General features: G+C 42.1%; 2 protein-coding genes across 9 annotated transcripts; both read left to right on the plus strand.

Moving 5' to 3' along the window:
• Positions 1-3,819: 3,819 nt before the first annotated feature.
• Positions 3,820-8,684, plus strand: LOC134518889 (transcription factor 15-like). Of its 8 annotated transcripts, XR_010072077.1 has the most exons (4): positions 3,820-4,446; positions 5,055-5,156; positions 6,226-6,316; positions 6,388-8,684. XR_010072077.1 is itself a non-coding variant. In XM_063342225.1 (2 exons), the coding sequence occupies exons 1-2, from the start codon at positions 4,006-4,008 to the stop codon at positions 5,103-5,105; spliced, it is 492 nt and encodes a 163-aa protein (XP_063198295.1). In that variant the 5' UTR covers positions 3,820-4,005; the 3' UTR covers positions 5,106-8,684. The 8 variants fall into 8 exon arrangements, 1 of the variants encoding a protein (XP_063198295.1); XR_010072074.1 differs by having other exon boundaries at positions 5,055-6,316; XR_010072073.1 differs by having other exon boundaries at positions 5,256-8,684.
• A 34,200-nt stretch (positions 8,685-42,884) lies between these two features.
• NXPH2 (neurexophilin 2) lies at positions 42,885-86,112 on the plus strand. Its single transcript, XM_063342274.1, has 2 exons — positions 42,885-43,478; positions 83,405-86,112. Exons 1-2 carry the CDS (start codon positions 43,425-43,427, stop codon positions 84,146-84,148), a joined length of 798 nt encoding a protein of 265 aa, XP_063198344.1. The 5' UTR covers positions 42,885-43,424; the 3' UTR covers positions 84,149-86,112.
• Positions 86,113-103,392: the final 17,280 nt, after the last annotated feature.

Genomic DNA, 103,392 nt, shown 5'->3' on the forward strand with positions numbered 1-103,392 from the left:
AGAGATTGTAAGTGAAGAGACTGCAAGTGAAGAGATAAGTGTCATGCTAAATCTGGCTGGGTAGAATATCAAGAAGGGACTTGTTAGATCCCACATTAATCAACTACCGGCAGTCCAGGGCAGAGCTGCTCCTGCTCCTCCCCTACCTGGGAAATTGCATAAGTTCAAAATGTGTAGAGGATATTCATTAAAATCTGGCAGGTTCACCATCCCACCTGACATGACTTAAACACACGAAGCCTTAAATCCACCTCATTTTTAACCTTTCCTCATTTAACGTGCGCTGTGCAAGTCCTCCTCCTCCAAAAAATTCTCTTGTACTCTTCCATATTTTGACCACTCCTCAATCTTCTCTCCTTAAAATCATTCTCTTACAGAACCTCTATGGGGTGAAATGCCGTTTAAAAGATTCTTCGATCAACATCTATTGTATGATGGTCATATTTATTAAGAACGGCAATAAAAATGACAACTCCATCATCCGGGTTTGTTGTGAAGGACAGAAGTAGTTGTCACAGCCAGCCAAAGTCACAGCCAGACACGTAATGAATAACATTTTGTCAAACGTATTATTCTCAACCTTGTGGACATTTCCAGCCACCAACATCCTTTATTTGTTTCTCTTTGTCAGATCCCTCTGGACTCTCCCTTCAATCTGTCAGATGTGACTGAAATATCTCGTGGAGCTGCTGTATCAGGTAGCACCTGCCTGAGAAGCATCCTGGATATTAACGTACAAAGAGGAACGTCACGGATGACTCCACACAAGCTTACAGAGCTTGCAAGCCTGGTGCCTCTTCACGAGGGAGAACAGCTCACAATAATAGCAAAATTCAGGGTTGGTGACTATTCCTCCCCTATGAGGAAGAGAACCCGGTAGCCACTTGAAGGATACACACGAATGGATGGCTGTCCTCTGTTTTGAACACCCGCCACGGCTCGGAAATCTGTACTACAGACCTGTGCTACTTCTGCCTGCAACGCAGGCGTACTTTCTCGTACATGTGTGCAATACTGTATAAGGAAATAAATATATATGTATGTTTAATGACTTTGATGGAGATGGAGATGGACAATAAAGAGTATAGTCCTCTGGAAAATATGGCATGTTGCAACAGGAGCACCAGGGTATAAGGCAGAAAAAAATGAACACTGTTATGCAAAAAAAATTCTTTTTGTCCATAGGATTATGGTGTACGTCTGCTCTTGAACAAACACAGGAATCCACCTGAAGTCAGTGGGGTCTGCAGGCGCAGAATGATGCCGTGAATGTTCAAGCAATATTTTTAAAGGCATTTTTGTCTCTGAATGTCTTTTTGTTACCAGTGAAACAATTTTGGGTTATACTTCCTATTTAATGGAAATACATTTGGAAGGCTTCTTGGCTGTGACCACAGACATTCTGAGCCACTAATTTAGATTTGGTTTTTTTGTTATCCTCCAATTAACTTCCCCTCTTCACAGGTATAGCTTTTCCAAATTCTCTTCTTCTGAATTCTTCTTTCTTTTATGTACTTCCTATTAACTCTGTTCTTCAAAAAATAAAAGAAAAATTAAAGAAATGCCAGCCACTAGACTGCAACTATATTGATTAATCTGATTAGATATTTCATATTTCCAGTCTTTTGAATATTGTTAAATGCTTCCTTACAATGGCCATCAGATATCTTTCTCCACGTAGCATGAAGGCACATTTCAGGCAAATCCTCCCCACTACCCGTAAAATACTGCCCGCTCTTCTGCTTTACATTCACGCAGCCCCATTCTTGCTTGTTATTAGCAATTCAGCAAATCGTAAAATAACAGCAATCCTGCGTTACTGCACCTTCCTCGAGGAATATGCTCCCCCTAGCACTTGCATAAATGTTATCCCAATCAATAACCTAGTAATTAAAGTCACCAGCCTTTTGGTCTCTTTACAAGTCTCCTTATCTGAAAAAAAAAAACCCCCAACCATTTCTTGCTCTACTTTTTCAAACTGCCTTGGAAACAGAGCAAGAATCATTTGGCCACCCCTTTGTCCTTAACCCCTGAATTAGCTATTGCTGTAATGTCAGTGAAAATCGTTTTGTTTTTCTCTGCAGACACAGCATCATTTTCTTCCTGCACACCGCTTACTCCTTTTCTCATTCTTCCAATTTATCAATAAGCCATAAATTCTGATTTCGATAATACTAGTAGTAGTTTTGTCTCGGGGTTCTTTTTGTTAAGGGGACTCGGTTTTGTTTTGTTTTATTTCCGGTAATAAAAAAACCTCAAGAAACTGAAATGCTAAGGACAGGAAAACATTGGTAAGCAAATGACTGAGTCTGACAAACAATCAATTACCTACACTGCTCAGCTACCAGAACATACCAAGGGTGAAATCCTGCCTCCATTAAAGTCAATGGGAGTTTTGTCACTGACTTCAATCGAGCTAGAATTTCACTCTAGAAATATTGCATGTGACTAACTGGGAGAAACCTGCACGGAAGACACTGCGAGCTTACCTGGGAACTTCATTTCTCAGGAAACTAGAAGCAGCACTTCTAAGTACTGAAATTCAACTTCAGAACTTTCTAGATCATTTCCTTTTTTAAATGTTAGGCAGAGAGAAGATAGAGCTTTTAACACTATGGAAGTATGACACCATTATACTCACGTACTCTAGGGAAAACTATCATTCGCATGATTTTGAACGCGGCTTTCCCCAGCATCTGATGATGAAGGGCCACATCCTGCTCCGCACCCCAAAGGAACTCATTTCAGTCGATGGCACGGCACACACCTGCCCGTCCAGCCTCGTATTTCTGCAGCCTTTGCTATCAAAGTATCTCAACCTGGAGCTAAATTTATTGTATCAATATTTTGTTACGGAAATCACAAAAATCTCAAATACATCATCCGCTAGGAAACGAAAAACCTTTTCCTCTCCCTCTCCCAAGTAACATAAATAAAAATCACATTAAAGAAGTTTTTCTCATTAATACGCCACGGTATGGCACAGTTGGAACTGGCTGACAAGCAGAGCTGCTTGTCCATTTTTGCCTACAACCTCTGCCCAAAGGGAAGGTGCAACAAACATAAACCAGCGCTTTGCCATTCCAGTAGATGAGCGTAGTGCATAGACGTAGCCCTGCCCGCTGGTACTCGCTGTATTTTGAGAGGGGATGATTCCCAGCCAAATATGTCAAAGCAGCTGTCTATCCTAAGTGTGTGCACCCATGATTAAAGAGATACGACCCTGCTAATCCAGCCCTGATTTGGGAAGAAGGATTAATATTTAGACACCACCACCACCACCGCAAATAAGCTTCTGGGACTGTAAAAAAACAGTCAGTCAAGGATGCTTAATCAGGTAGAGATGATTCATTTGAAAAAACCTGCACCATGACCTTTCATGAGTTTCTGAGTGCAGGCAGGCTGTCAAATTTTTATGGAGAAAAGAGGTGTAATCAACTAGTGCTTGCGATGACCTTTTAATAAGTAAATGGCTGAGGCAGGCACGCATTCTGAACAGAATGAGAAATTGGATTTCTATGTGTGCCTAGCGCTTGCTGGGGAAGGTGATGAAATCCCCCCCGCGCTTGTTCTATTAGCCCCGCTCCAACTAATATATATAGATGCACACATATATATCCATATGCAGAGCTGGAACAGCGCAGGGGAGAGCAGAAAACGGTAAAAGTTTGTGCACCCTGCGAAGAGATGATGGCCGTTCAACCCAACCGGTGCCGGTGGGAGCCCCCCGGAGCCCCCGAGGCTCCCGCACCCGCACGGCCGGGAGGCTGCTGGGCAGGAGGAGGCACCGGGGCTCCGCTCACACTGGACCCCGGGGAGGCGGAGGAGAGGAGGATGCCGGTGCCGGGTGGAGGCGACAGGTGGCGGCGGCGGCGGCGGTGGCCCCCGGCTAAAAGCAGCCACCGCGCCAAGCACGACCCGCCGGCGGGACACGGGGCCGCGGCGGGCAGGGGCGATGCGGCACCATAAAAGTCATGGCGGGGCGGCGGGGCGGCGGCGGGCGCCATGAAGGCCGGCGGGGGGGCGGCGGCGGCGGCGGGCGAGGGTCCGCGTCGGGCGGCGGCGGCGGCGGCGGCGGGGGGCGGCGGGCGGCGGCGGCGGCGGGGGGGAGGCGGCGGCGGGCGGCGGGCGGCGGCCAACGCCCGCGAACGGGACCGCACGCACAGCGTCAACACGGCCTTCGGCGCCCTCCGCCGGCTCATCCCCACCCGCCCGGCCGACCGCCGCCTCTCCAAGGTGGAGACGCTGCGCCTGGCCTCCAGCTACATCTCCCACCTGGCCAACGTCCTGCTGCTGCAGCGGCGGCAGGCGGAGGGGGGGGACGCCCCCCAGCCCTGCCCGCAGCCCGCCCCGCAGCACGGCCCGCAGCCTCCGCCGCCCGCCGCCGCCGCAGCCCCCGCGCCCCGGCACATCTGCACCTTCTGCCTCGGCGAGCAGCGGAAGCGGGTAAGGGCCGGCTCCCCAAAATCGCTCTACGGGCACTGTGTCGCAGAGGGTGGTTATCGGTCTCCCAACGTGGGGTTTGGGAGTGTCCCATCCGCGGGCTCGGGGTATAGAATGGTTCCTTGGCATAGAGTCATGGAATGGTTAGAGTTGGAAAGGAACCTTGAAGATCATCCAGTTCCAACCCCCCTGCCATGGGCAGGGACACCTCCCACTAGACCAGGTTGCTCAAAGCCCCATCCAGCCTGGCCTTGACCAACTCCAGGGATGGGGCAGCCACAGCTTCTCTGGGCAACCTCTTCCAGTGTCTCACCACCCTCAGGGTAAAGAATTTCTTCCTAATATCTAATCCAAATCTCTTTCCATTTAAAACGGTTACTCCTCATCCTATCACTCCACTCCCTGGTAGAGTCCCTCCCCATCTTCCCTGTAGCCCCTTTAGGTACTGGAAAGCTGCTATAAGGTCTCCCCAGACCCTTCTCTTCTCCAGGCTGAAGAACCGCAACTCTCTCAGCCTGTCCTCATAGCAGAGGTGCTCCAGCCTCTGATCATCTTCGTGGCCTCCTCTGATCCATGTGTCTCCTAACCTGTGTTTTTTATCCCTCGTACAGCACCGAGAAGGAGAGAAACCGCTGTCTGCTCCAGCTTTAGGTGGACACTGAATCGGCTGAGACGCTCCCACAAATCTTGCACTGACTGTACAACTGCCGTAGGTAACATCACCGCACTCATGCTATATGTTTACATTTAAATAGCGCAGTCCTAAGAGAGTTACTTTTTAAGCCTCTGCGCTTTGTTTCACGTTGCGACAGGTTTATTCAGGGTGTTTTGCAAATGAAATCAAACGCTGTTGAGAGTCAGTGGCACCTGGTGCAGCAGCTATTTTAGTGGGAGAAATGCTAAACCGAAGCAGCCAAGCCCTGATCCTGGTGTCTCCTAAACCTGTGTCACATGGTGAAACTTGAACTTCCAAGCACACAGCGTCTCCTGTCAGGGGAAAAAGCTGTCACGAACGGGTCGTGCTGTACCCCTTCAGCCCGGCTGGGGCTGCACGCAGCGGCTGCTGCCCACTCCTCCAGCTCTCGGGGTGGGGAGCCGGTACGGACAGCTGACATGCTTGGGAGGCTTGAAGGATGCTGGGGGATTATTTTAAGGCGTTCACAGAAAGTTGGGAAACTTTCCAGTGAAAGCACCACCATTGGCTGTGCGCGGAGGCACAGCAGCGCATCGGCACGGGACGCGGCCAGGACAGGAGAGGAAAGTGAAGTGCTGCGTAAGCGATGCTCTTTTCTTATTAGCGGTGCAAGTTGTGCCAGTCCTTTAAATAGCATGGGATATTCCTGAATCTGGCTGGCAAGCAGGGGGTGGGGAGGGTTTCCCAAGGACTCTCTACATTTACCCGTCACCCAGGTCATTCCCAAATTGTGCCTCTACATCACTGATGTCATTTATCTCCCTGCAGGTTATTAACTTGTATACTTTTTCTTTTTAGAGGTCTAAAAAGCAAATATGCATGTTATATTTTCAGGTTTGGACGTTAATGAAGGCTAATATAAAACCCCAGTAATGGTGGGTTTTAAAAGAATACATAGTTAGTTTAATTTTGCAACGGTTTTTATAGTAATTTATAATATATCTAATTAGGCCTTAATTAATCTTAACTTTGGGAGGCGCTCTGTGTTCTTTAAAAGCTTGGTAACTGTACCGCTCTGAGACGTGCTGCAAAGCGTAAGTGTCTGGTTTTGCCTCCCCTGGTGCCATCTGTTGGGTTCTCCCGGCCAGCCTCGCCGCTTCAGCCAGACGTGAGGACCGCAGGGGCAGCGCTGCCTTCCTCACTTCACTTTCTGTGTAGAATTTCCTCCCCTTCCCCTAAGTAAGTGCATTTATTAATGAAGAACTTTAGCAAGATCTTGGTATATTGCTCATGCAACTTCACGTTTTCAGTTTTCCTTCTCCCCTCCCCAACACGCACCAACCACCTTTCTGTTACCACCATGAGGAAAAATATGATGTACCTGCAGAACCTGCTGTAAACTGCTCCTTTAAAACCCTAATCGAGAAGAATACTGAAGCAAAGTTCCAGCGATTCCACGTCATGTAGGTCTATTCACTAATTAAAAGCCACATGCTGTATTTTCCTGGATTGAGAAGAGTTTTTAATTTTTAAAAGGTTTCTATCATTAATTTAAAAAAAAAAAAACCACCAACTTTAAATTGCTGCCAGGTTATGATCTTTGCTTTGGCATCGATTCGTGAAGCTGGAACTCTGTCATGTTTATACAAAGTGCTTTTTAACTTTTGTATTGTGTCGGCATTTGTGTGTGTGGGTATAGATTTCTACAAACATGCCTTCCTGGCTTTTTTTTTTTTTAAATGAATTTGAAAAAGTTTGTCTTTTACAAATTTATTTACCTTATAATTAAAGCTGATCTCTTACATTTAAGCGCTACATTCTTATGAACACATTAAACCAAAGCACCTGCCCCGCTTTACAGGCAATTAACACTAATCTATTCATTTAGCTGTGTCATTCAGTATGATACCCTAAAATGGCAAAAAATAATGCATTTTCAAACAAATTTAGGAAAATTTTGCATTGAGCATGGTCTGATTTTTGCAATTCGTAAGAAAGACAAATTAATTGTTTCAGGTTCTCAAAATGTGACTTTTTTGCAGTTTTAAGAGTTTTGAGCATAGTACTTGGCAAATGCAGCCAATTAAAATAAAATTTGGATTTTATAGGATATCTCTGTACTTAGTGATTGAAGGAAATGAGTATAAAAAAGCGAGGTCCACTTTTGCACCACAGTGTTAGCTGAAAGCTCATGACCTGAAAATCTCCTGAATAATTTGCACCATCCTACAGGAATTTGGTGTTCTCACTCTAAATGGGATTTCATCTCCCTGGTTTTGTATAACGTTTATACAGAATGCTTTCCAATGACAAAAGCAGGAGTAGGCTGTTACGACTTGGCCATCTCTCCTCTTTAATGTGGCTCAGTGTAGCATTAAATTCTTTTCTCTTTACTCAGGAAAAAGTGTTGAATTCAACTGGGCTTGAAGATTTTGGTATAATGCTCGGGGTTTCAATTACTACATAATACTGGAATTTCAGTAACACTGATTGATTGTGGCAGAAATTAGGCCCCAGAGCACTGTAGCCCAAATATTCATGGTGTAGACAGATAATATCTATCCAAAACAATTATGACAGTGATTTCTGTGAGGAACAGACCCCAAGCCTGCATTTGTGTATATGTTACACTATGTATTTAAATGGAGACAAGCGTGGACAGATCCTTACTTTTGCTGACGTTTATTTATGATGTAAAACTTCTCTACCCTCAGGAGCAAAAAAAAGATACAGGACTGAGCTGTTACTGTGTAAAGCGTTTTCTATAAACCTAGGGAAAAAGGATTTAATTTCTAGAGAGACAGATGAATTGAGTGCTCAGATTTCACATATAAAGAGCTCACTCATCATTAGGTATTTTATTGAATTTTTACTGTATGGGTTTGTGTGTCTCATCAGTTCTATTCTTTTAATCATTTCACAGAGAGGCATTGTTCATGGCATTCACAAATATATATTTATAAGCCAAAATTTGGAGGGTGTCTAAAAGCAAGTACCTTACTGGATGGTCAGGCATTGGAACGATGTGCGTTTTTCCAGAGGTGCCGAGCACCCTCTTGTTCTGCTGAAGACATTGGGTTTTTTGACGTATTTGTAAGTGCATTCTGTTCTGTATGTATGAACAGGGGCATGCCTGATGCCGGTCCCACCTTTGTTTTCCTGTAAACACTTGGCTATTCAATTTACGTGATGCATGAATAAAGCAGCAATGGTGAGATACACACCATTTGATCTTAGATCCTATTAAATGATTGTTAAAATATTCCAAGCATCGTACTTTGTATAAATCATTGTACTCTAGCCTGCTACATCACAATATAAAAACAGCATCAAGCAAAACGAATAAATCATGTTGTTTGATTTTACTGGTTAAGTTTAAAGAAGTATTTGAACATAGTTCTTGGTTATTTATAAATTAATCATAATGTAAGTCAAAGTACTTTTGTATGATAGCTACTATTTTCAGTTCTGTTCTACAACGTGGAAGTTTCCTTTCTAATACCTTCTGGGAAAATCTACTTCTTTACAAAAATCTGTATTTGTTTGCAAAATGTGCTTATATTTGCTAAAATAAACTGTATTTTTGTTACTAATTTAAACAATATGAACACAAAGGTGGTAGTTCTCTTCTATGACATGTCAGTTAAGTATTTATCTTTTTCAAATCTATCTATACAAGATTTCAGCAGCGTATATATGTATGTACGTACGTACGTACTATATCTATGTATGTACGTACATACTACAGGGCTGCCAGAATGGTTGCATAAGACCAGTAGCTTTTAAACCATTAACCATGGACCAGTTATGTTTTGGAGGCAGCATTCTGATCCTCCAAGGTCTCCCTCTCTTTAGCACTGAGAAAGTCATACTAATACTTAAGGTTGAGCTATTCAGACATCACACAAGCCACTTATCACCCCCTGTATCTACTCCCACTACCAAAACTCGTCTCATTGAGCTTCAGATTTCTAATACACCACTAAAGATGCATCCTGGGCGCTTCCGTGAAATTGTAGGGCTTCATCTGCAAGCTACGCGTCTCTCCTAGGGTGTGCATTGGCAGTAGAGAAGGAAAGCGGGTAGAAAGCTTGGAAAAATGAACAAGAGGGTTCCTCTGCGTAGGGCCGGCATGACGTTGTTAAGTGCCAAATACAGGGGCAGTTGTAGGGAGGGAAAGGACGGAGGAAGGATAGCGGGAGAAGAAGGGAAGAGGTTGACTTACCGATGGAAGTTCCACGTTTTCCAGCATCAGGCTAAACAAGTCAGAACATAAGCTAAAGAGCCCATAGTATGAGCAGTCAGTGCCATGTTTCCCCATAAGCAATTTTCTTGGGATGTTGCATGTTTATGGCCAGAAGGATTCATGGTTCCTAAGGCAGCAAATTGGACATCACTGAAGAGGAAAAGCTAATCAGCCAAGTGACTGCATTAAAACTCTGCCAAATTTACCCTTTCTGAAAGGCAAATAGTAAATAATAAATCTTTAATCATCATACTTAATCCTATATCATCACATCCGCTCCCCAATATATACTCCATGTGACACCGTATGAGCCATTTCACAGAAGCCATAAAAGTTAAGCAAAAATTAGAGTCCACTGAAAATTTGAGACACTAAAATCTTTGATGCCATTTGTTCCTAGATTCTTTCAAAATAGACCTTCAACTTCCTCCCACAAAAGAAAACTGGTTTCTGTGTTTTGGCCTGTTGAACTCTGACACACTAGACACTACATTGAGAGAATCTCACAAAAAAACATAAAACCTAAAACATCTGTCTAAATATCACTTCTCAAAAGAGAGTAGTAATGTCTTGATTGATAGCGAGAGCTACTGGATAATACAAGGCTAAGAGAAGGAGTTTATATAAAATTAGCTAAAATAGACAGCATGCTGCCAAGGCAAAGGATCTGGGGGATATATTATACTAGGAATCCTTTGAAGGTTGAAGAAAAGTGTTTCTAAAGAATCAACATGGGATTGTGGGGGAGGAAGAGAAAATTATTACTGGGATAAAAAATACCGTTGAGTTTTGTGAAACCTAAGAAAAAAAAACTCAACAAAACCCATTACTTAATAGTGAGAAGAACTGAACTGTCTGAACATATTTCTTCCAAAACTTTTTCAAAAATTGGATATACATACATAGCCAGGCAGCCCAGTGTCTTATCTCAAGTGAAATCCTTTAGCTATTACAACATAATACAGAGCTTCAGAAAGCTTGAAGATTCATCCCACTTTTGAAGTGGTACAGTAACGAATACAGACTTCCTCAGGAGCGGAAGGAGACAGAGAGGGCATTGATAAAGAACAGTAACCAGTAGCCCACCGAGGAGGATATTCTCTGCAGTGCCCAGAGAAATCCCAGTTCAAGTCCAGGTCAACACTTATCCTTACAAATGCTCTAATCATTGTAACCCTCCCTCATTGCACAGGAGGTGTATTTGGTGTCTATGTGGCTCCCAAGCAGTATCTGGTGAGAGGTAGGTATCTCAAATCTGCAAGAACTATGGCACAACTGGGCAAGAGCTGGGCAACTGAAGGGGGTTGTTTTGTTGTTTTAGTTAACATTTAGATATTTATCATAATTTAGACAACTAGGAAAGGTCCCCATGAATTGCTGTGCTACAATTAGGTACCATAATTATGCTTAATTGAAAATCAGGATGGATGTATCCATGCATTTTCCCCAGCAGAAGGCCAATGTAAGGCGGTCCTTCCTCCACTTTCTCTTTCCTGACCCCTCAGTTGTGTCACTGGGTCACTGGAACTTTTTGTCAACCCTCTCTGAAGCCAGGTGAGGTAAATAATTTACGTTAAAACAGCAACAGCAAAACAAACCAACAAACAACCCCCCCAAAAACCCCAAAAGAAATCTAGCTCTTGCAAGGATTTGGCATCCTGATACAAGTGAACTATGATGCACAAAAGAAAGTGTCCCCTGTTGTGGTGCTAGATAAAACGTTCACATAACAAAACACTTAAGATACCAGTTGCTTTAGAAAGGCCTTATCTTCTCTCATTCATTTACTATGTTCACATCACAGTAGTGTTGTGAGGTTTTAATTAAACATTTGGAAATTGCTATGGGTTCTTCCAAAGGAGAAGCCAATAGAAATAAGACAATTACACTGAAATGGGTGATGAAATAAGTAAGTGATAAAAGTAATGCTACCTGTTATGGCATCTCTCTCTAACATCTGATTGTCTTTCCTTCACATTATTAAAATAAACCCTACTTTCCAAGCATATGTATGCAGATCATTTTTAAATGCAAAGATTACAGAAAAAGGTAATTCTTTCAAGAAGGGAATTGAGCTCGGCAGAAAGGGTAGGCATCTGTCAGGCCCAGATAAGATCAGACAGCTGTGTCTATCCTGAAAGGGTGTTGTGAAGCTAAGTTTTCCTAGGGAAATAACATCTTTGCTGTGAAAAGCAGCAAAATATAATGAAGCCTCCAAACAAATAAGTAGAGAAAACAGAAACTCTCAGAGATCATTTTTATCTAAAATACCAACCCTATATCAGGAGAAAAAATGCAGGATGAGAGGAGGATAACATCTTTACCAAACAGTAAAAAATAAGGGGTGGGAGGATCATCTCACTTTGTGTTCTCAATCAAATTAATCCTTTAGATTAGAATCAAAGGTAAGAGGAGGCTTCAGCAGCGATAATCACTGCAGAAAGCCACTAGGACAGTAAGAGGGCTGGGACACATGACACCTAGGACAGGCTATGGGAAGAGGGGGTGGTTAAAATGGAGATGAGAAAGAAAGCTAGGTGGAAATCTAACAGCAGTCTTGCAGCAGCTAAAGGGGAAGGCAGAGACAAGCTTTTTTGAGAGGCGCACAATGAAAGGACAAGCAGCAATAATCACAAATTGCAATAAGGTAATTTTCTTTTTTTGACTTCAGGCAAAGCACTCCTCACCAGAAGCGCAGTTAAGCCCTGGCACAGGTGGTCCAGGGAGGCTAAGGAAGCCTTGGAGAGTTTCAGAACTTGCCGGGGCAAGGCCCCGAGCAGTCCGGTCTAACTTTGCAGTCAGCCTTGCTTTGAAAATGGAAGATGTATTGAATAACTCAAGAGGTCCTTTTCAATCTAATTTTTTGTATGATTCTATGAAATGATGAGCTTATGGTTCTCCGGAAAGAACAGAATAATAAGAAAAAACTTGAAAAATGCAAGGACTTCAAGATTTATACTTCTATACTTCTGGGCAGTGCCCGGATCTATTAGTCCAGATGAAAACGTGGGGTGTTCAGTTATGCATATCAACAGGAGAGCAAAAAAGTTCCTGGAGAAAGGATGAACTGAACGTGCCTATAAAGGGGATTTCCAAAAAGAGAAACAGTGAGAGGCAGGGGTCTGGTTCTCTCAGAAGGGCCTCTCAGGTCTATTCTGGGCCTGAATTAGTAAAAAGGTTTTAATGATTTGCTTGGATGATGGTTTAAGATTTCAATTTACAGGTGGTAGCTTTGGAGGGTAGGATTAGAATTAGAGATGAACTCAGAAAGAAAAACAAAAGGAGAAATGTTCTTAAAAAGATGCACTTCAATATAGAAATGTATGTGGTACTACACATGGGTAGGAATAATCCACCACACGAACAAATGATGGAGAATGACAGGCAGAAAATTATTTTTGAGGTGTTGCATATCACAAACATGAAAAGCCTTTGCAGGGAAAGTAAACCTCACACAGGATGCATATTTCATCAAGATCCCTTTGGGCGCTATTTTCTATGATTGTTAGAACTTCCCCAAGTTCTATCTGAAAGATCTGTCTGGGTGGAAAATCTGTTAAAACTTGTAACTTAAAAGAATACTTAAAAGAATATAGAGAAATACATAGTCTTAACTACTATGTCTGTGCAAACGAAATGACGGAGGGGGGCTTGCGATTGTGAATGCCAAACTAGGTAACAGTGACACAGGGTATCTGTATTTTATTAACTAAAAAACGTTTGCCGAAGATACGTGCTGTAGTATCAAAAGAAGTTATGAGACCCTGAAATTTTCAATGGCAACATTTAAAGACCATGCGGTGCTGGCAGTGCTGGGAGCCTGAGTGTCTGCTAAATGCAGTGATCAGCATCGCAGAAATGCACAATAGAAATATTAGCATCATGGTAAGAGGCATCACAAACTGATTCAACATAAATACATGGGAAGCAGGAGCCAGGCTGCAGGGTAGCAAGGCCCTGCTCTGTGCTGGTGTGTTACCACTGCGACTGATTATTTTTATTTTTGCCACACTGGTCAAAGAAAACCTGAGTGGAAAAGACAGGCTTTTATAACAGGTGCTGTGAAAGATAAGACCATAAGTGAGAGTTTCTGGCTGATGTGGGAGGCAGACTCCGGAACGCTCAGTATCGACACCAGCTGGGTGCTAAGCACCAACACTGCACTAGCCGGGCATAGATCAGGACCACTGAGGCATCGTCAGTGGCCAGCAAGACAGATCCAAAGAGAAAGTGCCAAAAGCGATCCACAACATTCCTGCAGTGCACAAAATATAGCTGAACCCAGCTAGAGCCGGGATAAAAATCAAAGGCTATTTTTCTGCTACATAAAGCGTGTTACTGCTTATTTTAGCATCTGTAATGAGATGCAGCAGAAATAAAATGCATGTTATGGTGTGCTTATACATTCCAGCAAATGCCATAACATTGCAGTGTACTTCCTTACATGAGACAATCCATTGATTGGCACATTTCAGCTGTCACTAACGCATTACAAATGAGCAGATCCCCTTCTGTGCAGAAACTATTTCTCCCTGCCATCTTGGTGTGTTCGCCTATACTCACGTGGCCCAGCTTTCCCCAGGGTGGGAAATAAGTAGGAAAAATGACTTAACAAATCACTACCGTTAGGAAAACACCACCACTCTTGAAATGTTTTAATTAAGCTGGCTAAACTGTTTAATTAAAACTATTTAAAAGGCCCATTCTCATTTCCATTATGGACTTTAAAGATCTTACAGCCCCAAAGAGTATAAAGGAATCCAAAATTAGCCATAATGTAAATAAGAATTACCGACCTTATTTTCACTAGCATTATTTATAGTTAGTGATCTTCTCATGGTGGCTTGATTATCATCTGATTGTAAAAGGCTAATAATTTCACTCCATTACCCTCCAGATCTGGTACTCTTTTGTCAGTAGTTTAACAGATGCCAAGTATAAAGAAAATAAAAGAAAAAGAAAACTTAAGAATTTCAGTAACACAGAAAATTAAGGCTGTTAAAAGGCAAAGTTGGGCAATTCCTGCAGCAGTGATTTAGGTTGTTGCCCACCACCTCCATCTGCTGAAAGTCACTGTCCGTACCAGAAGAAACAGATAAATCTTGGGGGTATCACAGTTCCTGGACTGACATAATAGCTTAAACTAGATCAACAGTGGTTTCAAAGGACACATTAGACTGTTAGCTGTGGTGGTTACACATGCGGCTACTTTTGCCAGCTCTGCCAGCCACTCACTAACCTCTGCCACAGGAAGGGACATAAAGTTGGGGCAATAGCTTCCAAAGTTGCCGTGCAGTCAGAAATTGCCAGAACTTACCTGTCAATACCCAAATCCATTCGAATTTCAACAAGACTTGAGTCTTTGGAAATGAAATTGAGGTTTTATGGAAAAAAATCGCCAGTATTCAGATGGTGATTAAAAATGCCAAGGCATACAAAGATATGACATCTACATACATCCTAACACACTTCTGTGTATGTTCTTCTAGACCAACCGTTACCTGAACTGCACTAAAACTGACCAGCGTTGAAGTGAGCAGGAGCACGAGAGACCATCTTTTTGTATTCCAAATGACCATACTAACACAGAATCATTTATGGGGGTGAATATCAGCTAAGAAGTGATGAACGGTGTGTATGACCCCGACGTGGTTGCTACCAGGTTACTTCCACAAAGATGCTGATGGAGGTATACTCCATCCTTGCTGAACAGGACAAGCCATGCTGACAGGTCACAGAGAGGAGGAGTCAGGAAACAAGACGCTCTGCTCAGTGTGTTTGTTCCTTTTTTACAGTCCAAAGACATAACTGAAATACCTATTTCAGTAACTTAGCTCAAACAAGCATATTCTTCAATCCCCACCAAGAGGGTCCCCAAACACACAACTGCTGTTCCATACCCAAATGTCAGCAGAGCAGCTGAGCGACATACAGGCCTGGAAAAAAGAGGGAGAGCTCAGTGCCAACCAGGGAAAAAATAATAAAAAACCCTTTTTGTGGCTACTTGATGACATATGGTAGACGGTTTGAGCTTTCTTGTGAATCCCTGACAAGTCAATCTGCTATGCAGAATTGGAATATTACATCTGATAATGTCCAAGTCCCATTTTTTTCAGGATTGGTACTCCATTATGCTCCCATTTTAGGCAGAAATTAAACCTGCAGCTCACTTTGCCTCAACATTTAAGGGTAGGTTTCAGTTTCTAATAACTCTGTGTCACCTTGGAAAATTAAAATAGTATCTCTTGTTCTGATTGTATATGAAAGTATAGCTAAAACAAATTTCATGGCACTGATTAAGTGTCGTGTTCACTAAACTTTAAAATCCTATTATGGATCTTTCTATATCGGTGTTTGCGTATGCTGCATGGTGAGTAAGAAAAATCAGATTTCAGGTGCTTACAAGCATGACAAATAGGCACTGAAGTGGCCTTGAGCACCGTGATGTAGTAATGGAGAGGAAATTGAAGCATTCAATATTCTGAGGTGCCTGAGCCCTCTGCAGATGGCTCTTGGATACTTGTTAGTAATGTAGCAAAGAAAAAAAATGCCTCCAGTTTTGTTGGGGTTCGTTGTGTTTTTTTTAACACTGTCAAAATGCGTAATTTTAATGGATGCAATACAATGTGAATAATAATAATATGGACACTAACTTGCAGCTATTACTTTAGGTATTCAGCTCTGAATGAAATTAATGCAAGATTTAGCAAGTCCTTTGTACAGTAACAAACCTCCAATCTCATGAGGTTACCATACATTTCTGTGTTAATTAGGAGCTTTATGGAATTTAATTCAGGGCTGCTGACAGAAAGGCTTGTGATCAGGAGTATTTTAAACTTGTGACTGACAGTAACAGCAGTGCTACAGTCTATTGCCTTAGTTGGACTGTGCATTCTGCTCATCTTCGTATCCCAACGTTTCATTAAATAAGTTGGTGCTTAGTAACTCATTAAAAATGTACATATATTTGTATATGTTCATCATTGTATAAGTCTGCATTTTATAATTGGATATATAACTAAAATGCAGAAATCACATTACATGCTTTTATTTTTGTGCCTGTTTCCATCTGGCAGGTAGACCTGTGGAAAGAAACGCATTCAAAGATGAACAGATGACCTGAAAATATTTATATATTGTATAATCCATTTAGACATTCACTTTCAGGGAATGAAGACAATATCAGCAGGTATCTGATAATTAGGTGCCATTAGCACATGCATAAAGATACATTTTAATCTGTTCTACTGCAGTGAAACTGTGGAGGTTTAATAATTTTAACTTAAGAGTTACTCTGGTTTAGATTTTCATATAGATGGAGGCGTTACAATTCTGAAATAAAGTTTAATGTTAAAAAAGTCCCAAAAGATTAGAATAGTGATACTTCAAGATTGTCAGCCACGTGTGAGTCATAGCAAAAATTTGTGAGTTCTTAACACAAAACTCCCTAATCTTCCAGCAAGAATAATTCTGTATCTTTAAATAAAATTAACTTAAATTATTTGGGTTGTAGGTCGGATCAAATGTGTAGAGCACATAACAGATTAGAACAACAAATTGGCTGTTACTCAGTAATACACACAGGTGTGACCCTGCAAAGGTCAATAGCCAAACACTTTGTTCAAGTATGGAAAGTTAAAAATAGACTGTGCAAGTGTTGTTTATATAAATCGGTGATGTACAGGAGCCTTCAAAAGCCAATACGAGTGAAAAAGTGTATTTAATTACCTAAAATTGAATTGACCTCTATATGAGAAAAATATGAAATATGAACAACCCAGCAGTTTTACCAAAGAAATGAAGTGGTACTTTATAAGATTATTAGAATTTCTATTGATTTTGTGAATAATTGTGTCCTTGATTATTTTATCTGTCTTTCCACACATTCAGTCATCCCCTACAAATGAAATTAAATTATTGTTTAAATAGAATCTGAGCACATCCTCAAGCAAAATAATATAACTAGCGATAGCACAACAATTCAGTAGCTCCCTGCAGCAGTACACAGAATCCATCCAAAAATTAGATTGTGTCCCAGCGTGCTGCAAAACTACACTTTCCTGGCTCTCCGTATGTTATCAGACAAAGCCAAGCCAGCCAAAGGATGGAATCAGGTAACTGTTGCTTGAATTCCTGTTTCTCCCCTAAAGCCAGCACTCGCATTCCCCCAGTGCCTTACAACCAAGCCTGCAGACCGTACAAGGGCAGGGATTCCCCATTGATGGTCCTCTCCTTCAGGAGCACAGGGGGAGGAAAGAGGACTGTGTTCCTCCTCACCGAGGAAGAACTGAATTAAACTGGCAGAAGAAAAATAGCACGTAGAAGATCTTTGGGTTGGTAGCAAGCAGGACAGCCCGGCATTGCAGGTTTGTGTAACGCAGGTCACAACGCCGAGTAAATGTTTCAGACTGGCTGAAGACTCAGGCAGACATCGCAGCACCAGATATGGCTTGATCTGGTCCAAAATGATAAAATCAGTTTTGGTTTTGAAATATTCTTCATGCCGCCTCTCAGTGAGAGAAGGGTTCTTTGAAATTTAACATCAACGTTAATACAACCGAACATCATACCCAGCCATGATGTTTCTGTAAAGGTTGCAGAATTACAAACAAGATCTGGACTCGGCAGCTGCCTGTCATCTATGCCAGTCATAGACTGATTTAAAATTGCACGATGTGGTATATTTTAAAATGTACAACAAAAAAACCTGAATTTATACAGGCTAACTTTAATGTACACCAAAAAACCCTAAAATGTACATCAAAAAACCTGAATTTATACAGGCTAACTACAGACTAAACTCATCACTAATTTTATAAGTACATCTTGTCACATTTTCCGTGCAGCTTAACCTTTTGAACATACTAGCTATTACTGGGCCAAAACCATCTTCTGGGTTTAGAAGGTTTTTAAATTCAAAATATACTTGGCACTTATGTTTCAAGTAAAGATTAAAAGCTAGTAAAAAAGAGTTTCACACTGAGCTAAAACCACCCCAGAATGATGTTATAAATATGCAGAGGCTACGGGGAATAAAAACAAAAAAAGACCATTCAGCAAAGAAAGCTGCTTCCTTTTCAGGATCAAATGTGATCTCCAGATCCAAGAGAAAAAGGTGAAAACTATCAAAAACCACACAGATGAGAATCTGCAGCAAAATTTAGAACAGAGATATGCTTCAGCAATATGCAAGAGAACAGAGAAATAAGCATCAGGGATGCAATAAACTGTGGTCAGGCATAAATTAAAGCTAACCTAGCTGTGACTAAAACTTCTAAAAATCATATCTAGATTGTCTAATTTTAGGCATTCAACCTACATACCTCAAGAGGAAATCTATTAGTTCCCTCCTTTAAATTATATAGGACAGCTATGTTCCCAGTTTAGGCTCCTAGACTGAGACACCCAAAATCAGCCTCTGCGAATGCTCACCGTGACGACCGCTCTCAAGCTCTCAGTAGAGATGAGACAGCTGACTGCAATGAGGTTGAGGAGTGGATGTTACTGAATCCAAAGTAAAAGTAAAGCCTGATGTTCTCAAAATGAATACGTCCAATAGCCACCATTAATAAAGTAAGTCTGATAGCGTGATTTGTCTAATAAATCTAACAAATTCAGGCTTGAAATGAGAAAATACACTGTGCTTGTTTTAAAAGGCTGGATGAAATAACTCGGGAACTACAAATTCATTCATTTGACCTCAATAATATGCGAGTCTTTAGTACACACTTTGAAAGGTTTTATTTAATGAAAATACATGGAAACAAAAATTATGGTCCCGTACACTGACCAAAATAGCTTTTGCCATGCTTGTGCACTTTCTCACTTTCTCAAGAGAGAAAAAAGAAAAGGAAAAAAAAAAAAAAAAGAAAACCAGAACAAGACTCCACATCTATTTGTAGGCAAATGAGCATATGCAAGGCAAACACGGAGCCATCATGTTTTCTGTAATATTCCATGTGCAGCTGGGAATGCTTGCATTAATGCCAGTTAATCTGCAGAGCTATGAAGTGAGGGAAGGGAGTGTTGGCCACGGTACCGGAGTTATCTACTACTCTTCAAACACTGTAACCGAATCCTTCACATCTTCCTGGACTCTACCAGAACTGAGCAGATGGAGCCTCACTAAGCTGCTCATTCAAACACAAATGCAAAATAAAGCAATAAACATTAAGGGTTTGTCATGATACCAAAGCAGAGGAACAGGAATGGTTTTACTAAAAGTGCTTCTCACTTAAATATTTCTGCGGTGCTTGTAGTAGAGTGAAGAACTCATGGCTTAAACCAGGACTAGTAGCATACAATTAATCAAAGTAAATCTGGTTTACATTAAAAAACAATAAAATTGAAACCAAGGAAATTGAAACCTTTGCCACAGCACAGTCTGCCTCTGCTTTTATGTGATACATCAACTCGAAGCAGCTCTGCAGTTTCTGCATCCTTGCAATTAAGGCAGAACTTATCCCTTACATCCTGCGCTAAGAGGAAGCCTTTCAGCTTGCATTTGGGGTTTTTTTGAAAGGCCTAACACATTTCTCTTTCATTTCTACTCCAGCTCAAACTTGAAGAGAAATATAGATATATATTTTTTTTTCTTCCCTTTCCAGCAGTCAAAGCTTTAGAGAACAAATAAAATGAGCATGAAAAATTCTTTCTGCTCAGCTTTTTAATTTAAAGATTTTTGTGCTCTCATTTTCTTTATTTTTTTTTTTAATTCCTTGAAATCTTTGGGTCAGTAGAAAATATGCCATTTAAAGTATCTCTTTTTTCCTGAAACCATAGCAGAAACAATCCATCCCTTTGGGATAAACAAGCTGAGATAAGATTTTCTTTTGTTCTCTTTGCCATGACTGAAGCACAATTGCTTGCACCACTGGATTATAACTTCATTTTAAAGGAGTTTTCTCAATAAATGGAAAGTAGGAGTCAGACTATATAGAAAGATAGACAGGGGCAGAAAAGGAGAAGAGATCCACAAGAAGAAGAAACTTCAAAAGAGTTTTCTCTTATTTTGTGGGCATCCTACTCTAATTCTGACATACCCTTCCTCCTCATACAGTAATTCTGATTGCAAACTTTTTCATGTCAGCTCTTTTGAGTTTAAGAACATTTTCACATTATTCGTGATCTTGTGCCTTCCAGCCCTCTACACGTGGCCCTACTGTTTTGTCAGGATGCAATCCTCCCTCATTTTATAAAATACCCCGAGGACAATATTAGTTGCAAGGAAGTTAGGCACAGAAGAGAATGTGAAATAGAGACTTAATTCTGAATTCCCTGACCAATCTTGTTGTTCAAATAGAAATAAAGAGTATGGAAGAAATCCAAACAGGAGAAGGAGAACACAGTTTTCTGTGCTTATTCAAAGGATAACGATGTCCTAAGGGAACAAATAAAAGAAAATGAAATTGTACAAAGGACACCTCCAGTACATCTAGTAAATCTTGTAGGAAAACACAACAACAAAAATCAATAAAAAAAAAACTATTTGCGAAATGCTAAATAAAGCAAACTAGGAACAAGCCCTTTTGAAATGCATATATCGTAAGATGAGTTGTAAGACTTCAAAATCATTATTCATAATCCAGGTTGAAATTCAATAAAGATATTTACCCAGTGTTTACCTCTCCTTTTATGCAACCTGAGTTTCTACAAATTACCAGGGAACGAGAAAACATGGCAAACCTCTTCAGGATAATACACACCATTCGCGGTTCCCGCTCAAAACAATTTTTGCACTTTCCCAAAAGATGTGTGCATGTTTAAGCAAGGTAGTCCATGTGCTGCTTTGTTCCATTTGCATAGGTGGTTACTCCTGTTAAAGCCTGTTGATTTTCATGTAAGAGGAACAGCAAGACAAAAGCACGAGTTCAAAACAACAAAGTAGCGTGCTGCACCGCTTCACGAATACACCAACTACACAAGGTGCAAGAGTATTCCAAAATCAGCCTGACTGTTCTACATAGCAGGCTTAACAGTGTATTTTTTATATTCTACTCACTTAAAAGGAATAATCAGATTTCCATCAAATTATTACCACAATTATCTGTTTCTATTGAAACTAAGCACAATAAAAATAGAGTCTAAATGGGTTTGGCATAAGTTTGGAAAGAGCCAGGGGGGAAGTCACTGAGTGAACTGGAACGATGCCTGAAAGAATGGCAGGAATGCAGCTTCAGGTGTGCTATAAATTTCACGTATTATAAAAATAAAAAAAAAAAACCAACCAAAAAAAACAAACCTACAAAACAAAACAAAACAGAAAACACACATACTACTAGCCCAATACCTATGTACATAAAACGACTTATATTCATTAATGATGACAATACGCCTCTCCCTGTTTTAAGAGACAAGTTCCTATATACTTATGCAGCGCTTAGAACTCTGCAAAGATTTTTAATTGAATTGTTTTGAATGAGACCTGCACACTGCACCAGTACTTATGTTTTCAGGTAATCCAAAATTAATTTTAAAGTTTGAAGAGAATTCATACATAAAGTGTTGGTAGTTCAAGTGGCTGACTCTTAATCTGTCGAGTGACATATCTTAAAAATTACAGTAAAAGCCTGTTTTGGGAATATTTAAGGTCTGGTCATGCATTCCAGTTTATCAATACCAATGAAGCTTGGCAAACATAGAGGCTGTGGTTGAAGTCCATATTAATATAGCACAAGGTCCCAAGGAACACCTTCTGTCTCACTAAAAGCTTTTTTAAAGATTTAACTAGAAAAGTGATAACGATATTGTAACATTTCTCTGCACTGGACCCAAATTTACATTTACTCTGCAAGAGTTTCCTGCACATTGTCACAGTTATTAAAAACAAATGCAAATACAGAACATGCAACAAAAAGTCCTTTTTCAGTACTACAATAAGCATGGCATTCACATTTCAGGAACTGCTAAATGATGACAGCAATTACTCTGAAATGATTTACTGCAATCAAACTTTGTGCCACTAAAAGAACTCTTACTCTAGAATATGCAACACTAAAGTACAGGAAAGGTTCAAGGAAAAAGCCCTTGGTACTTATTGCATCATATTTTATAACTTAAAGACTAGCTGTATCCAAGTCTTAGAACATTTAATACTTACATTTCCACCTTCTATTTTTCCCCTGAGGTGTGCTTTATCACATGGGTGCGCAACTGAGTAGGCATGGTCTGACTGACCTCTCCCTTCCCTTAGAAGTCCAAGATGAATTCCCACTTACTATAAATGATCCAAGTTTTATGGACTAATGACAGTTTAAAATACTTTTTTTCCCACTTTTACTGCAATCCTGTCATTAAGACTAACAATCTAAAGTAGCTAAGAGAATGAGTAAGCAAGATGATTTACACAGATGATAGTGCAATGGTAAGACGTAGGGAAAGATTCTTTGAAATTTTTTGCAGCTGAACCATTAAAAAGATTTACACCAAGGTCTTTAAGTGAAAAGAGAGCATTGCCAAAGAGGTCTGGCAAGCTCTTCTGTCAATAAAATACTCTGCCCCATAAATTTAGCCAAACTCTCAGCTTAAAACCTGATTAAAAGCTAGAAGGCTCTTGCTTGGTTACCAGAGATAGCCCACCAACCCAGTATCCAAAGAGACTGCCTATAAAAATCAGACAGGATTGCAACCCTTCTATAAAATCTTCACCGTCACTGCGTCTCCTATACTTTTCCATGAGGCCATGTACAAAAACTGAGGAAATGTTTAGCATGAGAGAGCAGAGGTTCTAATACAGGACAAAGTTGTGCTGAAATTATTTAGGGCAGCATTGAAACTTTATGTGTTTCTGTACCTGGCTGATCTGTACCTTATGACAAGGCTTTCAAAAATCTTGCCATACAGAAGACTCAAAAATATATATATATCCTTATAAGGTTTTGGTTTTAACTTTTTTCAGAATGTTCTTTAGTTACAGGTTAATTTAGTACAAGCCTGTTATCTTTTTCATATGCCATCTCCTACCGTTTTGTTCATTGGAGATAGCCTCAGGAGGCAGTACTCAGATCTGGATTCATGTGTAGGGCAGATTCAGAGTCAAGGCTTGATTTTATGACTGTAGAACATACTTTTTGAATTTGAAAGCAGCAGCGTATGATATGGTTCGCAGCAAAATTTCAAGAGAAAACAACAGAAAGAAAAGAGGAGTTTTTCTGTTGCTCCTTATATCAGAACATTATTATTTGTTTGGTGCTAAAAATGGGCTTAAGGTTGTAAACCACGAGTGTTTTGACAGTCCTTGCTTCAAGATCAGCTGTTCATGACATTTCCATCAACTTGGATTGCAGCCCATCCAGATCTAGAAAACAGGTGCCATCCTACTTTGGACTTCACTCAAAATCAAAAAAGTAGGGATAGACATTCATATGCACTCACCCTCACCTTGAAAGTCTGAATAAAGTGACGAACTTTATACAGGGTACTCCAGCAGTCAGATTATAGTAGGAAGAAAAGCAAGGAGCCGAAGTGGTAGACAAAGAAAAAGAGCCCGTTACTTGCTTGGTCTTTTTATGCCACAGTAGGTCCCACATCTCTGCTGTCTAGAGCAGCAGATTGCCACCACTTACACATCCCTGAACTGAACTCTTTCACTTCCAAACAGAAATACGTAGAACGAAATCCACAGGGATGGTAGCCAGCTTAGCTTGCTGACCACTGCATACATCCTGGGCAATTTTACTCCCCAGGGTGATTCAGGACACAGCCTTGGAAAACTGGTCCATCATAGTGGCCTTAAGTTTCTATGGAAATGTATAACAAGCGGCTGAATATAATACAGGAATTGTCGTCCTCCTGTAGACAAACATGGATGGAAGAGAAAGACAACAATAAGGGGGAGAAATCCCCAACACGAGCTCCATAACCAACAACACATTTTTCAGATCATTGCTGCTATTTGGCAGTCTATAGGCAGGCAGAAATGTCAAGAAATTTCAACTGCTTTGGTTACACAAAGGTCACAAACACTGCTGGCAGCATTTACATACACAGCCTTGGAAGGAGGCAGTTCCCACTCTTCTTTCTGCTCAGCCTTTCCTCAACTGAACTTTTGAGCCCTTTGAGGCCCAGCTTCCAATTCTCCAGCTTTTGCCTAGGTCTTGGACTACATACTGGACAGTATCAACACCCAGCTGTAAATTAGTGTCACAAAATCCAGTTATCAGTATAATAAAATAACACAAAAAAATCATAGTGGCCAACACTGCATCAAAGGAAAGTCAGCCTACAACTCCTATTGTCAATCTTTAATCTCCATCACAGAATAAACTCCTCTGTCCAAACACAAATATTATCTATTACTCTCTAAAACACATTTAGTGTCCCTGGTGGTATTCTGAATGAGACGGGGAAAAAAACACTGAAGATTACTCATGAAAGTTCTTGCCATTTTTTCCCCTTATTTTTTGGTCAGAATTCTAAGTTATAGCAATAAATTAAGTATTTCAAATAATACGAGAACCTGTCCTAACATTACATGTGTTTTTTCAAAAGCATGCATTCACGTAAAGACAGGTATGTCTTATGTACAAGAAACAGGACTGAATGTCAACTTCTTGACACAAAGTTTTAACTGAACACAGAGATTTTAAACAGTTTTAGGAAAATGCTTGTTCCACATTCATCAAAAAAGCCATTTATCAGCCATCAAGAAGGTGGATGAATCAGGCAAAGCTGGGAAATTGGAGAAAATGACTTAGGGAAAAAGAGGATGAGATGTTTGGGAAGACAGGATGGAAAACAGTTAGTACGTATTCAAATAGACCCCGACACTGGGAACAAGGGCTCACATGAGACGCTTTGTTCTGCTTATGCCATTTCACTCCTTAAGAGTCAATACTTGTTTCAAAAAGCTAAGAGAATCTAGATGTTTCTGCAGTTTGGAGAGGGATACCTCTTCTGCAAATGCAAATACATCAACTCACTGGTGGCAGATGGTTAATAAACAGAATGACTTTACTCTCTGGTCAACACCCAGACATATCATCAAGTTGTCAGGATTTTTATATAGGCTCCTGTTTAATGGGAATGAAGGAAGAGTTGCATATATTTTTTCATTCATATACAAAATATTTAGGAAAATTTAGCCGTCAACATTCATAGAAACACGGTACCGGGTTTTTGCTACCCCCCCTCTTAGCGTCTTGTATAGCAGTCTGGGAAACCAAAACAGATCATGCATTGAAAAACATTTTTCAGAACAATTCATTAAAAGCACTGAAGAATGCCTGTTGCTTACATGTTCTCCCCAGATGAGGTGTTGACTGCACATATACAAGCCCTCATTCTTTACAGACCTGGTCCCAAGAGATTGACTGAGAGAGTTAAAAGTAGTAAGACACATTACTTATTCAAGTATGTGAAGTTAGATCAGTTCAGAGGGGATTACAAATGTCATTTTTTCTTCTGAATCTCTTTCACGCTAAGTACTGTTTACTGCACACGTTCACACAACATTCCCCTTTGGCTGCACAATCGTTAGCTCTCAGATTTGTAGAACCGTTTCAATCTCAAGTACCTTACTTGAGGGAAATGCCACATATTTCTCTTGTTTTCAGCGTGTTGGGAAAGAGATGAAACTTATTCAGAAAAAAATGGTTTGTTTTCTCCCACATTTTCCCTCTAACGTGAAGCACAATTTTTACATACTTCGTACTGATGACTTGCGTACTATTGTGATATATAGCACCTGTTTCACTCATTTTTCATTGCAATTTCTTTATTCTGAGCATATTTTTGGTTTTGTTCGACTTTGTCTTTCAATTACTGGATTGTCTTCTACCGTGTATCAATTTCAGGAAAAAGTTATGAAATAAATTTGACAGCATTTGCTATTACTTGTTCCAGAGAGAACCTATTGTGCCTTTTGCCAGTAGATGGCAGCATGTGGCTGTTTAGCTCGCCCGAGCTCTGTGCAAAAGGTCTAAAGGGGAAACAAACTTTCAGAAAGAAGCAATTGGGTCTTTTCAAACCCACATTCCTATACATTCTCTCACAGGAGAATATTGTAGTCATGTGTCTCAGAAGTCCTTCAGGGGCTGAGTCAAAGAGTGAAGTTTTCCTTGATTCTTGGTTTGGTTTTGGGTTTTTGCTGTTTTGTGTTTGGTTTTTGTTTTGTTTCGTTTTGTTTTCAAACTAATGTTTTGCAGAAATTAAAAGATTTCTGGAAAGCAGAGATAAGCTGGACAAAGTCTCTTGGTACAGATACTCGGAAAGGGTTGTACATTTAGAATTCCAGCCCTCTATTTGCAGTTCAGGACATCATTTCTAGCAACAAAAACAGCTCTTCTATCCTCGCCCCTTCACAGTTCTTGACCACACAAGATATTTTCCTGCTGTCAAACAATATACAGACATAGCTAAAAATATCTCCCTTTCCTACCTGTATAAAAGGCAGCAGCAGCATATCTATGAGTATACACCTAACAAATGTCAAACAATATACAGACATAGCTAAAAATATCTCCCTTTCCTACCTGTATAAAAGGCGGCAGCAGCATATCTATGAGTATACACCTAACAAATTTAAAATAATGAACTCCAAATTTTTAGTACTCATTTAAGTGGTTTCCATATGTTAATTTTAACAGAAACAAAACACAAGTAAGTAGCATGTACAGATTTCAGCCATTCTAAATTCCTAATTCCTTGCATTTTCAAACCCAAAATGGCCTTGAGATAATGAGCACTCCTATTTGCACTTGCAATCTGCGGTTTGCTCCTATGAGAAAGTATTTATATGAAATGCTGTGGGCAGCATAACAAAAGTGCATTTTTCTCTCCCTCGTATGCAAGGCTTATTTCAATTCACGTGATGTGGTTCTTTCAGGTTAGGAAGTTTAGGGTGTATTTATAATATAGTTTTCACAGTATATAGATAGCCTTCTCATGGATCCTCTCTTACCCTATATACCCTATACCTAAGTAGCCTGGGTACATCCTTTTCACTTTCTGACAATAGAGCAGCTTAACAGTATATTTGACTGGTAATTTTATAAAAGTGCAAAGAATCAACAACCACTGTGTCATGGCTATAGCCAGAATGATGTGGCCATTTCAAAATACATGTTAAGGAAACCAGAATCTACTTTGGCTTGTCAGTGTTTTTATCATACCTTGTTATGATCTCATTAGCCTTCTTCCGTCCCTCAGAAGCATCTACAATTCCACTTTTTCTATGTTGCAAGTAGCAGCCGCTTCAGCACTGTAGTGAAAGAAAAACCTTCTTTCAATCAATATAGTGTTCTTGAATTACAACATATCACATACACAATTGATCGTAATAAAGCAAGGCCTCAGGAGGGCCTTCTAGCATATAGAATTTTTCAAAACAGCAAGCCCATTTGGTTTGAGCTTGTAAGTGTAGTTCACATGGCTCCCACACCAGAGCCGGAGTGGGCAGCATCAATGGCAACACTGGCGGTGAAGCCTATGCTCTTGGTGGCCTCATGTGCTACAGGGTCTTCCAAGCCTCTGAGGTCTGGGCACCCAGATCAGGGCCTCTCCCTACCCAGCTCCTGCTGCCCTGGGACTCTCAGCTACTGTCAGGAGGAGCATGTTCTCCCCCAAGCTGCTCCTTGCAGCTCCCAGGATTATTTAGTCTCTAAAAGTCCATCTGTCAAGGAGCAGAAGTTGAAACCATCTGCTTATTCATGGAGAGCATCACCAGGCAATTGTTGCCACAGACTATCTCAAAAAGTCCTAATTTCAATATGCCTTTGAAATTCAGTGTGCTTTGAGTTGAAACAGATGAACTGCAAAGATGTAAAAATCCTTTGTACAGCTAAGCAGTATTAATGGAGTAAAATGATGATGGTATTTAAAGACCCCCAACGTAACAACAATTTAAATGGTGACAATTATAGTGACAAACAGCAGTAAAAGGTCTGCACCAACCTAATACAGTAAACACAGGCAAACAGATTTTCCACTTACTCTGCCCTAATACATCCTACTTGCTTTTCAGTTTCTGAGCACACCTTATATTCATCATGGCAACTGATGACACAATTCTTTATATTTTTGATAAATACTCTTCTCATCCTCTGATTTCGTTTTTATGACCTCTTTCTCCTTATTACCTTACTTTTAATCTGTATTTCCTCCCTGACTTTTCTTTCCCAGTGTTTCCTCCCCTAATTCTTCAGGTCTTAATAAGTTTGATGTATCGTAGTACCAGGGAGAGGGAGGACTCTTATCTGAAGTAGCATTTAACAAAGATAAGGTTAAAAGAGGGGCAACAGGATCTAATGTCATTATATATTTAAATACTGCTAATAGTGCATGAGCAGGCATGTCAGAATTCACCAGCTGTCCCTAAAGGTACAAGCCAGCTTTCTGTCTCCTCGCATTATAGCCCAGTTTAACCTCTGTTGTAACACGTCTCAGCACAGAAAGATTATAAAATCTGCTCCACTACCACTGGAGTTCTAATTTACCTACTTTCAGAAATATGTTGTAACTGTAGAGTTAGAAATGTAAAGGTTACATTCAGTCTTATAGATAGCTAACACAGCAGAAGTTTAATATCATTATAGTATTTGTTAAATCAGAGTGGATGAGCTTGCATAACACAAGAAAATTCTTCATAGATGTATATATGATACATATATCTATACATGAAGTTATGTATATATAAATATATATTCTATATTAATAAATACGGTAAATATATAATAAATATATACCATAAATATATAATATGTAATAAAGATAATATTTAATATATAAAATAATATAGACAGATAATATTTTATATGTGGATGAACTATGACACCATAAAGAAATAAGCAGAATTTGGCTTAAATTTGAGGCATGCATGGGAAACAGTTCTAAACAGATAAATATGCAAGAAATTAAGCCACAGTTTAGCAGAGGCAAGATCATTGTGCCACTTCCAGCGAATAGAACAGCCATTGAGTTGCAGGTAATAATATCTGATATAGACAGTTTCAAATGTTTAGGTTAGTTGGCTTAATGCAACTAGAAAACAACAGATCAAAATTTATGAGGAGCCACATTCTCACTCCCTGCCCCACTATTAGGAAGCAAAAATAGAGTCTACAAATTAGAAAGATAATGACAAGTGTGTGGATACAAACAATCTGGATACTTAATTTTGGCGATGTTGATTCTAGTGTTTGCCTTTGGCTTTTCCAGGCTACCCCCATGTTCCATTTTTCTTGGTTGATTCAAGGTCTGAAAAGGATTTAGTCTTGTCTTGGATACCCATCTGGGACAAAATGCTCTCTGGAGGCCTGCTGCATCCGTATCTCCCAGTCTTCCTTCAGACCTTCAGCAAAAGCAGTTTTACACTGTAAAAAAGTTCCCTGAAATTCTTCTCAGACAAGCTGGTCTTATTAGGGCGTTTTTCATCCACGAGAGATTATGTCACTGCTCACCTATAAGCAACCTTTAGCTCCACTGTTCTTATAATTTGTCTCGGTTAATAACATATACTGCGTACCCCATCTTCAGCAAGCTTCCATAGCTGTGTCAAATGCCATCAGTGGAAGATCATGGCAATGAAGTAGACTTCAGTTCCGCAGTCCAACCAGATTCAGTAGTGAGTGCTGTTCTGATGAAGTCTCAGTTATAAACACAGAAGTCCCTGACAACCACTAACATTGGCAAATTTTTGGAAATCTGGTTTATGTGGCTGGCTGATGGAGGTAGAAACATCCTTCACACACTATGCAATGTATAATCAACATCACCACAGCTTAAGTTTAGAACTTCTCCACATTAAGAAGAAAATACTTCACTCTTCTGTTTAATCCTTCATAATTTTACTTTACAATAAAATGTCTCAGATTTCATCCAGTCTTTCATAGCGTATTTTCTAATATTGCCTGCATTAGGCAGCCCTTGTCCTTATATAAGTCTCTGTACCTACAAAACTATTTCACTTAACTGTTTATAAAACAACTTCTTAGTTCTGACACTACCAGAAATGTTTCAGATAAAGTATCTGTCCCTCTCTTTCTTTCCTTGTATGCACCAACGCTTTGGAAATGAAACCAAGTCACAAAAATCAGACCTAGGTTGCGAAGAAGCAGTACAGCTGCAGGAGCCAGCTGTGATGCACGAGTGAAGATCTGACTGGTGAAACTCCAGCTGAACTTCCAAAGCCTAAGCACAAAAGGTCTGAAGAAGTTTTTAATAACCTAGTCTTGTCCTGAAGGAGAAGAAGGAAATAGAAAGGAGAAGAAATATGTAAGCACATGATCAGCTAATGATATAACTGCACTCAGGCAAACCAAAGGCATGATTTGATGTGGTTTCCTCTGCAGAGAAATTCTTGGGTCTGTAGCGCTTCTGCTCCAGGTCACTTTAGGCAACTTCTACCATGCACAAAGAAATTCTGGAAGTAGGGCACACACCATGTAAAAGTACAAACATTATTGTCCAATACACAAAAACAATTGATAGGATTAATGAGCTACCAGTCCAATGGTTGAGAAGTTCACTGCTCCAGAGATGACATCCAACCAACATTTACCAGCCAGGCAAGTCCTGTGAGGAGGCTTTTCTCTACTTGTCCTTGGGACAGGCTGATCCTCAGTGCTGCAGGGTTGCCATCCTCGGTCTCCTTGTTTTCTCCTTAGGATTGCGTATCTTTCCATGTTTGCTTTTCCCCTTGAATCCTTGAGCTGCCAACCATGCCCTTCTCACCAACCTTATCTCTGCAGTTTCACCTTTCTTGTCGCGCGTGGCTCTGTTCTATATAGGCTTTTACAGCTCTTTCTATCAGTTTAGCAGATTTCTCAGAAGTCTGAGCCAGGGTTACACAAGCATGCTGTGTGCAAGCTGGGTCTTGGGTCACAGACAGCTGAACCACTGGGAGAAGGGTTACAGGTATGACAGCCTATTCTGAAAAAAAGCTATTGACATTATCTTACAAAGAGCCGTCTCTTATTGTCAGATCGTGTTGCTTCGAGGGAGCAGAGAGCAGCAACACACACTTAATAACATAAAAGAACCTCTTTGCATCTCATTCAACTCTGACACAGCAGTGATAGCAGCAGAGGATTCATTGTTTAGGAGCGCTGATCACACAAAAGCAGATGTAAGTACATAACAGACCTCTTCATTTGTACTAAGAAGTTAAGCAACAATAAGCCTACTTATGCCTGCAGATGGTTCAGTGCCTGTAATGTTTGGCTTGGGTTTTAATGCAGAAATATCAAAAGCTGTTAGTGGCAATGCTGAATGACCTCCTGCCTACAGTCAGTGATTTTCTTTTAATACTGAACACATACTACAGAGTGACTGATCATATTTTGAGTCTCATTAGGCAGTCACAAATGGAAGGAATAGAGGCACTAGCTAACTACCTCTGCCCTGAGGAGCAATTGCGGGATAAACCACTGTCAGCCCTCATGGATAAGAACCTGCACACTCTGGGAACGCATCAGCATAGGAAAGGTTGCCGTGTATAACCAGCCTATGCAACACATGCCAGATGTGACACTGCAGGAAAAGAAGAGGAAGAAACAAAAAGGCATAATGGATAGAACAGCCCTACATGTGGCACTCTCTCTCGTGAGATGAAGAAATTTCCATATCTTACTGTGTAATCACATCTAACTGCATAAACCCACTGCTTTATTAAGTTGGATAGCTAAATTGGTGTTTTCCACCTTTCCTTAGTTGGCAGGCCCTTTAAAATATTCCAATATTCCAATACTGCAAATGTAAACCAACTTATCATTAGCATGTTTTTCCCAGTTATTCTTCTTGATCCCTGAAAAGAAACCCATTAACCTCAGGACAACAGGTCAGAAGCCACTGAACTAGACCATTTGGCACAGGCACAGGTCTGCCCTTGGACCATTCCCACTCACACATATACAGGGCTGCTAAAAGAAGCTTGCAGTAAAAGTAGTTAAACATTTTCAAAGCCCCTCCAACTGCTGCGAAGAGAGCAAAAAATTACAAATACAGCAGACACAAACCACCTCACTATAACACTTTTTCATGTTTTTAATGTCCCAGCATCTTTCCACTCTTTACAGTGAGGTTTGTCTTGCCAAACACATTGTATTAAGCGCTAATATCAATAGATTTCATCTTAAATATTGGTTGTCCTAGAAAATTAACTATGGTAGCTGTTTCTAGAAAACTGTTAGAAATGCTGTAAGCTTGTGGAAATTGCAATTACTGAACAAAAATTACTAGTAACTTAAAAGCTGTCTGAAGTAACTCTGAAGCAGTCTATATATGTCAGATTCCACTTGCCTAAACTTATGTCCGCTATTGCTTGAAATGACTGGAAATGTCACTACTGAGGGCAAGGCATGGAGCATTTTCTGTTTATACCAATGATTTTGACTTCTAAAATGAATTTTGAGCTGTAGGCCTTTCAATAGTAAACACGCTCTTGAGGATTTCTACTTGCTACACTTAACAATTCACAATCTGGCTACAACGTGCCTTATGTGATCCGAGAATACGGAGGGAACTGCAGGATTGCACGAAATCCCAAGGTATCTTTTATGAATTATTTAATCCTACAAAGCGTATTTCCCTCGATTCATTACTTTATTGATGATATTTGCTGATTGAAAAGTTACAGTACTACTTGCCTCCACTAATCATCAGATCAAAGGCGTCTGTTAGCGTTTTAATTTTGGTAACAGTTCTGAGGAATGTCTTCAGATTTGAGAAACCTAACTTTTCCCATCCACCTGGGCATTTTCTTTTCTTCCTCCCTCCCAATTCCACTCTCAAAAGAAAAGAAAAATTAATCTGTCAAATCTTTCTTTCTCTAATTCTGAGACTTTTAAAGATGGCAAAGGCTTTCATGGGTCTTTTCAACTTAGTCTTACAACCATAAAAAATGACAGAACTCTGCAAGCAAGAAAAATGAGAGTGTGATAGGTTTGTCAAAGACTCGGTGGATAAAAATGAGTGTAACAGGACATATATATGCCTCTTTCTGCTGTAAGTGAAAGAAAACCTCTTCCGAGTTACCAGCAGGAACACTCCGTTCCTCATCTTCCAGTCACACCAGGTTTACAGCTCTGTCTCCCCGTGAGCAGAGGGATGATGTCTCCTATTCAGTCCAGCAGTATCAGACATGATGATACTGATCATACCCCATGATGCGATTTTGGACTCCTGTAACCTCAAGGCCGTTGCAGACTAATTGCTACCTCACTTTCCAGAGCAGGGGAATCTCAGTCTGTTCCAGATCTCTCAAAGGTAATGTAACATTCACTGCTGTATTTCAATTTTCACACGGGTATCTATCCCCCGAGCTGGGTGGCAGAGTAAAATCTAAGGTCCACACAGAACAAACTGCAGTGTGACCTTATATAGGAAATGTTAATAGGTTACTCATAAATTATTGCTGCTCTCCTTAGATAAGCCAACTGCTCTCAATATACCATTTTTAGGCAGCTTGCCCTTATTGAGACAGGTTTTTCAGAACAAGAGCCAAAGTTAAATGCCATTGACTGGAATGCGTGGCAAACTTAATTGCAAACCCATGGCTGTGCCCCTGGGCTTCTGGTCCAACACACAAACAGTTTCTCCCAGCCAGGCTCCTTTTCCCCCACATTTGTTTGAAGTCCAAGCACCTGGTCTCCAGAGAACACAGATTTTTCAAACAAAATCCCAGCCAATGCAGAACTAAAAGCAACAAAATAAAATACCTTGTTTCAGGGAAGACTCTTTAGGCCCTCTGTTTTATTCCAATGCTGAGCAAAGAGAGCACCTTCGCAGCAGGCTTTGCCAGTTCTCCAAAATAACTGTGCTTGGAAATTCGAGTCTGCCTTTCTTACTCTCTTGATCAATAGAGGGGAAGCTGTTTCTCCAGCGCGTCAAAGCATAGCTTCATCCAAAGTTCCTTGGTGGTTCTGGTCTCGATTCTAAACATAAAATAAGAGGCTCGTGTTGGTTTCCCCACTCCTGAACTGCCCTTCCCAAGACACTTCCCTCCTTTCCCAGCAGCTATGAACCCAGCTGGGCCACAACTTAAAAGTGAATGCAGCAGGCCGGTGCTGTGCCTGAGAAAGGAGTAGATGCTTAAAATAACACAGGAAAGGAACAGTGGGGAAAATAAAAAAAGAAAAGAAAATAAAAAAGGATAGCTTCTCAGTGCTGAAAGTAAGGTGCTGAAGTCCGCAATCACCTTTACACCGAAAAATAATTTCCATTTTAGATGTTAAGGATGTTGAATGGAGGGTTTTCCCTTATCATCTAAATTGCAAAATTTTATGTTGAATGTCAAAGGAAACTTTTGGTTTATCATGCAGAAATAAGGTACATTTAGAAGTTTGAACCCACAAACGAGTAACTAACTACAGGCTGCAATGGTCTGCAACACCTATACCACATTTAGCAGCAGCGGAGCTTGTATTACAGGCTGTAATTCTTTGATCCCCAAACTGTGGCACCAAGTACAGGAAACCAGTGGGAGAAATTGTGCTTACTCTCCACCTCAGCTGCCTAATGACAAGCTTACAGACAGGATCTGGGAAACACAAATTCAAAAGATTCCCAGTTTCCCTGGGATATAAAAATGTCTTGTGAATAATTGCTTTGGCATTGTGGAAGATGATAAAGAAAACAAAGAATTTGTGCTCATTTTCCGAAACAACCTATTATGTACTTAGCCTAAGAGCTTGTGTTATTTGTCAACCTGCTATAATTGTTCTGATAACACAACGCATGTTCTGGATGGTTTATGAAGAATTTTATCTTGTGATGTACCAAAGCCACTGGGATATGTGCTGCAGTCTAGCCTGGGTAGATTTAGAAGAATAAAAAAAGAGTCATACAATCTGACATTTGCTGATAAACAATGTGAAAATAGATGCAGAACACAATGTCTTAATGAGTGATTCAATGTTGGAAATTATGTAAATAAACAGCTACCCATTTTTGGTCAATTTGGCTAGAAAAATGATCTTTTTAAAAACCACATGGGACCTCTTTAAGGAAGAAAAAGATAGGTTTTTCTCTATCTTTGAAAAAGTTCACTTGAGCATGTTATCATCTCTCTAAGCTATTTGTATCCCTGACCAACTAAAACTCTAAAAAACATTAAAAATATTCTATTTATGTTGTCTTTTATAACTACCAAGAGTTCACCTTAATACTTAGTAATCATGCATGTCCTATGCAGATTTTTTCTTATCGCTCCCCATATGAAAGTTGACAGTTAAAAAAATTGCATCTTTTTATATAAGAGATTACATCTTAGAAGTGTAATAAAAGTGAAAGTGAAGTGGATTTGGAAGCGTTCACTGAACCAAAGATCATGTTATTTTTTTCAATCCTAGATGAATGCAATAGCAAATTCTAATCCCTCAAGTCACAATCATCATTTTAGCACGGCTCTGTGCTTATTTTTTTTCATAATATTAAGTTGGGGTTTTTTTTTAGCAGAATTACACAGTAAATATTTTTGTAATAATGCAGGTTTGCTTATTTTGTCTCCTAGATCGACCATAAACTACGTGGTACAGGTGTGCTGATATGGTTTATTCATATTCTATGGAAAAAAAATAGTTAAAAAAATAGAACTCTCAAAAAACACCATCAAAAATAAAAGCATTTTAGAAATTAGAACCTTAGAGCTAAAGTAAACAGAGTAGCCTCAGCACAAATGAATCTCACATGAGGATCCATTCTAAATGATAAAATATTCCTTTGCAAGAAATTAACTGATTAAAAAACATATCCATTTATGATGAGGAAAATATTTTTAAAATTCTGAAGGCAGGAAAAAAATCAACTGAGAGCGTTAATGCAGGGACACTGCGCTCAAATGCTATGATTGTTCTATGTGAATATTTAGTATTGCAATAACTCTGGCTAGTATGACTTCTAAAGACAATTTTATTTAATAGTTCTTTTTACCCAGTTACAAATAACTCATTTTCCTTTAAAGCAGAATTTTCTTCATTACTTTTCCTCATTATTATATCTTCCCAAATCTTTTCCATATTCCTGTTTTGAAATTTCTAACCATAGTTTATAAACTTCAGAAGTTTAGCTATTCTAGTAAATTATAATACATCTAGCAGATTTTAAAATAAACAATGTGGAGAATTTGAGCACTTTCTACCAAGTGTAAAGCACGATCTTAAATCAGAATTAATCTATGCCTAGAGTATCCCCTGCACTTTCGCACAGAAACATGTAAAAATATTGTGAGTGCTACAGTAGATTAAATAGATAACTTGTTTCACCTGACACAATTACTTGTGTGGCTCCCGTTCAGGAAAGTTTCTCAGTTGAAGACGTTTGTAGGTGACTAAAGTCAGTGGTGTTGGGCAGACACTGGAATACTTTCTTAAAAATGACTTCAATACAGGCTGCAGCACTTCCCTGAATGGGAACCACTCATCATCAAAAAAACCATTTGATTTACAAAACCAAATACATAAATAAATACCTAATTTAAAAAAAAAAAAAACTAAAAAACACAAACGAAAAGAACCCACACCACACAACAGCAAAAAAAAAACAAAACCAAAACCAAAAAACCACAACAAAACCCACCACACAACATACACTTCTTGCGACTATTACAGCTGAAATCCTGCAAATTCTTCCTCACATAATATTATTATTAATAGGAATAGATGTAATTAGAAAAAACAAACAAACAAAAAAAACCCAAAAAACAAAACAAAACAAACCCTGAAATGTTAAGTTTGGTCTAGCCTCCATAAAAGCAGGAAGATCAGTCACCAAATTGTCTTCTGGGTCCTTTTGTATTAATTCCTTTAACATTTGCACAGGTATTTTGCCTGGCATTAGACTTTGACTAAAGATTACTAATTTCTGGATGTCCCTTTTTATTCATTCATTCATGCTCATAAAAAGCTTTAAAATGTATTGATTACTGCTATCGGATACCTCTCAGTTTTAATTCGTGACCTGCTCTCACCCATCTTCTTCCAGTAGTGTCAGCATGTCACCAAAAATTTTTCTTCACCAGAAGGTTGTATTTGTCCGTAGAATTTGATCTGGATGCACCTTTTTATTTACTCACAGATCTGTGCTCATTGGTAAAATGTGTTATACTTCACTTGCTTGGCTTTTTAAACTTCTTTTAATAAAAAAAAAGCCAAACAAATATGTAAACTCTAGGAACTCAAAAGGAGTTAGTAAGTACTGGTGACTCATCTCTCTCTCTTTCAAATGCTTTTCAAGAGCAAAACTCAAGTTAACGGATACAGAAGAAAAAGAGCTCAATACAGTGGTTCCTCATAGCCTTCTAAAAATAAGCTTTAAATCTAAATGTGTAATGAACTCCTCTGAGGGTCTGAACTAGAGTTTGCCAGTGCTACAGCACAGATCCATTACCTGAATTAAAGCAGGAGTAGTAAATAGCAGTAGCAGACTATTATTCTCTATTTAGACTAGTCACTACAGAGAAACCCGGTACAGTAGCTGCACTGAGAAAAAGCCTGTGTGTGTAATTCAAATTAACCGATGTGGTAGAAAACTCCAGTGGAGAGGCAATCTCTGTTTCACGTCAAGCTTACAGGTCAACTTAAAGACAACTGAGCTCCTCAGGTAAATGAGGGAACAATCAATAAAGAAAAAGGAGAAAGGAAGAGGATGGATAGCAAAGAGGCAGAGAGTGCTGCTGTTAGAGCAGCTGTAGAGAACTTAAGATTTTAAATTTATATGAAAGTCATTATACACAGTGAGACAACAAACTGAATATTCTGGCAGCAGTGCATGGGTTCCGGAGAACAGGAGAGCCCAGGAGCACTGGTGCAGAATATGTCAGCTTGCCAAGTCCTGCTTGGGGAAAAAACACTACAAATGTTCCTGCACGGACTGGAGGAAAACAATTAGGTACTGCGATACAAAAAAAATGGAAAGCTGGTATGCGATTATTTGCTTAGTGTGTAGATAGGATATTTAGAGAAGCCAATCACAGAAAATCAACGTGAAATTATTTTTAAAGAGAACGTTCACATTGTTCAAATTAAATAAATGAATAAATAAAAAAGAGGCTTGCAACTAAGCTACCTAATGTCTCAGTGTCAAGTGTGCTAGGCCTAACTAGGTAAAAATTAACTTAATATTTAAAGATAAGCACAGATCACAAAAAAAGGCAAAATACTGATTATCAAAGCTAATGTGTTTATTAGAGGTCAGAAAGTTTAATAAAGTGAGAATCATAAAAATTCACATGAAAACGTAGCCAAGATTCTTCAGCTTTATACAAGACGATATGGGAAGAAAAAAACCCAAAGCACTCCTCTTTAGCAAGAAGAAAGAACTAAAGATAGACTAGGTGTGCCCTCAAATTAATCTTCTGCTTTAGTTTTCATTTTGAATGGAGATTCTAAATATTAGGGCAAATGTCGCTAATACAAAAGGCAGAAGAAAAGGGAAATGGAAGTTTTAACACCCCATGGTAAAACTGTAGTCCAAAGGTTGATACATTCAGTCAAGTGTAGATGCGGAAGCGATGGCAGGCAATCTTCACTCCAGAATTCTGAAATAACCAACATAGGAAACCGCGAGTCAGGTAGAAGAGATTTGTAATACATCTATAAAATCAGGAATGGTATATATGCAGAACAGCAAATGCCCTTCTTATCCCTAAGAATATGGAAAGGAAGAGAAACACAGTATCAGCAAACGTGCTTTAGAAATATGCAAAGCTGCTGAAAGCAATCTGAAGGAAGGAAAAAAAAAAAAGGCTTGGAAACCATGGGTAAACAGAAAATCGTATAAATTTGTTTCGGTTTTGGTTTGTTTGTTTGGTTGTTTTTTTTTCCAGAAAGGTAGATTGTTCTAGGATGATGAATATTTCATTACCTGCCTTTGATTAGGTTACTGATTTTCTAGACAAATTAAATGGAGTCATCTACCAGGACTTCAATCAAAATGTGATTGGATGTCATGCTGGAGACGGTGATTAGGAAAAAGTGGTGAAGAGGGTAAGGTATGGTTTACAGGTTGTATTCAAGGTCTGGAAGGAAATAACTGATAGAGTTTATCAAAGATTGATCTTGGGACCATTACTATTCAATAAATTAATTATAAATTCTGGCATAAAATTTAGGACCTCGCTAATGAAATACGCTGCTGACACAGAATTGGTAGGCAGTCAGCAGTGTGAAGGATCTGGATAACATATTGGACCAACTGGAACAGAGAAAATATAATTGTGATGTATTCTTGAAAAGGAAAATACAATAACACCATGTATCAGAGAATATATTTCCAACAGAGATAGATTAGGCATTAACGATGTTCCACAAGACTACTAACATCTAAATTTGGATGTTCACTCACATTCAAAAAAGATTAATTCCAATGGGAATAGACAAAAGAAAAGCTTTACTACACTAACACAGGAAATGGAGCGCTATTGCCTGAGAGACAGTGCCCGGCTCACATATAAAATTTGAGAGGGCATCTGTACCTTATAAATTTTTGGGGCTACACATTGTCAGAAGGAGAAACAAGAGCTCATTAAGATAAAGCAGTGACTGCAAAAGGACAAATGTGTATGAAACCAGATACCAAATACAGTAAATCTGGAAACCAGAAGTTAGAAGGTTGTCAAATGCCAGAGGGGTGAATTTTTTGAGCAGTCTCCTAACACTGCATGGGACTCCCCCTCTCCTAACCAGCTAATTTAAAGACAGATCTTGAAGAGTTTCAAAAAAAAACCCTACACTTCACTGTCTGCAGTCAAGGGAGATGAATGGAATGACACAGGCAGCTCTTTCCAGTCCACTGTTCCTGATATTTGGAAACAGTGTTCTTAGGACTAAGAAGAGCAAAGGTTGATGTCAGTGTTTTAAGTTAATTCAGAGGAATGAGATTTGAAAATTGCATTCAGGTTGAATGACAGATGGATTTGATGTTAACCACAGGTTTTAATTCTTTGTATTTATAAATGACTTGATAAAGGAATAAAAATTACCATTGACTTTGTGCACAAGCGTTAGAAATCATGTGCTAATCAGATATTTTTCACTGTCTTGTAGCAGCCGAGAAGGTTTAGTAGGACCCTGAGCTCTTAGTTTAGCTTTTCCACAGCTGGCTCATTAATCCATTTCTAGAGAGATTAGGATTAATTCTTGTGGTATACAACCGTTATTTCCTGAGATGAACCAACTATTTTTTATTGTGCCTTAAAATTAGACCAGAAAATCTTCCCTTCACCATTTACATGACGTTTGAAGATCGTGCTAACATGCCAAAGCAAGGGAATGCAAAGCTCAGGCCTTACATTCTGTTCTTAACTAACACTACTGTGACTTTTCTGGGAAGTAATACAAATAACAATAATACCACTTACTGTGCACGGTGCTTTTCATCTTCAAAGCGCTTTACAAACATTTACTGCTAGTTAATCTTGAAAAAGTATGATTTAAGGCCAGCTTCTGATAGCTTGTGTGACAAAGTTAATGTCATTTAAATCGAGCCTGTTTGTATTTAATAGGATAGAACTACAGTACTTTCGTTTAAACACTATTGTTCCATTAAAAGCCAATTACAGAAATTCAGCTTTCCTCGAATGTATAGAGCACAGCTTTTCATTTTAAAAAAGACCTATCTAAATACTTCATCCGAATTTAGTCTTCATAATTCTAACTAATTGCATAACAGTCTTTTCACCCAGCTGCATAATGCAATTCGTCATGAAGAAGTAAAACCTTCGCGCTGCACTTGCGGGCAGTACCGCCTGCGAGCAGTAGATAGCGCTCAAGATATTTCCATTTATGATAAGGACCCGAGCCCGGCAGACGGTAAAATCCCACCTCCGCGGCTCATCCCGGCACAGGGTGCTCGATACCAGACCCTTGGGCAGCCCAACAGGGCGCTTCCTTACGGTATAGCCAATAACCGGTTCATTTACACGTGCAAAAATATAATTTCAGTACCATAGAAAATACCATTTCTCGATACTAAACACACGCATAGCAGCGTTTAACTATTTTCCATCCGGGATGTGAAGACAACTTTGGGATTTAAATTCTAATCGGTAAATCCTGACATATTTTATGTTGGTCATTCCATACTAAAAATAAAATCAAACGGTAGCATAACAGGTTGAAGACCACGAAAATAAACACTTTAAAAAGAACTTTTAAATAGTGATGCAAAAGGTAACCACATGAATTACAAGATATTGATTCAGTGACCATCACCGTTTCAGTTTTTTCTCTGATTCTTTGAATTTGCCGCAAACTAACCCATTTTAGAGTTGTTCAGTTTATACATAGTTTCCTTTGCTATAGATCAAGCATCTTTTCTGAACCCAATAGGGACATGGTTTAGTGGTGGTTTTGGCAGTGTCAGGTTGATGGTTGGACTCAATGATCTTAAAGGTCCCTTCCAACCTAGACAATTCTATGATTCTATTATTCTAATGGATTTTGTAGCTGGATCACCTCTACGTAATACATTTTATGAGACGCTTATCAGCAGAGCTAGGAAAGGAACCAGTGGGATTTAACAACTAAATAACCACAATCGTCATCCAGTAACATCATGGTTGCTCTCAAGTGCAATGAAAGGGCTTGCAAAGCTGTTTCCACTGGCAAGGGTTTTAGCAGTTGAAAATACAAAGGTCGCCAAAATGTAACCTAACCTGAACATGGACCTAGTAAGAAGATGAGACAGGGCAACCGAGAATTAAGAGGAAACTAATCTGCAAACGACAGGCAGGGTTTGGAAACTAAAACCACCACCTTCACTTCAGCCCCGTGGCAGGGAGCTTGTGTATCGCATCATGTGTGCATTACCGATGAGCAAACGCTGGCGCTGACAGACTCGACGCTGGCATCTCCATTACGGGTGATGGTGCTACCGCTTCGGTGCCAGGCGGCGTGGGAGGCACGTGCGCCAAACGCGGCTGGGCTCAGACGGAAACCAGCTTCAACAGTGTTACAAGGTTGTCGCTCCTGCAGCTAGAAGGCACATGAATAAAAGTTTCAGGTTGCTTATACCAATCTCAAAAACAGGTCTGGAGCGTATTAATTTATGTTATTAAATGGGCATAACCACAGAGTGACTTCTTTGGAGACGGATTCTCCTGCTCCCAGGGCTCCCAGCCTGCCCGGGCGCCATTCCCCAGGCCCTGCTCATTCTTCCCCTCTCCCCGGCCCAGCTCAAGCCCCATGCGAGGAGCCCATTGAACTCGTCCTTGCACCCTGCCCCTGCACCCACTCAAGGGGACACCATCCCCAGCTGCCAGGTGTTCCCGGGGCAAGCTGAGGGTCCCGGCTGGGCAGGCAGGTGCCAGGGCAGGCAGCTCATGTCTCCTCACAGCTGGGGAGAAGAAACACGTTGAGTTTCCCCACAAGCACCACGGCCGCCCACCCACCTGTGGGTGCCAGGGGGGGCAGATCCACCTGAGAGAAATGGAGCCGTGACAGTGGGTTTCCTATAAAAACGGGATGGAGGGGTAAACGTGAAGCTAAACAGTTCACCTGCCTCTCCTTTTACACCAGCGCGGGAGGCCAGCGGCCGGGCCGGGCGGAGGGGGAAGCTCCCTGAGGGAAGGTGGCTTCCCGCCGCGGCGAAGCCGGGCTGTGTCCCCGCGGGCCACCATTCCCCTGAGGGCAGGGCGGCGGGGGGAGGGTGGCCGCGGGCAGAGGAGGGGCCGAGCCGCCGCTTTAAACTTGCCGGGGAGGGCCGAGCCTCCCTGCCCGGGGCAGCGGGGTCTCCTCAGCGCACCCGGTTCTCCTTAACTTCAGCCCGGCACCATGTCGGGCAATGGGGCGGCGGGCTCCGGCCTCCGGAACTCTGCCGCCCCGTCGGTCCGCGGCGTCGGGCGGTGAGGGGACACCCCCGCCCCGTCCCTCCGCCCCGCCGAGGGGTGCCGGGGCCACCCGCCCTTCCCGCCTTCTTCTTCCCGCCTCCCGCCCCGCCATGGCCGCCCGCGGAGCCGAGCGGCGCGGCGCGGAGCGGCTCGGCAGTGCCGCCGGGGTCCCTCCGCCGTGAAGGGGCGACAAGCGGGGCGGTGTGTCCCTGCGCTCGGTCCTGCCTCTTCCCCCCTCACCCCCCCTCCCTTCTTCCTCCTCCTTCTCCTCCTCCTCCTCCCCGGAGCGGAGATGTGCGAGACCCAGGCGAGGGGAGTCGCCTCCTAGACCGGCAGCCAGGATGGTGCACCTGCGGCCCCTGCCCTTCGTCGTGGTCCAGGGCCTCCTCCAGCTCGTAAGTCTCCTTCCCCGGCCCCCTGCCCGCGACGCTTCGGGGGAACGGGCGCCCGGGGAGGCGGGGAGGGTGGCGGGCACGGGGAGGCGAAGGCAGGGCTCACCGGGGGCAGCCCGCTCCGCACCCGACGCCTATTTTATTTATTTATTTATTTCAAAAGCGGGTCTCTGCTCGGTGTTTGCCGCTCGGCGGGATTGTTTGGGGACCGCGGGGCACTCGGGTGTCCGAGCAAAGAGCGGCCCCGGGAGCCCGGGTGGGTGCCCCGGCCGCGGGATGCTCCGGGAGCCGCCGCGGAGCCGGGTACCGCGGCGGGGGGTGGGGGGGATGCCCGGTAACACCCCAAACTGTCCGTGCCCGGAAAGTTTTGCGCTGTCCTCAAGCGCCTCTTTTCGTGTACACGACGTAGCGGGATGCGCAGGCAGAGTTTGAAAGCTCCCTCGGTAGTTTGGGCTCGCTGCAGCGCACGCCAGGCTTCTTGTTAGATTTTTATTATAAACTGTCGCACGTACCTGTGTTATGCTGCGCGTTTTGCACGTAGTGGGGGAATTTGGGGGCTGACAAGGTGAAATGCAGATCTCGGAACTCAAAGACGCGTAGTGGGGGAAGGCAAAGGGAGGTGCGCGGCTGGGGACAGGGACGCGGAGGGCACCACTTGTCCCTAAACCAGCAAATGGCCCTGTTCGTGGGGCATTGATGGTGGAAAACAAATGGTCTTAATATTCGCGTTAATGTGGCGGGAGAGGTTAAAAAGAGAAAAAGTGTATTTGCAAAAGAGTCTGGCAATCTTCTCGTATTAAAACGTTACTTGGAAAATATTTTGGGGGGGAGTTTTGGTTTTTACTCCCGTAATTATCTCTGATTTGTGCTGCAGAAGTTATGCCTCTCTTCCCCCAGCTGGCTTCTATCTGAAAGTTTGTCACTGTAGTCAATAGGGAGTGTGTAATAAACCTTGAAGGGATTAAACACCCTCCTTAAGAACTGGAGTCTAATATTACAGCATGAGTTGATTGATTAGTTTTTGAGGAAGCTTATGTCAAATTCTAATCCGGTTTTGGATTGTGCTTGTCGTGTAATGTTTTTTGCTCCAGCACTTTATCATAGCAATGAAGTGGCGAGCTGCAGCCCTGCGATAAGGCAGACATTTCTTTCATACTCCTATCCTTTTGGACAATAAAAGGCTGTTTACATTCTTCACATTCTTGCAGCCCAGTTTCCAGCTGAACAACACTCAGGGGTGAGAGATGGGAAAGGAAAGCTGTAAATGGATTACAAAGTTGCTGAGCAGAAGGGAACAAAATAAAAACGCTCCTTCCACACACCTACAACCTCTCTCACTCGCTCACACCCTCCTTCTATATATATATATTATTTTTTTTTAAGCAGATATCAAAGGGATTGATTGAAACTTGTATCAAGAGGGATCGGGGTTTGTTACACGGTGTTTTATGGATGATGTCGGGAAGTTGCTTGCTGTGGTCTCACATGCCTTGAGTGAAAGCTGACGAAAGAAGCAAAGTTGCTGTCTTGAATCAAACAAAAATCATGAGCAGTCAGTGCAGGCTTTCAGGTGGATGTGGCACTCAGCTCACCCGGGAGCATTCATTTTTTTCTGCTTTCTTTATACACAAACCAGCAAAGTTTTGGAGTAAATTACTTCGATAGCTTACATAAATTAGTTTATATAATAAATTAAAGCAAAACGAGAATGTGTGAGATTTTTTGAGGCATTTCAGGTATATCTTTCAGTGCTAACCTGTTACTAAAAAGTTGTGTAAATACATTTTTGGCATACGATTACCAGAACATCTGGTTAACATCTGAATAAAGTTAAAGCTTATTATAAATTGAGTTTGGAAATACTTGATGCTGGTAGTAATGCACTGAATAAAAGTCTCTTGTGTTATTCTTTGTTCTCTAGCCAGTATTTGGAGGGACTGGTGGCTTCCTGGAATCTAATTAGCAGTTTTAGCAGGCAGGAATTGGTGGTGCTAATTCTTGCTTTTTTGTTTGTTTTAAGCCAAAGATCAACGTGGTTAATATTAATACAACACTAAAGGCTCAGCATTTCATCCAAGAGAGAAAAATTTGTGGGTTTCTGTGTTGCAATACAGCAGCATTCTAGTAACCCAGAAATGCTATCATCAAACCCTTCCCGATGGTGCAATTTTAATTTTTTTATGAAATCAGGAATGTTAGAATGCACAGTATTTTGGCGCTGCATTTTACTGAAGGTAGAAGTACTTTTTTAAAATTAGATTTAACTTCAAACGCTTGCTTGGCTTTCAAATACCAAAGTGTGGTATCTACTTACCTGTTTTATAAAGATGCAAAAATGTAGGATAAAAACCATGTAAAACTTCACAAATTTGAGAAGGTGCTAAAGATTATGGCAGACAATCTCACTGAATTTCTGAAAGCAGTGTTAGTTAGGTGATTGTTTATATGCTGTATCTAATATTGTTCGATCAGAAGTTCATGTTTAGTACTTCCTTAATAGAGTATGGATATATTTTTGCAGCATATTCTTGGCTTATTACTTTGTACCAGTATGCATGCAGTATGAGCACATATGTATTTCTTAAACTACTTTGCATATTTGGGTATATTAAACAGTAATGAAGCCTGCTGTTGAGCCAGGTTGAGGTGCTGACTTGCTTCTGTGTAGGTGCGTTCATTTTAGAAGTCAGGTTCGCCTTATGTCGTCAATATGGATCAAAACAATAATTTGCAATGCATAGTCAGTATGTTTGGGCTGCTGTTGATAAGAAGACCAAAAATTGCTGTATTTTATTATCATTAGCAAGTACTCTTGCTTTATTATTAATTTTCAGTAAAGTTTTTTTTAATTGTCACATAATTGCTGAATGCCCTGTTAGTTCTCTCTTTATAAATAATGGAGTTCTACATGTTGGAGATTAAAAAGATTGAAGCATTAGGATTATATGGTTTATAGAATGCTGGCTAGTGTGTTGTTAAGTTAGCTTTAAATGCCTTGAAGGGAGGGGGGCTTCTGCTGCTTCCCTCCAGATATTGTTTGTTATTTTAAAGAAATCTTACTTAAAAAAAATGTAATGTGTTGTCAGTATCCAGTATTTTCTTTTCATGTTATTAATTTGCACCTTTAAAATGTCATGTTTCATAACATGGTTTTAAATAGCTTATATGGGGTCTTCAAAATATATGACATTTCCCCCTTTCCTTTAAGAAAGAAGTGGGGAGGGGAATGAAGGTTGTATGTAGGTTTTGAATCAAGAAGCAGAGTTTGCTTTAGCTATAGATAGCCACTACTTTCTCTTTATCTTGGCAAGGTGTAGTTATAGACAAACGCTCACAGATGGGACCTGTGGTTCTGTAGGGTAATCGGGCACCTTAACTATTTGTTTATTCCTACATCTTAGTCTGAAATTAAAAAAAAAAAAAAGAAAAAGGATTACAGCAGCATTTTCTAGTGCCTATACTTAAAGTTGCATCAGCATTCCTATCAAGAAACTGTCTTCTAACATTATCAATGGGCAGAGTTGTCCCCATGTTGTAAACCTAGGAATCAATTATCTCACAAACCCTTAAAAGCAGTTACTTTTTTGTGGTGGTATTTGTATAGATGAGAAATAACTAGAAGAAAGACAAAGTATGTTATTTTAAAGTTATATTTTTTTTCCTCCACCAAGATTGAAGTATAGCATTTGGTGAGTGTGAAATTCAGTGATGGATTGTGTTTGTCTTGGGCTTTTCAAGGGATGAAATTTTTACCTATAATGGAAAACAATTTGTCAGACAATTAAGCCAAAATTTTTACAGAGCTTTTTTTTTTAAAAAACAGAGTTTAACAACTTGAGCTGAAAAGAACATTTATAACTTGCTGTAGTACAAGACATTGACTGCTTCATACACAGAAATAGCTTGAAAACTGAGATAAAGCTGCATTTCCATTTGAAAAATGTACACCACGTGAGGCATAGAAACACAGAGGTATGTTCCTCCTGGCTACTTTAATTTTCTCTCCGTAGCCTTGCAAAAGTGGTCTGTGTAACATGCCCTTGCAGTGAGAATCAGAAATGGGCGCAGTGCAAAACTCTCAACTCTGTTTCGGAAAGGTAAACGCTTCCCTCCGGTCATCTTGAAGTGCGTAGATGAAATTCCATCCCACTTAATTTCAGGGAGATCTTTGTCATGAAATATATTGGGCCCAACATTTCATTCAGTTTATTTTGGTATTTTTCTCGATGCTGTAGGCATTGTAAGCCTACATCTCATTCTTGTGTAATAAAGTAATATAAGTAACCCAAGGAATGCTGGCAGTTTGATGTTGAAGACAGCTCAACAACTGCTGGTTTCAGCAGTTTGAGAATTTATTATCCTGAATGCGGGGTTCTGTATTAAGGTGGATGGGGCTAGGTTTAGTTTACACAGGAGGCTGATATGCAACACCAAACTCAACTTGTCCTTACGTCACATCTTGTGACCTACTTCTGTGGAATTGGTGACGGGTATTTTTCAGTTCATTTGTACGTTGACTGGGGCACAGAAAGGTTATACTTACTATTTAAAATCTCTACAGCAAGTCTGTTTGACCGATGTTCATTAGACCGCCAGATACTCCAGGCTTCCATAACCCAGGGCATGTAAAATCCAAGTCTCAGTCTTTTCACCTGTAACATGGGAAGTATTTTTCTGCCATTGTAAAGCGTGTTGAGAGATTCGTGTCAGAGATGTGTTGTAAGTACTTCTTGTTACCAGTAGCACAGTATAACTGACACGGAAGTGAAATAGAAAGATCGGTGGAGCCCAAACAGTAAATTGGGATGCGCTGATCGATCCCACCTTTCTCTTTTGCTTCCTGAGCCTTGGCTTCTGCGAGAAGGGAACTCGCACATGGGTGTTGAAAGGGTGCAACAGCAGAAACCACTTGCTGAAACCACTTACTGGGCGTAAGGACTCAGAGAGGTGCAACTCTGCTCTAGGTGCACGAATTCCTCCTGTATTGCTGAAAATTTTAAGCTTAATCAACAGTTCACAAACAAATGTATGAGGAGAAGCAAGAGCTACTTGACATGGCACGGCATGGGAAATGAGCACTGGGCAGTAACCGTCATTTGTAGCCTGTGGTCTGTGGGTGACATGTTAATCTGTGTTTGGTTCAAGTATTGAATAAGACATGGTAATTTTGGGGTATTTCTGGTAAATAGTGGCAAGAAGAGAAGGTCAGGGCTAGTCAATGTTGAATGGTTTTAAGACAAAAGCTGTAATTCCATAGATGCGGGTTGCACCTCCATGAGAAACAGAGCGAGCTGTTCTGGTGCTCAGGGAAGACTGTCACTTTGAGTCTTTCACACGTACTTGTCAAGGTATCGAAACCAAATGCCGTGAGGAAAAAGGAAGATTTTTTTTGCCTTTATCACAAAATTGCTGTGATAAGTGACTATTTGAAAGCGCGTGTACTTCACAGGACTGTGCGTTTGCTCTGTTAATCTGTTGTCTAGTCCTGGTTTTGCCCACCTCTCTAACTCACTGCTTTGCTCTACCTGTTATAAAGCAAAGATACCGGCCTTGAAATTTTTACTAGAGCAAACTTTGCAGAACTGGTTCAAATCTAGCAGAACTGGAAGAGAGGAAAGTGAAAATTCTCATTCACGTGACCATTATAAATTCTTTTTGAAGTTGATTTCCAAACATCCTATTTTGGGGCAGTGTTGGCCTTTCACTTCAAATCTTAAATATACTTGTGTATATTTCCCTAACTCCATTCATTGTTCCCATTTTGTTTTAATTCTCTCCATTTCCCACCATGTTTGAAGTTTCTGTGGTTTGTTTAGGTTGTTAAAGAATCAATCGGAATTAAAGAAAATAATAGGTGGAGCTGCTAGGTAGCATCTGCTTCCGGCAGAGCATCACGACTGTTAAGTAAGTCCATGACCGTCATGTTTTACCCTCTTAGAGTCCCTTTCCCCCAATTTAGCACTTTTCGCACTTGCGGGTTTTCTCTGATAGTCTATCTATATTAACCCCATTTATCAGTTATTTCCTGGCGGCTCATATTTCAGAAACTATTACTGAACTGTTGTAGCAATGAAAATGTGCTAGCATCTGTGCGGAGTCATGCAACGCGGTCGTGCCCGCACATCAAGTCACGCACTTGGGATACACCCTGCATTAAATGAACCGATGGAGGAGCCTCAACATAAGGCTGCAGCCCAGGAGTCTGCACCTCGCAGCAGGACTCCTCGCAGCCTGGAGCACGGGCTGGAGCCCTGACATTCACCTGCTCCCAGACTCCACATGCCTGGGATGCTGGAAAAGCTATGGGTCCTGTGCAGAAATATGGGAGTTGTCAGCGCTCTGCCAGGTGAGCAGGAGATGGGACGGTGGGTGGATGAATTTCTGTATGAATCTCACACAACAGCTATGAGGTCTGCGGGTCAGGACTTGGAAAACAATGTTAATCCCTTTCCTGTAGGGAATCTCCTTGTGGGCTGGTGTTCTGTGTCAGCTATAAGCTCAGTCGCACTTAACGAAGAGGTTCAAGGAAACAAATTAAGAGTGGAGAGGAAATAAAGGGCTATGAAGACGGGTCTGCAATTAAGACTAAGTAGTTTTGTTCTTGCAGCAGAGATTTCAGTGCTGGTATAGTACTCTGCTCTCCCTGGAATGGCAGTACTTGCTGTAAATACAGAATTTGAACAACTTGACTGTAATTTAAGGTAGAATTAAAGAGCTTTAAGCGCTGTAGTTCTTGAGATAGGTTTTCTCTTTGTTCCAAACGATTGGTAGTAATAGAAGCTATTATTAGCAGGGAAGTGAAAATGAAAGAATAGGGAGAAATAAAAAATAAAACTAAGAATCTAATGTCTTTAAAATCAGTTTTTATGTGCATTGGGACCAATTATGGCTATTGTGTCCTTACAGTGCGGAGTTGAAGTTACTTAGAATGCCCTAATTCTGCTTTTCCAGATCCAGCATGTTTGGTTTATGTTTACGATCAGTGATCAGTCAAGAATTTCCTGACTTTATAATACTTGGGTTTGGTGATTTCTAATACCATGAATCACCAGTATAAACACAACCTTAATTTCACCTTACTGTACCCATTCTCTAGGAAAATAAACCACTGTGCATAGAAGTGCTTCTAGATTTGTTCTGTTATTATGTAGATTTAAGGGCTTTTTATGGTTCTGGTGGAGAAGGAGCCAGCTGTGCTTGAAGCTGACTGAAGAAAAAAAAGTGCTGGGACTTGGCTGAGGGAGCAAGAGGTGAATATGAGAGAGAGGAAGATGATGGAAATAGAACAGCCCCGCGGGCAGGTGGAGTGAGCCTGAGCAGTTACTGCAGGAGAGGGACAGACAGACTGACCAACGGTCACAAGGAATGTTCCCACAGTAACACCAAGTTCTGCATGTGACAGGCTGTGGTAGGTCCTTTCTGCTGTTTTTCTTCCCATTGGAGCGAATTTGGAAGTGGGATTTTTCCAACCAACCCCTCAGTAGGGGAAAGCAAAAAGAAGGAAGATTTGAACGCTCTGGCTTAGTCCATCTCTTTGATTGTACAAGTGCAAGAATCTGGTGACTGCCATGAGCGGTTCTGCGTGCTGTTACTTTTTTCATCCCGTGAAGGGTGATAGGGAACCTCAGAGCTTGGCACCCCAGGAGGATAAAATATAGGACTTTGAAGTTTTTTTTCCTTTGAGGCTGCCTGGCTCTCTTGTCCTTGCAAACACCTGCTGATTGCTTCTGTTTTTCGTTAAATGGATTTGGAAAGTTGGAACTGCCATTTCCCGTGAGGCTTGAGGATCTCATGGCCAGTGGTTTGTTCTCCAGCCTTCATCTGTAGCTGTTATTAATGAGTGTGTTCCTCCACCACTGACAGCCTTAACCATACGAGGTATTCCTAAGTTGAATTTTCTCCTTACTCCAAGCAGTTGGGTTTCTTCTTAGAAGAAGAAACCTCCAGAGATTGTAGTGCAGGAATAGGTACATAACAGTAGCTTTATAGTACTCTGTAGTTGGACTTCACGGTATTTTGTAGCCAAGATGTGTTACATGTGTGCCATCATTATTTTGGGAAACCAAGGGAACAAAGGCTGGCTCAGCATAACAAAATAGAGCTTCGGGGTATGTTTCTCAGCTTCACCTCCTATGGACCAGAAGAATATTCTGCATAACAGAACGGATCATCTCCTTCGCTGGCCCATCTTGAGACAGAGGCAGGGATGAACTTTGTCAGAGAAGAAGCTGACTTCTGTGCTGTGTTTGCATTCATGGTAAAACACCATAGGTTGATTAATGTGACTTCCTGCTTACAATTTTTAACCCATGACTATTAAGGTGAAACAGCACATATTTTTTCCAAGTTGGATTTTAGTGCTGTACCACATGCTTTTCTCAGATAAAATTCTAATATATCTACACTTGTAATATAATTACAAAATTGTTTGTTTGTTTTTGTCTGCAATAGACAAGAAAGTGTATAATTAAGAGTGTGGATTTAAAGTACAGTATATTGCATGTGGGTTATAGTCATGTTAGAGCCATGTATTTGGAAACTGAGTAAATTCAGGGTTTGTACTATGGAGAATATGTGAATGACATAAAGAAATAGCTTTATCCCTACCCTTCAGTGGCACTTTGAGGAGAAAAACATAAAAAATAGAAAAAACCCTCCTGAATATCTTTACAATATACTTTAATATAATTTCAGGTCAAGGTATAATTATAATATATTTATTTTATATACTATGGGGCAGAGGTTGCGTTATGAGGCTGTGGTCTACATGAGCACGTACAAACACCACTGTGCTCCTTGGCTTATGGGGTTCAACCCAACTCAGTATGGAAGGCAAATACAGTAACATGACTCAGTGCCACTAAATCCTGCTGAGAGACCAGAGTGGTGAGGTTAAAACCTAAATATGTCCAAGCAACCTGCAGGTACATATGTAGATTCAAATACAGTAGAAACAGCTGTACGACTGCTAGTGGCAGACCATGTAGACATGTGTTCCCATGTGTCAGGAATGTTAGTATTGCATGTGAGAAACTAAACTCCTTATTTCACAAATTTTAATGTTTAATTTGGGGATAACTATAAAATCCCCCTCTTATATTTTAGTCTGTTATGGATTCTTAAAACACACTTTTAGTTTGGAGCCTGCTTGGTTTAAAAGCAAATAAAAATCTCTAAGATATTCAGAAACAACATAAAAGAAAAAGTTGGAAAGCAGTATCTTAAATAAGTTAAAGATTGAAACTTCAATCTTTAAAACCTTTTTTTTTAATTACTAAAAAAATAATATTAAAGCACCATAGTAGCTGAAAAGAGCTGCTGAGTCTTGACTGATCATTGGCTGGTGATGAGGGCATTTTTGAAGTGACAGAATGTGAAGCAAGGGAGAAACGAAAGCCAGTTCTTCAGTTTCTTGTGCAACCAGTGTGCCAGGGAGAAGGCCCGTGTTGTTTTCCATTTATTAAACTAACAAAATGCTAATCAGCTTTGTGGAAAAATTTGTAGTAGATAATGTTACCTCTGTCACTGTGGCACCACTGAAGAGTTATTGGGTGTGTTAGCCTGAGCCACTTCAAATTAAATGGTTGAAATACTTATATGTGACAATCACTCACTATATTGCACCTCACCTTCTTTTAAAACAGATTAAATTTTGTCCATCGGCTAATTTCAATTCTGTGGCCATTCAGGGCAAGGAAAAGAATGATATTAAACTCCTTATTGGGTTGGGACAAATCCTGTGATACAGCTGCAGTTGTATGCCAGACTCTGCGTCATCCCACTGCTGAGCCGCTGTGTAGTTTACAGTCATCGAATTAGTCTTCTAGTACTGGAAACGTCCATTTTTGAGTTAATTTTGAATCAAGCTGCACGGTCTTCTGTGCTGAATGACAAATCCATCAGTCTTCTCCGTGTAGGGTCTGTAAGGAAATCTCTAGCCCTCCAAAGAGCTTTTGCAAGCCGTGCTGTGCTGTGACCTCCCTGCTTGCCACCTCTTGTTCTCCCTCCCTCCCTGCTCCATCCTCTGGAATTTTTTTTTTTCCCAAGCAGAGGATGCTCCATTCTTCTGGGAGAAGCAGCAGCTTCCTCACTTCTCCTTTTCCTCCTGGAGATGCCCACCTGATCCAAAGCATGGTAGCCAGGACCACTTAGGAGGGCTACCTTCCTTCCCACTGCCCAGTAGAAAAAAATAATTCAACTTTGTTTTTTAAAGCAAATCGTACTGTATTTGCACAGGAAACAAATTAAATGGTTAGAGACACCTTTCCAGGAACAGTTAGTAGTCTTTAGTTCACCCCTGGCTGACAGCTCTCCGTCTGAACTCTCTGGTAGCAGATCAATCCAAAGGCTTTATCGGCTTTGAGTCTTAGGTTGTATAAAGTACTTCTAGAAGGTTTCCATTTAAAATTGCCTGTTCTTTAACTCAGTTGTTACAAGGCAAAATCTGAGTGGATATTCACTATCCAAGCAAAAGACTGGAACACAATGTGGGGGCTGTCATACTTTTTTTTTAAGAAGCAAGTTTTACAGAACTGCAGATGCTGTAGACACTGCACTATATCTCTAAAAAGCATATTTTTCCCTTCTGACACCCTCTCACTATCAAGGTCTTGCTGTGGCCGTGAGCTCTGCTGTGTAAAATTTAGATCAAGTCCAAGAGATAAAACAAACTGCATTTCCACTACATTTGCATTCTGGGGGCACAGAAGGTGTGTTTTTCTTCTTTACGCTTTCTCTCCTTCCCCCTAGAACCCCAAATTCCAGATTATTTTTTTTCTACAGAAGTTCTGGTGAAATCACGGCTGATATTTTTCCTTAAAGCCCTTAAAAAGCAGGAGAGCCATCCTCATCCATCTCACTCTTCGAGCCTCTTCTTATTTTTCGTCTTACTAAAATGCAGTATCCAGATCCTGGCACCTTACTGAAGCAAGCTTAAAATAATACCAAGGTAGCTGAGTGTCTGCCAGGAGAATAAATTCATTGTTGAGTTAGGACCAATTTGATTTAAAATAAATGAAATGGCTCTAAACGTAAGAATGAAAAAAACATGACATACCTCATACTCAGATCCATTTTATGGTATTCACCCCATAATCCTTTTATTCAGATATGCACGACCTATGAATTACCAGCAATGGACAGCCTAACACTGCTGTGACTAGGGAATTTAAACTCCACATTTTATTTAACAAAACGTTTTTGTGGGTATTGGATGGGATCTTTTACTCTGCTTGCTTAGACTGAAAGTTCAGCATTGCCATTTTTAATATGTAATGTTGAACAATGGGGGAAGGAAGGAATTTGAAATAGCTGACTTTGTATTTGCGATGACTAAGAATCCCATTCTGCAGAAATTTGCCTTCTGATGAGTTTGCAATATTCTTTCAATGGACAGCACAGTTGTATTTTTGGTGGAATAACAAGATTAATATGATGAAAAATACAAATATAATAGGTTTTGGGTTTTGATGAATGGATTGTCTTGTCCAGTTCAGATTAACTACTAGATCTATTTTTAATTGATGACAATAAAGCTGGTAACTGTGAAGGAGGTTCAACTTAATGTTCAACTTTGAGCAGCCTGGTCTAGTGGGAGGCGTCCCTGCCCATGGCAGGGGGGTTGGAACTAGATGATCTTTAAGGTCCCTGCCAACCCGAACCATTCTATGATTCTATTTAGGTATTCAAACTGTAGTGCTGGTAACACAAACGAGTAGTCGCTTCACTGACTTGTCCCATACCAGTGATACTAACATCCTTCTGTGCATTCAGGTAATATTGAGGTAAACTGGTCTGTGAGCTGGTATTCATAAAGCCTGTTCTACTATGATGATGCACCCTATGTTGCGATTTCTCTTACCCATTACAATTATTTAATAGAAATCTGATTATCCTTGAGATCACCAGCTCTGTCAGATCCGATTGAAGTGCACAGAATGGTTGAACAGTTATTTGAGTGGGACTGACGTACAGCTGATGGGCAACAGCATCATAGCAAGCAAAGAGTTAAAATAATATTTGAAAATAATATTTGAAACAGAAATGAGTCTGAAAACTAAAACACACCTGCCTCAATCAGAAGTTCACCAGGACTTCCTAAGGTGGCCACATTTCAGGGTTTTGGTCGTTATTGTATAACATGCAGAGGCTGCAAAAGACATTTTAGTCTTTCCTTGGCTGTAATGAAAATGTGGGCTACTGTATAATTCGTTTGGTTCAGGCTCCTCTTCAAAATACTCAACTGGAAAAGAAATAGTAATCAATTTCAGTGGGATAAGAAAACCTACACAAGTTGTGTTTTCTTTTTTCTTACTTCTTCAGTTTGAGAATAACAACTAAATGTGGTCAGGAATTTTTCTACATTTCTGGAAAAATTCAAATTCATTAAAAAATAGCACAGGAATTACCTGTATCAGAGCTTTGAATTAAACACCTACAGTTTGCATACGGTGCCTGAGAATGAGATTCAGCAAGCTCCCTATGCAGAAGGAAGGGAGAAACCTAGCAAGGTCCTGAGAAGAAAGGAGCAGCAGCTTAAAATATGTCCCTTTTAGAAACTTCAGAGCCTTCCTCTGGGCAGCAGGATGCCTTCCTTCACTTCCATTAGCAGGCTTTTTAAAGGAAGCTGGTTAGCCTAAGATAGAACAGCTTTTAAAGAGTAATGAATAAATAGGTGATAATATCACCATTCTCTATTTGCAAATTAGGCGGCTCTTATCCCCTAATTAGGGTAGTGGAAGGGAAAGGAGCCTGTGTCTCTCAAGGCAGTATCATATTCATCAGGGTAGGCAGTGTGCTACAGGAGGGTGCTCAGTCCCTGCTCTCAAAGGGACTGAAAGCTGCTTGGATCCACCTTTTGGAGGAAGAGAGAGAATAAGTACAAATTTGTTCTTTACTTATTTATTTATTTTGAGGTGGGATATGTATCTACAAATTCAGTGAGAGCTGGAAAGTGGCTTTCCTCTCACACCTACCAGAAGCTGTACTTGCTCCTGCAAGGAGACATTGGGTTAAACAAAACTAACAAATGAAACAAAAGAAAAAAGTGATGGAGGCATCATTTGGAGAAGGGAAGGCTCCAGGGAGACCTTATAGTGGCCTTCCAGTACCTAAAGGCAGCCTACAGGAAAACGGGGGAAGGACTCTTTTTCAGGGAGTGGAGCGATAGGACAAGGGGAAGTGGTTTTAAACTGAAAGAGGGGAGATTTGGATTAGATATTAGGAAGAAATTCTTTACCCTGAGGGTGGTGAGGCACTGGAACAGGTTGCCCAGAGAAGCTGTGGCTGCCCCATCCCTGGAGGTGTGGAACTAGATGGCCTTTAATGTGCCTTCCAACTCTAACCATTCTATGATTCTATCATTGCAAGGATTTTTTTTTCCTCTTTCTTTGACCTTAGTCAAAGGTCTGTGAAAACCACATCCTGGGTTGGACCCTTCAGCAGAAATCGATGAAGGAATGCCTAGACTTGTATCCCGAGAGAGCCCATACATGGACTAGGAGCCCAGGTGCTCTGGGAGGCATGCTCCAAACCAAAGCAAAGAGAATTTGCATTCTTAAAACATAATGACTGCTTGGGTCTACTTGGGTCATGTCTTTCAGTATGGTTTTAGAGGTTATAGATTTAGGATCCAGGCATCTGGTATGAGCCTGTGGAAAAACTGTATTTGCCATCTCTCAAGCGCTCCCTGCTCTTTTGTTGTTTTCTTTAGCAGATGGATACCAGGAAAAGCTACCCAGTACCTTCCTGTGATGTAGGATCACTCATACTGAACGCTTCCTAGTATTCTTCCTTAGTTGTTTGTTCATTTTTTTTTTTTCAGAAGGTCCCATGATAATCCCTAGGAAGTTTCACAGCTGACAGTATCATATTGTTTAGTAAGTTTTTCCTAATACACAAAGTCTTCCTAATTCCTTCCTGTTGTGCTTAGCTATCTTCTTTTCTATCACTCTCGAGACACTTTGCTTTAGGCTGCATCATTTGCCTGTTCCTGGGGACTTCTTCCTCAAAGAACTATGATGTTAGCATTGTGAGTCACAGCAAGTTTTGCCTCTTTATTGATCTTTTCTCCTGATCGTGCGTGTTTGCAGTAACTTACATCTTTTTTTCTTCCCTTTTTCCTGTTGGTTTACACAGAAGATCTTAATGGAAAGATATCCGCAGTGCTGACCCAACTTGTTAGGGTTAAAAGATACCGTCTAAGCATAGAGGACTCTTGGAGGATATGGCAATTTTGCAGATGAAGAAAATGGGCTAGATTCGGGAGGAAGACATTATATTCTAAATAATTGTCTTGGAATTTTTTTTTCTACTTCAAACTGCAATGCTTTCACTACCAAATATTTTTTTTTTTATCTGTCTCTGGGCACGCTATCTAGGCAGTTTGGGTACCTTTTTTTTTCTGGACATCTGCAGTCAGCCCATGTGGATGGGACACTATGCGTGCTATGTGTATATTCTGAAGAGGTGAACTACGGGACTATACTAGCACTAAGCACAGGTTAACAAGCACAACACCAAAAGGCAGGATAAGTACAGGTTTTGATCAGCTCCGGGAGAACATTCTCGTATCCAGCTAGAAACATTACCGGTCTCCCTGACGTATTACTTCCATTGCAAGCTCTTCAGGGGTGCCTTCTGCTTCGTGTACAGGACTGAGCACACATCAGCGCTCTGAGTAAATACAGTAGTGGCTGAAAAGAAAAATAACAGCAGGAATTGCACATAAACAGATTGTATATCTAAATATTTTGGTCAGTCTCTAATTTCTGATTAAAGAAATATCCCATGAATTCCCGAGGGACGTGTTTCTTTGCAAGCAGTGACAACCTTTCTACTGTCAGTGTGTAAGACAAGCTTCTGTTGAAAGATGCTATAAAAAAAAAATAATCACATGTTCTGTTGATATAATTTCCTATTTCTGAAAGAAATACATTTGGAGTAGTCTGTACAATAGTCCTTTTACCGGGAACCACCTCCAGTTTCTCATACAAGTCATCATCTTTAATAGATAAACTTTCCATTAAGAGCTAGACAGGGTGCTAGTTTTTCTTGCAGTAGTCAGAACTAAGAACAATAAATGTGTGGGAGAAATTCATCAATTTGGTTAGAAACATCAAGGTGCATGCCTATCTGAAATATAGACAAATCGGTTCAGAGAAGGCTCCAAGTATAGAATTATTGACCCTGGGGGATAAGATACAGAATAACCTTCCTACGCTGTACTTTGTCAATTTTAAGTAGTGTTTGCAAGGGGAGTAGTTTAACTCATCCTCCTCAGCAAAAATTTAATAGTAGATGCATCAGAGCTTTTCCTAAAATTTTTTTCCTTTTATAAAGTACACTGCTCTAAAAATGTATTAACATTCTATGCATTTACTAATGTTCTGTAAGATGATATAAATAAATACAACTGATTGAGGTAATTCATAAAAGTAAATAAATGTGTCTCTCTTTCCGACCTGGTTGCTCATTTTCTGATTGCTGTCTCAATTCTGGGACCAAGCTCTCTCTGTGGTGTGTCACAATCCTGGAAGCATGTCTAGAGTGAAAGACTATGTCAGTAGATCACAATGAATCTTATTTTTTTTATCTTTGTAAATAGAAATACAGTTCTCAAAAGTTAACTTTTGAGATAGATTCTTCTTTCACATGGTGCTAGTAGTATGTCTGCACTGGGGGTATTTTTAAGTCTATCAATCAGGCACAAAAAAATACCTGTTTTCTTCAAAATGCTTTTCAGCCATCTATTCAAGAAGTGCACTGTCTTCCAGACAACTCAAATAGGAAGAAGTCCGTGTCTAGCTGTATTAGCCAGCAAGGAAGAACATCTCATCCTATGAGACATTCAGTATATCTGTGTAAGACAGTGTCCTGGGAAGTTAGCAGATGAAAGCTGTCCTTTAAGTCTAGCACACAATACAAATATGACTTGTCTTTGCATACATAATGTCTGCATACATTAGAAATGAGGGGAAAAAAATTGCTAAATTAATTTATATACTGCCATTTGAAGCCTATAATTGAGATAATTGACCTTGAGTCATCATGTTTAAAAAATAAAGCTGCTAGGAATTTTTTTTTCTCTTTTTAAAATGGGTCGTATCTAGTCTTTTACTGCAAGCATTTCCTGGATGAAGGAAAGACAGTGTATGGGAAGAGTGGGAGGAAGGCAGCAGCAGTCCCTTCTGTGGTAGCCGTGCCTGCTTAACCTGGTGAAGGAAGTCCACCTTCCCAGTGACACTGCACTGCTGGCGTAAGAGTGGGCTTTGAGGGGTAAAAGCACGCTACTCATGCTGAGGAGCAGCGGCTAACTTAAATACTCAGCACCCATCGGTGTCTGTTGAATTGAAAGTTATATTTTCATTAATATGGAAATTTTGCATGTTTAATAGGACCCCTCCTGATTCTTCAAACCCAACAGCAACAACTTTCAACAACATATTTTGAAAATAACTTTATAATGAAATTTGAAGCAAACAAGATTGTTTAAATCATCTTCTTTGGGAAGATTAGGTTTTGGGGGGGGGGGTTGTTTATACTGTGTTTTCCAGTGAACTACGTCAAAAATTTTTAGTAATCACAGTGATTACGAAAATTTAAGCCTACAAAATCCCTCTGTGAATTCAGTCTATAGTCCTACAGAAGAATGGGACTCCGTTTGTTACTGACCTCCAGTACGAGTATGACTTGTTAACCACTACCTTCTGAGCCTGAATCCAGCTGCGTCCATTCGTGAAGGCAGGAACTTTCCAACTTGGAGACAAAGGTGCTTGGGACACTGGGTCAGAAACCTTCATAAAGTAGATGACATTCCTCTGCTCTCCCCTCAGCCACAGATCTAGTCTTTTGATAAATATTTGGCAATCAGTTTAGTCAAGCATGGTAAATTTAGTAAATCCATGGTAAATCCATGCTGGCTATTCCCAGTCATCATCTTCCCCTTCATGTGCCCAGATAGAACTTTAGAGAGGATTTGCTCCATGATTTCCCCAGGGGCTGAAGTGAGTCTGAGCAGCTGGTAATCTCCCGGATTGTTTTTAGCCTTCTTTTTTTTTTAAAAAAAGGTCACTATATTTGAGTTTTTCCTGGTCATCAGGGACCTCCCTCAATCTCTGAAACCTTTCAAACTTGATAGTGAACAGCCTCATGACAATATCAGCCAGCTCGTTCAACACACTTGAATGGTACCCATCCATCCCTGTGGACTATGTATGGGATCAGATTGCGCAGGGCATCCCTGACTCAATTCTCCTCTGCGACCAATAGTAAGGATTACGTAGGGAATAGAATCAAAACTTCAGAGGACTTGAATTAGTTGCGCTTAGTTGTGCAAGAGTCAAATACATCCTTTAAGGTTCAATACAATATCACTGAGACAAGCACCGCTGTTTTTGTTTAGTGATGGATGCTAAATGATCATTAACCCAAAATTTAAATAAACATCTGCAAAGGAATAGTTGCCATTCACAATTTTTTCTCTAAATTAACTAGAAGGACATGATGGTTCCATCTGGTCTCTTTAGGAGATCTAAGCTTTACTTATAAGGGTAGGTGTTGAATTTGGTCTTCCAATATTGCAAAAGAGAATGGCCTTGTAGAGGCAGGAGGAAAAGTGCTTCTGGGGCACTGGAAATGTTCCTTGTGGATGAGGGTGCTCCAGGGGGGAGCAGCAACCTGCATCCTCTTGGTGACTCTGGAGCACCAGCCCCGTAAGAACTGCTTCATTCTCCTGTCTTTCTCTCTCCCCATATAGTTTGAACACACTAGACTTTTCCCTGAAGTCTACATCAGCAGTGTATAAGATTCAGCAAAAATTTCAAGAACAGCAATACTGATTATTATATTCTTTGCTGCGTTACATTTTAGCAATACCCACAGATAGAGGAATAATGTACGCTTAAGGCAGACGCAGGGAGATGATTTGTAATTCTTTTTAAATCTCATATTTCTGAATTCAGCCAGTGTTTTATGGATAGCAAGCACAGAGGTAAAACTGCCAGCCTGTGCTTCGAGTCAGACTAACAACTTTTGCTCCTGCAAAAACGATTTGCATTTTTAATCATCTGTTATTTTGTGTCCTACATATTAAGGACTTGTAGATAAATTATTAAGTTGAGAAAATCTACATAGGCAAACGAACCTCAAAGCAATTATAACACCTGAAAATTTGTCAAGCGTAGTGATATTTTTCAGCTATGGGAAGAAATTATCGTTAACCATTGTCAAGCACTTGCAGTTTTCTACCATACGGGGACTTCATTGTCCCCTCAGTTTGTTAGCTGATGTAGTGACAAGCTGTGGAGAGATGACAGATTTAGCTAAGGATTTGGAGTCTGAACACCTGTGCAGTGTCATGCATTTAAAAATAGAACGTGACAGCAAAACACATCAACCCTCTAATGTCCAAATGGAAACCACAGGGGTTTTTCCCTCAACTTTTATCCAGAGAAATAGCTTTCAATCATCACTGTCCAAGTAAAAATACAAAGCAAAAGCTGTTTTGTTGAGGTCTGAAATAAACAGGAACAAATCGGAGTGGTAGGTACAGGTGCACCAAAAATATTCAGTAATTACCATTTCTTTCTTCTCAATGATGTTCTGATAGCCTGCAACTTTGAGGGGTGCAGATTATCAATTTCAGTAGCAATTTCTTCAGCAAAAATTCAGTAATTACCATTTCTTTCTTCTCAATGGTGTTCTGATGGCCCGCATCTTTGAGGGGTGGAGATTGTCGATGTTCAGTAGCAATTTCTTCAGGAAGCACTTGCTGGCAGGTTAGAAGAGGACTATCACTAAACCTACTTTGCATGCCTTGACTTCTCTATGACTCATTCGACCCTTCAATGAAGCTAACAAAAAACAAGCAAAATATTTTTTGTGTTGCATAAACTTCTTTATGGGAGAAAAAAGCAAAAAACAAGGGCAGAAGGATAAAATTGCTTGATTACTGGGTTAGATGCATGCACTATGCTCTCCTCTGGAGGAGCCTACATCACTGACAGTATTTGAAGGGAACATCTCTACTTCCCATCTCCTTTAATAGTACCCTTGAAACGTTAATCAAAACTAAAGCACGTAATCTCTATTTTTACAGAGGGAACTAGGTTTCCCAGTGTCTGAGATGCTAAACCCGTGCAGTCCCCGCTGGCTACCAGCGTGCTCTGCTCTGGGCAGCACCGCAGCTGGCAACGAGCCCAGTTCATCCCCCTTTTCCCATTACAGGGTGCGAACCTTCCAGCACATGCTCTTTCTTCAGCAAAGCCTTTGTTTTCGAAGGTCATATGATTTTTCTTCATATTGGGTTGAATAATTCTGAGAGGGATTTTCGGCCTCTTTTCTATTGCAATCCTATTAATCGTGTTTAAAAGGATGTTTATTCAGTGTTTTGGGACAACAGTTTCATGTGATTGTGTGATGGAGAATTAAGGAAGGTCCATATTTAGCTCTTCTGTGCTCTCATTTATGTATGAGAAAGAGAGAAATGTACTTCAAACTCAGATAAGAATTAGTATTTTGGATGATAAAAGCAATCACACATGAATAGGTTGCTTCTTCAAATCAATTACATAAATTAGGCTCCCTGTTTAGGAGCATCTGGCACCCTTAGAACCTAGTTCATATAATGATATCTCTGTTTATTAAAAAGAATTATGTAACAATATGGTTGATTTATTTCAAGATGATTGGCTTAGCAACTTGATTGGACTATGCAGTATATCAGAGCAAAAAAAAAAAAATTAATTAGCTCATTCATTTGTGAATGACTGGAAGCACTGCACATCATGCTCGGCTTCTTTAAAGGTGTGCAGCCGTTTGATCCTGCAAGGAATCAGCTTCCATAGAAACCATCTTCACACCTACAGGACCATCAGCACCACACTGATGTTCTGGCATTGGGCCCCAGTCAAAGTCCACAGAAACCAGTAAGAAGTTTCCTTTGAATCCAAAGAGCGCTCGATGGCTCCTTGCTGGTGAAGGAACCTTCCTGGAGAAACAGCAAGACAAAAATGTGCTTTGAAGAATAAAGCTCATTTTCCCCCGCTGTGGTCTTTTTTTTCCCTTGAGCTGAAACTCCCACCTTCCAATTTCCAAATACTATTAACATACCAGAAAATTAGTGTGCTGTATCCAAGTTTTATATTCATCCTGGTGCAAAGTTTTATTTCCTGTATTTCCAGGATGACTACTTACACATGAAAAACATGCTTTTGCAACACCATTTGACTGCTTTACAAGGTTACCACCTCTCAGCTGAGACAGAACAGTAATATTTATTACTATTATTATTATACCTCTTAAGAACACAAAAGTAAGGGAGCTATTTATTGAAATGCGTTCAGATTCCTTAATATCCAAATAGCATTTTCAGTGCTATTTGGATATTTCATTTGACAGTGGTTCAAATAACTTTCAAGATCTCGCCCCTTTATTTCAGTTCCAAATGCAGCTTGTTGTGTCAGCCAAGGGACTGCTGTCTTGGGGGCAAATTCCACTTAAGTGGAGTTAATCACATCAGCAAAAGTTGTTTCTATACTGTAGTTTTACACCAATTGAAATAAAATTAGAGGTTTGGATGTTGATTTCTCTTGTGTTTTTAAGATACTCTGAGTCCCAGATGATTTCTTTTCCATTTCTATACTTGAATGCCAAACTCCCCACTTCTCTTCCACCCGCCAAAGCACACTGAAAACAAGACAAAAACCTAAATTAAAATCAGAGTAAGGATTTGACTTAAAACATAAAAGAAGAAATAGGGCTGAAATTCCGTACTTATCGCACCCTGTTGTACCTAGATACTGCTGCACATCTGGTATGTGAGATAATGCACTGTTTAGAGACCGTGTTACGAACACAGAAAATTGGAAATGAGTTTCAAGTCTTAACGCTACATTTCTTTACTATTGGGAGCAAGTAAGGCCCCATTTTTCACTCTTTTTGTAGGTTGTGTGATTTGATTCCCTCTATTTGTTTGCTCTGTAAATAATATAGGCGTGAAGGAAACCAGAAAAAGAACGGTTCCGTAAGAAATATTTTGTGCAGCACAGCTGAGAAGGTTTCTTTATGGATTGCCAGATTGTATACCAAGGCTTAATTTCAATATTGGCCACAGCAAAAAATAAGAGATGCTCGGTTGAAGCCGTGGGTGGAGCAATAAAAAACACATGTTCAGTCATTTGTCATGTAATATGACTAATTAAAACCAAAGACAGTGGTTAGCCATTCTTGACCTGCAACAGTTTATATTGTCTCAGTACTACCTGGTATTATAATTTGCTTTTGTCACAATCACACCTATCAGTTATTTGCACGAGTCTAGCCTGTAGCTATCAGACAGGAGAAGTTAAATCTGCAGCCAACATGCTTTCCAGCTTCTTCTTTCTGAAACTCATGGATGGCTGCGTGGGTCTGACTTCTGGTAGGGGATGTTTCTTCAAACAGTCATGCGAAACACAAGATTTTTATTACAAAAAATGATCTGGACGTAGTACATTTAGCTTTGGACTTAATGTACAGGAAATTAAGTACATCTCTAAATGTGGAACATCTGACTTCATCTGACCTTTTAGTTCTTACGTTCTTCCAAATTAAACACTTTCTCTGTTTTGTGTGTGCATGCCTGAATGCCCCTTCACTGATGGTGGGCAATGAGAGGGTTTCCGTGACAAGCCAGGACACAGAAGTGGAGACAGGCTGTCTTTAATGCAAAGCCCAGTATTAGTGACATGCTCCCAACGTACAGCACCAGGCAGGATGGCACCAGGGAGGAATACAAGGAGCAGGGAAGCTGTTGGCAAGTGGCTGACCCTGCGTTCCTGAAGCCAGACCTGAATGGGAGCAGCTCTTGTACCTTGAGAAGAGAGGAACAGGGGTGAGGAACATGATGGTCTGGCTACGGGGTCAGGGAAGCATCATCCCAAACCAGGGAGTGGAGCAAAGCAGCAGCGTAGCCACCTCTCCTCCTCCCTCCAATCTGTGCAACGTTCTTCCTGTGTGGCGACCATGAAGACAAGGGGCAAAAAAGCAGCTAAGTGAAGCATGCTGTTGGCACCCTGGAGAAAACATCTCCTCCCGAGTATTGAGCAGCAAGGAAGTGCACATCAAAATTGTTTAGACATTTTGATCCATATTCAGCGATCAGAATTTTGGCTGAAATTCAGCTGAGCCCTAAGCAAAGTCGACCACGAGCCATGTACATCTTATCTACGCTTATGAGGTGTTGCCCTTTGCTGACTGGAAGGAGATCTGCCAAGATTTTCTTTTGTGGAGCGTGATTTGGAAATACCAACTCTCTGTTCAGTGAAATAACGTATTCAAGCCTCTTGTTCTCTGAATGTAGGTGATAACAATCCTTGTTTCTCACTGTGAGTCCAGCCATCCTGCTCCCCTCTGTGTGCGACTTGTGGATGGAGAAGCTGCTGTGCCTCGAACAGGAGCTGCAAGGTCCCCTGCTTCAGCCCCAGCCAAGATGAACAGGAAAACCAGATTGATTTACAAATTTTCCCTAGCACGCTAGTGTGCGTATACATTGCCTAATTTGATGGTCATGCCTGGTCCCGATTAAGTTTGTAGCGGTGGGTGATCCAGGCACGCAGGGAGCTGGCACGGGGCTGTGCTCCCTTCATCCTTACCCTGCAGCATTGCGGGCAGGTAGGACAGACAAACAAGCCCTTCCTGAAAGGGGTCATCACAAGCCAATGGCACTTTCATAGATATCAGAGGCTGTAATGTTATTTGCTGTAACACAGTTTATTGGCCTGATCATGGAGACTCAGATTTATAAAATCACATTTTTATTACCGATTCAGTCACGCACATACATATTTATAGAACTGAGAAAGTCTTTGTAATTGATCAAGTAGGGCAGCACATTCAATTTTAATACCAGGGATTACTTGTTGTCCCTGTAGAACCACCTTTTGCATCCACAGGAGGCAGTTTAAAACATTTACAACAGAGTTGCTTCGTTGTCTGTCATGTGCTTATTACCAGCTTTGGTCTAGGCAGCAGTTGCATTTAGATTTGTTTCCTCCTTTGATCTCCACAATCCGTATGAAAACACGCATTAGAAACAAGAAGGAACGTCTGACTTTTTAAGCCTGACATCACTTATACACCATCAGCCCTTGTACTTTCTGCTTATATCAGCTCACATCTCTTATCTCTTGCTTTAGAAAGTTTTTCTTCCTAATCCAAATTTGTTTGGGGTTTGAGATATTCATGCCACTTGTTAACATTCATGCCCAAGCCCATTCATAAATTGTGGTTAGGTTTCTTACACAGACTTGGCTATTTAATGAAAAAGATCTATTTCATATTAAACCCTTTCAGAGAGTGCGTGAATTAAGCAGTGACCTGTAAGTCATATTTGCAATTATGGATTCTTCTGAACTGGTTCATTCTGCTTTTAAAAACTGCACAGTGGCTATTTTCAGAGTAAACCTTAAATTAGCAAACTCCATTTTGGAAGCAAATGCATTATCTGCCAGAGAGCTCAAGACTATGATCACTGAAAGAGAAAAATCCCAAAAGAAATTTGAACACCGAGGTGCAAAAGGAACACTTTGGTTTTGTTATCGTGTGTGGTCAAGTGCAGGAGCGGGGAAGAGATTCAGAGGGGTTGTTAACAGAGGAATGTGGATAATGTAGGCAGTATCTAAACTTTTTTGGCGAAAAAAGGTCTGCTGTGAGTGAAGTCAACAAAGTCAACAGAGCCGAGATTTCTCATTGAATGCTTATCCAAACTGACCTCATATTTCGGCCTTTGGAGGTTTTGCAGTCAAAGGTTTGGGATGTTCTTTGCTGCTACAACACATGGATACACTGAAATTTGCATCCTAATTTGCATTATTCTTGATAACACAGGGAAGACTTTTTAAGGTTATGCTTTTTTATAGCCGTTCCTCTAAAACACCTTTAGTATGCATCCGAAGAGAATGCTTCCTGCTGTCTTGTTTCTAGGATTGTACATTTTCTGAGGTATATGTCTCAGCCGTGTGCACCTTAAAAGCAACGTGCGAGAGTCCCATTTCTCCCGCCCCCAGCCCTCCAGCGGGTGATTTCTCTGCCTTTAGTGCTTGTTTCACCAACTGCAAGCCCCCTGCTAGTACAGTTCTTTCATACAACCTGAAAATGTTATTCTTTATATGCCAATAGAAACACATCAAATGCATCGTGGGACGAGACCAAATTAATACTCGGGGTTATGTGCACAGTAATTCACAGTGAAAGAAAGATTGAAAGATGTAAAGATGTGTTGAATGTATTCCCTTTTTGTTTGATACAGATACAGCATATGTGGAGCAAATAGGTTTGAAATGATATTTTTATATGCAAATGACAGCAATTTGTATTAACTCCTATTGTGCTAGAACGTAACATTTTCATCTGATGTAAGCCTTTCTTTCTTCACATCCTCTTTCTGTTCTTCCACGGCATGTACGAAGATCCTAGATATTAAATATCTCTGTAAATTACCGAAAGGGAACAAGCCAGGCGTGTGTCGTGGCATTCTTCCAGTCCAACTGGATATCAAACTCATCTCTTCTCCCTTTTTTAAACCCTGGTCATGGATTTATTTTATCAGGACAGATGATTAACCAAATTCTAATTAAACCCTGCTAAAACTTACATGGTGACTGGATTTCAAATTTGGACCTCACCGTTTTTTACGTGTCTCAAACCTGTCATTTTGGTTTGGAATTAGCACTCCACGTACTTAACACTAGTCTTGAATGGGACTAATTGTGATTCCTTTGGGTGGTTTTTTTTGTTTGCTATAAAAATTTAATCAAAAAAGGTGAGTTTTTAAATTGATAAGTAGCTAAAAAACGCTAAGGAAAACGTTTCTATTTCAGGAAGTTTTTAATTCAGACAGGATTTGACCAATTTCAAACTTTTCCCCAAATCTTCAAAGCACAAACAAATTCAGCCTGAAAGGAGTTCTGTTTTTTTCTCTTCTTGGGGACATAAAATATGGCTGAATAAATTAAAAGGGTTTAAAATGGGCCTTCAATAGGACCTTACAGTATGAAGTCACTGTTATGCAGCGCACAATGGCTGCAGGCATGGCTGGCTGCTGCTAGGCAAAGGCTAATATTGTTTCACCTTAAAACTTAATAACAAGGCAGCTTCAGTCAATGATTTTCTCTTCTTTAAGAGAGTAATTCATTTAGGAAAGCAGCGTGCATGCATGTGTGTAGGCAGCAATAAAATATCTTCAAGTGCCCCAATGTGCTACCTCATGCTAAGTGGTTTGAAAAGGAAAAAGATTTTAATTTAATTTAGAAAACTGCCGTGGTCTTTCACACGTACCGCGGGGAGGAGAGAAGCTGTGAGCCAGGCGTGAGCACAGGCAGCTCCCAGCCCAGCTCCAGCTTCCACAGCCGGCTGCGTGCTGGGGAGGAAGACAAGCCTCAGCCTTGGGGAGGAAGACAAGCCTCAGCCTTGGGGAGGAAGACAAGCCTCAGCCTTGGGGAGGAAGACAAGCCTCAGCCTTGGGGAGGAAGACAAACCTCAGCCTTGGGGAGGAAGACAAGCCTCAGCCTTGGGGAGGAAGACAAGCCTCAGCCTTGGGGAGGAAGACAAGCCTCAGCCTTGGGGAGGAAGACAAACCTCAGCCTTGGGGAGGAAGACAAGCCTCAGCCTTGGGGAGGAAGACAAGCCTCAGCCTTGGGGAGGAAGACAAACCTCAGCCTTGTCTTCATCCCGAATGGGTGCGATGGATTCGTCCCTGCTGGTGCAGGTGGGGAAAGGCAGGGAGAATGGGCTGCTCGGTACCCCTCGGAAAGGGATGTGTGTTCGGGGCAGTCCTGGGAACGCTGGGAATGTTCCTAAATGACCTCCACTTCATTGAAAAGATGTAAATGGAGGGGCTTCTCCTCGGCGTGTGACCCTCACATCTCCCTTGGCCCCCGTGTTTGTGCCCCTGCCCTCCCCAGGCAGCCCGACCCCCAACACAGAGCATTTCTTCTTGAGCTGTAGGTCACCTTTTTTCCTCTGTATCGGTAGCAATCCAGTGTGCTCTTGCAATTTCCATGTGTTTCTATCACCAAGCTTTTCAGCAGAAATATTTTTCTTAGGGACATGCCAATAACTCCCACAGTTTGCAGCGGCTTGGGTCTGACTGTCCCCCTCTCGGTGTGTTAACAAAAGCGCATGCGGGAAGTAGGATTTCCAGGAAGGAACATCTTCCTTGAAGTAACCAATGAAATGTGTTTTCTGGAAGAAAGCTTTGAACTTGAGATTACTCGTCATTGCCCCGAGTCCCTGCTCAGCTGATGGCCTCTTGGATACATCCACACACATTCTTCAAATAGCAGGAGGATCCAGGAGGAATTGCTAAGAGACACGGAATAACCCAAATTAACAGGTTCTTTGCTAGAGGGGCATTTCCCAGGGACTTGGGGTGACCACAGCTTTCCCAAGATGTCCGCACAAAAAGCACTTGTGGCAGCTCTTCGGGAGCTTCGCAGGCTGAGCTCTGCGGTGTCCCTCAGCCCTGCCTAAACCGCGGTGGGAAGGAGGTGGGAGCTGTGCCCAGCCAGGGACACGGCAGCTCTCCGCGGGTACCACCTCCATCCAGCTTGGCACCGCAGCCACGCGGCAAATCCTGCCATCCCTCCCCGGCGCAGCACCCTCTCTGAGCCAGGAAAATACCCACCATTTTTTTATTCTTTAACCTGCGCGTTTCCTCCCTAACCCGACAGAGAGTTACTCACCCTCTGACAAGATGCACTGAACAGTGGAAGCCGAGATAAAGTTCAGAAACTTGGAATTTCTTGCAGCTCACTACGGCTGTCTCCCGTGAAAGGCAGCAGTTTGCAAGCTCGCCCTATCTTCCAGCAACGGGCTCTTTTAATTCTCTCTATCACGGCTGTGACAGAAGATGCAGCCTGCAGTGAAGCAACAGAAAAAACTTATGCCTTATTTAAATAATGGCGTTCATTGCCTATTAACATGCAACTTCTTGCTTTAGAATTGGATTAATTAAAATGTACAAGAATGCAATTCAGTTATGTTTTATGCTTCAGCTCCGTGCATACTTTTCATAACTCATTCCCAGAAGTAATATTCGGGGCAGCACGGCGTTCTCAGTTCTGCCATTAAAAGCACAAATGACTATAAAACCTGTTCTTCTCAAAAACTTGGCTCAAGTATCGCCATTGTTAGATTTTTCGTAACGTATTACTCTGGTCATTACTGTTTTGCAAGATAATTGTATCAATGATCTAACTTTTGACAGTATCCAAAATGGCTGGAAATACTTTGCAGCAGCACCTTTGTCTTTTAAAGGCCATTTGGGGCTTGTTATTTTAATCCTTGCGCAGCCTGATTTATCACCTCAAACATCTGTCAGCTGTGCTTTGTCTTGAAATTGATAGTGATAGTGTTACTGATTTTTCAACAGCAGCTGTTCGAGGTTCATTAGTTAGATTCTCAAAGGCAGCAGATAACTGTAATATTTTTCTTTGTTAATCATCTCTTACGTGCTGTAATAATACAGAGCTTGAAAGCTGCTAGAAATGCGCCGCTTCTCTCGGTTTCTAATTTGTCAGAAGCATCCTTTTATTCGTTTAATCTGGCTCGATTATTAAAACTCTCTTCCTCATAATGCAGCAAAAAAAATTGAATAATGGCCCGTGAGTGGCGAGACAGAAAATCACCCTTTGCTGTGTCGTACTTAGCGGGGAGGGAGGTCACTCAGGGTCTCAGAGTTCACGTCCAAATATGAATCAACTCCCAAGATGAGATTAAGGGCTGTTCCATAATTGATTTTTAATTTAAAATTTACAAGGCATACCAAACCTCGATGACAACCTCAGTAAAATCAGGTTCATTTCTAACAGATATAGCAGTTTTCTGCTAATGTATTTTCCGCACCCCATAAAATAATTTTAATAGTTAACTATGACTCTTAAAACATTTCCCCCCCAAAATCCTTGCAAGCTGAGTGCCAGCGTGACTCCCGCTCGGAGCTTCCAGGGTCCCGAGCATCTGTGAAGTCTCCAGCAGCGGGGAGCGCGCCGGTGCTACCGCCGCTCCAACCAGCAACGCTCACCAACAGATAATTACAGTTTCAAATTAGTATTTTAATGAACTGATCTCAGCAAATGTAAAGCGAAATCTCCCAGGCATTAAAGAAATAAGCGGGAGGGAACCTTATTAACTGTAAAGTTCAAGAGAGGGACGGTGGGCAGGTGCTGTCTTGGCAAAGGAGTTGACCATTCCCGTTTCAATTTGCGGTAAGAGGAGGCCCGTTCGGGTTTGGGTCCTGCAAGCTGCTGAGCAGCCTCTGCCAGGGGCACGGTGGCTTCCGTTGAGATGGAAAACATCTGGGGCATCTCACAAGCTTTCCAGGTGACCAGAAATGTCTTCTTAAAATGACTGGATATTATTTTGGATGCCAGATTCATCCTAAAAGCACAAGTCTCAGTCCCACAATACACGTGTCCATAACTTGCGCAAAACAGATTGCAAGAGTGCGACCTGAATTTCAAGGACGTGTACACAGTGACTCAAAAAGCACCTGAAAATCAGTTCCTGTCTATACGTTGTCACAGCATGAACTGTGTTTTTTTCTTAAAGATGGACAAGTACCTTGCACTGGTCTGCATCAGGCACCGTGGTCATGCCAGGTCTAAGGAGGGGGTTGTGTAGAGGCAGGAGCAAACAAGGAGAGGTACCAAATGAAACATCCTCCACACCACAGCCTGGACACGCGCTCAGATGGCCAGAAGACACAGGCCATCACCGAAAGGGAACCCACACGCTCAGCTCAGGTTGCATCTTCTCCCTTCCAGTTACCAGGGTTAGAAACTGTTCTTGAAATAAATGCACATTGATTTTTGAAGTCAGAGTTTCAGCTTTTAGCCGTCTATCTTCAGAAGTCCTTCAGAAGTCCCACCACCTAGATTATTCCATTAGTATGTCATAGACTCGATGCCCTTTTTATTTTTTCTGCTGAAGAACAGTCAATCTCTAACACAGTTCAAGACAGGGGCACCACTGACCCACTCCATGACACCATTGCCTCCTCTGTCCTGTTATGAACCAAAAATTCTTCTTGAACGTTTAATATATTTATATATAAGCTAAGTTTTCCATAGCTATCGTAACTGAATTAGATCTTTTTGAACAGGACTTTTTTTTTCGGATTATTCACAGAATGGTTTACGTTTACGTTACTTCTCCAGCCTTCAAGAAGAGCTGGATGCTTCATATATAGTAAAGAGAAAAACTACTTAGTTATAGCAGACCAAATTACAGGAGTCGTTCCTCTACAAACAAAATAAGATATCTATTTTCTACCTCAGAGATCTCTATTTTAGATTTGGGGGGGGGCGGGGACCAAAAAGTAGAAAGAGGTGAAGTCTTCAAGAATAGAATTTGTGCAATTTTGGCAAGAAGCATTTCTCAGAACAATTTGTCTGTTCCCTCAGCAAAAAGGTAGATCAAGTCAATGCCTGGGTATCAATTAAAAGCTGTCTGTGCTATAAGCAGTTTATCCAATTGAGGCTGGAAGGAACACTTCGGATAACCTAACCCCCCTCATCAGGGTTGCGGGAAAGACGGCACGTACTTTCCACAAATGCATTTTCAAAAAAGGAAATCCGTGCAGGCTTTATTTTTAATTTTTACTCTTTTTTTCTTCTGCTTCTTCTTCCTTCCTTTCCTTCTTTCTTTACTAAAGTGCTGTTTTAGTAAAATACTATTTTGCTTTCTCACAAACGAAAAGTGGAGAATTTTTAAGTTGGTGGTTTTTTTCTGTAAAATATGATACCAAGTTTGAAGTATCTGTTTTGGTTAAAAATAAGCAATGAAATCGTAGCCTGAATCGGAACTTCTCCCAACATACCCCTTCATTTCAGATTTGTATTTTTGTCTGTGGGTTATTTGAACGTTATCATCTCATATCCTCATTAAAGCAAAGATTTCTACCTGTTACCTTCCCCAGCCTTTAGGTATGTACAGATGTAGATAGAGCTCCTTTTCTCTCAGATCTTTTGAGGAAAAATGGCAAAGCACCTTTCAGCAGTGCGCCGTGAACCGCACTTCATTAGCTCCCCGCACGCCTGCCGGCAGAGCTGACGAGGAGCTTGCCGTGTTATAGGATGGAGAAATAGTGCTGAGTCCCACGTTGGCTTTCATGTTTCCAATTTATGTTTTCCGCCTTACCTTCTGTGACGGTTTGAAACTCCTGAAAGGCAAAAGGCTAAAAAGTGAGAGGAAGCTTCAGGCTTACCCATACTGTCGTGTCTCTCCCGGGTGTTTAAGTGTGTGCGTGTGTTTAGCAGTATTAGTTGACTTTCAGACAACGGTATGTCAGGAAGTATTAATATTCACAATTAATATATTGATATATAGTTTTCTTCTGTCATCCCTCATTTTTTTTCTGTCACTTTCCTATTACGCGGCTCTGACGCTTTCCCAGCGATGCTGAAGAGCGATGGGTTTGGAGCATCCCCCATCGCCACTCCCTGATAGCAGGACGTGGTACAGCAACCATCGCCTCCCTTCTGCCGGCGGGGATGCTTGTACAGCATCCCTCTGCAGGGGGGAGTTTCTTTGTAGGATTCATTTACACGCAGGAAATTTAATGGGCTGCAAGGTTCGGTCGTGAAGGCTTTATTTTTTTTTTTCTTGCTGAAGCAGCTTGTCATTTTAGTTTTAACTACAGGAGACAGGACAAAATTGTTAAAGCAATCCAATTATACTAGCTATTGAACAGGGGATTCCTGTCCACCTTTCCCAAGTGAAAGACAGTAGCAATAGCTGCATTAGCCTTTAAAATTTTGCAAATTGCAACCTCCACCAACACAGAATCATAGAATTGGCGGGGTTGGAAGGGATCTTTCAGATCATCGAGTCCAACCACCAACCTAACCCTGACAAAAACCATCACTAAACCATGTTCCTCAGCACCACGTCTACCTGTCTTTTAAATACATCCAGGGATGATGACTCCACCACTTCCCAGCCTGTTCCAATGCTTGATAACCCTTCTGGTGTAGAAATTTTTCCTAATATCCAATCTAACACACACGCACACACACCCCCGGCACAACTTGAGGCCATTTTCTCTTGTCCTATCGCTTGTCACTTGGGACTGGGGGACTTTGAGAAGTCTGGGTACTCTGCTAACATCCAGCTTCAGTTCGGCCCTTCTGACAATCCACCCCCGGCTCTGCAGGTTCCCCCCGTAAAGGCTGTCTTCGCTGAAATTAGTATGGTGAACCCCAGAGTCCCTCTTTTTGGTCCATTTTAAAATGCGACAGAAATCAACCAATTCTGACTTTTTTTTGTCTTTGCACCAGAGTGTTTCAAAGAGCCTCTCATTGCCCAGAGGAGAGCGAAAGGCAGTCACAACAACTAGCAGGTATTTATTGAGTTACGGTTTAGCAAGGGAGAGGTTGAACAAGCGCAGGGAAGCGTTTCGGGTGCCTGGAGAGCGAGGGCGTCTGAATATTCACATCCCACCCCCCCGCTTAGCATGGATAAGTGGTGACAGCAAGTTCTGTGGCGTCTCTTCATTTACATGGAGAAATAATTAATTCCCAGCATTTGACAAACACATAATGAAACTGGGGATGCTCAACTGATCAAGGTATCGGGCAGGACCTCTCCTCTCTTGCAGGCTGCAAACTGCAGGTGCTGCTTCCAGAGACACACAGGACACAGAGACCCCGCTCTCAGCCTCCAGTTGAGATGTCTTTTGTCATTTCTTTTGGTTTTTGAAGTTCTGACAAGACTAAATCCCTGCTCACTCTGTTCCTTCCCACCAGCCCAGTGCTCGGAGGACTATATAGGACACGGACGGCTCCTGGGCTCCCCGTGGGTCAGAGCAGGCTGCCAGGCAGGTAGTTGCCATCAGCAGGACCTGGGGAGCACCATCGGCAGCCCCCAGCCCCCTGGTCGCCCACGCACCGGGGAGGGGACGGTCACCCTGAGCACCTCGGGGTCTCTCAACAACTGCACCATAACCACAGCAGAATTTAGCTCAGGAAGTAAAACAAGCAACCAAATACGTGGCCAAGTTTTTGCAGCCACTTCATTTCAAACCTTTCAAGCCATTTTTGCACTTTCTCCACAATCGAAATAAAACACAGAAGTTTGCTGTATTTGTTTGGAGCTCTCTTGTTGTTTTCCCAGTGTGAGAACCACACGCCCTGCTGTCAGGGCCTCATGTAATCACGTACACTTTTTAACTTACAAAACCATGTTCTAATAAGTAGCTTATATCAACTCCTCTCTACTTATTTAAAATACACCTTCTGAGAAAAAACACAAGCCCTAAGCCATGGCGGGACTTTACGCACGTCCTACAAAGCAGAGTGCTCACTACATTTTCCCTCACTGCAGCTGCCCTTGTCTGATTGCCCTTGTCCAAGAAGGACATGGACCTTTTGGAGTGAGTCCAGAGGAGGACCACGAAGATGATCCAAGGGCTGGAGCACCTCTCCTACGAAGACAGGCTGAGAGAATTGGGGTTGTTCAGCCTGGAGAAGAGAAGGCTCCAGGGAGACGTTATAGCCCCTTCCAGTCCCTGAAGGGGGCCTACAAGGAAGCTGGGGAGGGGCTGTTTGCAAGGGCATGTAGCAATAGGACGAGGGGCAATGGTTTAAACTAGAGCAGGGCAGGGTTAGATCAGATGTTAGGAAGAAGTTCTTTACAATGAGGGTGGTGAGACACTGGAACAGGTTGCCCAGAGAGGTGGTGGAGGCCCCATCCCTGGAGACATTCAAGGCCAGGCTGGATGGGGCTCTGAGCAACCTGATCTAGTTGAAGATGTCCCTGCTGACTGCAGGGGGGTTGGACTAGATGGCCTTAAAAGGTTCCTTCCAACCCAACACATTCTATGATTCTGTGATTCCCGTTGACTTGGGGGCTACTTGGCTGGGAGCTGGCGCTGATTGCAAAGTCAGCAGGAGGAGGAATCAGTAACAAATCTTTTCACCTGTGTGGAAATGAAAGATTTTTTTTTTTTTAATTCAGTGCAAAGCAACTCCTTGTTTCTCAGGGCAGGCTGACCTGTATTATTTTGTTTTCTCAAAGGGAATCCAAAAGCTTCCCAGCAGAATTTTTGGGAGAAGGGATCAAAAATCAAAAAAATTCCAAGCACAAAGCTGAGCATACGCTTGGGCATCTGAAGATCTTGGCATCCTTAAGGATTTTTCTGCGTGGTAACCCAACTTGTTAAGTCACAGCTTTCATTCTTAGCAAAACCTGCAGCAGTAAATGAAGGTTAATCCACCTTACAATTACAAAAGCACACAAGTTTATAACATGCCGAAAAACAAGGCCGTGACTAGATGGACTCTTTTATACAGTCCTGCTGAAAGAAGACGTTGCTTAATTCCTGAATTCCTTGAAGCATTCCTGACAGCGATCACATCTGCTGCCACAAAACCCATCACGGCCTCTGCCTTTGGGAAAAGCCTATTTAATAATCAGTAAAGTTCAAGCTCAGCTTGTTGTGATGAATTATTAGAACCCGTCATCATTTTCTTGCAAAAGCAAAAAAAAAAAAAAAAAAGAGGCTATAACGGAATACAATTTTATGTTTTTCCATTTAATTGATGACGGGCTGAGTTTTTATTAATCTTTCTGGGCTCCAGTGTAAGATGCTGAAAAAGCTAATATGAGATCATTGTATCTGGTTAATGTGTGTGCTTTGCAAAATTGATAAGGCCTGTCAAGACATAAATTATTTAAAATTTGATAAATGTGTTGAAATCATTGAATTTTCAAACAGACAAAGCAGAGCTATTTCTCTTCCCCCCCACCAGCCCCCTTCAGAGGGAGGTTTTTGTGCAGCCGCTCGGTGATGCTGCGTTATCCGTGCGGCACACGGCTCGTAAGGGACTGGAATTAGCAGGAGGAAAACAGAGAAGTATCCTGTGCTGCTGCGGCAGGGACGTGAATATAAACCCAGGAGATACAGCCTCAGGGATGGAAGAGCACCTGGAGGCCACTGGAAGCCTCCCCGTACGAGTTTTTCACTGGTGAAACTGGGGGCGGGCGGAGGTTACCGAGTACCACCTCCCTCCTACCACCCCTTCCTCTCCGTCGCTGGGATGAAAAGCTCACAGCGGCACCAGCCAGCGGCCGAACGGTGCTTCAGAGCTGTTTATCCCAACAGACCTATTTATTTCAGCTAATTGCCGAGAGTTTTTAAATGGTCCTGGCAGGAGCGAAGCTAGAGAAATGATTGCTGGTGATTGATGAATAACCTGGATAAAATTCCCAAAGCATCAAAATGATTAACTCTTGCTCGGGTACACCTGCTTGTATTTAGCGCCTCGCCCACCGAGAAAGGCGTGGGAGCAAGTTCCAAATTTATTTGGGCAAACAGAGAAAATACAGCATTTACTGATAGCAGCATCTCATCAGCGCAGGCTCGCTGCTCAAAAATAATTCACAGGGAACGTTATTTAACCCTGTGCTGCTCTACCATGGGCAGGACCAGCCATGGAAGAGGAAGGCTTGGAAGAGCAATCCTAATCTTTCAGGGAAGGGCACAGGAAGAACCAATGGTTCGAAGTTTAAAACTACATAAATATAAAGCACTTCGTACTTTGGTTTCAGCTGTTCTTGCGGTTAACGTGGCAAAAGAAAACAGCAAAGCACATCGTGGACTCTGAGCATCTCGATGGGTCCAAGATTATGCTTCTTACTGGAAAATACCTACGGTCTAATGGAAATTTGGGGGTAACTGGGTGACATTTTACGGCCTCTGTAATATGGAAAAAGATTAGGTGATTTCTTCTGTTTGGCAATTGATGGTTTGGAGGGAATGGGAAAATGCAGGTGCAGCAGAGAACTGCAGCAATAGCCATCTATTTAAATGTATACGCTAACTTCCCTAAGCTAGTATTTTTTCAAATACCCTACTAGCAATATTTTCCGCTATAGAGAAGCATTACAGTGAAATGGGAAGATGCTGAGGAAGTCATTTTTTCCAGCATGTGCTGCATTCTTTTAATACACATTTTTTTATTTCCCGGAAATTGCTAACCAACGTGAATAAACAGCTGAACAAAGAGCACGGGCCCATCCGTGCTAATAGCGAAAAGCTGCCATCAAGCGAAGGGCCTTTGCGATGTATAGAGGAGAATGATGCATTAGAGTTCGGTTCTCTTATACTGCAGAAAGCTTTATTCAAAATAGAAAAAAAAAAAAAAATCTGCACACGCACAAAGAAGGTTTTACATTAAAAAAGCACAAATATTATTCGCATTTCTGAACAATGCACCCTCATTCCTGCTCCTGCGCTGGGCACTGAGCAGAACCAGGCGGTTCTTTGTTTGACACCCCTTTTACTGAATATTTGCAAAACACAAGACATGAGCTACCGAGAGCCCGCAAAGTCCCCTTCCCTGCAACCGAGCGAGCTGGCAACTCTGCCGGCCTCTGAAGCTCACTCCTATAATGAAGTCAGTGAAACAAGGCAGCAGTAGGATAACACAGAGTCAAGAATTAAGGAGAGGCTGGAGTACTGGAGCCCCTACTACAAGAACGATATGGACGTGCTGGAACGTGTCCAGGGAAGGGCCACAAGGATGACCAGAGGGCTGGAGCACCTCTGCTGTGAGGACAGACTGAGACAGTTGGGGTTGTTCAGTCTGGAGAAAAGAAGACTCTGAGGAGACCTTATAGTGGCCTACCAGTATCTTCAGGGGGCCTACAAGAAAGCTGGTGAGGGACTTTTTAGGATGTCGGGTAATGGTAGGACTAGAGGGAATGGATTAAAACTAGAGATGGGTCGATTCAGACTGGACGTTAGGAAGATCTTCACCATGAGGGTGGTGAGACACTGGCCCAGGCTGCCCAGAGAGGTGGTGGAAGCCCCATCCCTGGAGACATTCAAGGCCAGGCTGGATGGGGCTCTGAGCAACCTGATCTAGTGGGAGGTGTCCCTGCCCATGGCAGGGGGGTTGGAACTAAATGATCTTTAGGGTCCCTTCCAACCCTAACAATTCTATGATTCTATGAATCCTACAGCCTGCAAACTATTTCAAAGAGGAGGAGGAAGAAACAATGACTTGGGTTAAGCGTAAGGTACAACTTTCAGCAGCGGCTCGCGATTGCTATCTAGCTCTTACTCAGGACTATCACATCCTTGTAATTCAGCACATTAATGATTTCATATGCCCATATGACGAAAGCTGTTTCGTCGCCACAGGAAATAGTCCGTGTCACTGTAGCTCTGGGGACTTGTTTTACGTGTAGTAAGTACATGAGTACTTATAAGTACACCTCAATTGGAGTACTTAGTAAAAGTGGTAGTGGTTTAGCGTGATGCAACGCTGCAGTTCCGTCGCCGTTTTGAATGAATTGTGCCCTAATACCTTATTGATGTGGCAAACCCACCTGGTTTTAGCATGCGTTAATGTTTCCCACCCTCCAGCCATCCCGAACCTTGTACCCACATATTTCTTCTTTCGATATCAGAGCCCTCTGAAAAAAGCAGTTCCGAAAGCAATGCTCTGCCAGCTCATTTGGAGTGAGAGCCCCCTGAAGAGACATACATTGAGTATTACCAGTAACACACGACTCGATGCTCTCCAGATCTCTTCATAAAAGCAGAGGGGAGAAAAGCCAAAGAGCCATTGTGCGGATTTCAATAAACATTGCAGCAGAAAAGTAGCCCAGAAGGAGAACGGTGCGTGCTCCTGCGCCCTTGCCAGAGGACAGGCAGAGCTGGGGGCAGACACAAGCAAGGTTACAACCTCCTGCGAACCAAGCGGCTTCGGTTCTATGTATTTCTCCCTAAAATTTCCAACCGCGGTTCCCTGTGGCTCAGTTACCGACAAAAATACCAACTATAGGTGCCCACGGCTTTGAGTGGTCGTTAGCGTTTTAGCTATCAGATCATTCAGTCGCGCAAACACAGAGAAAAGTTTCTGGTATTTCAACACTGCCAGGCCCCCGGTCCCAGCTGGAATCTAGAAATGCAGCAGAAAAAGCCTCTTTTTTGTCCTTCTAAAGGCCTCCGGTCAGATTTGGGGTGATTGTCCCCCTGTACTCAGCACTGGTGAGGCCACACCTTGAGTCTTGTGTCCAGTTCTGGGCACCTCAATACGAGAGAGATATCAAGGTGCTGGGGCGAGGGCAGAGGAGGGCAACGAAGCTGGTGAAGGGCATGGAGAATAAATCTGATGAGGAGCGATTGAAGGAGCTGGGACTGTGTAGTTTGAGGAAGAGGAGGCTGAGGGGAGACCTCATCACTCTCTACAGCTACTTGAAAGGACATTGTAGAGAGGTTGGTGCTGGTCTCTTCTCACAGGTAATTAGTGATAGAACAAGAGGGAATGGGTTCAAGCTGCAGCAGGGTAGGTTTAGGCTGGACATTAGGAACAAATTCTTCCCAGAAAGAGTGGTCAGACACTGGAATAGGCTGCCCAGGGAGGTGTTGGAGTCACCATCCCTGGATGTGTTTAAGACTCGTTTAGATGTGGTGTTAAGGGATATGGTGTAAGGGAGAACTTTGTAGAGTGGGGTTGATGGTTGGACTTGATGATCCCAAGGGTCTTTTCCAACCTAAATGATTCTATGATTCTATGAAGGATGGGTGAACGTGTGCATCAGCTCTTCTCTCACCTGGAGAGAGTCACCGCTCTGCAGCAGGGGAGTTGTTTCCCCGGCAGTGGGGATGCCCAGCTGTTCTCAGCATCACCCGGCCGATTTGGAGCTTGCGAGCAGGCTTAAAAGCAGCTGGAGAAGCATGCATAAACATGACGTTGCTTCACCAGGAGCTTTCCATCACAGCGGAAACGATGCTTTCCCCAGCATCGTTATGACAGCGCTATTTGAGCTGGTGCAGATAAGCATCTGTCACCGTTTCCATTAGAATCTCCTATTTTCCTGGGTTCATAGCTCAGCCATAAAAAAACCTAGCGTAGAGGCAGAAAGTTGACATGTAAGGTCTTAGGCTGGGAGTGATCGTTGTCTTTTTCCCCCCCCACCTTTCTAATCTGAAATAGAAAATAATGTATTTCTGCAGAGACACACCTCACCCCTACATTTCGATCCAGCCATAGATTTATTTCGCAGTAGTGATGGCCGCCTCTCAACATTCAATCCTAATTACCATGATAGGGACGATCAGGAAGAACAGGAGGGACGTGGGTTTGGGCTCTGGTTTAGGGCCTATTGCTCTAAACCAGCCCCAGTGAAGATTAAGGGCTTTGGAGTTTCTGATCTTTGCCAGATGATGAGATGAAAAATTGAAGATTATAGAAGCAATTGAATATTATAGAAAGGGAATACTGCTAGGAACTAACGGCGTAGAAGACCCCTTTGGGGTCAGCAGAAGGAAAAGCAAGCCCAGCACTGCAGTTTCCCTAGCAAGACAGGGGGATTCATCCCATGAATTCAGCATCAGCGCATCATCTGCATCTTGTGCGGTAGGAACACCGGGAGCCCGCCACCCCGACCCTGGCACTGCGAGAACAGCATTTTGCCAGAAGGAAAAGGGGGCAAGTCTGGGGATGAGGGCAGCACAACACTGTTTGTTCTTCTTTCCATTTTAAGCACCTTTTTGTTCTGTTCACACGTTTTGTAGGAATAATTGCAGCCAAAAAAGTTTTTCTTTGTACATTATGGCAAGAGGAAATGGCCTCAAGTTGTGCCAGGGGGGTTTAGATTGGATATTAGGAAAAAATTCTTCACTGAAAGGGTTGTTAAGCATTGGAACAGGCTGCCCAGGGAAGTGGCTGAGTCCCCATCCCTGGAGGTATTTAAAAGACGTGTAGATGTGGTGCTGAGGGACATGGTTTAGTGGTGGACTTGGCCGTGCTGGGTTAACAGTTGGACTTGATGTTCTTAAAGGTCTCTTCCAACCATAATGAGTCTATGATGGCATAAGACAGTCCTGAAGAGAACAAACCCTGAAAGGGGTTGCTCTACACATTCTCCAAAACTTATATTCAAGTTTTAAAGGGCCTAAAAAGTTAGGTGATCACTTCTAACCTGTTGAAACACAGATCCTGCTTCTGACCTCGTGAGCACATGTTCAAGTCTTGCATTTCCAGCAAGACACCTCTCTCACAGCGTACAGGAAGAATGTACGTGGGCAACGTGTTTCTACATTAAACTGCAAATCTGCTCTTCACCGAGACCTGTGTGTTTGACTCTGAAATCTAACGCCATTCCGTCGCTACCAGAAGTAGTTATTTGCTTCCTGATCGCAAACAATTTTGCATTAGGCTTAGCTTGGCCTAGTCACGTTTCTGAAAAACGCTGAGCTGTGCTCTGGGGCTGGGATCACTCAGCACGTCTTGAAGGCTGGGCCTTGCTAAATACAGGCAACTTGGCACCCAAAACCAACACACCAAAAACGTGGCTCTTTGGGTGGCCTGTCTCAAATTAAGAGCACAAATGGGCATGTTGAATTTGGAAAAAATGGAAAACACCAGAAAAGACAAATGTACAATAAACGTTTTCGTACCTAATTACAACACCAGAAGCAGCTGAATAAGGGAGGACTTTAAGCTTAAAGTAGTTGGGAATTTAAGTGGGGGAAAAAACCAACAAAGGGGAATGGAAAATTGTGCTTTTCTATTTCACTCCATCTTTTAGCAGAGGTGCCACTTTGCTGTTCAGGATTTCCAACATCCTTAGACATGATTTTATCTACCAAATGTGCGAGCAAAAGGTGTCTGTCCCCAGACCTCAACCTGTCCAGAGATTGACCCATTTCTCACCATGGATGGCTCCCATTGAGCTTTCTGCATCTTCTGTAAGCTATTTTGAGTAAAAACCTTAAGCTTTCATGGGGCAGCAGAAGCTACTCGTTACAGTAGTCCGAGTGACTGCACTGCGTCACCCTTATTGGTATAAAAATAAATATTAATGGCTCCTTTTGTATTTTGACCGTTTTATTTTCACACTTTATACATAAACTCTTTCTTTCTGTTTCGGAACAGGTATTTTGTGACGCTAATCAGGTCGTACAAGCCACAGACGTGCTGGAGTGGGAAGACAAGGATGCTGCAGAGACACTGGTTGACAACGTGGTCCACTCCAGGATCATCAATCCTTTGCGCCTGTTTGTTAAACCGTCTCCGGTTCTGAAACACGGCCAGGTGTCCTACTCAGACAGCATAGAAAATTTTTGGGATTGGTTGTCCAACATCACGGAGGTTCAGGAATCTCTCACACGAACTAAACGCAGGCCTATAGTAAAAACTGGGAAATTTAAGAAAATGTTTGGATGGGGCGACTTCCACTCTAACATCAAAACTGTTAAGCTGAACCTCCTGATCACAGGGAAAATCGTCGATCACGGCAATGGGACCTTCAGTGTTTATTTCCGACATAACTCCACAGGTCTGGGAAACGTTTCCGTAAGCCTGGTGCCACCTTCCAAAGTGGTTGAGTTCGAATCATCTCCACAGTCAACACTGGAGACCAAGGAATCCAAGTCCTTCAATTGCCGAATCGAGTACGAAAAAACAGACCGCGCTAAAAAAACTGCCTTGTGCAATTTTGACCCTTCAAAGATCTGCTATCAAGAGCAGACTCAAAGCCATGTCTCCTGGTTGTGTTCCAAACCATTTAAAGTTATCTGCATTTACATTGCTTTCTACAGCGTAGATTACAAACTGGTGCAAAAGGTCTGTCCTGATTACAATTACCATAGTGAGACTCCGTACTTGTCCTCCGGCTGATACAATCGCGGGTAACTGTAGAGATACAGCAGCAGGCATAGAAATAAGCATTCCCATTAACCTTTTGGAGAAGAATATGTTTTCCTATCAGGTTAAAAAGTCTTTAAAAAAAACCCAATGTAGCTGTGTATGTGCTGTATCGTAAATAATCACGCTCATTTTCATTTGAGACCATCGCATTTTAGCTCTCTCGTCATTAATAAGGGAACTACCAGGCAGGCACATGACAAAAATCAAATAAAATTATGTCTGTACCGAACGTCGGTCTTGCAAATCACTTTTTTAAACTAGACTCGATGGCAGAGAGGTTGCCTTTTACTTGACTCGGACAGCACGTAGCAGGATGCTGTTTCTCACTGGGAACTGTAGAAGATGACGATATAAGGAACAAACGGTGGCGCAGACTCCCAGCTGCTTATATACAAAATCCAAATAAACAGCTCTGCCACTAATTTCATTAAGAACGTTACACGCACAGGGCTCAAGGAATCAAGGCCAAATACTAAGAGAAAGAGCTATTTCTAGGACAAAAGAAAAAAAAAAAGGAATCTGCATTTCTATGAGTTGTAGTAGTTGTAGGTAGTCAGTGAAGTGAAGAGTGAGTTCTTCCTTCAGACTTCTTACCCATGGATATGCAATGACACAATTAGACATGGACGAGCTTTAGTTTATTAGGCCCACCAGGGGTGCAGGTTTGGTGTACACGTCTTTCTTCCGTGGTCACCACTGGTTTCGGTTCTTCTCGACTGTTTACATATACACCCGTTCTAGTTTGACGGTGACAGGGACCATACACACCTTGGAAATGGATAATCTCTGTTGAAGTCCGACGATAACAGGGGCTGGCTGCCGCGTAAAAGCAGCCATGATCTTACTGTCTACCCCTCGTAGCACTGTGTTGCAGTAACGAGAACACATCACAGCATAAGGACAGCACCTGCGCAAGCTTTCTGCTTAACGGCACCCCCTTGTCTTCCTTAGCACCGCACTGCGTACCTTAAGTCAAATTATAAGCAACCACAAATTAAGAGGACAACAAAAATCTATGCGTCCTCACTTCGTAGAGCCGGTTTCAAACAATTACCGTCAACGTAAAAACACCCAGCCAGACTTTCCCCTTCGCACAGAGCAGCACCATCGCACCGCCGTTAGCTGTAACCCCGCTGCGGCCGTTGGCTCCCGCGAGGCCGCTTCCGGCGTCAGGCCCCACGCCAAGGCGCTCGCCTCGGGCGCTGATTCTGCCGCTGCTGCCAATGTGCTCCCGTAGCTCTCCGTGACAGCGCCGTGTCACGGGGGCCGTGGAAGAAGCCGGCTGAGGAAGTGCTTTTTATTGCCTCCAACCAAACTTACACGCAGGGCCCAAGAGGTTACACACCGTTAAAATACCCCATGCAAGTGGTGTGCACGCAGACGAGCGACTGACAGCTCGCAAGGACTCACTCAGGAGATTAATTCCGATTTCCTTGGTGAAGTAAAAAAAAAAAAAAAAAAAAAAATTACTCCGTTAAAAATATACTACAAGTAACCGGCTAATTTGTTTTTCTCTTTAGGTGACATATTTAAATGTGTGGTTTAGTTTGATCAATAATCTAAATGTTTTCCTTCATCTTATTTCATACAGAGTCTCTCCGCGTCTAAATGACGTTTTTTAGTTTGTCTATTACTGTCGATTCCTACAAGATGCTCTACTTTGTATTCTGTATAGCGTGTCCTCGTTCCGGCTGTATATAAGCTTGGATTTATTGCTAGGAGTTCAGTGGTTGATGCTTTTGTAACTTAGCTGTAAGCCATGATTTTATTGCCATGTATTTTTACTGGGCACTGTAGGCAATTCAAAGAAAACCCTACATGCTATTTATTGTAGAGTATGTGGAAATCATGTATGTATATACACTTAAATATGTGTACATATACAGAATATATGCGTACATGTATTTGTATGTAAATAAAGAGAGTTTACTAAATCTGGCACTTGCTTGTGGAATATTTTATTTTAGGTTTGGTTTTGGGTTTTTTTTAAATATATATTAAGACACAAAGTAGAACTAAGACACTGCCACACTTGACTGAACATGCTTCCCCAGCTGGAATTCGTTTTTCTGGGAGATATTTAGGTACGTGCTGCAGTGAACTGTGCTGTCCCTAGTCGGGATATTCGAGAAATGAAGCGAATGGTTTAACGGAGACGATCGTGAACTGTTTAATAACTGCGCACGACACATTACAAGTGAAGGCCCATCAGTCCACGCGAGCAAACCTGCTTCAGCTCCTCCCAAGCAGGAAGGCGCTGCAAGACGGGGCAGCCGCTGCCGATTCAGCCCTTGCTCGGAGTTGCCCATGGAAGCGGGAGCTGGATTCTCCCCCCTGGACATCCTCCCACAGCCACGGCCCGGGCTGAGGGTTCTAGACCTCAGGGAGACAACCCGGGACCTTGCGCAAAGAAACATCACTCTGGAGGCGCCTGGAGATTCACAGGGAAAAGCTATTATGAATCAAGGGACAAGCGTTTTAATAGATTTAACCCCGGAACACAGAGAAGACATGGACCCAACTCGCAGCTTTTCACCTAAACCAACTCTCGGGCTCCAAGCCAGGCTCGGGACGGCGCCGTGCCATCAGAGCAGCGGAGAAACGGAGCCCCGGGCCCTGCCAGACCTGCCCCTGGGAGCCAGCCGCAGCCTGACCTCCAGCACAGCACGGGGAAGAGCTGCGAGTCCCACCGAGGAGCCTTCCCACCCCCAAACCTCCTCATGATACAGGACCGACCATCAAACCTCCTAACGATAAAGGAACGACCATCTTCAAACCCGCTCAGCTCCTCCGCGCCTCATAAACACAAACCGGTTTGTCGAAAGCCAAAGTTTGCTGAAAGAAGCAACGGCACAGAGGGCCCGGGCAGCCAGGAGAGGTGCCTTTGGAGACCTACCGTTGGCTTTAACGCAGTCCAAGTGTCTTCCCCAGGGAGAAGCGAAGCCTCTGCGGCACCATCCAACCACTGCGGTGAGGGGCTGGTGCGGGGGCCCCGGGAGAAGGTCGCAGCGCTCTCCTCCCACCGAGCCCCGGCACGAGGAGAGGGAGGGAGGGAACCTCGGTACCAAACCCACCGACGCCAGAGAACTCCCCACCACGCTTTTCCCAATCACCATATTTAAAACAAACAAAAAAAAAAAGCAAAAAAAAACAAAACCAAAAAACCCAGCTCAAAAGCTTTATGGGTGGGTTTTTTCAGATCAATTGTAAGTAAAAAAGCACGTGCAATCTTATTGCAGTTAAAAATCAGATTATGAAGAAATTATTTACACCTAGCAAGGTAAGCAAAACGCAATCCGATGAATTGAAGGAAGTGACAGAGTTCATTAGGTCAAATTTCACACTGCCCATGTAAATAAAACTAAATTTAATTTGATTTCACACGGGACAGGCTGTATTTAAAAAAACAACAACAACAAAAAAACAACAAACATTTTCCTATTTAACTACTTTAGACAAGTTTCAAATTTCAATGATTGTTCCTCTCATGACTCTTATTCAAAGGATTTTAAAATAAAAATGTGGAAGATTAAATACCATTTTTTTTGGAAAGTGTCTCAAGTGGGCAATGACGACTTAGGACCGCAGCAACTTTAAAAGTTTTTAATACCTGTACTGTAATGTAAGCCAAATCTCAACAGTATGGTTTTGCGTGCATTTATGTCGATGCAAATAGGTATTCAACCGCCGTACTCAATACCCGTCTTCTTGTTCTCCCCATTCCGTGGATAGACGTAGAAAAAAATCCCCCCCCCCCGAAGCTAATTCATGATCCATGCATAAGCATCAGCGTTTTTCCTTCAGACGGCCCCACCGTAGGGTGCCGCGGGAACCACGCGCGCTCAGCATGTCCTTTTTTAATCATTTCCATTCGAACAGGGAAATAACTTGGTTTGGGGTTTTGTGGGGTTTTTTTGTTTGTTTCTTTCTTTCTTTTTTTTTTTTTTTGTTTGTTTCTCTTTTTTAATCCCTGAATAATTTCATCCTGTGGACCCTTCTCATCTCCTTTCAGCCCCGGCTGGTGGTGGGATGCTGTCGTGAGCCCCTCCGTCAGCGGGACCCGGGGCTCTGCCCGCCTGCGTGCACGCGTTCCCGGGCTCTCCCATCCCGTGGCCACGCTGGGCTGCAGCGGTGTTTGAGACAGAAAAAAAAAAAAAAAAAAAAAAAAAAAAAAAAAAGGCAAAAAGCGGAGGATCGCTCGCTGTGAGCTCCCTGGGGTTGCTACGTTTTCTTTTTCGGGGGAATTTCCCGGGTGGCGCTAAAAGAACAACCCCACGCTGCAACCGGAAAAACCTCCCATAGCAACCAGGAGAAGGTGTTCAGTGCGAATCAGCATCCTGTGCTGCTGCCTTTTTTTTTTTAATTGTAATTCAAGGACATTAGAATTTGCTATTTGTTTTACGCTCTGTTGACCAGCATAATCTGGATAATGTTTTATTTATAGTATAATAATGATTTGTCATTACCACTGTCCCTATTCAAATATGCACAGTTGCAAAGACAATAACAAGTCGCATATACTAAGTAGCTCAATGAAACACACATCAATCAAGTAGATTTTTAGCTGTAGGGTGTCTCATTTGAAAAAAACCCTAGACTTTGCCATTCCCGTCTCTCCCGTGAACACCTCTTACGCACAGCCGCCAGAAGCAGCCTCCTGTTCGAAACAGAGCAGATAAAGTGACGTTTCTTATGGATTGGCAACTAGCACTATATTAGACCAAAACCCTAGGAGTTAAGGTAACCCCCTCACAGGAGTACAAAAACCAAAATCACAAATTTGTATCACGTGGAGTCCTGTGTCCAGTTCTGGGCTCCCCGGTTCAAGAAGGACAGGGAACTGCTGGAGAGGGTGCAGCAAAGGGCTACCAGGATGCTGAGGGCACTGGAACATCTCTCATGAAGAAAGGCTGAAGGATTTGGGTCATTTTAGTCCGGAAAAAAGATGGCTGAGGGGGGATCTTATCAACGCCTATAAATACTTAAAGGGTGGGTGTCAGGAGGATGGGGCCAGGCTCTTTTCAGTGGTGCCCGGGGACAGGACAAGGAGTAACGGGCACAAATTTGAGCATAGGAAGTTCCACCCAAACATGAGAAGGAACTTCTTTCCTGTGAGGGTGGCAGAGCACTGGAACAGGCTGCCCAGAGAGGTGTTGGAGTCTCCGTCTCTGGAGACATTCCAAACCCGCCTGGAGGCGTTCCTGTGCCACCTGCTGTGGGTGACCCTGCTCTGGCAGGGGGTTGGACCAGATGATCTCCAGAGGGCCCTTCCAACCCCTGCCAGTCTGGGATTCTGTCCCTGGTGGATTCGGGTCTCCGGAGTCACTGAACAAACGTTAAACCACATTTCACCAGGTATCTTACAGGAAAGATGGGGACAAACTTTTTAGCAGGGCCTGCTGCGATAGGACAAGGGGTAATGGTTTTAAACCAAAAGAGGGAAGATTTAGACTTGATAGAAGGAAGACATTTTTTACAGTGAGACTGGTGAGACACTGGCCCAGGTTGCCCAGAGAGGTGGGAGATGCCCCATCCCTGGAAACACTCCAGGTCAGGTTGGACGGGGCTCTGAGCAACCTGATGTAGTTGAAGATGCCCCTGCTCATGGCAGGGGGTTGGACTAGATGGCCTTTAAAGGTCCCTTCCAACCCAAACTGTTCTGTGATCTCCCTGTTGCCTATGCAGCCCAGCTTGCTGCAGGTGCAAGGAACACACCGGCTCCGCGGAAGAGGGATCTGAGGGACTGGTTTTAGGGAAGAAGAGGTGAATTGTCATGAAAGATCCCGCTTCAGTCAAACCACACCTCACTTGGAGGGTCGCTGAGCACAGGTCTGCAAAACCCGCTCAGATCTGCGGCCAGAAGCGATGCAGAGTGAACAGATTCTGCTGGATGCTGCCGGCAGCGCGGGACAGCATCTTCCTGCCGGGACTGCTCCCACCGACCACGTCCCACAGCTCTCCCGCCCAAAATACCGGGGGGGGTTTCAGTCAGAAGCAAGCCTCCAGCTGTTGGTACTCTCAAGCAAGAACCCCAGTCGTTTAGACTGAATTTTGAAGGGGAAAAAAAAAGAAACAAAACAAAAAAACCCCAAAAAACCCACCCGCAAAAAGTGTTTTTCCAAAGATGTAATTCAGTCTCCAACTCAGCACAAATCCAGCTGCAGCCCAATTAAAAAGCAGCTATGTTCATGGGAAAACACTTCACTCAGGGAAGAAAAAAAATCTACCTAAATAACGTTGGTAGGACTCTTAAACAAGACTCCAAAAGAAATCCCAGCACCTGCCTTTTCAACACTAATGAAAGAGCCCAGCGGGTCAAACAGACAGTATTTTACACGGCTCTCGGGTTTTGTCCTAAAGTCAGAAAAAGAGGAAAAAACCCCAACACTAGTTCAGGGACTTTTTAATATATTTTCTTCGTCTTACGAGAAACGCACGTCCAGGATTCCTCACCCAGCCCTGGGAAGCTCAGTTATACTGAGAGTTCAGGGATGACCAGCATCCCTTAAGTCATGCTTTAAGGGATGCTTAAGTCCAACGGCTCAGCCACCGTTACCTGCAGGGAGCGGAGCGATGCGGGAAGCATGGAGCTGGCAGACGGGGAGAGCGGGGTCTCTTTGGCTCGGGAGCAGGCAGGATCGGGGAATCTCACCCAGAAACGGGCCATCGGAACAGGGCACAGGACACCACGGGACGCAGCCACGGAGGAGAAACTGCGCAAAATCCACCTCAGAAACATTTTCTCAGACATCCCACCACTCTCCTCCGCTCACTTTAACTGTTGTCGGAAAACAAGACAGTTTTATTACCAGCCCGATCCCAGACTAACATCTCCTTTCAATCATCATCCTGCGCATCTGCCCTTGGCAGCTCCACATTTCAGCCACCTCAGACGCAAATCCCCTTTCTCCATTCTCTTGCCTCATTCCCAGACAGTCCGTGGCTCTTTCATCGCTACGCAGTCAATTAAGCTTTGGCTACCTTATCTTAACAGCTCCAAATAAGCTGGTGATCTTCCTGAAAGGTGATACGTTATAATTGGTTCCAAATTGGCAGGAAAGAGAATAGCGAAACGTGAGACACGGAGGTTATTTGAATTAGCCTTGAAGTTAAAAATGGCCAAAAAACCCCCCCACACCTAAAGTTATGGGGGTGTTTGCTTCGATCTTCTAGCGTTGGTCAGGTTTATGTCTCCGTTCCAGCCGGTGTTAATTCCCAGGAAACAAGACTTGGGATCCAGAGATCCTACAGACAGCAGTGATGCCTCCAGCTCCCAACCGCCGGGGATGAAGTAGGTCCCCTGTGCTCGCGAGCACAGAGTCCCATCGGGGCACAGGGTAAGGGGTGCCAAAGCCTGGCCCAGGGCACAGTTCAGGTGCCCAGGCTCCACAGGTGTCCCTATCTACACCTCGACAATTCTTCGAAGTCTACAGCTCAGACAGCCCCAGGCAAGCTCAAAGCCAACACCTCTCTCTTGCTACCAACCGGGACACGGGAACATCACAGTAGGTTTCCTGCAACCCTTGTTTTCATCCCTGTGATGAAAGTGATAAACACCAAAGCAACCCCAGGACCAGATAAATGTCCCAATTATGGGGTTTTTAGGTGGGTGGGCAGTGATTGCACCCCCTTCCATCCAATTTCAAAAGCCCCTGATGAAATGCAACTCACCCCGAGCTCATTCTAGAGAATGACAACGGCATCTCCTCGCGGGAGAGGATGTGGGGCTCTCCACCCCAGACAAGATGCCCCTGCTGACCCACAGAGTGGAGGCCAGGGCCCCACGGGGGCGGGGAGCGGGCGATGGTGCAGGCCAGGAGACCCCAGCTGCAGGAGCCGGCAGGGCTCCCACCACGGGCTACCAGCCCCCCGCGCCGGTGCCGGCTCTGGAAGGCCAAGCTCTGGGTTAACCCAGGGACGTGGCAACAGCAGCATTACCTTCTACAGTATTTGCCTAACAATTCACATTATTTCCTTCTAGCCTGTCCTAAAAGAAAAAAACCAAAAATTAAAAAAAAAATCAGATTTTCAAAGTGTGTCAAGCTGCTGTAACCTGAGCACGAGCACACGTGTTTCGGCTTAGTACGAGAACGGGTCAGTGAGGAGCCTTCCGCCTATCCTAAGCCAATGGCACTTCCCCTCTTCCACCACCTTTTCATTTACGGAGTATCTGGAGCAGATGCGATGCTGAGCGGACTTGCACCGCTCACCTGGGACGCCAGTGCAGAATATTTAACACAGATTTCTGAGCAGGTAAACCAAAGGATTAAAAATATTTCAAGTTGTCACATTGAAGATGATAAGCAAGTCTATTTATTCCATAGTATTTAAGACTACTTAATTCCAATCCACTTCTTATGTCGGATATATTTAACTGTGGCATTTCTGACTTCAGTCACTGAAGATTTGGATTAGCCAAAGTAAAACAAGTTGCCTGGGCACCAGAGCTTCCTGGAGGCAATGCCACGCAGGGCGATTACTCTGTCCTGAGGGAATACCCTCTTTCTCTTCCTTGCTTTTAAAGAAAAGATACCATAAATGCTAGAGCCACAGGGTTTTGCCACGGCCAAGCACAACCCGACTGCTCCGAGTACAAACGGCACCGCAGATGGGATGGAGGGATGGAGGGATGGAGGGATGGAGGGATGGAGGGATGGAGGGATGGAGGGATGGAGGGATGGAGGGATGGAGGGATGGAGGGATGGAGGGATGGAGGGATGGAGGGATGGAGGGATGGAGGGATGGAGGGATGGAGGGATGGAGGGATGGAGGGATGGAGGGATGGAGGGATGGAGGGATGGAGGGATGGAGGGCCAGCCAGCCGTGTGTCCAGACATTAAGGGATACATATTTTATTTGGCAAAAGGAGCGGAGAGAGAGATATATTTTGATTCACCACACCAGTTATCTATAAAACAAGCAGAGCCTCTTATTTAAAATACGAGTATTGAACTGTGTTGCCAGGAGCAGATTAATTGCAGCTTCCAGGAAAAACTCTGAGCTTATTTCACGTTGACTTTTATTCCCACTTGAATTAAGTTCCTTATGTTACACCAACTCATTTGAATTTTTTGAATTGGTTTTGCATAGTATCATTTACCGATGTACTATCTTTAATTACATAACACACATACACTCTCCAACTGCATTATTAATGAAAGTGTTTTTAATTAAATGGCTCTCAGCATAATATTCAGTCATTAATTTCACATGCTCAGGGTGTGGAGAGATTCTGTTCCGATGGTCTGGGGAAACTTTGTACTTTAGATGAGGGATACTTCCAAAGTGATAGTTTTAGAGTGAAGTTGGAAATCATTATGAGCACTGAATTACCCTCTCAGCAGCTGGCACCGCAGTTCTGCTCTGCTGGGTATTATCTATTCTCCAGCTCAAGTGCTCCTTTCGCTCTGCCGTGCTTCGCCACTGCTAATTTTCAAATGCCTCTCGCTGGATTCGCAGATATTCCACAGTGAATAATATCAGAGTTATCTTTTAGGAACACTTTATACTTGGACAACGGCACTAAGGCTGCACCCTCTACAATAAAAAGCTCCGCACCCTCCTTTCTAATTACGTATCGCCCACCTGCCTCCACTCGAAAGCCTTCAGTGCCCCCAGAAGCGACAAAGAGCATTTGTGCTCTCGGGGACTGGGCTTTTTTCTGCCCATCCGCCAGGCGGAGGCACAGACACACACCAGTACATCACGCAGGCTTTGCTGGACGCATCCCCAGTATTCACCAGCTGCAAAGATTGCCAATTATGGCCGAGAGACAGAAGAACAGCATTAAAACTTCCCCCCCCACCGAAAAAAAAATAGCACAAACTTAACATCGCCTTACTCAAAGATGGCAGTAGAGCTCTCCTCCAGCCCAGCTTGGGAAAGAAGCCCGCCCAAGCAGTCCCATACGGGCTTTTCCCCTCCAGAAAGGATTCATTTTCACCTCAGTTTATGCCTTCTATTTACTGATTAAAAAAAAAACAAAAACCAAAAAAACCAAAAAAACCCACTACCTTTTTTTTTTTAAAAAAAGTTCTAGGACAGCATTTTCCAAGACAACTTTGGAAGTCTTGGGAAGTAATTTTTCTGTCTTTCTAGAAATGTCCAAAGGAACTTGAGAGGAACAAGACTGCACACTACTGTATGTGTTTGACTCATGAATTTTGTGGTAAATTTCTCCATCTTCCCCAAAGGCAACTGCATATAAAACAATATTGTGGTAGGACCGTTCCTGGGACTCTTATCACCTGCTTAGTCTCTAGGCAATTAAGTCCTAGCAACTCATAGTCCTGAACCTTTGCTTTTGAGCAATTAAGTCCTTCCTGAAAAACTGTCCTCTAATTTCTTAGGCTGCGAAGCCTTTTCCCCAGTACCAGTAGAGGGGCGTCTTTCACCCATCCCATTCTCTGGGAAGGACAGCAGCCTGGCGTACATCTAACCTACTGGTCCCTCTCCGCTTCAGCTCGATGTCCTGCTGTAAGGCTCACGCTCGTGGATTCCTCTCCCTGCTCCGCTGCCCTACAGCCACTGTCCTCTTTGAGCTCGAGGTTGGCCCTTCCAGCTCTGCTCCAGGACCCTAACTGCGGCGAGATACCTGCCGCGAGCTCTCCTGGTTTCCACCTCACTTCAGCCGAACAAAGGAAACCTCCTGAAGAAGGAGAGTGGACAGACAGGGAGGGCATAAATTAGAATAAACGCTCAGAAACCTTCTGGAAGATGAAATAGATCCCTTACTTCCTCAGGAACCGAAAGGACTTTAGGTAGTCAGCTCAAACCCTTGCTAAAAAACATTGTAAGGCTCATCCCAGGGTCACCAGGTTTTCGTGTGCTGACTGGAGAAAAGCCGCGGGGGCAGAGCACAGCTGGCTGCCAGGGGCTAGCGGCAGCAGCACCTCTGTTTACAAAGCCACACCATTAAAGACGGTTGCTTCGCAGGGTTTTTAATGGAAAGAAAAAAAAAACAAACAAAAAAATTAGTAAAAAAATCTAGTATGTCAAAAAGATACTATACATGGACCTCCAGTACATTTAAAATTGATTTTAGAGACGAGAAATAACTCTAGTATTCTTACATGACAAGACTAATAATAATACATGCCCACATTCCCAGCATTGCATGTCTACATAAAACATTGCACCATAATGAAGATAATTGAAAGTATGACTTTCATCAATATTTAATTAGTATTTGGTGCTAACTCATTATTTCGGTACAATTAATTTGACATCTTGCTGTACGGCCTGCAGAGTTTTCCTTCTAGAGGGCTGTTTTATTGGTGGGACATAAGTAACACTAGACACGTGCCCCTTCCCCGAGGCTTCTAGAGGACTATGAAATATGGAGAATATGACTGACATTTTAATCTACTGCAGGATACAAAAGCATAATACTGAAGCTCAAAATATGCGTATTTGGCTAATGCATTTTTGTAATAAGGGAGATATTCTACTATAGTAACATTTGCAGAAAACGAATTGTACCGTCGTCACGCCTGCCTCTTCCTCACTGAACCCCCTGGTTTATGTACCCAGTGACAATTCGGCAAACCGCACCAGCAGCGCCTTATGCTAGCAATTTAAAACCTTCATAACGAACAACTTTACGATAATTTTCCATCAGTGTGTAGAACCCTCTATACAAAAAACGCAGATCTTCAGGTGATCACAGAATATGAGATGCCTGGGATATGCAAGAGCAGGCAGATGAAGGATGCTTCACAGCCATTTTGTCAGTCCAGCTGGTAAAATTACTTTCGAGAGATGTTAGTAACAGATATAACGTGAAGTGCAGAGTTTTCTTTCTACATCCCCAGAGAAGCGCTCCCCAGCCAGAGGGCACTACAGTTAGGAAATGGGGCATGGCCAGCACGAAGGAGGAGATGGAAGGAAGCAAGCCGGCTACCGCTCTCGCTGAAGGAAGCTGGAAACTGCGTCTGTTCCCAGGCGTTGGCAAAATGTACGACTGGACTTTCAAAACTGTTGCAGCGCGGTCACAATCGTCACTCATTGGAAATCTGACCAATTTGAAGCATCTTAACAGCTGGCCGCAGCCCCCAAACTTGCGATTGCGCTCTAATCGTTCTTTTCCTCCACTTCAGACATTTGAATGAAGTGTTTAACAAAGCTTCGACGAGTGTGATGAATTCTGAACCCATACTAACGGCTGTAAGCGTGAAGGTTTAAGATCTGCTGTAAGAGCTCCTTTCCTTCACTTTGCATATGCTCACTTTTTATATTAAACATAATCCCCTGAAGCTGATTGAGTTTTGGAATTTTCCTTACTTCTACATTTTCAAACATGTACTACTGGCACATGGTTTTTTTGGTTTTGGTTTTTTTTTTTTTTTTAAAGGAAAAATGGTTCTTTTTTATTGATTTTTCCAAGCAAAGGCAAATCTAAGGAATAGATTCGGTAACTGTTAGTTTTGAAAACTAGTAAGACAGTAATACTCACGCCTAACATGTTTCTCAGTCACTTGGGCAAGCGTCACTTTTAAGACGTGGGCTCTTGCATGTGTTTTTGTTCAAGTCCCTTTACGGGGCTCCAGAAGGACCCACATCACATCAGCGCGGTCCCTGGGCAAGGACCAAAGGAAGAGCCCGTTCCCCTCCCGGCGCCCCCTGCAGACCTCCCCCGGCACAGGGAGGGCAGCCCTGCCATACGCCTACTCAGAACCAGGCTATCGACCACAACGCACACAACAGAGACGGGATCTATTTCTTACCATCATTTCTCTTCGCCTGCTCCCTCGGCAGCTGTTACCCAGGAGTGGAAGAAAAAAAAAAAAATAAAATTGCAAGGTGCAAATGGGAGTGTGTTAGCTTACGACGTGAAGAAGGTGTCAAGTCCCTCCAGCTCAAATTCACTGGAAATAAAAGCACTCCTCACCTGTGCGCACTCTTATTTATCAATTATTTGATGAACCCTCCGTTTCAAATATTTGCTTAAGACACAAATGAAAAATTCCACAACATGAGCAAGCTGCAATTGCCCCTTTCTTTTCCTGGCTTGCAGAAGACATTCCCACCTGTGACGGCTCACACACAAGAATTAAGCGTGACCGAGCTCCTAACAAATCCTAGTGGACATCTTTGCTGGGTGTGCATGCACATGGACTCAGAGTTAAATGTGCTACAGGGAAATTAATCCTAAATGCGTGGAGCTCGGAATCAAGCCAACAGGATGTTCAGCGGCAAATTCCAATGATGCAGCATGCTCAAGTGCCTTTGTATTACAGTCAGAGAACTGGTTAGAAAAAATCCAAGCATTTCTACTGGTGGAAAAAACAGTACTGATGTGACAGCTGAAGACCAGATACAAGCTGTACCCTCACCGCGAAAATAACCAGCGTCACTGGGGCTCAACTGCTAGTTCCCACTGCCCTGCTGGAGATGGAGAGCACTGGTGTGGACAACACAAATGCCCTCCCCCTCCCTTCATCCTCAACTTCACTATTTAGGGTAAAATGGCAGAATCAATAGCTTTGACAGCGCCACATACAAGGATATTAACTGTTAGCAGATGAGCGGTGATGCCTCAGCCCTGCCCTTCGCTTCCCTCCCAGGCAGCACAGTTTCTCCGGGGGAACTGGCGTCTCCTTTATAGATGTTTAAACCCCATCTATCTGCAGGAACAGAAGCCAGTTCTGATACTCAAGGTTTAGCCTTATGAGAAGCAAGTAAAGATTACAAAACTACGCCCGCACTATTGATGGTTCTGCGATAGGAATCTCTACGTACAGCTAAATAAGCCTCTCATTTTTATTACTGATGTGGTCTCAGTGGCACTGAACACTGCTGAGCCAGGCCTGGGGTTTGTGTTTGTTTTTAAAAGAACGAAATAAGAAAAACATTCATACCAGGAAAAACTTCTTTCCACCTTTGTAATTCATGCTAAAACACAAACAAGGATTATCGTTAAGGACAGTCTCAGTGCAACAGCACCTTCCTCTACACATCTTTATTTGGAGGAATCGGGAGCGAGTGTTCAGTCTGCTCACTGCAAACAAGCAAGGAGGGGAGATGATGGACTTGCTGATAGCACTGGCTTTACGTAAATACAATGACTGTTCACAGAATAACTCTGACCAGTGATAGCGAGATGATTATTTACACCAAGTCAACCCAACTCAGAAATGCTCTTCGTTTTATACATGAAGTACCCTCAGCAGCTGATTATTTTATAGACTTTAAAAAAAAAAACAACAACGAAACAGACCTTTAGCATTCCTCAACATTAAACTGAAACCTCCTCTTAACATAAAGTAGTCATAAAATACCCCCACTTTTTACATCTTTGTTTCTTTTTCTAACTGCCCAAAGTATCACCTTATTGGAAAAGTGCAGCCACCTGCGAAGTGCTACTTTAGTTGCTCAGCCCCCATCTCAACACCCCCTGAACATCCGAACTAAAGCATTTTTTTAATCAGGATAATTCTTCCAGAGAGCCAGTCTCAATATTCTGCTTAAGTACCTTTGATTAAAATTTGTACGGAATATCGCGAGGTGACTATAACCAGGGCACACTGCCCCAGTAAACACCATGTAATTAACTAAACAAGTGGCAAGACAACTGGAATGAAGTATTTGTTGATTTTAAAAAAAAAGTAGTTGAAATTGCAAGCACTCCATTTCTTTGATAACGTCTGAACAAGGGGAGTTTTTGCAGTTATCCAAAGAGATGCTGATTTCAGACACACAGACCCTGTAACACTTGCAGACTCCCAGAGCTCGGACAGACCGATTCTTACGCTTCTGCCCGCTCCTGCCGTCACCTTCCCCAGCACCACAGAAACACCACCACTTTGGGCGTCCTGAACCAGTTACGAGCAGAACCCATCCTGGGATACGCAATGTAGAACCAAATGGCAGCTTGGGCAAGATCAAAAGCTGAATATAAACATTAAAGGGGAAATTCTAACTGTAAGTGCTCAGCAGAAACACTCCTCCTCAGACCGTAGCGCGCTGCCTTAACGCTCACAACTCAGCCAGGCTGACTTGTTTGTTTCTGCAAGGTCCCATCTTGCCTGGTGTTCGTTATAGCCTCAAGGTACTTTTCTGCTTTAGCAGCTTTAAAGTATCTCCTTTGCACAAAATCTGTTTCAGCCGATTATCCCGGCAAATATTAAGTGCCGTTTCTTCAAGTTGAATCTTTATTTCCTGCCAATCTATCACAAAGTTTTATCCTACTGCCCTTTTTTCTACTACTGAGAAAATACTTTTGTTTGATCTCGGTTCTTCCCTCTGGATGAGCATTTGTATCAGAAGGGGCAAGACTAATTAAGCAGAAACTAAAATTATTTTTTTTTTTTTAAAGTCAAAAGTTAGATACCTGCAGAGCAGCATGGAAAGCTTGAGCTCCAACGCAGACAAAAACCCCCAATGGCTACCCAAAAACCCCTCACACTGCTGATTTTAAACACAAAATTCATATGATGATATATTTGGATAAATCCCTCCATGTCTCCATGTTAGGAGCAGAACAAAACAGAATGACAGTATGAAGGAGGCATATAGATACTCTAAAAATTAAAAAAAAAAAACCAACCACACAACAAACCCAAACCAAAACCAAGAGCAGATGCCCTACATCAGGATTTACCCAGTTTTGCCATCGAATGGTTTGGGTTGGAATGGACCTTCCAACTTGGATCATCTTGTTCCAACACCATCTTGCAGATCCAATGTTTTCCAAAGCTAATGCAAACTCGAGGATGAGTTACGGCTCCCAACGATAGATTTGCATCCCTACGTTCCCTACCTACCTACTAAAGAATAGGTGGGAAGATGGTGCTTTACAGAGAAGATCCAAGACCTGGGTTATGCACAAATTGTTTCTTATGGAAGTGGCACATGGAACTGCCTAATGCATCCACCATATTCTCCCCGTTGAACTGAAAATACAAAACTGGAAATCGACAAAAGCCGCTCACCCACATACACAATTCTGCACTTTTTTTTGGAAACATTGCAGCCTGAATATGCAAATTATAAGAATGTATTAATTATCATTAATCATTCCTTCAAAGACTAGAGCTAATTGGAGAAATAATTTGAGAAAATTGAAGTACATGACAAAGAATTAAGATTCATTAAGTTTCAATTCTCTGGTCTGTCAGCTTGTCAAAAGTAGATGCCTGCTATTCTAGCATTACCAGTAAAACACTTCATATTTTCCTAATCTAGAATACAATTTAACTCTTATTATAGTTTGTTCTGAGATTAACTACATCTGACATGGTACCTTTTTTGTTAAAAGGCACTGTTACAAAGAAAAGTTCTACCTCCGTTTCTTTAAATTGGGAGAACTGAACTTGTTGAAATTCCATTATAAAGCATTTGCAGGTTCACTAGACACTTTGTATTTACTTATATTATTTGAGAGGTGGGATAATCCTTCCCAGTTACATCGAACTGGTATAGACTCTTTCAATCCAGCATAATAAACAGTCCTGTGGTAAGGGAGAAATGAACTCTTGGTAGTGCAAGAACTCCCACATGAATGTCTGAAAGGAGGAGCCCATCTGCAAGATCTGTCAGGGACAAGATGCAAAATTTAATAGACTTTTTTTTTTTTTCCCTTTTTAAAACATATGGTGTGGGCTTTATGGAGAACATCACAGTTCTTAATCTGGGGACGGCGCAACTACCCTAGCAAGATTTAGTCTTTGCTAACCACAGTAAATAAACATTTTAGTTGCATACTTGAGTAGCAAGTAGGTGGTTTGTTTCCAAATTTCAAGACTTTATAAACACAGCTGGGTTAGAAAATTATGTGTACATAATACATAATTTTAAAGCTTACAGAAAGTTACCAACCTAAAAAAAAAATCAAAAAATTAAAGTTTGCTTGGCAATTAAGGTTAAGATAGGAGGTTAACCTGCAGTTAAAGCTTCTGTGCTTTAGGAAGTCACCCTATTACAGTTTTTTTGCATATGCTTCAGAATTTACCTTTATTAACTGAAACGCCTCAGTCACCTATCTAGCGAGAAATGGGGGAAGTCAAAAACCGTAACTGCTTAAAATGCAGCACAAATTGCCTCCGTTCTGATCAGCAGCACAATGTTTGACATAGCACGATTTATTTTCTACATGACTATCACTACCAACACATGAAACATGCATAAGTTTGGCAAAGCACAGATTTTTCGCTCATTATATACATACCCTTGATTGAAATACAGTACCTGCACAAAAAGAGTGTTCTGCTCCAAACTCTACTCAGAATGCAAGACAAAACTGTTAGTGTCAGGTAATGTCTTCAAAGGAAGTCAAATCCGCTCTCTGCTTTGCAGGATCATCACCGCATACAGCTACAGCTCTAAGTCTCCTTCAAAATACTTTAACCAAGAACTCAAAACACTCTTGGTAGTTTCTCTGTAAGCCAAGGCCAAACAAACTCTGCAAAATTATTTTTTCCCCCCCTCCAGAGTCTTGAATCACAGGCTCAATTCTGTTATTTATACTTCACCTATGAGAAACCCAATTTTACACTTAAAGCATCAGTTTCACATACTGTTTAAAACATAACTTATTTGACAACCAGCGGAATGCCAGCTCTATTCCAAAGCACTCATGAATTGTCAGAACTCAGTCTGGAGTTTTTTCTGCCTAGATGCAGTGCTTGTAATGGAAAAAGCACGTCCTTTCCATCATATACCTGAAATCTTTCATTCGACTTCTGCACTTGTATTTCTTCCAGCTTTCTCTAAGAGAACAAAGAAGGAATCTTCAAAACTGACGACAATAAAAACATGGTCCTCTTGTGGAAAATCACCAAGTTTGCAGAAAACTAAACTGTTCAAAACTACTCTAGTTTTAACAGCAATTAACAGCATTTTCTCTATTGCCATACTATCATAGTGTTAAGCGCAAAGTTATTTGCGTATAATGGAAGCAGTTTGATCATTAATATAATTCACTTAAACATGGCAAGTAAAATTTGCAGTGGAATGGACAATACTCTCACTTAAATAGTAATTGTAACACACGTCATCTAAACCAGAAAAACATTAATACTAAAAGACTATATTCTTCCATGCAGAACATAGCTAAACTTACTGAATTCTTTATTAAATAAAACAGTAAGCTTGGTCAGATCCCAGAATAAATCAAGATTTCTCACGTTAAAGTGAAGATGCAAGTTGTCCTGATTAGTCAGTAACAACTATGACGTGTGGGGAAGTGGCACAAAGACACGCTTTAATTGGCACTTCTCACTTGTGACTGCTCAGGCTGCACTTTGAAATACTTTTCTCTAGTGGCAGTAACGGGGACAGCTGAAGCTGGCACTACTCAGCAGGACACCCAACGGTGCCTTCCGCGTACGGCCGGGCTGGCAATTCTGCATAACGAGAGATGCTTTTCACTCCAATAGCATATCTTACCAACCGCGTTCATTAGGGGAGCTTTCCCCTTTTAAAGAAAGGGAAGGACGCACATTGCACTTCCAATGAGAATTCTCGAAAAGCCACTAAAGAAAAAAGTTATACTAGTAATATTTTCGTTAAACCAAGATTCAGATAGATTGACACTGTATTTTACGTTTTTAACAGAAGCATTCAACTAAAATGAGGAAAAGTGAGGAAAAGCTTTATGTGCCCAGTTTCCACACAAAAAAGGCTATTAGAATTCATTTTAGAAGGAAAATAGGTGCTTTTTTAACCAATGCTAATTGAACCTGTTTAGCTGAATAACAAAGACAACTTTTGTATGATGATGAGGTAAACTTCCCAGAAGAAAAATTACTTCAGAAAGACCAAGGATAAAAATATACCCTTCAAAAAAAAAAATAAATAGTGAAGTTTAATACTCTTTACCTAAAAATTGAAGCTCAGTTCAAAAATCAGGACTTGCACAAATAATTTTCATTACCATTCAGAGTGGTAACTAGTCACGTTTACCTTGGAGGTTACTGAAACCGCCTGCGCAGGTGTCAGTTATGCCAGGTGGTATAAGCCCCATGAGCAACTTTAAGGTGAATCACTGTGGTGTAACTTAAGGGATGTATGTTTTAAGCAAACATGGAGAATTTTGCACGTATAGACGCAAAACAGTGATGTGCTACGCTGAAACACCCAAGACAGCCCTGCGATGACAGCTCTGTATCCTCATTTGTCACCCAAGTCATCTTAGGAAGAACTGCAATGGTCGACTGTGCCACATCCTCCCCGTAGCCTAGATAACACAAGACAGGTAATTACAGTTGTTCAAA

This window comes from Chroicocephalus ridibundus, chromosome 7 (assembly GCF_963924245.1).
Source record: "Chroicocephalus ridibundus chromosome 7, bChrRid1.1, whole genome shotgun sequence".
In the NCBI taxonomy this organism is placed as follows: Eukaryota; Metazoa; Chordata; class Aves; order Charadriiformes; family Laridae; genus Chroicocephalus; species Chroicocephalus ridibundus.

What these genes read in the sequence shown, in the direction of transcription:
- LOC134518889 (XM_063342225.1), top strand. Translation starts at nt 4,006, where the DNA reads ATGAAGGCCGGCGGGGGGGCGGCGGCGGCGGCGGGCGAGGGTCCGCGT. An exon ending in TCGGCGAGCAGCGGAAGCGG is followed by an intron (nt 4,447 to 5,054) that starts GTAAGGGCCGGC and finishes TCCCTCGTACAG; the next exon opens with CACCGAGAAGGAGAGAAACC.
- NXPH2 (XM_063342274.1), top strand. Translation starts at nt 43,425, where the DNA reads ATGGTGCACCTGCGGCCCCTGCCCTTCGTCGTGGTCCAGGGCCTCCTC. An exon ending in TCCAGGGCCTCCTCCAGCTC is followed by an intron (nt 43,479 to 83,404) that starts GTAAGTCTCCTT and finishes GTTTCGGAACAG; the next exon opens with GTATTTTGTGACGCTAATCA.